The sequence below is a fragment of the Anastrepha obliqua genome, chromosome 5 (genome assembly GCF_027943255.1).
Source record: "Anastrepha obliqua isolate idAnaObli1 chromosome 5, idAnaObli1_1.0, whole genome shotgun sequence".
NCBI classification, from domain to species: Eukaryota; Metazoa; Arthropoda; class Insecta; order Diptera; family Tephritidae; genus Anastrepha; species Anastrepha obliqua.
The window spans coordinates 104433497-104577675 of record NC_072896.1 but is presented as its reverse complement, the minus strand read 5'-3'; the positions used below and the strand labels follow the sequence as shown (position 1 = coordinate 104577675).

The 144179-nt window shown below is 36.5% G+C and overlaps 2 protein-coding genes across 3 annotated transcripts; both read right to left on the bottom strand.

Annotated features, from left to right (window-relative positions):
• Window positions 1–81181: 81181 nt before the first annotated feature.
• On the bottom strand, window positions 81182–90299 carry LOC129249182 (homeotic protein spalt-major). Of its 2 annotated transcripts, none has more exons than XM_054888847.1 (4): window positions 86183–90299; window positions 85782–85918; window positions 83675–83755; window positions 81182–81505 (listed from the first exon to the last, which is right to left on the bottom strand). In XM_054888847.1, exons 1-4 carry the CDS (start codon window positions 90294–90296, stop codon window positions 81476–81478), a joined length of 4362 nt encoding a protein of 1453 aa, XP_054744822.1. In that variant the 5' UTR covers window positions 90297–90299; the 3' UTR covers window positions 81182–81475. The 2 variants fall into 2 exon arrangements, with proteins under 2 accessions (XP_054744822.1, XP_054744823.1); XM_054888848.1 differs by having other exon boundaries at window positions 83679–83755.
• A 32-nt stretch (window positions 90300–90331) lies between these two features.
• On the bottom strand, window positions 90332–133869 carry LOC129248905 (homeotic protein spalt-major-like). Its single transcript, XM_054888515.1, has 3 exons — window positions 133752–133869; window positions 90403–90742; window positions 90332–90347 (listed from the first exon to the last, which is right to left on the bottom strand). Exons 1-3 carry the CDS (start codon window positions 133867–133869, stop codon window positions 90332–90334), a joined length of 474 nt encoding a protein of 157 aa, XP_054744490.1.
• Between the last annotated feature and the right edge of the window lie 10310 nt (window positions 133870–144179).

Genomic DNA, 144179 nt, shown 5'->3' with positions numbered 1-144179 from the left:
TGCTGCTCAACTACTTTGCCTAATTGAGTTGGATGCTCATTAAGGTGGTAAGCGCAGAAAATGAGCTCGATTGCCATGTAGATTGGGCGCGGTGGGGGAAGAAAGTGCGTGCAGAAGAAGGTGCAAGGAGTTTTTGCATGAAGCGTAAACCGAAGCAAGTGTGTGTTCTTATACGGAGTGGGAAAAGGTATTTGGTAATAGGGTTGGATTTTCTAGGCAGAAAATGAGTAAATGCTGATCATTTGCCCCACTCATCATTTTTGTAGGGCTTTTATTTCTTCTTTTATACGCTGCTTGGTTAGATTGGTGTTGTAGCGGCAAAATGCCAACGCAGCTGATTAAATTCACCAATGAGTTATTGGTAGATATCAAATTACCTGGCGTAATGTGAATATGCAGAAGGTTGATGGGAATTTGCGCCAATGGGCACATAACTCTTTTTGCTCAATAATAAATCAAATAAGCGCAGAAATATGTTAGAAACAATGCTTTGAAAGTGATATGCGATATTAGAATTTAATATTTGGATCGAGGACGTATTGATATGTAGCCCATTTCCGTGAAATGAGAGATGCTGGCGAAAACGCCATTAAATCTTCGAATGAGAATTATTTGTAGATAACAAAAATCCTGTTGGCTTAAGTTGGTGCGGTTTTCTTATATTTCTTTTTTTTTTTTTGTCATACGAAAGATCTGCGAGCCGTAACTAAAAAATTCATACATCTGAATTGAAGCGATATTAAAAAAAAACTAAATATTACTACATTTCTTCGGGTCTACATAGTAACTGACGATACTACACTTGGAAACAAAATCTTTCTATGGTATGAACAGGGACATGGCAAGGTTTGCGCATAGGACCGACAGGAGTGGTTCGCTCCTTAAATGATTTTGGCAGTGGGTGGTAAGAAGTAGATGCTACCTTTGACATATTGCATCAGAACAGTAAAGGGAATTTGAATCTAATTCTCAAACCGCCTTCTTACGAAATACTTAACATTAGTATAGCGGGGATCGGTACTTTGACGATAGGAGGTTTAGTTCAGATTAAAGTCACAAACTGGCGGGGTTGGGCTTTCAATGCTTCCCTCGTAAAAGCAAAAACAAGTTTACCTCCATTTTCGCATGTGCTGGTTTACTTTATTTCTTGAAGTTCGCGTCTATTCCTTGCCTGCCCGATATTCCGGAGTTGCTGCATCACTTCGGCAGCCACTTACTGTCCCTTATACCGTGCGTCGTTGCTCTTCATCATCAGTGGCACTCGATTCTCGGGAGTGATGTTACAGCCGAGTTTATCTTCTAGTGTTCCCTTGAGTCTTCAGAAATAGGACATGCGAAAAGCATATATTCAGCAACTTCGCCGATTGCCGGTTCGCACTGTTCGCAGTATGGAGTCTCTTCTTGCCCAAAGTGATGAAGGTATGCCTTAGAACATCCATGACCACTACGGATTTGAGCAAGGCTTCAATCCACTTAAACCAACGAATCACGCTTGCTAATAGGTATTCCTATGGTATCAGTGAGCAAACGTGTAGCAGAGACCTCTCGCGCCCGACAAAACTAAAACTCTACAAGACGTTCATCTTGCCCGTGCTACTCCTTGGCGCTGAAGCATGGGTTGTGTGGCAGACTGATGTAGCAGCTTCTGGTGTATTCAAGAGAAAGATACTTCGGAGAATCTTCGGTTCTCTTCGTGTTGGCGATAACTACTACCGCCGAATTAATCACGAGCGGTATGGGCTCTACGACGATGTGGACATAGTGAAGCACATCAATATTCAGCGCTTACGCTGGCTGGGCCACGTCAAGCGTATGTAGAAACTCCAGCAAAGAAGGTGCTCAGATGGACAGTTAGAGGACGTAAACGTAGGGGAAGACCATGTCTCCGCAGGAAGAACCAAGTCGAGGGAACCCTATCATCGCTCGGTGTAACAAATTGGAGAAAGTGTGCACAAAGCAGTGAGGCTTTGCGAAACTAGTTACAGTCGGCTTTAATCCGGTAAGGGATTATGATACTTGATGAGGCCATATAAGCAAATACATACATATGTACATACATAAGTAAGTAAATTGTGTGACATGTAAAATTTGCTCTTTGAATCGGCTATAAAAAAAAAACTAATCAATATTTTTTCAAATTTTTTATTTTGAAGATTGAACATTGTCATTTATGAATGAAAAATAAAATCGTTCAAATGACGACTGGCTTTGCAGTAGGCCATTCGATCAACCCAATTTTTAAGCACATTTTCGATTGTTTGGGCTCCAATTTTATGAATGGCAACTTCGATTTCGTGTTTTAAAGCATCAATCGTCTCTGGATGGTTCGCATAGCATTTGTCCTTAACGGCTCCCCTTAACGGCTCTCTACAGTAACGTGTGGATTTTCTGAGCCCCCAAATCCGACAATTTTGCTTATTGACGTAGCCACCCATGTGAAAATGAGCTTCATCAGAAAAGATGATTTTTCGGTAAAAATTCTCATTTTCGGTCAAACGATTTTCTGCCCATTGAGCGACCCGAAAACGCATTGGATGGTCATTAAGCTTCAGTTCTTGCACCAATTGAACTTTGTAAGCCTTCATACCGAGGTCTTTACGCAAAATTCTCCTCAAAGAAGTGCGTGAAATGTTCAATTCTTGAGAACGATGACGAGTTGAGGTTGTTGGATGTTCACGCACATTTTCGGCTACAGCAGCAATGTTTTCGGGAGTACGCACTGTAGGAGCACGTTCACCGGTTGTTTTATCCATTAACGGTCCACTTTCACGAACACGATTAACAAATTGATCCACAAACTGTCTTGTTGGCAAATCTTTTTTTTGGATTTTTTTTTTCAAATTTCTCACAGTTTGAGTAGAAGACTCACCACTTTGGAAATAGGTTTTCAATATTTCCCAATTTTATTCAAGCGTATAGTGTCCTATTTCGTAAATGTCAATGGCATGTCATTTGTGTTACCATTCTCAAAAAAATAGGTGGTTCAAAAAGCAAACGCTATATGGCCCACCCTATAATTAATCCACTTCCGCGTGCTTTCTTACAAATTATTCTGCCGCCCCGGCGATGGCGATAGTTCATCCTATCGTGTCACCCACTGAGCTACTCTGCGCTGATCTACCACTTTTCTGAGTTCCCTGGGATCGATTGGATTCTGGTTGCGTCTTATGACTTTCGGTGCATACTTCTCCTTGGCTGCCAGGTTGAGTGGACATAAGCCAACTATGATTAGCGCCACGTCTACTGAGACCGTTTTGAAGGCAGATCAGACTTTAAAGGCATAAAACTGTTAAAACATCAACAGGTAGGAGAACGAGCAGATCAGATAGGAGAAGGAGCAGATCAGCCAAATAGCCAGAAATGGTGTAGTTGTCAATTATAGGAAGAAAACAACTCACTTCAACCTAATTTAAAGCTTAATTGTTACTTACTTAAGACGCCCTTTGAGCACAATTTGAGTTCTAAGTTCATTACTTAGAAATTCACTCGCGAATTGGAAAAAGTTTATCCGAATCTTTCACCAATGCATATCCAGCGAAGTGCAATCATCTCAGTATATTTACGTCTCAGTTGCCTTACTTTTGCAGAGCTACGAATCAAATATCTTCGCTCTCACATCATCAACACTCTCTACCTTCTAACATTGGTGAATATTGCAAGCCGGGTGAACTTTCTAATTGACATGCAGTATGTCTTCAGATAGTCTAAAATGGCTTCCTTCTCGTTTCTTAATTTTTCAACACCGAATTGACTGTGCCAGATTAACGTCACCCAACCTAACCTAGTCTAATATTTACACACATATATACATAGGGAGCGAAACTATTGAAATATTGGGCCTCTTCTATTCGCCACTTCCCTGCTCGCTATTTCTGTACTCTGATCTCTTAACAAAAAGTTGTATGTGTGTTGTATGCAGTAACAAAGTTATCGAGCAAGATTCGTCGCCGCCAACTCTCTTTGAAGAGAGCTTCTTTAGACTGCGTTTATGTGTTGTTACTTCAACTTTCCGAATTATCTTTTGATGTGTTCATACCCCTCGCAATTATCCGTTTAACTCAACAGTCAGCAACAACTTTGAGCAGAATGAGAACGCAAAGAGTATTGACAGAGCAGGGCATCAACGTACCGAGTTGAAGCAACAAATGTTTTCCTGTATGAACGAGGTCTTACTAATACTCCTGGAAGCTCTTATCCAGATAAATGTAATTTTTTGCAGCCTTTTCCTTGTATGTTTAAATATACCAAATGCTTCATCTATTCGCCACTTGCTAACGCTTGGCGAATCGAAGAGGCCTATTATAGATTTGAAGCGGACTATTCTTTAGTCTATTGCTTGTGGTTTATCGGTCCGTTTTTCACTTTTTTCTGAATGCTATTTTCTGTTACGTCGCCAGTCAATTATTGAAGAATTAAGCCATTCAGCGATAACTGACTCTTCGCGAGCGCTGGCATGAAGTGCATTTAAATGGGGGCTGTGCTGCTAACTAAGTTCCGGCTTCACATTGCAAAGCAATTTGAGTTGCATGAGAAATACTTTTGTCCTGTATTCGCAAGCGCTAGGAATTCTGACCGCAGAAATTGCATAAATTCCTACGAAATTTCTTTTATATATTAATATTTTTTTTTGTTTGCCAGAACAAAGGCAACACTTAAAATATTTTAAAAATTGCGTACATAAAAACATAAATATAATTTTAAATTGTCATCATCGGCAAATAAATATATCATTGGAGCACAGCGAAAACCACAAAAAACAAAAAAATATGAAAAACCTACTAAAGTAAACAGTGGCACTGTGTTCGGTAATAGAGGTGCCGCAGCTTGGTGGTTGCTGTCTGACGGCTATTTGAGTGCTATGAAAGAGCTGTCATCGTCAATTAGCCACTGGCGCAGTAAGTAGTCAACGCTGAAGTGTTTAAACTCGAACGCATATCATAAACTTGGCGCTTGCAGGGAAGCAAGACAAGTAGCTTATCGGGATAGCGCTGGTGTTGCATATTTAATAACAAATAAGACAAACAAATGCTGCTCAGCGCTCACATGCGCGTAGTCAGCTTTTTGGGTAGCGTCTGGACTCGTTGGATGACTGGTGGTGGTATGCGATGGTCGTAGCTCATGTGGAATCGGTATATACGAGCGTATTCAAATTGGTAAGTATTAAATGGTTGATTTTTATATTTGTTTAAATATATTTTACTACACTTTTTTGCAATTATTCATTCACCGCAGTCGTGTTGCACAAGCAATAAGGAGCAATGAAATAAAAATGTGTAGAGATAAACAGCAAAATGAAAAAAACGACACATGTCAACTTAATTTATATGTGACTCAATGCACGCATAACAGACGGCGGCGCTACTGCTGCAAAATCTTCGCTTGTCCAACAAGGCTTCCAAGTCTGGAACTGGATCAACGTGCGAAAATTACACGAATGCTAATAAATACAAATATATAGAGAAATAAAAAGAAAAACAAATAAATAAAAAGAAAAAAATCAAGATGAAACGAAAAAATATGCAGCGTTGTCTCAGCGTGCACGTTAACGCGGCTAACAAGTTAATTTATGTCTTTTAAATATGGAAATAGTTCGATACGAAATGCGGAGCAGTAGCCGAACTGAACAGCGTCAGCTTTTGGCAATGGAGATTCAACTAGCATACGTACGTAGATACACACCGAACTGGTTACATAGAAAGTGATATTCGCATAATCGTTTAATTCAAGTACTTAAAGTGTACGTGCGTGTTGTGTGCGTGTGCCCATGTGAAGACTTTGTTGAGAAAATACGAGCCAGCTAAATGAGTGTTTAGTTTACAGCTACTGCATACCTTCACTACAATTCAATGGCCTCTTGTTTTCAAAACAACAAAGAGCCTGGGAGAAGTGTTTTTTTTTTTTTTTGAAGAAAGAGTTTATCGTAGAATCTATGGCATAGATCTATGTGCATTTATCATATTCATATTTTTCATTTATAACCATTGCCTTTTCACTCCGAAGTGTATCCCTCATATTGAGATTCATCTGTCATACAACTTTTATTTGTTTCACTCCGAACTCGAGCCGGAAAGAGAAAAAATGGTATTGCATGATATAAATTCTAGTTAAGTCAAATATTTTCTAAGACATTTTTTTATTTTAATTTTATTTACTTAATAAGATATTGTAATGCGTATACAAAAAAATGCATATGAGAAAAAAGGAACAGGTGAAGTGAAATAATTTACAAGCACGAAGTCACATTTCGCTTTCTCTGATTATTTTTCTGTTAAAGCGAAAATCGAATCTATTTGTTGAGCATTTAGAAAAAACTTTCGGTCCTGATGAGGTAGAACCCATTGCAAGTTGTTCTGAGTACGATTCATATATTATTCCAGTTACACCAGGCTCTGAGATTGACCTTCAACGAGTGGCATAGGACATAAGCATTCCTCTAAACGAACTGTATACTGCAGTCAATCGCATGAAAGTAATCGCGGAGACCAATAGAAAATTTATCAAAACGGCGCTTTAGTGTTACTTGAGGAGTGCCAGATCGGCACTTCAACCATTTCACCTAACCAGTGGAAAGTGGTCTCTCACTACTAACTGCAGGGTCTCCAAAGCGCTCTGGCTAAAATTGAATCTTAAAATGACAAAATGTCTGCTTGGATTCAACAGATCAACTACCAGCATCCTCACAGGTGTAATAACGGATCTCTGCACTGTTGGCACAGCTATTCTACTAGAGCTGTACCTCACTATGATTTCTGCAGGAGTTGTGGAAAAGAATTGCCTCAGTATAACATCTCTTCTGTGAATGTTCTGCACTTCAAAGAAGTCGTGCTAAATATCTTGGCGATTAATACTTCGCAGACCTGGGAAATTTGCAAAATTTCTCACTGGAGGGAGTAGTTACATAACTTCTTAAAAAGATCCAAGCGGTTTAAACAACTTAGTTAAGCGATGGAAATCAAAAGCAGGCATCACAATGCGCGCTAGGGCCACCGAGTGTCTTGTCTTAGACAAGCAAGCTGGCTAACCTAACCTACACAGGAAGAAGTTGGTAAGGAAAATATAAAATGAAGCTTAAAAAGTCCCATGGATGTGTTTTAATTACGGCTGAATCTGCCAAAAAATTGCATTGCCTGTTTGACCAGTTTATTTTACAAATTGCCTCAGCTTTAGTTACGTACCTGTATATTGGAATTTTGCCGAAGTTACAATGATAGCTAAGCCAGGCAAATCAGCCAACGAAGTGTTCTCTTACAGGTCAATATCTCTAATACCAGTAATGTTGAAACCTTTTGAAAAAATACTTCTAAAAATTTGAAAAAATACTTCTACAGTCACTCAAAATAAATGTTTTATTGCCATTCATCAATTTCGTTTCAGAAAACATCATTCCGCGCTCGTTGAAATACACAGAGGCGTAATCTCCATAGGATGCCCTATGGAAAACAAAAAGTGTGTTGAGCCCTTTTTTATTGATGCATCAAAAGCTTCCGACAAAACAAAGCAAGAAGGGCTCCTCCAAAACATGGACTTGAGGCAACACAACACTACGAGATGCTCTCATCATATCTTAATGATAGGTACTTTTGCGTAAAACACGAAAAAAGTATGCAATCGACAGTAAAATCTAGACCATAAATCCTATAAAATTTGTAAAAGAATTTTTTTAATCATCAATTTTCCTTACAAAACATTTAGGAAACAGCGCCCCTTCCAATATAAAGATATATTATATCATATATTAATACTAATATGACTCGATGACCCACAATACGCGCTTTCCACTACCTAAGGTATTTTTCATACACCACATCTGCAACTGAGATCCAACAGACATGCGCTTTACGGGATCGGTAGTCCTGCATGGATTGCCACATTTCTATATGCCGGCTTCCTTGAAAGTGTCACCTGATAACGCTCCACTATTTAAATTCATCTAGCTTACATCAGCATGCAACACACCAACTGCTCCCAATATGATTACTTTTTGAGCCAATTGGTTTTTGGGGTGGTGAAATAGGCTCGATGGAACTAAGCCTCAGACGCGCTCTTGTTCCACTCTATAACTACCTTCAAAATATGATATTAGCTTTGCCTTCCACGAACGAAAACGACTAACTCGAAAAGTCAAGGATGTCAAAGACTCTTTGAATCTCTTCGACCACACAGTGTCTATCTATACTGGGTACTTGGACAATGTGATAAGAGAAGACGGATGCGCTAGAAAAAAATCTGAAAAAAAATTGGGGAATCGCGTCGAAGTTGCTGTTGAGCAAATATCCAGAGCAGCAGGTGGACCAATCTAAACACCTGAAGAGCTCAAGCTCACATTGGACGGCACACGATGGACGAAAGCTACAGAAAACGATATAAATATGATAGCTCTGTTTGGAGCTGTATATATATATATATATTAATATGTATATATATTTGATCCTGTAATTCCTATATGTAACAGGGGGTCTCAACTGTAGCTTCAGAAATTTCGAAAAGGCAAAATGCATTCAGCATTTCCTTTAGTTGTAGAGGACCCGATTTTTTTTGTTTTTTGGTTTCATATAAATATATATATATATAATTGGCGCTTACACCATTTTTGGGTGTTTGGCCAAGCTCCTCTTCTCATTTATGGTGTGTGCCTTGATTTTGTTCCACAAATGGAAGGACCTACACTTTTTAAGCCGATTCCGAACGGCAGATATTTTTATAAGGAGCTTTTCCATGGCAGAAATACACCCGGAGGTTTGCCATTGTTTGCCGTGGGGCGGCCGCTATTAGAATAAACTTTTTCTTCATTTAGGTGTTTCGCCGAGATTCGAACCTACGTTCTCTCTGAATTCCGAATAGTAGTCACGCATCAACCCATTCGGTTACGGCGGCCGAACATTGCTTACACAAAATTTATATAGTCGTTATCTTCAGTCTTCGCTACATTGTTTTCGAACTTTAGGTGAAGTTATGTAGTGGCCAGTAGTCGCAGATTTTACCCTAAGTTTTGGCGAAACGATATTCGCACGCTGCGATATCATTATGAAATCTGCAATGCATTCAAAGTTCGAGCTACGAGACGTCATTCGTTTGCAGAAATTTACAGTCCATTCTCTAGTTGCTTTCCTACAAAATTTACTGATACCCAACCAACATTTATTTTTATTTTTTGAATACGAGTAACAAATTTATCCCAATGAAGTCAAATCAAAGTTTCTAGGCGTCCGAAAAGTTGTTTTGGTTGCTTATTTACGAAGGTAGTGTGAAAAAGGCCGAATGTAATGCTGACTATGTAGCACATTCCGCCGTCCTGTTGAAACCAAATGTCGTCTATGACATCCTCTTCACTTTGGTAAAGCAATCTAAGTTCGGTTCATGGAAACGCTCTCCAAACGATCCAAAGATGCCAACCATGGGTGATGACTACCATGCGGGAGTGCGTAAGTTCGATTATCCGTGCATGAAACAGCAAAATTATAAAAAGGATTTGTCTAATAGCAGTCGCCCCTCGACAGGCAATGGCAAACTTTCGAGTGTACTTCTGCCACAAAACCGCGCCTATAATAAAATATTTGCCGTTCGGGGTCGACTTAAAACTGCAGGTCTCGCCGTTTGTGAAACAATCAATCAAGACACATGCCACAAATAGGAGGAGGAGCTCGGCCAAATATCTAACTGAAGTTTACGCGACAATTATTTATTTTTTCGCCCTTTGTGGACGAGTGTCGGCATATAGTCGCCCAGATTAGTTCGTAGCCGCAAGGCTCGCGACGTCTGCCGCTCTGAACTATAAGATACGCATATCTGTAGTAGAAGAGTCACATTTTCAGTCAAAGACATTAGGAGCCATAATCGATGAAGTCTTATCTTATAATGTAAACTTACGATGTGAGACGACGATAGAGTCAGAACGAATTTCAGTTCTTCGATTCAGTCGCTCAGTGCCACTGCCGGAGAAACCAGAAGGCTTTGTATATATTTTATCCTACGCACTATGGCTAGGTGGTCTAGAGATGATACGTTAGATAGTGACAGTTCTGATGTATATTACTTTGAATCTGATAAGACGGAAGATGACGGCATTACTTCGTCAAGTGGAAGTGAAAACCGTGCATTAAGGAATCCACTCAGGCATTTCAACATTAGCAGTGATAGCAGTTTTTTTTAAATATTTTTTGATTTTATGAAACATTTTTCTTGTGTTAAATACGTTCAAAGTGTTTATGTTCTTTACTCCAATACCTCTCGTCGTCCTCAGCGGCGCTCGCCCGTCAAGCGACTCCGTCCCCAAAAGTTACATGCGTCAATTCTATGTTAACTTACCAGCCGAGGTGAAAAAGAGCTTCATCTGAAAACATCATTTTTCCGTAAAAATGCTCTTCAGGGTGGTCTATTACTTGAATTATCCATTTTTCACTTTGAAATTAAAATCGCATTCGCGGCACATCAAAAATTAAGCTCATGATCAGGTTTTTACAAAATCAGGGAAGAACGCTTGGTGGAAGTGCTTCCCTTTCATATTTCCCAATCGTATTCAAGCGAGAATCGACTGGTTTTGTAAAAACCTGAAACATATTTTTTAGTTGATATCTTTTCAAGGTTTCAGTTGCCACTGAATAATAATTAACAATCCAATCATCCAAATGCAGACTGGGTTGTGTTACGTACTCCCACACGAGTGGAAGGCTGCATGTACTACACGCAGAGTGAAATTTTGTGTGTATATAAGTGTGTGTGATGCACATTAAAAGTCATGCTTCATAAACTGCAGCACAAATGTGTTGCAGTGCACACCAACACCAACAAAATGAATGGACTCGTAAGCAAGCACATATCACGCACAAGGCTAAATTAAGGATAATGCAAGTAGTGCTAATATTACCAGGACCATCACTACCATGAAACCATCAAGAGCAGTTACAGCTATAATAAGGCCGAACGAAATGCGCTGAGAAACTTTTTTAAATTCATCGACTCAGCTGGTTTCGGACATGCACCACCCACGGAGCATTGCATTTGGCCACATACGTATGTATGTACCATATGTATTGCACGCATGCATGTATTGGTGCGACTTTGTTGACTGCTGAATCTTCAGAGATGGGCATCGTGTGAAGGTCAAAAGAAAAGCTAAAAGTTTTCATTCGATTGTGAATAAATGTTGCACGAACTTTAGTCAAGAATAAAATATAAAGTTAAATAAGCGGCCAGTTGAGTGTTGTTGGGAAAACTTTGTGGTAACCGATATTGATATTTTCTTTTAAAATTCGCAAGTAAGCATAAAACGAGTACGTTGCGTAACTGTTTCGAGGCCATCGATCAACTGTGAATGTGCTTGTAGTAACAGATGAGCTTCCCATATTTATTTGCAAGAAATCAGCCTCATAAGACCTGCTAAGAAGATTTGGTTATCCCAGTCAACTGTTCCACGCAAGAAGCTCATGAAAGTTCGTCGAACTCAAGCTATCTAAAAAGAATTCGTGGCCATCCATTAAAGAAGTGCTAGCGTAAAGATAATCGCCGTCCCCTCTCTCGGCTGGACTGCAAAGCTAGTGAAATGAGAGAATTGGTATTCTCTTGAGAAACTGTGGTCTACTCCTGAAAAGATGCTCCTCGGATCAACTCAGCGAGGGCTGGGCTAGTGCAAGGTCACTAGATCCTTCTCGTCACGAGTAGATCGGCGACGCTCGAGGGAACTTTTAAGGTTAACAAAGTCGCAGCTCTCAAATTTGGTGGGTGTTCTTGACGCGCATTGTCCGCTGAGAGTCCATGCGGTGAAACTTGGGATTGCTTCAAGTCTTTTATGCAGGCGCTGTCTGGAGACTGAGATGGATTTAACTCAGCACCTTTTCTTCAGGTGCCCTGCTGCCATCAAGTTAAGATGCAGGCATTTTGGCTTTCAATATTTTTGTTGCACCTGAGGAATTTCATCAGTAGCTTGAAGCGGTTAATAGAAATGTAATTAGCCATCGTTTTATCATTGTCCTCCAAGACAGAACCCCTGCTTCCTGTTTTTCTCTATTTGGTTCTCTGTATGGCATTACAATGAATGAATTTATATCTTTATGGGCCCTCGGGTGGGCAGCCGTTTATCCTAACCTAACCTAGCCCCTATCAAGAGCGAGAAAGTGGTAAAAATAATGGGCTTGTACAGTATGTGTATGCAGCGAAAGCACAACTACGCTCATGGCCTTAGACTGACCTCCAACCACTTCAAGGGTAGTTGAGTCCTGTAAATTCAGGCTGATCTATGTATTTCGGGGGATATAATATCCTGATGCTTACATGAATCCCGGGACACGTGAGTATCGAGGGTAACGAGACCTCTGACTTTTTTGCTAGGATGTGCTCTGAGGCAAACTTCATTGGCCCGGACTCCCTTCTGCAGCCGTCAAAGCCACGGTTCGCAAACGGGTTTCTTCAACCCAAAAGCAAGCGTGGTAGGTTGAGAGAGGCTGCAGATGGACAAAACTGATGGTACCTTTTATGTTGCAGATCCGACTGTTGCAGATCCTCCTGTCACTAGGCAGAGGGGGCTGTAGCCGGCTGGTTGGACTGATGGCGGGCCACTTTCTATGGGCAAAGCACATGGAAAAGGTGGGCATCTCAGACAGTGCCCTCTACCAACATGTGGAGAGGAGGATGAGACGGTGGACCACTTTCTGTGCATCTGCCCAGGCTCCGCTGGAATCAAGCTTGAGGTCTTTGGCACTGATGTGTTAAGAAGCGACCACTTTGGCTCCTTGGCGCGACAAGATCTACCCAGATTTCTTCGGAGGTCAGGTAATTTTAAAGAAAAATTAAAGGGAACCCGAGTGAAGTACAATGGACTTAATGTTGTCTGAGTGCTGTACTTGCTAGTTGTCCCGACAAAAAACAAAAAAGTCAAAATCAATGATGCTTTCTGCGGGCAAAAACTGTGGGTAACCGATTTCAATAAAATTTTTGGTGGAAAAAGACAAGTAAAGAAAATCGTCATTTATTTTTATTTTATATCAATTAATCATATTTATTATACAGGGCATAATGCAGTGTTTTCATTGAATTTTTCAGCATCCGGAAATGTGTGGATTCCACTGAATTGTTTTGAAGGAATGTGGTGTTTTATTAATATCATCTTCTTTAAAATCTCGGCTATAAGCCACTTTCCTTTCAGTAGAAAACTTTGACTACTTGATTTTTATATTTTACTATCAAACTACTGCCACTAATTTCCAAGTTGTCCACTACTAAATTGCTTAAAAAATGCATTATTAAAATCTTACTTTGAACCGCGCAAAATATCTGTATTTATGTGAAATATCGGTCATCGATGCCGTGCGTTGGTGATGAAGCTCCGGATATGAAACATCAAAATGATAGAAACAGTTTTTTCTCTAAAAGCGGTCGCCCCTCGGCAGGCAATGGCAAACCTACGAATGTATTTTTGCCATGAAAAAGCTACTCTTAAAAAATATCTGGGGCATAAAATTGAAGGTCCCCACATTTATGGAAAAATATTAAAACGGAAATAGGAGGAGTATCAAGGCTGCAGTATTGCAGCAATTATTGGGAAGCCCAATGTGAAAAGTTTTCGATTTAACTAGTAAAGGATTTAAGGTTATAAACATTAACTCAATAACTTTTAATTTTTTAGGGTTAGAAATGAGTATTAAATTTGTGAACCTTCAATCCTAAGCTATTCTACTTCATTTTATATTTACGCTATTTCCCAATCTATAGTTCAATGAAGATATAGTTTTATAAACTACTCCAATTTTCTTCCCTGAATACTCACTTCTAATTTGGCTCAATTATCATTTTCATGAGTACAAAACAAGTTTCCTTCTTTGCCTCAATTAATAGTAAATATTGTTTAAAATTTCTTTCAGATATCGCAACAAAATTGTACAATAACCATCTCCTACCAGAAACGCCCAGCGCATCTCACCTGCATGTTCGCGGTATTGAGGGACTTTTAATACTAAAAACTCCAACCTATAGGTAGAGCTAGTTTTGTAGTATAAAGTAGTGAGATAAGTAAAAGTAGGATATGTGAGGGAAAGAATATTTAAGTAATCTAAGGGGGTTGAAATTGAAAGCAAAACGTGCGATCAAAACGTCTGCTGATTTTGGTAGGTGAATTGTACCTTTCGCACGTTCTAAAGTCGGAAACCCCTTCCCTAAGCTCTTCTTAACTGCGAGATGTAACTACAAATACTTGAACACGTAAATACTTAAATATATATGCGTATATTTGTGTGTGCGTGAATGCGTGACTGGCTACAACAAGTACTCGTACATAAAGGTGCAATTGACACTGGTGGATCAAGAAATTGGTTCAGTGGGTGCTGGATTTAAAAGTCTTTGGTTTTGGTTTTGTTAGACTTTCAGAAGACTTTTGCTTTATTATTTGATATCTCGAAAATTCATTAAATCCCGAGCAAAAAATTAAAATTAACCGTTCGCTCTTTCTTCGACAAACTTTAAGTACTTGAACTGAACTGCGTTCAGAATGAGAGAGAGAATTTTGACGATTGCAAGCCGGAATTTTTAGACTCGCAATTCAAGTGCGGAATAAATTCTTATCTAACTTTGAATAACCTCAAACTGTTGTTTTTATTAACAATCAACAGAAAACATTCTGTAAATTTAGCTACCTTGGTTGCCTACTCAATGAAAACTGGGATGATTCAGCAGAACTAAGATGTCGCATTGAAATGGTAAGTTTCGCGTTTCTTAAAGATGACAAAGTCCTAAAATGTCGCGACTTCAATCTGCAACTAAAAATACGTTTCATAAAATACTATGTATGGTCCTTCTTCTTTACGGTATGGAAATATGGACCATAAAATTGTCAGACATAATCAGTCTGGATGCATTTGAAATGTGGCTTCTCTGGAGATTACTCAAAATACTCTGAATCGTATACGTTTCTAATGAGGAAGTGGCGCAAGACAACTACTCAGGTGTACCAAACGTAGAAAAATATCGTATCGGGATCATATATTTGAACTGCTACAACTTATAACTTATATTGCAAAGCAAGATCGAAGAAAGAAGAGGTATCGGGCGCAGGCAGTTTCCTTGGTTGAGGAGCATAAGGCAGTGGGCCGGAAAGCAGCTGGAGACCGCGAATCATTTTTAAGTATAGTTCCAAAGTATGAATGCACGCACTGTTTCCTAGGTAGGTAGGTAGGTGAAACGGTTTAAGTACTACTCTGGCAGGCCCCAAGTAGCACTAAATCGCCGTTTTTGATACATTATCAGACGTCCATATATGCTTGTACGAGTATCTACAGCCAGCCAGAGCTGTTGATGTAAAAGAGAATAATGATGGGATTTAGGTTCGCGCTCTGCTCAGGCTGTCGAAGATTGGAGCACCCAGTGACCTTAATCGCCTAGTTGCCAATCCCAGACATTTATAGAGAAAGTGCTTAACGGTTCTCTTAATGGTTCCCACAGCTTCTGCAATGGGGATTAAGTGGTAAACCTAGCATTATTTCCTATTTGATAATATTGTTGATGATTGTTCATGATTCGTCACAATATTTTACTTGATCGAAAACGGACCGATCGGTATTATGGTTTGTTAATGAACTTTATTAAATATTTTATCCTGAATTGAAACTACGATCGCATGAAAATTTCCAAACTCCTTCTTATAATGAGGAATTGCAACTTGATCACAGTCTACTAGAGACCAGTCGATTGACTCTTTCGAATAGATATATTTTTTTCTTTGTCGGATAGATATATTTCAGATAGACTAATATGTGCACAGACAGTGCACAGCCAAGTAGTAAGCAAATCCCTTGATGAACATTTATGGTGATCAGTCGAACTTAGATGAATAAAGTTTGCCGTAGCTGAGTGACTTTATGCGGGACTACCAATTTGTTGTTCCCACATTCGAAAGCCAGTGTGGATATGAAACGTCAAAGAAAGAAATAATAGTTTTCTAATAGTTGCCACCTTCAGTGGGTTCGTAAGTGACTACCATTCGAATGTGGCAGGTTCGAATCACCGAGCATGAAACATCAAATGGTTTCTAATAGCGGTCGCCCCTCCGCAAGCAATGGCAAACCTCCGAGTGTATTTCTGTCATGGAAAAGTTTCTCACCAAAAAACACCTGCCATTCGGAGTCGGCTTAAAATTGTGGCAAAGCAACAAGGCACACACCACAAATAGGAGGAGCTCGTCAATGTGGGGGGTTGGTGTGCAACTACAAGGCAAAGTGTCTGACTGGCGTTAACCTGGCAACGTCCAGCACTATCCTTGCAAACACAAATCAAGCACCTCACGGCCTTCAAAATTAATACAGGCAATTTCTAGATTCTGGGACCCCAGCACTCACTGGATACCGGCTAACGTTAAAAGGCACTTTAGCTGGATGCTGTAGTATTATGAAACCTTAGCAAACAAGAGAGGCATCTTGCTCAAATGGGCACACCATCCAATGCAGTAGGCGACGGTCGCTGTAAGTGCGAAGGCATTTTGAACCCTACCACACCCACAAAAAATTAAAACAAAGAAAGTGGTTTTTACTGTTCGACCTACCTTGAAAAACTTTCTTCTGTTCGGAGGGGGCAAAAAACCGTTGGAAGGTGGCATCAAGATGAACGCCTCAAATTAGAAGAGAAGCTCAGTCACAGATAAGTGGTAAATACGGTCCGATATCTTTTCTTGATGTGTAAGAGTACTTTCTTAACAAAGTATTGTTGTTGTAACAACATAAAAAGGTCCTCTTCTTGAAGAATATTGCTGAAGTAACAATCCTTGACCGGATTTAAAGAAGCGTCTAAGGCTTACCACAGCTCGGGCTTCTCTTCTACTTGTCCTTACGGTCACACCTGATGTCACAAGTGGCCTTGTGTTTGGAAGATGATAACTAGAATCACCGGAATTTCTATTTCTTGCCTGTGACCCCAAAGCTCCCCCGTAGATTTGCCCTCATAATTATACTTACATATACAGTCACTCAAATATGTATTCACCAATACATTTGTGCACCGATTTGTAGGATAGCAAAGATTTCAGTCGGAAAAATATATGTATGGATCTGTGTGTCAATGTATACATATAAAAATGTAACGGCGAATGGAAAGCATAAATTTATGTAAAAAGATCTGTGATTTATACAATGGAGCAAAGTTTTATTTCGCACGGCGTTTAATTTATGGAATTTCTGTTTTAACGTCGAGCGCACGAACTCACAAGTTGAGGCGAGCGGCCAAGGTGAATACGCGGAGCGCTGTAGTGACAGAAGCAAAAGTTGAAGTAGTTGAAGAGCACATGAAAATCCGTGAAATGCAATAACAATAGTGAGCAGCAAAGGCAGTGAGCAAAAGTAAGAATCGCCACCGCCATGCGCTCTACTCCCCGCCAACTGAAGTTGCAAACCGTAAATACTATGCAGAAGCAGTAACAAAATGAGTATATGGAAGGTGGGAGTAACATACTAAGAGCTTTCATAGTCTCCGAACGAAAAACAAAAGGGGCGAAAGTAGTGCACAGAGTGAGAAAACAAAATAAAATAAACCTGAAAACAAAGTAAAGGATAATAAATCAAATGCAATTTTTGCGCTGCGCTCGACATTCGTGCTCGTGCAATTCCAGAACGCGCCGTTGTGCGGGGTGCAACATAACTACACTTTTCCAAGGGTCACGCTGAGGTGCACAGGTTGGCTAAGTTGTAGTTGCAGCTTTAGTTGTGTGGGTTGAAAGCTGTTTTTGGCTGGGTTGGACGCCACCAACTTATAAAGTGGAAATTTTTGATTTTATTGTTTGCAGAAAGTTTCGCTTTTTCGGTAGATATTCATCCATTTATGTAGGCGGGCATATGTATGTGTGTGGGTGTGTGTGATCTCATCCTGCCAGTTACTACTTAGCTGGTGCGCTAGCTTGGTGGCGGGCTGATTGGTTGGCTTGACTTGACTTGGCATGGCATGACTCGGTTTGCTTGGCTGGTTTGTTGCGTTTATGGTTTGCGCTGCTTCCTTGTCCTTCCTTGCTTGATTTTTGCTAAGAAACTTTTGCTGCCATTTTGAAAATAACATTTTTTAAAAATGTTTTCATTTTATTTCATTTCATACAATTTTATTTTGTGCATGCTTTCGCAGTTGTTGTTGTGTGAATTTATGGCTTTGCTGATAATGCAATCGTAATGAAGGTGGTTGCATGGACTGGCGCTACTTTAGTTCGAGTATAGAGCAGCGCACTTTCTAATGAAAGAATAAATGCAGAATTGAAAATATGCTAAGGAAAATAATTGTAAATTTTTTATATGAAAAACATAGCTAATTTTTCGTATGAAGAGCTTGAAATGTTTAAGCGCGTTTTTTTTAGAGCAGACACCTAACAGTAGTTTTTGGATGCGCTAAATAAATTGCCATTTAAAAAAATAGTAGTACTTGGCGCGTATACTTCAGTTAGGTGTTTGGCCCAGTTCCTCCTTCTATTTGAGGCGTGCTTTAAGCCGACTCCTAACGGCAAATGGTTTTTATGAGGAGCTTTTCCATGGCAGAAATACACTCGGACCGCCGAGCGGCGACCGATATTAGAAAAAACGTTTTCTATAATTTTGATATTTCATGCACGGAGACTCGAACCTGTGCACTCCCGAATGGTAATCGCGCACCAACCCATTACGTGCAGCCTTTTAAACCTCTACAGCGGCATTATATGAGGCCTACTTCCCTCAAAGTAGCAATTAAATGTTGCCTCAACAGTGCACCACGATCTTACCTGGGTCCCTGGACACACAAACATTACTGGAAATTGAGTCGTGGATGGCTTTTGGCTAGAAGTCAGCTCTGCCCAGTTTATGGGCATCCTCTTATACTGAAGAAAGTAGTGGATTAGGTCAATAAATGGGCCACAGAGCTCACTTGTGAAGTAAATATACAGCTCTGGCCTGAAATTTGGTATTATCACCCATCACTACCTATTGGGAACACTTTGGAAGTTGCGGGGGGTTCTCTCTAATGACTTTGTCATAGATGCAGAAACGAGGAGGAAGTGGAGATTGTTAAACACTTTCTCTGACACTGTCTCGTTCTTGCTGGAATGCGTCATCGCTGTTTAAGCTCTTACTTCTTTGGACGTTTCGGAGGCTTAGAATGCGTAGCCGTCTACAATATTTCTTCGTTTATTTGAGAGACTAAGTAGGAATAAGAAGGAGAGACTTGAGCCCAAGCAAATGATATTACAATAGGTATCCAGGTGGTCACCTGAACACCTTAATGGATAGTTGTAATCACCGTAACCTAACTTAACTTACGCTAACTCAAGTCTTACTAGAAACCTCTTTCAAAGAGATACAGAAAATTTGTTTGTTAGCACAGCTGAGTTGATGAAAATACTGCGATAAAAAAGTTGATCGGTTAAATTCAGTAACCAATTCGAACTACTCTAAGTCCCTAATTGGGAAGTAGATGGTTTCTTGTCTTCCATTGTAGGGTCAAGTGTACCTCTTTCCTTGTGAATAAATGGACATCAGGCTGATGAATGAAAAGTGGTGATCTTGGGATCCATGTTTCTGGACTGACTTGCAGACTCGGTAACTCTAACCGTTATTTTTTCGGTGCATGTCAGCTTCGTCAGCTTTCTGCACAAAATTTCAATAATGCCTTAAAGCAGGTATTCCCAGCCCTCAAATTCGCAAACGAAAAAGCTTGCGTGCTTTCACATACCTATACGAAAGTAAAATAGATATAGAGGATGTAAAGTTTTCCTCATAAATTGTGCGAAATTACATTTGCAATCACAAACAGCGAAATCTCAATATACAATCAGCCGTGCGCAGGATATCAATAGACTTACAACTATAGGGTTTTTCAGTAAGAGCGCTTCAACTTTTGAACTTTTTTGAATAAAACACAAACGGTTTGACTTTTTCAACTAATTTTTTTTTTATTATCGAGTTTGAACATATACATTTAAGTATGAAATTCGATTTCTTTTGCATGATCACCGCGTGCACGTTTTACGAAGTCCAATCGTTGAACCCAATTTTCGACCACTCTTTTGCATAAATCGGCCGAAATTCCAGCAATTTCGTGTTCAATATTGGCTCTGAGCTCACAAATCGTCGCCGGCTTCTTACTGTAGACCAATGACAATCACATAACCCCAAAACGGGACAGCTTGTTAAATGGACCGTAAAATGGCCGTAATGCTCTTAACGTAGCAGCAACAGAACGATTATTTTCATAAAAAATTTGCACGATTTGCAATCGTTGCTCAAGTGTGTAGCGTTCCATAATGAAATGCATACTAATGAAGTTTAGAAATGACAAGCTAAAAATAAAAAATATTGCGTCGTTCGCCCTCCCTATCGGAAAAAAGTTAAAGCGCACCTATTGAATAACCCATTACTACTAATAGCAACGAAAACCGCCTTCAGAATTAAAGAAGGTGGTTTTCGGAATGCTAGGATATTCCATAGTGTTATTTTAGACAGACTTAGACTTTAGAATGGAATTTAAGGTAAAGTTCGACATGCGAAATGAATGTTACGAAAACCACGAGCAGGCATATTCAGACTGCAATCAATAAGAATCTAAGAAAACAATCTTTCACTATATGCGTGAGTGTCTGAGTGATCTACGATATAGAATTCTGGGGTTATTCTCGATTGTTAACTTGAAAGAAATTACAAAACCGAAATTAGACGACATAGGCAGATTCATAGTCAAATCAAGAGGGTTGAACTACTAAAAAGCAGTGGTGCGTCAAAATGGCAGCTTTTGTGCTAATTGGGGCTGGGCTGTGTCCTTCAGACATACCTGGGAAAGTTTTTAGAAACCTTAGACAGAATTTTTGTCAGATATGCACTGGGTATCTACGTAGTATCCGACTGCGGCCGAGCTAATGCAAAGAAGCGAGTTAGCGTACGTCACCATGGGTAACGAGTCATCTGACTCCTTAGGTAGGATGGCCTTGAGGTTCCGTTCTGCCACTCCCTTCTGCAGCCACCAAAGCCACGGCTAGCAAATGGGTTACTACAACCCTTGAGCTGATGTTACCTGTCATGTCCAACCGACTGTTGCAAATGCTTCTATCATTAAGCAGAAGGAACTGCAGACAGCTGGTTCGACTGATGACGGGCCACTCAGACAGAGTACTCTGCCCAGCTTATGAAGTGGAGGATGAGACGGCTAACCACTTCCTGTGCGTCTGCCCTACCTTCGCTCGAATCAGGTTTGAGGTCTTTGGAACTGATGTGCTAAGAAGGCCCCTTGGCAGCACAAGATCTACTTCTTCGGGAAAAAAAAAGAAAATTAAGGGGGGGGGGTAACGTTAATTCATGGAAAAAAAGGCACATTTTTATGATTTTTTTTTTGATGACACAGTTAAAATTTATTCGTCAAATCTTTTACTACATAAAACTATAGCATTTGAAGTATATTTTGTGAAATTTTCATCCAAAAATATTTAAAAATACGGCAATGGCAGAAATTATTCGGACGCATCTCAAAAAAAAGTAGTTTTGCGGTGCCCCTCATAACTCGGTGTTAAATCATCTGAAATCAAAAAACCAAAGTTATTTCGTTAGATAATCGTTTTCTCCGGGTAACGCCGAGAGGGTTTTTTGAAATTAAAAATTTTTCGATTTTTGGGAACACGTTAAAGTCAAAAACACGATTTTCGCGTAAAAAATCGGTGAATTAGTTACCGTAAAAACAAAAGTATCAACAAATTCGAAAAAAACTCTTCGGCGTTACCTTGTAAAACATCTACAGAAAAAGTGTTCAAAATTTCAAAATGATCGGTGCAGTAGTTTCAAAGTTATGAGGGGCACCGACTTTGAAAACGTAAGTTGTGGGAACAACGCTTTAAAGTTCAAATGGCGCGCGGTTGAGCCAGGTAGGTAGCAACACTTACATGGCTGTATCTTTGTAAGTTTTGCTCCGATTCATCTAAAATTTTCACAGAATATTCTTGAAAGGTTCTTCATTTAAAAAACCAAATAAAAAAAAAAATGCACAAAAAAAATTTAAAAACGTTACCCCCCCCTTAAAATGGATAGGTTTATAAGGAAACTGAAAAAAGAATTAGCGGAGCCTGGGAATATTCAAAAGAACTATTCTTACGACCTATCGAGTAAAACACCAAACATTTCACTCTTTTTACAGCAGGGTTTTTTTGTTCTTTGGATAAGTAAGTCTCATGATTCTCATGTGCGGTACAGACAAGACCCAGATTTTTTAATTTTTTAAAGGAATATTGTGTAATTGCCCCTGGCCGAATTTTATACCTGCAAAATTTTGAAACATTTATCTGAAACTCCATAATTCAAAATCTACTAAACCAATTGTTTTGAAATTTTGCACAATACTTCTTCATATAATTTACCAGGTTTTCCTGGGAGCATTGATGTTTTTTTTTATTATCAAGCTTACAATCTTATCATTATTTTGAGTCGTTTTACCACTGCGAACTGAAAGGTCAATTGTGCCGCCTTAATGGGCTCGGAGTATATCTATGTGTCTATATCCGATAAACTACTTCGTATCCTAAAAGGAATCGTAATAGGATGGAAGTTATAATACTTCAATGTTTTTGTCATTTTTTTGCCTCAAAATCTTATTATTATAAAACAAAAATGTGTTTCAATTTCCCGCAGGAAATAAATTATTTAAAAATAAATGCGTAACTTATATCTCTAATTTTTTACAAATTTATGGACAACTCATGGAGGGGTCCTAAGCCGAACTATTCGTTTGTCGTGGCAAGTCGCTGCATGCATTTTTTAATGTAGCAAGTATTTGCGCTAATTACGACAGCTAGTCAACAGGCGCGAATTCAACACCATTAGCACAACAACAACTTCAGTAAAATATCATATCTAATTGAACTTGTTTTGATGGTTGAATTACAAAACTTTCAAAATAATATTTATTTCACACTATCAGTAATAAATCTCAATTTATGGTGCGAGTGCTTGTGGTGTCGGTGGCAGCTCTGTCGATGTTGCTATTGTTGTTGCTTTCTGCAACAGTGCCTTGTAGCGTGTGAAAAAAAAAAAAAAATTTAAATAAAGACAACTGCAAGTGGTGGAACGAGATCCAAATAAAAATGCGCACTTTATATTCCAGCAGCAACACATCTGGAAGGGAGATGGAGGGAGTCAGGCTTCGGTGCACGGGTGTACGCAAGTTGCTGAAATATGTATATACATATATATGATATATATATTTTATCTAGACATACTTTTTTTAATGCAATTAAAGGAATGTGTGCGTTTGCAGGCGGCCAAAGTTGAGTAAATTTGTGCGTGACTACTATTTGACTATTCGCGCGGGTTCGGCGCGCACTGTAGGCTTCTAATATCTAATGACGGAAAAAGTGCTTCCTGCTAGTGTAGGCTACGAGAGAATTTCTATCATACAAAACATCAAACAAATTCCATTTGCTATTGAATGGCGGCACTAACTCATTCAAATAATTGTGGAAATATAGAAGGTGAAATTCAAAATAAACAAGACTGAGCTAAAATAGAAACGGCAGGGGCTTTGTTCTGCTAACTTGGAGTTTATTTATTCAAAATAGTCCCTCTGGCCTTGCGCGATTTAAAAGCTTTTCGAAAGAGTGTTTCAGGTCATTGACTGGAATGTCTTTCAGGATGTCGGTGCAAATATTTGGATGGCCTCTACGGGTGCAAAACGTTTTCCTTTCATGGCCAAATGCAATTTTCCGAATAGTCACAAGGAGCCTTATCAGGCGAATACGGTGAGTGATTGATGGTTAAAATGCGATTTGTAGTCAAAAAATCAGTCACAAGAGTGCATCGATGAGATGGTGCATTATCATACAAAAAGCGCCAGCTTCCTACTTCGTGGTATTCAGGGCGAATTCAATTCAAAACGCCAAGCTAGAAAATTGCATTGACGGTTTGGCTCTTTGGCACGAACTCTTTGTGAATAATTCCCTTCGTAAGCAAATCGTAAAAACAAATGAGCATCAACTTAATTTTTGACTTCTCCAAACGCGATTTTTTGGTTGGTGGCTCGTCTGGGTCATTCGGCACTTAGACGCTTAGTTTCGGATTCATGTTGGAAACACCACGTTTCATCCCCAGTTACAATGTTGTAAAGGCAGTTCTCGTATTTTCTCGCCTCTTTAATGAGGTCTTTCGAATGTTGAATTCTGAGCAATTTTTGGTCCTCAATTAATTTGTGCGAAATGAAACGTGCAAAGACCTTTCGTAAGCCCAAATTATCAGTTAAAATGCGATAAATCGATGTTTTGGAGATATTCAACTCCGATTCCATGAATTTCAACGATGATTTTGGTTCATTTTTGATAAGTTTACGAACAATTTCAATGGATTACTGATTTTGGGCGGTATGTTCATTGACATTTATGCTTTCACAACCGTCTCTCAAACTTGTAAGCCACTCACGAACTCTGGCACGAGATAGACAATCATCGCCATAAACTTTTTTCTTCAACTCAAATGTTTCAGTAAACGTTTTACCGATTTTAAAACAAAATTTTATATTAGCTCTTTCTTTGAAACTCATTTTTGTACCGATGACACATACATACTGACACTTTAGACGCAATAACTTCGCTTCCACTGAACCGAATGTCACCAAGCTTTCACTGGAAGCCAGTTAGGGATGTAACTTCCAACGATCTAACTCATTAAAAAGATGGCACCATCAAAAACATATTTTGGACTTCACTTTGTAAAAGTATACTCATTTATATGAGGTATACCTATTCTCGCTCGCAGCGAATCTTGGTCGATAGCTTTATTGCTGCTTTCATAAGCGAATTTTTCGAGAAGCGAGAATAACCCAAACCTAGTGAGAAGTGGCGAATCGAAGGCGCCTCTTTTTTCACCTTCCATTAGATCTCTACATAAATTCTTCATTATTATCTAAAGGGTGATTTTTTAGCTATTATCTTTTTAAACAGTAGGTTTAAACAGCTGGCGCACGTTTCGTGTTTTGTTTCACTGTCAAACATCTTAAGTTTGGTCTATAATTTAACCATGAATCGTCTTACAAACGAACAACGCTTGCAAATCATAGAATTTTATTATAAAAATGCGTGTTCTGTTAAGAAAGTTTAAAGTCGAAAAATTTTGTTCGGCGACGAAGCTCACTTTTGGATCAATGATTTTGGTCAATGTACGTAAATAAGCAGAATTGTCGATTTTGGAGTGAATATCAGCTAGAAGAATTGCAAGATCTACCAATGTATCCAGAAAAGGTCACAGTTTGGTGCGGTTTATGGGCTGGAGGTATCATTGGACCGTACTTCTTCAAAGATGCTGCGAATCGTAACGTAACTGTGAATAGTGAGCGCTACCGTGAAATGATATCCAACTTTTTTTTGCCCAAAATGCAAGAGCTTGACTTGCATGACATGTGGTTTCAGCAAGACGGTGCCACATGCCACACAGCAAGCGTAACAATGGACTTGTTGAGAGGCGAGTTCGGTGCACATTTTATTTCACGTTCGGGACCTGTCAATTGGCCACCCAGATCATGCTAAATAACGCCTTTAGATTATTTTTTGTGGGGCTATGTTAAAGCTCATGTCTATTCAGACAAGCCTGCTTCAATTAACGCATTGAAAGACAACATTAAAGCATTTATATGTGAGATACCGGCCGAAACATTGGAAAGAGTATGCCAAAATTGGACTAAGCGGATGGACCATTTGAAGCGCAGTCGCGGTCAACATTTGCATGAAATAATCTTCAAACATTAAATGAAAGGGACTGTACTATCGATTTAAATTAAAATTTCATGCATTTTTATGAATTTTACGTGTGTTTTTTTGAACAACTTTCCTATAGCTCTTAAAAATCACCCTTTATTTGTATTTATTTATTTATATTTAGAATAAAGAAGTTTATCCATGATAACACATTCATGCAGAGTTCCCAAAACTGCTTATTTTGTACAGAAATATGTATACCATCAATATCTTATAGAGCAGACCCTCATATACATATAGCCGAATATACTTTTGCACGTCCATGCCTATGTGCTGTACTATCTGGTGGCAACCTTGGCTAAGTTTGTTAAAAGGGCTAAACCAAACTGCTATACCTTCGTTGTTGTTCATCTAGCAAAGGTTCGCTGTTTTCTTTTTTCACTTTTTACCCATTATAGTTGTTGTTGCTTTAGCTGTTGTTGACTGCAACGCCAACTGAATTTGTAACTGGCAAAATCGTGACTAATTACAGAAATTAAAACGCTGTAATTTAATTATGTATCGGCGATTTGTTATCGCTGCAGCAACAGCCAGTCAGTCAGCTCGGCGACCATTCAGGCATTCAGCCATTCAACCATTGAGATCCAGCAAAGTGCAACAACCAATGGCATCAATGGGCAACAACAATAGAACAATACAAGTAAACGGCAGCAACTAAAGAAATAGAAATGTATGAAAAGTTGAAAAGTTTAAAAATAAGAAATCTAGAAAATGAAACAACATTTTTTTTAGTATCAGAGAAAATGAAGTAAAGTCAGTTTAAATATTTTATTTTGCATATATTTGTTCCATTAAAACTGTTTTACTAAAACTACTGAAACAACCCCTGCATAATGTTATTTCTTCTCCTAAAGCAAGACTTTGCCACCAAAAATTAAGTCACACATTGCCGCATATCAACTCAACGTGTGGATTTTTCCAAATGAAATGCAACATAAATGGCCTTTTTACATATTTTTTGCATTGTAATTCAGCAGCCACTGGTCTCCGCTGCAAGGGGTGGATAAGGAAGATCCAATACACATTTGAATAATTGATATCTGTCGACTGCCGCTGAAGTTCAACGCGGTAGAGTGCAAGCACCCGCTTGTTTCGATCTCACTTTGCTTTGGCCGCTTTGGACTGCGCTTTTCTTTTGATTTATTCACTTTTGAATCAGTCAGCTGACCGTTAGGATATTGAACTCTGCGCATTTCAACATACGAGAATACGTGTGTACATATGTATGTGATTTCAGATTTAAAGAACAAATTTTCAGTCTTTAGCTTCATTTATAGTTTAAATTGTGATTTGCATGGATTTGTAGTATGTGGCTACATTAAGAGCGTTCGAATTTCAAAATTAAAAAAAAAAGATTAAACATATTGCCAAATTTGATTTTGTTTTATTGTTTTAATATATATTCTATGACGTTGCGCATGTATAAGGTTGTCAAAAAAGTCTTGCGGTATTTCCGTAAGCTTGTCTTTGCAAGCGCGTAGTTCTAGTTGTATTCGTCGCATCGGTTCACGCTAGAGCTTTTTGGAAAGCTCTTTTCACGTGCTAACACGTGTTTGATTCATTGTTGTTTGCTTTTAGTCGTTCGTGAGTTATAGCGTCGCAAACATGGAGCTAAATAAAGAGAAAATACGGCATATTTTACAGTACTACTACGATAAAGGCAAAAATGCATCTCATGCTGCCAATAAAATTTGTGCAGTTTATGGACCCGATACAGTTTCCATTTCCACCGCACAACGATGGTTTCAATGTTTTCGTTCTGGTGCAGAGGTGATCGAAGATGCCCCACGGTCCGGAAGGCCTGTCGTCAAAAATTGCGATAAAATCGCTGAATTGATCGAAAGAGACCGGCATAGTAGCAGCCGTAGCATATGCCAAGAGCTGGGCATGAGTCATCAAACCGTTATAAACCATTTGAAGAAGCTTGGATTCAAAAAGAAGCTCGATGTATGGGTGCCACACGACTTGACGCAAAAAAACATTTTTGCCCGTATGGATGCATGCGAATCGCTTATGAATCGCAACAAAATCGACCCGTTTTTGAAGCGGATGGTGACTGGCGATGAAAAGTGGGTCACTTACGACAACGTGAAGCGCAAACGGTCGTGGTCGAAAAGCGGTGAAGCTGCCCAGACGGTGGCCAAGCCTGCATTGACGGTCACATCTTTGGTGACGCGCCAGAAGCTCCGGGAGCTCGGATGGGAGGTTCTTTTGCATCCACCGTATAGTCCGGATCTCGCACCAAGTGATTACCACCTATTTCTGTCCATGGCGAACGAGTTTGGTAGTCGGAAGTTGTCCACAAGAGAGTCCTGTGAAAATTGGCTCTCCGAGTTTTTTGACAATAGGGAAGCGAGCTTCTATGAGAGGGGCATTATGAAGTTGGCATCTCGTTGGGAACTCGTCATCGAACAAAACGGCGCATATTTGACTTAAATCGCATCATTATAACCAATTTTATGAACAATTGAAAATTCAATAAAAATACCGCAAGACTTTTTTGACAACCTTATAATATTATCTCGATCAACCGCTGCTCCGCTGTAGGTTGCGCACCCTAGTGAAGCACTTTTGAATGACATATTCACATAAATGGGGCTCACTTTCACGATGAACGCGAATTATCTTAGCCTTCAAAGTTGCAGCCGTCATAGACCAGAGAATTCACGTAGGCCCACAGAAAATAATCGAGCGGCTTTAAAACTCCCGATCTCGGTGGCCAGTGAATGTCACCGCCCAGCAAGAAGACTAAGCCATCGAGCTTTTGAGCTAATAAATTCAAGTTTCCAATGTGAAATATGGAAAATAGTGTCATTCTGTGCCAAACCGCATTTTTATGAAATCCGTAAAATCTATCCCAGGCCACAAAAAGTGTATTATCGTCGTCCGATATCGGTCGCCATTGATAAAGAATGCATCTCATTGGGTATCTTCAAGGAATCAAGGGTCGATAATGCCGCCGTACTCCAAAAGATACCTTTTCCAAAATGTAGGAGCAACTGCTGAATCTCCTGTGGATTTTCGTTGCTGAAAATTAGGAATTTTTCCCTTGTTTACGAAGCCACTTAACCGGAAATGAGCTCCGAATGGTCAAGAAAATCATAAATTGAAAGCAACGCACAGCATACTGCGTACAGCACTGATTTTGATGCATCCAAAACGCATTGAATCGGCCAGTATTCCATAGCTTAATGTCAAGACTAAGTGTAGTTTCTATGGCATTTATTAAAATAAACCAGCCGAAGATCCATACTTTACTATTAACACTATAAGGTATTGGCACATAGTCATAGTCTACTTGAAGCCAATGGGCGCACAGAAAATTAAAGAGTATAGATTTTTCCATCCTTGACATAAATTTGAAAAAGCAAGAAAAGAAGCACTTTTGATGGTTCACGTGAAAATATTTCGTAGAAACTTCAGTTCACGCAAGAACATACAATTTTTTTTATAATTTTCTTTATCTTTTTTTTCTGAGAAACTACAGTATACGCAAGAAAATAAAATTAAAAAAGAAATCATTTTCTTTTTGATTTTTTTTTTTTTAATTTCAAAAAAACTAAAACGAAGTTAAAAAGATTTTTTTTTTGCGTGAATTGAAGTTTCTCCGAAATTAGAAAAAAAACCAAAAAAAAAAAAGTAAGAGAAAAAAAATTAATAAGAAAATTAAAAAAATGCCTTTTTATTTTTTTTCTAATTTTCTTTTGATTTTCTTTTTAATTATTTTTTTTTTCAATTTCGGAGAAACTTCAATTCACTCAAACAAATAATTTAAATATTTTTTTTTTAATTTCCTTAATTTTTTTTTATTTTAATTTTCATTTTAATTTTTTTTATTTCGGAGGAGCTTCAATTTACGCAAAAAATATTTTTTTTATTTTCCTTTCATTTTTTATTTTAATTTCCAAAAAAAAAAAATAGAAAATTACATTTTTTTTTTATTTTTTTTTCTTGCGTGAACTGAAGTCTCTCCGAAAAAACGAAAATTAAAAAAATAAGTAACATAAATAATACATGATTTTCATGTTTTTCAGAGAAACTTCTTTTTATTTACTTTTTTTTGACGAAACGTCGGAGAAACTTTAATTCACGCAACAGAATATATTTTTTCGAAAATTATAAAAAAAAAAGAAATTAAAAAGAAGGTAAAAAAAATATTCTTTTATGTGAATTGAAGGTTCTCCGAAGTTACAAAGAAAAAACACAAAACGAAAATTTAACAAAACAGAATAAAAAAACTTAGGAAAATATTTTTTTTTTTTTAATTTTGTTTTCCATTTTTTTCTGAGAAAGTTCTTAGTATACGCAAGAAAATAACTTTTTTTTTTATTTCTACTTTCAGCACCATGTTTCGCATTTTAGTTTCGACTAAAGTTCTCTACCTCACCAAGTCAGGTAAAGAAGCCGCTTTAATTGATTTTGATGTGGCGCTGAAAGAGGCATCACACTTTAGAGTTGTGGCGGTTCTCTCGCTCGCCGGTCTAACGGCAGTATTTTGAGCCGATCTGACTCCCTTACTTAATAGCTGTAATATGCAATGCAAGGAATATTGATATTCTCACCTTGTCCCGTCTATTTTCCCTAGAAAATTCGAATCGTGCTTCTAGCCTCACTTTCTGCTAAACAAATGCGAATGCGTTGCTGAAAACGATTTTCCGAAATCAAACAAAAATTTTTAGCTGTAAAATAATTATTTCTGCTCACTTGCGGATAAATGAAACTGAAGAGCTGTCGCCACTCACATGAATCATGCTACTTGGACTGAGACATGTCATATGACTGTGTATTCACTAAGCAGAGAATTCAGAAGGTGGCGCCTTCCGAAAACCGCTACTCAATTTTTGCGAATTTGACAATTGAGTGAGGTCAGTAGGTCAGGAATTTACGATTCAATCGTCCTTTCAAGTAAGAAATCGACAAATTTATCGATTATAATGACGACACATCGACTAGATCCAAATTGCTCAATTGACGGAGAAGGAATAGTTCCTGTTCCTGTAATAATTAATCGACAAAAGGAGGAACTGTGTGAGAAATAATATGTATGTCAATTGACAAGGAATGCTATGTTCCTACGGCAGGTAATTCGCTATCTTAGTGATTCGCTAATTTCCGCACCTATTATTAATTTCGGCAGCTCTCACAAATTCCCTTAGCTCTCTCTCTCTCTCTCTCAAAACTAAGATTTTACTTTATTGTATAGCGAAGATTTTATTAATTTATTCCTTTTTTCAGCAATAAGAAAAAGTGTCAGCAGATGGCAGCAGATCAGAGAAAGGACCCTAATAGGAATATGAGGCATTGGTAGAGTGGCTGTCGGAAAAACATAAACAAATGTTCTATTTTTTTCACGATATCTACTTTTGCTTCTATTATTAAATATTATTATAATATTTTCTGGTTATTATTCAACGTTAGTTAATTTTGTCTTGGTTGGTTCTTCCATTTTACTTTGACAGCTAATTTCGATAAATTTTCGATACAAATCAGGGTTTGTTCGTAATACGCAAAGTAATTGAGACTTAACTACTTACGAAAGATGTGACTCACTCTCAAATTTTTTTATATTTAATTTGCCCTTCAAAGACTTCATAAAATACAGAAAAGAGTTAATATAAAATAAATTAATGTGTGTTGATACCACCTCAAACCCAAGTTGCAATAATAATCGACAACATTTCATTTCATCGAGGTGCAAACCTCCAACACTTCTAATTTAATTTAACTGAAACTCTTCACTTTGGTGAACAATTTCAATAGAGAACTTGATCGAAAATAATTAGAGAAATAAACTACAGAAATGAAATGGGACTCGTCAGTTTTGAGGGATCAAATCGACAATTTCAATAGAGAACTTGATCGAAAATAGTTCCATAAATAAACTACAAGAATGAAATGGAACTCCTCACTTTGGTGGAGTCAAATCAACAATTTCAATAGAGAACTTGATCGAGAATAGTTACAGAAATAAGCTACAGAAATCTGGAAAACTAGAGATAATTCTAAGAGTTAGGTATATTCATACGAAAATCTGGTAAGTTTGCGGAGGAGTGGTGAGTCCTCAACCCACCTTTCTCTCCCTTAAATCCCATATCTCGGCCTTAAGTGCAATGGACAATATTTCCAGAGTGCTTTACAAAAATTTCCGCCCATCTACAATTCCATTCCACATCTAAAATTAGTATATTAGTAATAATGAAAACTTTATAATTATAATGGACTTAATATTTCTTTAGTGAAATGAAATTACGAGTATTTCCCCTCCCGCGTACCTATATTTCAATTAAACCGTTTTTTCAGCCATTAATATTATATTTTTTTAATAGACATAAAAAAAATTTTTTTAAAATACGAAAAGCAAATATTTGGAACCCACAAAAACAGTTTAAATAATTTGTTCAATTTTTTCATGCTCTCTGTATGTAACTGCAGTTGTTATGTTAAACCTCCAAATCTGAATAGCTGACAAGAATTTAAAGCGAAAATTGGACAACAACAATGGCAACTGCCTCAATATACGGCTAAATCATTCACAAGCCAAGTAACGAGAAAAAAGAAAAACTAGACAAGAGAAAATTTAAACAACAAAAAAAAATTCTCTGCTTCAAAGAACGCCAAAATCAAAGTTCAACAAAAATACATAATTGCATATTTCGTCAGCAATTTCGAGCCAATTCATTCGGACAGGCAATGGAATTTGTATAGCCATATAAATTTGGGGACTAGCAAAGAGTGGGAATAATGCATGTAACTGGTCGATTGGTAGGTAGTGGTGGTTAGGTACAGGAACAGGAAGGAAAATCAAGCCGCAATGCCAAACAGACAGACAGCCAACAAATTTACCGTTGCAGCAATTGGGTTTATAACTGCAAATTTTCAAATTATCAAGCCGTGAACCCCAAAGCTATGTAAAATGGTTAAAAGTGTACGTATCCACTCGTACACCGTAATGATCATGTAGGAGGATGTGTGCGAGAAATGAAGCCCTGGAGGAAATCGAGATAGTTTTGAAGCAATTATTTGTGCTTTTATTTATTTAAATCTTCAGTACAAAGTACCTTACAGAGTAGACGCTATTGAAAGATACAAAAAGTTGGGCAATTAATTTCAGATTTTTTATAAAACATTAGAGCATTAAATCCTCGACGTGTCTAAGCTATAGGGCAATAGGGCATTCCACATGGAATGTATAAAATTAACGAAGGCTTCTTTGAGAAACGTTAAACTCCATAAGCACCTGCTTTCAATTAGAATAGTAAATTTGACTTTTTGTGCAAATTTCTTCGCTGGTGGATAGCAGATTGTAGTCCTATGCAGATAAGTGATCCCTAACTAAGACCATAAAATATTTATTTCACATCAGACACCGAGAAACAATTTGTTGGTTCTGTGAGCACTTAAGGTGTTACTCGAATAATTTGCTAGTCTTGTCCGAATGGACAAGCGTGTTAGTCTGCGTGAGAACACAGAATTTTCGGGACACGCCGGATTACATTTATTTTTGAAACAGAAACGTAGACAGGTAGAGGTAGAAACAAAATCGTCACAAGACTTCGTCTATCAAAACACTTATTTCGAGGGCATCAAAAAATTGTAAAAAAGCTATATGAAATATATGAGAAACTGTTAAGAGATTATTTGAAAAATAATATTTTTTTGCCGAACACAGGATGTTTACATTAAGCGGACCCGGTGGTGTAGAAATTTCAAAAAATCGATTTTTTGTTTTTTCGATATTTCGAAAGTATAGTATCTTAAGAATGTACTGTGAAATTTTCAAGCGGAAATTCCCAATTTTATATCTTCTACAACCCATTAACTAGGTTGAGAGCGATCCGCGAAAATTCCCAATATTATAGATTACAGCCCATTAACTAGGTTGAGAGAGATCCGCGCGCTCCTGTACCTCAAACTTTATAATCATTTATCTCATCGGTCCACATTGGTTTTAAGAGAGCTGAGTAAAGTGAGAACTTACTTTCGGAGAAACATGAAAATTTTGATATATGCAGTAACCATTATAGGCTTCTGAGTTTTATTCGTAGAGCCTTCCGTTTGGTGAAAATATGGGGTTTCCATGTGGGTTTGCTATCAAGATGCATGCCGAGATATTTTGTGAGGTTAGTTTGAGGGATTATTTCATATTATTGACGGGTAGGCAAGTTTTTCGACTAAGTGTAAAATTGACTTGGGAAGATTTTGTCTCGATTGGCTTAATTTGCCATTCATTCAACCAATGCGTTATTTTATCACCTCCTTTTTAGAGTTGTTGGGAGGCCACAAGGGGGTGGGAGTCAATTGTTAGTACAGCAGTGTCATCCGCGAACTTTTCAACTATTTTTTCCAACTATTTTTCCATAATACTGCCGTGGGGTATACCAGCTGAACTTTCACATAGTGCAGACTGTTCTTCGCCTTGCTTGACAAAGATGTATTGATTTGCGAGGTAGGACTTAGTAAATATGTAATAATTTATTGGTAGAGTGTCTTTTATTTTATAGAGTAAGTCATCATGCCAAACGCGGTCGAAGGCTTGAGATATATCGAGAAAAGCCGCTGTGCAATATTTTTTGAAGTGAAACTTCTCGATGGACGAGCGAGAGTGGAGAGTAAAATTTCAAGGTCATGCAACGTTTTGGCCATTTTCGTTCCGCGAGAGAGGAAAAAGATATAACGTAGAGGAAAGGGAGAGAGAGAGGTATGCCTTATATAAATCTTAGATACACTTTAAGCTACTTTTCCCGAGTTTTTCCTTGTGGTTGCAAATTTCTAGTGAGAAATAACACTGCCTACTTTTTGGAGCTTGTTTGTTGGTGCAATCTTGTAGGAAATGTATTTTTGGTGCCTACTTATTGGCGTTATATTTGCTTGGTGCCTACTGTTTGGGGCCTTTTTTGGTCCCAATTTTTTTGGCGTTTCTTTTTGTGCCTACTTTTTGGCGCTTATTTCCGTTTCCTGGCTAGTGCTTGTGCGTACTATAAAGTGCTATCCATTCCGGCGCACAGTGTGACTTTTTTCACTTTTAGGATGCCAAAATTAATAACAGCCAAACCAATGGAGCAATTCGTTTCAAATTTTGCAGTGGAGTTGCAGATACCTAAATCTGATTTGAGAATAAAAATGGGCGTGATACGCTCACTTTTTCTCCTTGCCCACATATAAGGTAAAATTTCACATAATCATATTTTCTACTTTAAAAGCATTTTCTAGTGCCAATTTAAATACAAATTGTTTAGATTTCTTAACTTTAGCTTAGAGGCTTATGACTAATATTTAAAAGATTTCATTCAGCACCTGGGTACCTTTTTATACTACATTATACTGCTCAATGAAGGAGATAATCACAAATTGTTTCAATGATAAATATGTCACTTATCTTTATTTTATTAATAGCAAGCCAAACAACAGTTTCTAAAGATTAAACATAACAAAACATAAACACTTATTCGAAAGCAATTATTCATAATACTTCTTCCTGGGCCAGCAATGCAATTACATCTTGAGGCAAAGTCCCGCGCTTGGTTTTCGATGGCTTACGTAAGCTGCAAATGTAGGGATCGGATGATATTAGAAGCCTGTGCAATAAATCCTCATTGGTTTGAGTTCGTGAACTTTTCATTGTATACCATTCACGATAATTTCTGACATCTTTATTTCTCGATTTTTGCGCTTCTTCGGAAAGCTGACCAATAGGAACCATGCATGACGATATTATATGTCTTGAATGGAACAGTATTTTATGCAGACTGACTGGCATATTGTACCACTCATATTCCCTCAAATAACGTGTGTCTCTCACGTATACCTCAAAGGCCTCAGAATTTATCTGAAATACACACCCTAAGCAAGGCAATATGGTGAAAAGCCTTTTTAAGAAACATAAGTTAATGCCTGTAATGTCTGCACTAACTTCTGCATTACTAAAAAAAGTCGTGCTGTATTTCCGTCATTTGTATTGCCAGATTTCTCTATTGGCATATCAATTAAAAGCCCAGTTTCGTTTCTAAATCTGCTTTGAATGTTTTCCTTCCTCTGTTTCAGTTTTTCCTTATTTTCGGCGCCTCTTACACATAATGTCCTTAGTTCCAACCGATATGCAATGTGCAACATACACTCCATGCACCGTATCCATGAGTGAAGTGGCGAAATGCCGAATCTTAGCATGTTTGCGTCAACTTTCCGTTCCGACAAAGCGCTAAAATTCTTCATATCCTTCGCTAAAGCACCACATATATAACACGCTTGAGATGAGGTATATGCTGAAAGTGCATTACATACTTTACCGTCAATCATACACAAAATTAGTGTACTAGTAACTTTAAAGCTTAATTTTCCATCTTAATTATTGTAGGAAGAAGATTAGAAATTTGGTCTTCCACAATCTTTACTTCTCTCACAATAGCATCTCGCCTTTCTTTTTCAAACAAAAATTTAATGGGACGGCAATATCTGGTTGATGATGGAACAGGGTTCCACCATATAACAACTCTACGTTCATTAACTAGAGTATACATTTGGAGAAGTAGAGTGAAACAAAAAACATGCTGCTTTCAGATTGATTTTCTTCGCTGAACTTTTGCTTATACCGTTTTTGCTCCGAGCCGTCGCAACCCCATTTGAAAGTCACGAAAACTTCTTGAATACTGGGAATCGACAGCAGTACTTCTTTTTGTGCGTTACACAACCTTTTTATACTATGATCAATAAGCGCTTGCAACTCAATTTCGGCATACGTTTCGGTTACTGTGATTTTTTCTGGGTAACATAAAGCTTTGGACTTTTTTATGCAGTTATACGACGGATATAATTTGGGACTTATTTCTGCTGTATGCTGTCTATGCATATTATAGTCATGTGTTGAATCATTTGCATCTATTATCAGCGCAAGTGCTTGGTCTGGCGATAAGCTTTTGTTGCGCTCTTTCGAAAGTCGAGATTTTTTCAACACAGTACCTCTTGACGGTGAAGACAAACACAGCTTGTTACCGTTTGATCTAAGTCCCATTTCTGCCGCCATTAACACTTGTTCGCTATTTGATACTGCTAAAAGACTCTTTGCTTTTCTTTTCTTTGTGCGAAGAGAAGAATCGGAAAACGCCACATGTGGTCTACCTACATTGGATCTAATAAAAGATGAAGTTGATGGCCCAACATCAAGACGGTATTTTCCAAAGTCTTCACTCTTGGAAAACCAACTATAATTACGGGCTAGAACTTAACTTAACTCGGCAAGACCCCTCCCACTTTGAAGAAAATTGGTAACACAGTTTTTTTATACGCTCTCCTAGCTTTTTAGTATCCACGTCTCTTCCGATCACCGCAAAAATTTTCTCTAACACCGCATCACGAAGCGTTTCTTTTGAGCTCGTCAGCCAAATTTCAAAAAGTTCTATCCGAGCAATCGCCATGAAAACTTCTTTTAAAGCTGTGGTAGCAAATTGTAGCAAAATTTTATTCCAGTATCTGAAACACAGAATCCTAAAGGTCGTTTCGCTGTTAAAGAATGGACGGAACTCGATGGACCAATATACATTTTTCTCAGTAAAATATCAAAAATAATATTAAGCTACGGCTGTTTTAGTGATATTTTACTGAGTGGATTTTTATCGATAGTAAAAACTTTATAATCCTCTTACTTACCCCTGAAGTACAAAATTGTTGAAATTTAATCAGCAAATACTCAATTTTATGAAATTGATACTTATTCGTATTATAATTATCTTTTGACAAACTTCACAGCGATGTTCGGATAATAAATAAAAATTATTCAATTGACACACCGGCTTGTGTTTGTAAACGGTTATCTTTCTTAAAACTATTGTTTTGATAAATTTTGAGTACACTGTCGTAAAATTTGGTCATTTTTACACAACATACCGAAAGAAAATCATTTTCGCAGAACTTTTTTTTTTTAATTTTGGCATCCTAAAACGATAAAAAGTCACACTGTGCGGCCTCGGATTTATTGGTATTGCCTTGCGGTAATTTGTGCCATTGCTGCGGTCCTGGAATCACTGCGTTTGTGCGGATGATAAACGTTCGGACTAGTGTGCGTTGTTGCCACGATTTGTTTCCGGCGTCCGGTCGACCCTTCTCCATTTTTTGGAAATTTTGTCTATTTGTATTCTCTGCAAATGTTTTAAATTTATTTATGGTAGATATATATTCTTTCTCTCTCTCTCTCTCATTCTCTCTCGGGTCTTTCCCTCTTTCTTTGTCTGCCTTGAAAGTTTGACTTCTGTTATGTGTACTACGCTACACGCACTTTTTTTTGTTCCAATGCTTTGTGTAAGCTGTTCATGAGTCTATGGGCTTATTTGTTGGCTCTGTGTTTTTTCCTCAAACCGAATCGGTGATTTGGGATTATATTTCGGTCTTCAGTTATAGACATCATTATTTTGAGAAAAAAGAATTCCATTACTTTAGAGGCAATAGACTGATGGGCCGATATGATTCGACTTGCTCAGCACTTTTTCCTGGTTTGAGGACCAGTTTTACTTGAGCTACTTTCCATTGAGGGGGAACAAAACCAGATATTGTAATAGAATTATAGATGTGCGTAAGAAAAATTAGTATTTCTTTTGAGAGTTGCTTCAGTACTTCTCCTGTTATAAGTTCATAACCAGGAGCCTTTTTTTAAGATTTTTTTCAATTCTTTACATTCATTTTTCGTGAGTTTTTTTTATGGGTGGGTCACTCTGATGCGCGTGTTCTAGGGTATCTTTTACTTTTTGAGCAGTACTTAGAGAGGGTTCGATTTCGTAGGGGCAGAACACTCGGGTTAAGTGACGAGCTAATGTGTTTGCCTTCTCGAGATCTGTTTTAGCCCCTTTATTAGTTTCCATTTTAATGGCTGCTTGTGCTAGAGTTGGCCTTTTTAAATTTTTTGTTGCTCTCCATAGAGAGTGGCAGGGGTTACATCAAGTTTGCTGAGATATTTCTGGAGCTTGGGGTTGTTTTCTTTTTCAAGGAGCTCTTTGAGTTCTTGAGTAAGTGAGTTCGGTGTTTTTTTGTCCTCGGGTGCCTCTCTACATTAAAATTTATAAAAAAATTCTGCATATCATTTGATTTTTAATAACTACTTCGGCATTTCAGCTAATTTCTTAGAGGGTGTTTAATATACCCACATATACATACACACTTGGTATAATTTCAATTCAAATGGGCAACTGCACACATACACCGATAACCACATGTGGGCATGCATATGCATGGATCAAACATGAAGTTTGTGTGGGTACGAGCAGTTTCCAAATTCGCCAACAACAACTGCAACAAATAGAAGCCTTCATTCACATGATAGAGCATGTAATTTGCATACCCTTCAAGCTATCAACCGCTCCTTCACACTCGATATTTAACTCGCTGGTAATACAGCGTTTCCCCTTTGCCGCCCACTCCACTGAAGTGCCGACTTCAATGAATAGGCCAACAATTTGAGTGAAATTTTACAAATCGGCAATTATCACATACATATGTGTGTGTGTGTACATATCTACATGTACGACAGAGGTTGATTCTAAGCAGCAAAGCAAAAAATTGCACACAACATTTTTCAAGCGCTCAAAATTGTTTGCGCGAAAAAATGCGAAACAAATTGGAGCGAGCGATTTTCGTTTACTTAAAAAAATAACGGTTCAACTGTTGTTTGATTTAGCATAAACGGAAGAGTATTCCGCTGCGACCGCGCCAAGCGCTAGCGCGATTAAATGGTCAATTGTTGTTACTGGCATTTATCTATTTTTTATTTTCTACTTTAAATTTTTTATTTTGAATTTTTTTTTGTGCTTTCTTTTTTTATTCATCATTTACTTTCCTTTACGTTTTGTTGCTTGTTGGTGCATGAGAAATTATTGTTGTCGATTTATACTTTTTTGTTTTCTCCCTTTTTAGAAAATACTCATACCAACTCATTGGAATTGCTCCCACAAGCTGAAACTGCAACGACTCATCGGCGCAACAAACAAAAAAATGGAGGTAATATTCACCCGCGCTCATCGGCTCAATCAGTCAAGCGTCGAAACGTGCGCCTGACATACATGAAGCTTGACAAACAGACAAGTCAGTCGCTGTGCCAGTTCATTCAGTGGGCAAGCAACGTGGCGCGCTTTATGGGAGCAACGAATGGCAATGGGAGTGGAGAAGGAACAATATTTGCTGCTGCAAACAAATTGTAGTCGTAATAATGACAACAATGAGCAAAATCAGAGCAATCGAAAAACAACAGCAACCCTCAGCTCCTTCTGCGCAGAGCAAATCCCATTACAGTGTAATCCACGACGATGCAGTTAGATTTTTGCTCCAGTATGGATTTTTTTTTGCTAATGCTAATGAATTTTTCCATAATTTTCGAAACTCAATTCGCTTTTAGTTAAACTTATTTCAAAATTCGTATTTAAAGTAAACTTAAGTAGTACAGCAGATCCGCTTATCCGTATAAATGACAGACGGCAGGCTGCAAATAGAAGCTTGCGCACACCTCAAACTGCTTAAAAACAAACTCTTGTCATGGACGTGTAAGCTACAGATCTGAATACTAGCATAAAGAACTATTTCTTAGGGTTTGAGCGTAAAACTTTGCTAAGAATTTGTGGTTCTGTACGAATATGTTGGGTCTTATATGTAGAATAAAACATAATATTGAGATCGAACAATTTATAAATGGACAAAACATAGTACGCTTCGTGAAGGCGCAACGTCTTCGATGGCTAGGACACGTACTTTGAATGGAAGACAACAGAATTGCACAGAAGACTTTTAACTCTTGCCTTTTTGGCAGCAGAAAGCGCAGACGGCCACCGGAGAAGGAGGGCATATGATGCGGAAGATGACCTACGCGCCATGAATACACGATGAAGCCATGCAATGAACCGAGACGTATGGAGCGTAATAGTGAAATGAGCATTGACTCACCTGGAGCTGTAAATGCTTTCAAGAAAATGTGTACACGGAAAACTTATTTCATGCTACAAAACGTGATCGGTTCATGACAAAATCTAGAAATTTCACTAAATATCTCAAACTTTTTCGAAATTGGGCTCTTATGCAATCATATTTGACACTTCTGAACTGGACAGCTGCAGCATACAAACGGACAAGCAGGCAACCAAGGAACCGCGTAAAGGTAAAAATAAAGACTTCCATTACTTACAATAATTTTTTTATTTAATAGAAAAGTTATTCAAAACAAAACAGTATGCCATCTTGTACATGTAGGTATTCCAAATGTAGATAACTTTTTGCAGTTTTTATTTGAATCTGTTTATTGAAATCTGTTTATTCTCCTGTTTTTGTTGCCCATCTCTGATGCATCCGGTGATTAATCCAGAGGTTTTGCAACAAACTGCTATTACCTATAAGAACCACAAGCAACAAGCTTAAACAACGAAAAACGGCAAAATTGATAGTAGCCAAATTGCCTGCTACCCGCTCATTAAAAAAGATACCAATATTAAGAAGCTAAGGAAAATTAATTTTAAGCTTGGTGTCTGGACTACGCTCCTTGAGAAGGTTTTAAATCCTATGCTATGGCCAGCGGACGTCAAAGTTCGGCCTTTTCAATTTATTCAAAATTCTGCCGAAAAACAAGACTGCCTAACAACTAACTACCAAAAATTGTAGTGAGCTTAAAGATCTAAAATGTACTTTGGAAACATAGCAGCAATCGGACTAAAACTGAGGCTATTCGCACTTTAAGCGCTCTTTCGGAGTTTGACGTTATCTTTGTGGAAACGTGGCTGACTATAGACATCAGAATTGAATATGGGCCGTACCAACCGACTGTTGAAACTTAACAGGAAGGACGTGAGAAATATTTTTGGTATTCTATCAGGGCCAGGCATGCCAGCAGATGTGAGCACCCTAAACGACTACTGCAGAAGCTGTAACGACATTGAAGAAAAAGAGAGTATAGAACACTTTCTTTTCGGGTGCATGGCTCTGTGTAGAAGAAAGTTTAATATTCGAGGAAAAAGTATTTTTGAATAACTTGGCAGAAATAGCCAATTTAAAACTAACAAAGATTGTTAGATATAAGACTATAGACTAAAAACGGGCTGCCCATTTCGAGGGGTGTGCTAATTTCGAGGCAACGGAATCACGAGCTTTTCAAGTAACTCTTCGGAACACTGACACCATTTTGGATCAATATTGTATCTGTCAAAATTAGTCCCCTAGTTATGGCTGCATTTACGAAATTTCAGCTTATATTCCGCCTAGGAGCAACTACGATATCTATAAAGCACACACAGATACAATAATAACGTTCAATTTGTTCATCACAGCGGAGCTGCTACTTTTTTGGAGCTTTTTGGTGAATTCAACCTTCCAAATATTTTGTTGTCTTACTCCACCCATATTGCAGCTCCCCATGAATCGTATTGTATCGATACTATCTTAAGTCTAGAGTTAGCTCCAACAAATTCTTTTACAAATTCTTGATCTGGTTTCCACCAGCGCGAATATAGGCGCCACCATTTCTCACTGTCTTTTCTACTCTCTCTCTCTCTGGCGGACAACCATCATGTTTCGTTATCACTTATGGTGGAATTTTATGAGTTCTCCGTTAGCAACTCTGAAGAAAAAGTTACGTTCAAATATCGATGTGGTTGTTTTGGCAAACTTAACTTTTGCTTGTTGGAAACGAACTGCGAGAATTTGTTCTCCGACTTAGGTATTGCAAGCTGTTATTCTAGATTTAAATATTGAGTGAACAAGCTTTGTTTAAAACTTTATAAAATTTTTCTTCGTTTTTAATACTCATCGCTCCCCCGCCATAAATTCTCCAAATAATTTTCAAACACCATTATAACCTTTTGATATTTGCTATTTATTTATTTAATAGTAATCCAAGAAATACACAAACTTTTACTAAGCAAGCAGGTAAAACAAAAATATAAATTTATTGCTAACAAATTTTTTCCAATATTTTCTAAAAGGGGTGGATCCTCTTGAATATCCAAAACATCGATTTATCGCATTTTAACTGATAATTTGGGCTTACGAAAGGGGTGTGCACGTTTCATTCCGCACAAGTTAACTGAGGACCAAAAATTGCTCAGAATTCAACATTCGGAAGACCTCATTAAAGAGGCCAGAAAAGATGAGAACTTCCTTTAAAACTCTTAGATTGTAACTGGTGCTGGAACGTGGCGTTTCCAACATGAACCTGAAACTAAGTGTCAAAGTGCCGTATGGAAGGCCCCAGACGAGCCACCACCCAAAATATCTCGTTTGGAGAAGTCAAAAATTAAGTCGATACTTATTTGTTTTTACGATTCCAAAGGAATTGTCCACCAGGAGTTCACGCGAACGGGCCAAACCGTCAATGCAATTTTCTATCGAGCTTATGAAGCATTTGTTGCATCGCATTCGCCCTGAATACCGTGAAGGAGGAAGCTGGCGCTTATTGCATGTCAATGCACCATCTCATCGATCCACTCTTGTGACTGATTTTTTGACTAATCAATGACCATCAATCACTCACCGTATTCGCCTGATATGACTCTCTGTGACTTCTACCTATTCGAAAAATTGCATAGGTCATGAAAGGAAAACGTTTTGCGTCCGTAGAAATCATCCAAAATGTTTGTACCGACATCCTGAAGGACATTCCGGCCAATGATCTGAAACACTCTTTCGAAAAGCTTTTAGATCGCGCAAAACAATGGATAGAAGCGGAGAAGTGAACAGAATAGAAGAGAAGAAGAACCGGACTATTTTGAATAAATAAAGTCGAAGTTATCAGAACAAAGCTCCTGTCGTTTCTACTTTATCTCAGTCTTATTTATTTTGGGCTACTGCTTGTATTAAGCGTCTTTAAATTCAAAAGTATACAATGAAACTTTAAGCCGACGAAAAAATAATAAGACCAAATAAATTTCTTATGTTTTTATTATCAGTTATCAGTAACAATTTATGATTTTATTATTTAAATTTTTAATGATAAACATTTTAAAAATATCCAGAAATAAGTACACGTTCCACGAAACTTACATTATTAAGAAAAGTACATTAGAACGAAAAAAGTAAGGTTAAATTGGTTAAATTTCAAGGGCTGATGTTGAATGTAAACCACACCTAAACCGCACTTTTTTTCTGCATTTCTTTTGACATTTTTCAATTTCAGACTAATTCAATTTGAGCCATGGGAAGATACACAATTGAGCAACGCGTTGAAGTTATTCATGCCTATTATGGGCGTTCAAATCAAAAAGGACGTTCGAAGAAAATCATCTTCAGTGATGAGACACATTTTCACCTCAGTGGATTCGTCAATGAGCAGAATTGCCGCATTTCAGCGAATGATAATCCAAGAGTGATTGCCGAAAAACCAATGTACACACAAAGAGTGACTGTTTGGTGCGGTTTATGGGGTGGCGGCATCATTGGACCATTGTTTTTCCAAAATGAGGCCGATCAGGCAGTTACTGTGAATAGTGTGCGCTATCGTGAGATGATAACGAAGTTTTTATGGCCCGAATTGGAAGATATGGATGTGGACGGTATGTGGTTTCAACATAACGGTGCCACTCGTCACACAGCTAACGAAACAATGGCTCTTTTGCGCGAAAAATTTAATGGCCGAATAATCTCACGCCGCGACGATGTCAATTGGCCACCAAGATCATGTGATTTTACACCGTTGCACTTCTTTCTTTGGGGTTATTTGAAAGAAAAGGTGTAAGTCGATAAGCCAGCAACAATTCAAGAGCTAAAGAATGAGATATTTCGGCACATTAACGGCATAGAACCTCAATTGTGCTTCAGCGTCATCGAAAATTTGGAACATCGAATGAAGGTGTGCCGCGGCGGCCATTTGGCCAATATTTTGTTCTATACGTAGTTGAGCCATACCAGTTTTATCATAATAAAGAGAAATGACAATAATTTAAAAAAAATTGTATTTAATGCAAAATCAACACCGGCCCTTGAAACTTAAGCACCCTTTATAAGACCAATGTTATTAGATTTATAACAAACAAATAGAATTCTTAGGGTTAGTTTATAATTTTTTATAATAATTACTAAAATTTTACTATTTTTATTTAATTTAAATATTAATTATTAATAATTTTAATATCAATTTTTGTGACTGCACAGGAAAATGAAGTCATTAAGGGATTCACCAAATGACTATTAAGTGGGTGTTTTTTTATTCGTTAATCATTCAACTGATTTAAATCGCATTTCACAAACAATCCTGGCATAGAGTACGTTTCTAAACAAAATAGTAGAAATTGAAAAAGGCCCACCCCAGAGAAATCTTAAGTTACGCCCACAATTTTTTTTTCATGTATTTGAGACCTTATAAACGATGTTGGTTTCCAGAGATGCAATAAGTGCCTGCCTAATCGAGTGGAACAATTAAAACAAATGGTCCCACAAAACTAGTTAAGAGGCGGTAAGTCACATAATCTTGGGACCTATGTACAGTCTATTTCTACAGATAAGTCAATGATTTCACCGACAGTATAGTAACATTATTCTGTTGAAACCAAGGCTATTCAATATAGGAATCTTCAGGTGAGGTTTCATTCTCCAATTCCTTTGTATTAAAATATATTATGAAGTGAAGTTTTACATCGCTGGTAGTTTTTAATTTACTTATACCGATAGAGTTTGATTAAATTGAGCCGTGAAATGTAAGCATAGACATTTTGCATACCCCAGGCAGTAATCAATGGTAGTTGAACTTTGATATAAAGCAAAATTGAAGTAATCGACAACAGCAAATGTACGAATCTATCTCTTTTGCTTATACTCGCAAGCATGGCCGCTTTTCAGAGTAATCATAGCAGCAGAAAAAAAAAGAAAACAGAGTAAAAATGCATGAAAATGCGCTGACTTGGTAGGAAAATGTGAAGAAGTCCATCGCCATCGAGTGATCGTGATTATCATTCCTAGCATCAGCACTTGAACAACACTTCGTCGTCGCCCTCAACATCATTATGAACGCCAGTAACATCATCACCTGGCATCCGCTTGGCGTCGTACCACCCACCCACCGGACAGCCAAGCCAAGCAATGATTGCTTCCACCACTTTTCATTTGCAATCATTCAACATTCTACTACTTCCACTTATTCGCTACTCCAGCAACTCCTTTCTATGCATTTGGAGGATTGGCGGTGGTCGGGGGGTCAGTTGGATGGCTGGTGGCTAGTTGCTGCGTCAGTCATTCATGTCCCGTTTCAGTAATTTTTCTGCCATACACTCATCCACATACACATATGATGTATGTGTGTATATGTTTGCTTGCATATGTGTGCTTATGTGTCAGCCTGTTCGCCTTTCGTAGTAGCAGTAAATTGCACAACGCCCACAGGGAACCGATGAATAAATGTATGCACTGGCAACAGCAACAAAACAGTAAAAAAAACAAAGCTACCAACAGCACAGCAACAACAGCTCTGGTAATAGCAATAGCGTCAACAACAGCGATTTTGTAAGTAAACGCATAATAAATGGCTTATCATCAACAGCGCAATTGGTCCATTAAAGATTATGGCCAAAACGGTGTGCCCGGATAAAAAAGACAGGCGCAAGTTGTAGAATGCTACGAGTTGGAGTTCCTTAGATCGTTTGCTTGTCTCAAGTGCAATGAGTGACTGAAGATTGGCACATTGGTGGTTGGGTCAGATTTGATTTAAGGTAAAAATTAGGCTATCGTTTGTGAATTGCCTAAATTTATACATAGTTTTTTTTTTAAATTAGCGATCGCCGTAGCCGAATGGGTTGGTGCGTGACTTCCATGCTGTAGCTCACGGTTTCAAAACCCCGGATTTGAAACACCAATTGACAGAAAAGGTTTAAGGAGGGAGTTGAGTATTAGTGCATTTCGAGCGATGACTGAGTTTCGATTGTGCTAACCGCTTCATGCTGCTGAAAGTGATCAAGTTTTTAATATGAAAGCCTGCTATATCAGCAGTCGTAGCAAAGAAATGGGAGCCAAGATAACTAAATCTTAGCCCCGCCAGAGTAGGAAAGGTAGGAAGAAGGTGCTGAGATGATTCCATCTTATTCTCCATAGATTTGACACAAAAAGTCCAAATATTGCTGAGTCTCACAGCCTCCCCCAACCTCGTTTATGGGGTTCGACACATACGAAATTCGAGAGCTGAGATTTTGTCAACCTCAGAAGATCCTCGAACGCCTCTGATCCACGCGTAATGAGAAAGATTTCGTTAACTTACAAGTGTGTGGACATGCCCAGCGCTCTCTGAGTTGAAGCGAAGTCTATCCTTCAAAGAACAGATCGTAGGTGGTCAAAGCGATCACTCCTTTCGCGAGGAAACTACCTCACAGGGCCTTTGGCGGGCCAGCTCGTCTGCCTCGCAGTTTCCCGCATTGCCGCCGAGTTTCCCGCATCCAGATACGCAGATGAGTTTTATATCAGAGAATTATTATAGAATGCGATCGAAAGTAAAGCCATGCATCCTAAACGATTTCGAGTGTACCGTCATAGAACCCTGAGGTCTAATTGCCGCTTGGTTAATGGAGCAAATATTTGCTTTCGAAACAGTTATTACACAAGAGAGCCGCCAATCAGCTGCTTCCTTGATTGCGGCTACCTCCACTTGAAACACACTATAGGTGTCCGGTAACCTGAATCTTCATCTGATGAGTAGCTCCTTATAGAATACTTCTCTGTCAACCCTTCTGTCCTGTTCAAGACATCCGTAAGCAGGTTTACCAGGTCCTGTCTCCAAATGCTGCACAGCGCCTACTCTTCCTTTAATGGAATGTGAGTGGAGAATGGTCCGCTTACACTACGCGAGAGTGCACATTGATCCGTCGTCAAGAGGATAAACCCGAAGCTTCCAAGGATACTTAAGTGTCCGTAAGTGAAATCGAGCCTGTAGCCCGAGCCTCTCAGTCTGATTATGACAAGTGCAGTGGCAGTTTTGTCTGCGCTGTATACTGGTAGCAGATTTAAGTTTGTGTTAAGCGCTAAAGTGGGAGTAGCTCGAAGCACCCCACTGAGTCTAATGAGTGTAGACGTTTGAACTCTCTCCAGCTTCTTTACCGATATTATCCTCTCCAGTGAATGCCAGCAGAAAACTACTCCATGTAAAAAAATTGGCTTTATAATGGTATTCTTCTTCTTCTTTATAATGGTATTATAGAGCCAAAATACAACTTCATGCAAGAGACCCCATCTTCTGGTGTGCCTTAGAAATTATGCATAGAGAAACTTATAGATACACGGATAAGAGACATACGTCTTACAACCCGTAGTAAGCAAAAGGCTGAATAGTTCCTTCGCTCTTTTGTAGCTGACATAGCCGAGTGAACTTATACATGACTACCACTCAGTTGATCCCGTCTGTCTGGCCGTACTTTTGTAGGAAAATAACACGACGGGCATAGCAAATAGGATAGGAGCTCATTGGTGTTTTCGGGTTCGAGCGCACACGCTCGGAAACTTCTGCATTATTTTCGGTTAAGCAGACCGAAGGAATACGCGGCAGGACAGTTTATGCTGTCAAATAAATTCAATAGTTAAATTTAAGAAATATTTTCCACAGATTTACATACGTACATAATACGCAGTTGCACCATTCTCTCGACAAAATGCCTTTCTCAAAACTCAAAGTCTTTCGGCAATACAACAACTACTTTGAAGGTAAATCTTCGTTGAAATTAAATCAAATCTTTCGTACCGCGCATTGATAGCTGATAAATTGGCAAATGAAGGCTCTGCAAGTATGCCACTAGGCCCTGAACACTTTCTAGGTGTCAATTCCGCACCGATTCAACTATGGATTGACGACTTCATGAGGTATACCCACAGAGGTCGCTGGTATGAGTTGAACTCGTGTAGAGTAGCCAAGTGCTTTGTGAAAGAACCAAACAGGAAAACAGCGACCTTTCTCCTAAAACTCAGCAGGAAGGACTTGAGAGTACTGGTGGGTGTAATCACAGGACACAACGTCTGTGGTCAGCATATGGCTACTATGGGGGTCGTCTTGAGAATGACGACACCGCGAGGCATTTTCTCTGTAGCTGTTCTGCATTTTCCAGAATCACACTTCGGATATTGGGTTGCGCTACACTGAGTATGGACAAAGTTCATACTCTTCCTCTTCCGGATCTCTTAAAATTCATCAATGAATCCTAGAGATTTGTGGAAGAGTGACCACAGATTAATTTATCCGTTTTTACCATCCACCTTTTATCTTTCCTATCTCTATTCTTTCTACTGATATCTATCCGGGTGTAGTGCAATGGTCTACTGCCTGAGTGCTTGGACCTGTCCAACCCCCACAAATCTAATTTAATCTGATCTTCGTACCGCGCAGCTATGATACTATTTTCCTGTTAACTTTTTGAGTGCATTTTTTGTTTTTTTTGCTAAATTGCATGTGACTTTTAAAAATATTAGTCGCTGAAGTACCCTTTACATACTCGCCGTTTCTCCCAACCTTTTAAAGTCTCAGGCACCAAATACTGTTCGAAAACGAATAGTCGGTCAGAAACAAACACCTGGCATTTATTGTACAACATATGACAAACAGCGGTAAAAACTAAAACACCCAGTATGACATTTTAAATGACATTAGCTACAAAGTTGACACTAGTAAAACAACAAAAAAAACGAGGCAGACAAAAAGAACTCGATCAACAACGATCACTTAAAGACACATTTCGGCTAAGAAAGCAACACTTTGGGGTGCCGGCAAGCCATGCCACAGATGCAACTGCCTAAGTCAACCAAGTCGTGCTGCAGCATTTAATCCTTTCTCTCACTCTAGTCTGACACATTGACTGGGTCGCGAATGGGTGCGTGCGCACCGCAGCAACACGCAAGCCAGCTACACACGGACTAACATGCAAAACGAGGTGCGCGTCAGTGGCAGTGTGTGCAGCGGCATACCGCGGAAGCGCGCGCGTGATGACAGCTATGCTCAATGGTTATTACATGCCTCAAAGGAAAATGAATGAAAGCCACCACCAGCTAAGGCAATCCAGCCAGCTCAGGTTGCCACATCCATTAACTGATTGGTGTTGATGAAGGCAATTTGATAAGCGGCTGTGACGATGCGGTGCTCATAAATGAAATTATGCAGGCGCACAGACAATTTGTTGAACCGCCCCTAATTTGTAATATTTTTCACTTTCATGTTTTTTTTTTGCTTCTCCAACTTCTGTTTTAAATTTGCTGTTGTGTGTGCACCAGTGACGTTGCACTGTGTTTGTGTATTAAATATTCTATTAAAAGGTATGACAGCATGAAGTCAAAATATGTTAAACGCTGACGTTTGACATGACATGCTACTATTGCAGGGATGGCGGTGATGGTAATCGAGAGCACAGGTGAGCTGGTGAGAATGCGAGAAGTGTGGCTCAGAAAAACTTGGGCATATAAATACTTGTAAGTAGTTCGGTATTATTTATGTTTGTTGTCAACAAACATTTTACTACTGTAATGAAAATTGATGTTATGATAAGCGCAAATATTTATTGCATCAAATTACTGTATAAAATACATAAATATTACACACGCAGAGGGGAATGCATTTTTTGGCGCTCAATCGAGCGAATCTGCCAAAGAAATATAGCCGTGTGCGAGAGATAGGCAAAAAGTAACTGCATATAGGCCTCTAAGCAACGAAATTGCAGCGGGTTAAGAATAATCATAATTACCATAAATAATGCCAATGCCCATTTGCGAGGTGTGCTCGAAAAGTTAGGTGACTTTTTATTTTTCTCGCAAATTATTTATTTATTCATCGCTATCTACATAGCTGACCCTCTTCAAAGTAATCCTGTTTAAACCAGCTATAATAAAGGGTGATCAATTTATAGGTATCGGATTTTAAATTAAAATAAAACTACGAAAATTCAATCGGCTGGGAAGTTTTTATTATTTTTGTGTACAACTATTCTTCACATTCATTTTATTTTTTAAAGATAATCCTTTTCAAATTTTGGCCGCAACTGGGCCGTAATTCGACCATCCGTAAACACCAATTTTGATAGACGCGTTGGAGTACTTCGGTCGCTAGCTCGCGAAAAACTTTCGTAATGTTGGCTTCCACTGCCTTAATCGAAGCTGGTTTATCCACAAAACATTTAGACTTTACGTACCCTCACAAATAAAATACCAAATGTGTGAAAATGATACTCGTATCACACGATCTTGTTGGCCAATCCACTGGTCTGAGACGAGAGACGAGAGATAATTTGCTCACCGAAACGACGGCGCAGTAAATCCATTGTTTCACGGGCTGCATTGCAAGTAGCGCCATCCACCGTCTTGTTGGTTGTTGGAACCGGGCCTCAATTTCCGTCATTAAAATGTCATATCTCATGGCACGATAGCGTTCGCCATTCACTGTTACATTGGCGCCAGCCTAGTTTTTGTAGAAATATGAGGCGAGCCAGCCCATAGGCCGCACCAAACGGTTGTTCTCAATGGATTTAATGTCTGTTATTGAATGACTTTGAGTTGCTCTTTAGACCAAATACGACAATTTTGCTTGTTGACGTAGCAGTTAAGCCAAAAATCAGTCTTATAGCTGAACGAAATTTTATTCCCAAAATGCGGAGCTTCGGCGAGTTTTTCAAAAGCCCATCCTCTGAAATTATGACGCTTGGAAAAATGTTGAACTACTAAGCTGTATTTTATACGCTTTCTAACCAAGATCTTCGCGTAAAATCGCCCAAGAAGAGCCATAAGTTATTAAGATCGCCGCCGAATCGATTCTTCCCGGTCTTCGGCAAAACTCTCATTTACAGCCGCAATATTTTCTTTACTTCTGGCTGTACGTCGTCTAATCGGTTGAATATCATAAAATAATGTGAAAACATTCTAAATTTTGCCGATGGTTCGTCGAATAGTGTGTTTGGTAAGACAGTTATGTAGCCCATAAGTTGGACTGAGTTCGCGATTTGTAAACTTTGTTGAGGTATACGTCTTTCTATAATGAAATCCCAAGGAACACTGAAAAAAATTGGTCATGTGTAATCTGTCACAAAAACCCTACTGGAAAAGTACCTAGAATCTGATAACGCTTTACTTGTGCTTCATCCTTTCTTTAATATTTCCTATATACATAATTTCGCTTCTTGAGTGAATACTAGGGCGGGTCGATTTAAAAATCGCTCATTGCTCTGTGAAAATCGTATTCTAGGGATCAAAATAAGAAACTTTGCCGAAGGAACCATACCTCTAAAACGAATTCTGATGTCCCCCAATTTGGGTCGAACGAAAAATCCCACTTTGACCCATTTAGAGTGCTCCAATCGAGTCCACATGTATGATCGACCCCCACTAACTTTGGACGGCCGATCCACCCATGTCAGTGGCACACCCCCTGGAACTCCCCTGGGGAATTCCCCATACAATCATTTCAAAATATCACCATTTTCGGCCTTTACATGAGAAAAGAAACTAAAAAGTTCGACCCAAATTGGGGGACATCAGAATTCGTTTTAGAGGTATGGTTCCTTCGGCAAAGTTTCTTATTTTGATCCCTATAATATGATTTTCACAGAACAATGGGCGATTTTTTTGCCTTCCCACAAATCGACTCGGCCTAGTGAATACCCTTATTGCTGTCCATATTCGTGGGTTTGTCTTCATAGACATATTCCTATCTTTTGCTTGCTATTTTGTACATTTCCTCTTATTGAATGACACGCAGGCGCGCCTAAATACAATATGTTTGCAAGTGTTTGCTCATTCATACTCGTATTGGTGTGCCATTTGTACTCATACCTATACATTTGTACTCATACCTATAGCTTTCTATACTCCATTCACAGTCCCCTGAAATCAATGTGGCAAATATTTCTTGCATAGAAATGCATTGTATTGATACAGCAAATGCAGCCTTGCGGTTTCAAGTATGAATGCACATATACAACAGAAATAGTAACAGTAACAGCAACAGCAACAGCAACAGCAACAGCAACTGAATACAACCACATCAATATTGGCATATCAATAGAGAATCAATTTTCTGCGCATACCGCACACATTTAGTGAATGCGAAAGCTTTGAGGCAATGATACCAAATGTTTGACGATTATAAATGCTTACATTCATGCCTGGACATACATGCATACATTTACATCGCTATGGAGTGGTGCACTCAATGTAATACCGTTAATATTTCGCTCCATTGAGTTTCAAACTGAGCATCCCACATCACTCTTCTGCCTATGCCTAAAAGTAGCTGTAGTGGAATGTAAAAAAAATACTGCTGAACTTTGTTATACGCGAGTTCTGCTTTCTGCCAAAGAAACGCGTAATATCTTTGCATTATTTCTTATGAGATCTGCAACAACAGTTAAGAAAAGGAGTTTAAATTCGGTGATAAATCCGTGACAACTCGTACTCGTAATCAGGATTTTTCAATATCGGTTTCAGCACCGCTGCAGAACTGCAAAGTTTTCTGTGTCAAGCCCGAACAGAAAATTGTCAAACTTTTCTCTAAAACTTGGCAGAAAAGACGGTATTATTACAGAACATAATCTATGGGGTCAGCATATGACCACCATTGGATTCATTGCGAACCCGATTTATGAGCATTTTCTTTGCGAGTGCTCTATCTTTGCTAAAGCAAGGCTACGAATTTTGGGTTCCGATGTCATGAGAATGAGTAAAACTCGTTCTCTCAAGCTGGCGGATATTTTCAGATTTACCAAAGAATCGTTGCGAAATGAGAGTTTTGGGAAAGATGGGCCTTGAGTCAACTTAGCGAGCGCTGGGCTAGTGCGCAAACGTGCAAGGACGCCAGATCCTTCTGGCGACGGGTAGATCGGGGACGTTCGAGAGAACTCCTAAGGCTAATAAAGCCCCAGTTCTCGAATTTCCTGGGTATCCTTACCGGACATTGTTCGTTAGATGTTCATGCGGTGAGACTTCGGATGGCCTCAAGTCCGTTCTGCAGAAGCTATCTTGAGGACGAGGTGGAATCTCCTCAACACCTTTTTCTCAGCTGCCCTGCTCTTGTCTGGCAAAGATTTAGAAATGTGGGCTCTTATTTTTTCCCTACGCCTGCGGATATAGCGGGTCTAAATATCGCAAATCTGGGGTAGTTCATCAGTAGCTTATTGCGGCTAATTACGAACGTAAATCAGCCACCGTCGGCGTCGTCGTAAATGCTTGGTCATCTTCCTCTAATCCCAAGGCTCCTTCTTCCTTCCCTTTTCCTTTCTCCTCTCCCTTGTATGGCATCACTACGGAAGAATTTTGAATATTTCTCCAAGTGTGCCCAAGCTAGGGTAGCCATTTAACCTAACCTAACTTTGCTTGAGTGTTTTAGAAGTTACCATATCTCTCGGTGCTTCTTGGCTAGACTTTTTCAAATTTCAATTTCTTGTAATACAAAAATATTTGGAAAAATATTTATTTTTCAAAGTAAATTTATTTATTTTTTTTTTAATATTTTTTTTTTTAAAGCTAAAAAATGATAATAAAATTATTAATTAGTAAACTCAAGCAAACGCAGCGCTAGCAGCTGTGAAAGTAAATTATAGGTACCTCGAGACCCCAGAAGACAAAATCCGTCTCCAAGTTCGAAATGCTGGAGCCTTGAGTTACATGTTTTAATATATGTATTGTATATATGTGTGTATGTATGCTTGTACAAATGTGCATATCTCTAAGTATACTTAATCATCCTCGAACCTTTAAGATTATTTAAGAATGGTTTTGAAAAAAAAAGGTCGTATAACTGGTAGACGAAATTCGCCAAACATCCTTTCCTTTCATTCCAAATATAATTTTCCCAACATGCAATAATTTAACTATTTATTGTGTGCAATAAATGTGGAAATCCTTGCAATCTTTACAATGCCATGAAAAAAATGTAAGATTGCATATCTGAAACAGTAATGCGAATAATCGAGAAAGAGGATACGCTACCAATGGCCACACCCACAGTTCATATCAGTAAACAGAGATTACCCCAAAAATTCACTGCTACAATAAAGAAAAAGCAGATACTCGTATAAAATTAAAATAAAACAATCAACATAAATGCGCAAACATCATAAAAACCCCGCTACGACCCTCCAAAATAGACAGCAAGTAGTTGTGGGAGTTACTATATGAATACGTGTATGTGTATGTGTGTGTGTATGTGTATGGGTTTGTCAATATACTCGTAGTGTATTTGTATCGCTGGCAATTTGGGCAGCGCAATTCGTGTTATGGCCCGATATCGAATATACAAAATATAAAAAGCCAGCTATCGCAGCGAACGATTTGTTTACATTTTTATTGTTTCCTGTTAGCGCACTAATCCACAACGATATGAACTCACACTTTGAAATGTACTTGCACACACATACATACATACATGCATAAATATGTACATAAATAGTTTGCATGCGAGCATATTTGCAACTAAAAACAAAAGGCAGATCCAGCGCATAGATATTTGGCTAAGCAATGGGATGTGCTAATATACGTATGTATGTATGTGTTTGTGTATGCATGAGTGTACTATACGGAGATACGAGGACAGATGTTTGTGCTGAATATTGCAAATATAATAAATTCAAAGGCGTACACACCGTTAATTTAGGGTCTCAGAGCCCCAACTTATAAAAACTTGAGATAGTAAATGTTGGGTTTATTTTGAACTGGGTAACGGTGGGTGGCATAGCTCTCAGGCAGCGGCTGCTAGCAAGCAGAACCGATTCTTTGTCGATTTAAAGCAGAAAATACCGCACATGTCAGAGGAAAATACAGTTACTAACATAAATAAGTATACAGGAGCCTGATTTATGGAATTGTTTGACGCTAACGCTTTCCTTAATATGTAATCAAAATATTTTACACATGGTAATTGTGTACTGGGATAAGCTTTCATATGCGCCTTAATTTAGCTGTAAATTTTAGGTACCGTTATCCACGCTTTGCTTTGTCTTTGATGCCAGCGAAATTTATGTCACAAAAGTTAGTATCCAGTAAACGATTGTTCTGTTAGCATAACATTTATTTTTACGCATTGATTAAAAAAGTTAAAGCTATTAAAAGGAAATAATTAAAGTGAGTATAAAAATTTAGGGAAGTACGTTTTGTATTAATTCTTGCAACATTTTTAGTAATGGCACCAAAAGGTAAAGAGCTTTCTGATGATTTAAAAAAACTGATTACAAAATATCACAAGGAACATAAATCATTACGAGAAATCGGTCGTTTGATAGATAGGAGTTTTGCTACAGTTCAAAAGATTGTGAATAAATATAAAAGTGCGGGAAGCATCACTAATAAAGAGCGTTATGGGCGTCCGCCGCTCTTAAGTCCCAGAGAAAAAAGCTTAGTCGTACGGAAAATCAGGACAACCCCCAGAATAAGTCCCCCAAATTGAAATCTGAAGTTGAAAATGAGACTGGAAAACAATTTAGCACCTAAACTATTCACCAGGTTTCGCATAGTGCTGGTTATCATAGACGCAATGTTAGGAAAAAGCCCTTCGTGAGTAGTGTCAATCGGAGTAAACGGATTTCATTCGCAAAAGATCATGAAAAATATGACAAAACGTTTTGGAACCAAGTCATATTTTCTGATGAGTGTAAGTCCAGTATCTGTGGATCTGATGGCCGTGAAAAAGTTTGGAGAAAAGTTAACATGAAATTGGATGCAAACAATATGACCGGCACTGTGAAGCATGGAGGGGGCTCTGTGATGGTTTGGGGATGTATGGCTGCGAACGGGGTTAGAAACTTGGTATTTATCGAAAATATTATGGACCGATATGGTTACTTAAATATTTTGAAAAACATTTTAAAAGAAAGCGCTACGAAATTGGGCCTTGGAGGAACGTTTGTCTTCCAGCAGGATAATGACCCCAAGCACACATCCAACATTGTACGAGAGTGGCTGTTATAATATATTAGTAGTTTAATGAATTAAATGGGTGATGTTTTCATAGTCCAGCTCTTTTTCCCCCAAAAACATCTCAGAGTTCTATTTGATATGGAATACATGAAATATCATCCATACATTCGCTTTTGTTACATTTTTTTTCAAGTACGTTTAACCCATAGATGCTCAATGCCTTTGACCACCCCTAGTGAAATTTTCCAAGAAATCTTTTTGTAGAACATATTGACCCTTTAATACCCAGTTTAAGAGGGCTTTTGAACAATTCTTGAAAAAATGGGCTAAATAGTCACATAACGGTGGGAAACAATGGGTTAAAATGTTGTACAAAAAATCTATCATTGTATTTTACCAAAAGTCTTCTAAGGCGGAATTTAAGAAAAATCAATATTTGTACTAGATTTGCCACATTATTTAATATGGCATTTGATTAATATTGCAAAACTTTAATACACTGTCAAAAAAAATTCTGACCCGGTAGGGCAAAATCAGTTGGGGTTTTACTATTCTACATAAGTACTTTCATTTGCAATTGGTTTGGTTTGGTTTGAACCGATGACCTGAAAATTGTCGCATTGTGTAATCTAACCGAATGGTTGTCTAATCTGCGGCTCTTCAGAGTATCGGCTCGAACTTAATTATCAACTTCATTGCCTATTAATGTATAGATCCTCAGCGATTTTCTTTTCGAATACTCTAAAGGAATCTTGATGCAAGTTTTAGCTCTATGCTCGTACACAGCTTTTAGCTGTGAGCATCAAAGATTACTTCAGCATACTTTGTCCACTTGCTTTAGACTCAACATCGCTACGTATTCCTAACCCGCATCGGTATTGATTAGGTAAATTAAACATTTTTGCTAACCCTACGACTTTTCAAAATTACACATTAAATACTTATGCTGGTAAAATCGACTTTTAGTCCAACATACATAAATTTGATCACTACTATATTTCAAAGGCGAAATATGAAAAGCGGCCGCTTGCCGTAAGCAAAGGCAAGGCACCTTGAACATTTCCCTTCAAATAGCTTCCTTTAAAAACTATTTGACATTCGAAGGCGGGTTTCATCTTTAGGATCCACAAGTTGTAAGAAAAATAAAGCAGGCCTTTACAAAGTGAGGAAAAGTTCGCTAGTGAATGAGGTTTTCACTGCATTCACATCCATTTGCATTTGTTTTGTCATATAATTTTGTAAAGCAAAAATGTTTCAAAATTATTTTTCATAAGTTTGATGTATGTATGTATGTATATTATTTCATAACAGATATACTTATACTAGTGTCTAAAAATATCAAAATGGAACATTTATTAATATTTTTTTTATCAAGCAGCCACTTACCCCCTCATAATCAGTTTCTGGACCCGCCAGTGTTTATGTCCATACATACGATTTGTATGTATTGGGAAATCTGCAATTTTGTATTAGAGATATTGAAAATGGTGTGCAAATGGTTATTGCCGCATAGCCACTGAGCCGATGAACCGCTGAACTGTTGAGCCGCCTCCACCCACATGTAAAATTACATATCTTTCGCCAATTGCAAAGCGGGTGGTTGAAGCGGGTGCACTAAAGTGTCGGCGTGAAATTGACACCAGCGCTACGCCAGCAAAGCGATAGCTTCCAAAATATCTATGAAATAATCCATATGCATCTATGTGTATATGTATGTATGAATGAGAGTCAGTGAAATTTGTTTGCTATGGATGCAACCGCAATAAAGGGCAATTTTCTGAGTACTACTGTAGCCGCCATATGGACAGCCTATTGCGTTGGCTATTGATATTCTCGTTTTTGTTGTCAATTTTGATAACACAAATTTTTATACATGTAGCTATTTACATATGTGTTAGAATGTATGGGTATATATGCAAGAAAAGGACTTTCAGTCCAATACACTAAAAAAAATTAAAGGGCCAACTTGCCCTGCAAATGAAACACTAAAGGATCAAAATTAGAATTTACAAGGTTTATTTACTACAAAGGTAAATGTTACAAGCTACGGTTATGTCCACTACGCAACTGCCCCCTTGATGTGCGCTGCAGGCCTTTATAGGTTTGGGTCGTTCCGCTGCCTTCAGGTGCGCCGCGTCTTGGTATGCTGGCTCCGCCCCTAGCTTCCCACGGTTGGCATGCACTGGTGGCATGTGCAAGTATTTCACAATCGTGTGAAACATAATTTGCTGACGCTGCGTCTGGCTCCGTTCTTAGTGCGTTAGCATTAGTACGTGGTACCTGATATGTAACTGGCCTTGACTTAGGGTGTTGGGTTGTCCTATAGAATAACAGCGATTATGCTGATGCAGCGGCACGTGTATCGGTAAGGTGTGGGAATGCAATATGTTGGGTACCGCAGCGTGTTAACTCCTCCCCCTTTAAATATCTGCGTCCCGCAGATTAGGTGACGAAGGACGTTTCTCGATCCTTCGACTAAGTTGGTTCTCGATTTTTATTTCGGGTAAGTGGATCCTTGCTGTGAGCTTCCTCCAGATAAACCAAATTAACACCATAAGTAACAGTAGTCCTGATCCCTCGGATAATATGAACCAATTCGTCTCAGACTTAAGGTGCTTCAATATTTCCAAGTTGTCAATTGCCATTCCATGTACCAGGTCGAGGTTTATAGCCATTGTGCGGTTCGTGACGCTAGTTAGGATTGGTGGGAGCACCTGAACTCCTGAGGTAGTAATGCTTGAGTATGTTTGGTTGTTGATTACTACCGTCTCGTTGTCTACACGGAGAATATAGGAACCGTTAAGATTAGTAGTGGTTTTACCTGAACTTATGTTGCCAACGAAATTGTTTAGGAAAATAGTATCATCTTTGATTACTTCGACGGTAGATGCGTTGCTTGTCAAGTAAGGACAACTTGTTTCTCCGCCCTTGAGGAGACGAGCCAAACAACCAGCCTCCGGTAGCAGGTCCAAGGATTTCTTTTCACATACCATTGCTGAGGATAGGTGCAAACAGTCTCCCCTTATGCCAAACGTCTCCTGTTTGCTTATAAGGATAGTTTTGTACGCCAATTCTATCCGATGGCCCTTCTGGACATTAGCTCGTGTGATAAGGTGGTTGAATCTTTCCTCCGTGACCTTAGGCAGAGATAACACGTACAGCAATAGCGTGTTGTTGGTGTAGATCGAAGGTTTGCTATACTCGATGGCTTCAATGGCATTACTGTATGGAAGGACGTCAATCTCGCCAACAAGCTGGTTAACTTCTTCCTTGCTTAAGAGATTGCTATTGACGATGCCCGCCTTAGCCATTTGGCAGGCGCGTATCAGCTCGTTCACGTCTTCCTTCAGAATAGCTATCTTGTTTTGGACATCCTGCTCGAGCCTTTCCCTGGTTCTTCGATCGACGACGTCATTTGTGATCGTCACAACGCTGTTTAGCTTCTGCAATACTTCGTTAGTTTTTTTGAAAATTGCATTGTTTACCTTGTATTGCCTGTTACTATTTTGGTTAAGGGAGTTTTCGTTGCTAAGGACCTTATCCCAGTCGAGCGCATCTGGTGACCCAGCTATCCATTTCCAGGCAGACCCTATCCAATTGATGGATCGCTTCGATCTCGCAAGTTTGTGCCCTCTCAGTTCATCCAAGTGTGTGCGAATTCTGTTTAGTTGGAACAGCAGTACTTCTGTGGTTGTTGTTGTTTCATTGAGGTTGGTTAGTAAATGTTCCAGTTGATTCGTTGTCAAGTCATAACGCTCTAGATCTATAACGTGAATGAGCTTAAAGTGTCCATCGATGATCCAGCCGTACCCATCTCGTATAGTGGCCAATGGTGAGCCTATTTCAAATATCTCATAAGAGTGCGCAGTTGCGCAGAGGCAGATGCTATGAATTATAGTAATGTTAGTAAATTGTTTGCTTACATAAAAAATGGAAAATTATTATCTTAGTGCCTATTTTACTAAGCTATTCTATGGAATTTCAAATAATTCATTCGAACAAAATTATCATCTTAGTGTCTACTTTACTAAGCTATTCTATTTCTATTTCTATTTCAAATATCTTATTCGAACAGTAAATTTCTTAAGAGTATGCGAACTTAGTGTCTACTCCTTATTCTAGGGACTTATCCTAGTTGTGAGTTGCGCAGTGGAGGGTGAATTAGTAAAAGCTGGTGAAGTCTATTGTGTTAAAAAAGGTTTTTCTATTTTCGTTAGTTGGGAACCCAGTAGTGAAGTAGTTGGTTAAATTGGTTGCAAGTTGCCTTAAGCTCGATTAGTGTTATTTTAGTTATCGAAAGGTTTAAAATTGTTAGTTGGTTATGAAAAAATTTCAAATTGTTAATTAGTTAATTTGTTAGTAAATTTAATTTAAATTTTTTCTTTTTTCTTTTTTTTTATATTTTTTTTATATTAGTATTTAATTTAAATTTTTTCTTTTTCTTTTTTTTATATTTTTTTTATATTAGTATTTAATTTAAATTTTTTCTTTTTGCTTTTTTATTTATATTTTTTGCCTTTTGCGCATGTTTGCTTTTCCATATTTTTGGACCCATTTTTATTTGTTGTAAAAAAAAATTGTGTTTTAAATTTTTGCATTGGAATATGGGTATTAACTTGACTATGGAAGGTCCGCGTTGATCCCTTTTAGTCGCAAGCGTTTATGATTGCAAGCGACCTACTCATGGCACGGATGACTTCACGCAAGTAAGCAGAAGATCATTTTGGGGGAATTGAACCCCTCCGCATCGGTTACCCCACACCAGTGAGAAAAATGGAATTGAACCACTATAACTTCAACGGCTACAGGCGCGTTAACGCTTGCATTCGTACCTCCGAATTCTACTGATCTTAAGCTTCTTATTAACCCTTTGACCAATGGTATCTCATACTTTAATGCTTAGTGATTTAGTAATTTTTTGGTAGCATTCTTTTTGTTTTTTGTTTTTTCTTTTTCTTTGCACCTTTTAGGTGTTTGCGTACAACTTAGTTGCGTAATTTTGCATCGGAATGTAGGCGTTTCTCTCAGCTGACATTGGAAGGCTCGCGTTGATCCCTTTTAGCCATAAGCGTTGATAGTTGCAAATGGCCTACTCATGGCACGAGTGGCTTCACGTCAATTAAAGCAGAGACCTCGTGGTGGAGTTGAACCACACCGATTGCAATCATTCGAACCATCGAGTTATTTGGAATTGAACCAACATCTGACTACATCGGCTGCAAAAAATTTGCACCCATACCCTGGGACCAGAGAATCTAAGCATAAGATTTGCCTTGTGACCAATGTTATCTTTAGATGTTTTTTACATCCGCTTTGTGGAACTTTTTTCCTGTTTGCGTTAGTATTGTTGCGTTTCGATTTTCTTCAATCGTTTCTTTTTTATATAATGGCTTTTGTTTGGCCTTAATTTGTTTGTTTGAAATGAACACCTCATCTCCGGTATCGAAAGAACGTGGAGGGGTGCGTTTGGTGTTCAACCTCGCGTTTCTGACCTCCTGCTCCCTTTCTAATAGAGCTTTTATATCCTCCATGGTTTTTTCCCTGAAATTTACCAAACCCTGATAGTTTATTCTTGAGGTCCGGTTGAGAAATATGTCCGCCGGCTTTCGCTTGATAACGGAGTGAACGGTGTTGTTATACCTGTCTACAGCAATTGAAATGCGTTCTTTAGGGGTGAGCCGGCTAAACTCAACCGAAATACAGCGGTACATTTCTATCAATGTTGAGTGTAAACGCTCAACCTGACCATTACTTTCACTTCTTTGTGTTGGGGTTTGATAAACCTCTATACCTAGTGATTGGATATAATTTAGAACAAGAGGGGTTAAAAATCCCCTTTCATTGTCCATAACTAGCATTTTTGGCACGGAAAAATAGTGCAGAAGAACAGTAAGCTTCCTCCGAATGTGAATTGAAGATTTATTTTTTATTGGGAATAACTTAGCAAATTTCGTAAATTTGTCGATTGCGCTAAGATATTTCTGCTTCTCCATCTCAAAAATATCGATGTGCAGAATTTCGCAGGGATAACTAGGTACAGGCGTCTGTTGAAGGAACGGTTTCGAGGGATGCCTGTCGTATTTGTTTAGTTTGCAAGTATCGCATTGCTTGACATAGTCTCTGATCTGTCTGGACATTGAAGGAAAGTAAAATTGTTCAAGTATCTGTATTTTATTCTCGCGAGGGTTTCTATGGGCTCGCCTATGCTCTTTCTCGATTATTTCATATATCCTGTCAGGAATTGTAACATCTTCTACTAATCGCTGTGTTATCCTGATTCTGTATCTCCGGAAGTTATTAACATATGTGTCCTGCAGTGCGGCGAGGTGTTCTTCGGGAATTTTAATTCCATTTATTACGTTCGGGTTGAGGCACTCCCGTAAGATATTAACCAGTGCGTTGACATCGGATTCAGGAAATGAAACGTAGTATCTACTGTAGCCTGGATAAGGATGTTCGATGCATCGAGGGCGATCTCCATTTCTAAAAATAATCTGGTTTCGAAACACGTTAAGGGGGGCCTCCACATGTGGTATTAGGTCTGAGCTGTCTTGATCAGCTGAGTGCATCGTGCCTTCGGAGGTCGCGTCGATTTCCGGTTCTGCGCTTGTTGTAGGCTCTTGACCCGATACCGATGGAGGCTGAGCGACAACAGACTCATTCAATATGTTGCACTCGGTTTTGAGGCGAGAAAGAGCATCGGCAACCAAGTTCGATTTTCCCGGTTTATAGATTAGTTCGCAATTATACTCCTCAATCCTTGCTTTCCATCGTTTAAGCTTGGCGTTATAATTGCGACAGCTTAAGGCAAAGGTTAAGGGTTGATGATCAGTATATATCCTTATCTTTTTGGCACCGTACAGATACGACCTCAAGTTGTCCAATGCCCACACAATAGCTAACATTTCTTTTTCATTGGTGGCGTAGTTTTCCTCAGCCTTGTTCAGCGAACGAGAAATGTATGCGATTGGTTTGTCTGTACCTATATCTCCCTGGGACAGGACTGCACCAATTGCGTAGTTTGATGCGTCAGTGGTTAGGTTAAATGGCTTGCCAAAATCAGGAAATGCCAGAACATCAGAGGAGGTTAGCATACGTTTTAGATCAGTAAAAGCTTGTGAGGCCGCGCTGTCAAGTTGTATTGCTACTTTCCTCGATGCATTTGCCCTTATTTGTGCATTTTGCCCGCGCGTTAGGTTTGTTAGGGGCTTAGCTATTTTTGCATAGTCCCGGATGAACTTTCGATAGTAGGAGGTCATTCCCAGAAAACTTTTTAAATCTTTCAAATTGCATGGTGGCAAGATCGAGTTCATGGCCTCAACCTTTTTTGGGTCAGGACGAACTCCTTCGGGAGTGATGATATATCCCAAGAATTCGACCTCTGTCTGCAGGAAACACGTTTTTTCTAAATTCACTTTAAGGTTGGATTGTAGTAATTGGGAAAATACCATTTCAACATTCTTCAAATGATCGTCAACATCCTTGCCGAACACAATGATATCGTCTATATAGACGTAGCAGATTTTGCCAATGAATTGTTTCAATACGTCGTCGATCATACGTTGAAAAATGGCCGGCGCGTTTTTAAGGCCGAAAGGCAATCTCAAAAACTCATACTTTCCGTTCATCGTTGAGAAAGCAGTTTTCGGTACGTCCGATTCTTTCATAGGGATTTGGTGGAACCCAGAAGTCAAGTCAATGGTTGTGAAGTATCGAGAGTTACCAAGGCTACACAAGGTAGCGTTTATATCAGGAATGGGGTAGGTGTCGGGGATAGTTACGGCGTTAAGCCTTTTGTAATCTATCACCATACGGTACTGTTTCTCTCCATTTGGCTTAGGTTTTTTAGGCACCACCCAAATAGGAGAGTTATATGGGCTTCTGGATGGTCGAATAACTCCTTCTTCCAACAACTCGTTCACTTGTCGGTCGACCTCTTCTCTCATACAAGATGGATACGGGTAGCTTTTGCTATAAATAGGTTCATGAGTTGTTGTCTTGATTTCAGCGCGTACACAAGTGTCCACTAGTTCCTTTCCATTTAGGGGTAAGAAAAGATTGCTAAATTTACCAATAAGGATACGCACTTTCCCTTCTGTTTGAAGTGGGAGATCCTTAGACAACGTATAATTCACCTGCGTGGACATTCGGGCTTTCAATGGAATTTTGTATTTGTTTACGGCTAGGATGTTCGATTTCCTATCAACTATAGCGCCTATATCCCTAAGTGTGTCGTCTCCTATGATTCCGTCAAATGACGTCAATCCTGGGAGTACAAAGAAGGTTGTCTCGGAGTCATTACCTACGTCCTTAAATAGGTTTAAATTAATTTTCTCTTTTATGGTAATATTTCCGCCAGCTGATCTAACGGAAAAGGGATTGTCGACTGGATTGCCTTGCCTTACGACCGTTCGGCTAATAAAATTTTTGTTGGCACCAGTGTCGATCAGAAAATCTAGGGTGCGGCCGTCTGGTAGTACATACTCTATGTAAGGTATGCTAGATGTCCGTCGGATAAAAAATTCTCCTCCTGTGCGTCTTGTGTATCCGCTAAATCGTTATTCACTTCGTCCTTGGTGTTTTCTGTTTCTATATTGAACAGCTTTTGCTGTTTCCGCGGAAGGTTGTCTGACTTTGCACCCCGCTTAAAGGGATTTGGCCTATTCATGTAATTGATTCTACGTGTTTGGACAGATTGGTCTATGTCCATTTTCTCGACGGGTGGCTGAGAGGTTGTTGGAGGATCTCGTTTAGGTATAGTGTATCCACCTCGATTTTCAAAAGGATATCGTCGCTCTTGGGGACGATAGGTTATCCTTGGTGGTAGAGGGGGTGCTTTATTGCCCTCTAGGCCATGCATGCGTTCTGGCATCGTATTCATAGGTGCGACGATGCGATTATTGAATCGCGGAGAATGCACTGTGTAATTCCTTAGGTTTGTATTTTGTATTTCGAGGCACCTTGAATATGCCTCGGGTAGAGTTTTTGGGCGCTGAACCAGGAGCATCTTCGAAAGATCCCCATTCAACCCGCGGATAAAAACATCCAATGCGCGGTTTCTGTACGTGTCTATAAGTACACGCACTGTTTCCTGAGAATAATTCTCAGTTTTAAGTTTGTTGATAATCAACGCAAATTGGTGATTCACGGCTCCGTAGAAATCATCGAGCCGTGAATTCTTTTGAGAGAGTTGGTGGAGTTGGTACTCCAAGGTGCAGATGTCTCGTTTGTCTGCATAATGGAGCGATAGACACTCCTTCATGGCGGCCCAGTCAGTGTCAAAAATGCTATACGATATGAGGGCAGTATCGGCGGGCCCTCGTATTTTTTGGCGAATGTGCTGTAAGATTGCACGATAGATTGGCTTACTCTTTACCGGCTCGAAATCGGTAAGGATGCTTTCAACAGCGTGCACCCATGAGACAAACATTGTTGGGTTACCATTGAAAATTTGTAACTCCTTTACGGAGTCAGGAAGCCTCGAGATATCTCTTAGCTCCTCCTCAGTTGTTGGAGCTCGGGGTTGAACGTGAGCTTCCACCGTACTTTGAGCAGGAGTAGCAGCTTCTATCGAAGCGACCCGGCTTTGGAGTGTGTCCAAGCACGATACACGCCTCTCTAAACCATTTAGTTGTTCCATGAGTGCATTCACTGCACCCGTCAAATTCGTCACCGTAACTTGGAGTGAATCCATCCTGGAAAAGCTAAGACGAGAAGAAAAACAAAATATACAACGGTTACTTACAGAATCTCTGTTAACATTAAAACTTTGATTTTCTAGCCCTTGGCTGTTTAACTTTTTTCCCCACTTTCACTTTTGTAGCCCTCGGCTATTTAAAGGAAAATTTATTTTTTTTCTTTAGAACTTTTTTCACTTTACTTTTGTAGCCCTTGGCTTATTTAAAGGAAAATTTATTTTTATTTTCCCTTAGAACTTTTTTTTTCACTTTCACTTTCGTAGCCCTTTGGCTGTTTAAAAATTATATTACACTCTTTATTAAATTTTTCTTCTCCTTTTTATTTGTAACTTTTTTCTTTCACTTATTTTTGTAGCTTCTTTAGCTTTTACACTTTAAAAAATTTTTTTTATTTTTAGCGACTCTTTTCACTTTATTTTCTAGCTCTTAGCTAATTCCAACTTTTTTGTCACTTCACTACTGGTCCCTGCTCGGGCGCCAGAAAAGGACTTTCAGTCCAATACACTAAAAAAAATTAAAGGGCCAACTTGCCCTGCAAATGAAACACTAAAGGATCAAAATTAGAATTTACAAGGTTTATTTACTACAAAGGTAAATGTTACAAGCTACGGTTATGTCCACTACGCAACTGCCCCCTTGATGTGCGCTGCAGGCCTTTATAGGTTTGGGTCGTTCCGCTGCCTTCAGGTGCGCCGCGTCTTGGTATGCTGGCTCCGCCCCTAGCTTCCCACGGTTGGCATGCACTGGTGGCATGTGCAAGTATTTCACAATCGTGTGAAACATAATTTGCTGACGCTGCGTCTGGCTCCGTTCTTAGTGCGTTAGCATTAGTACGTGGTACCTGATATGTAACTGGCCTTGACTTAGGGTGTTGGGTTGTCCTATAGAATAACAGCGATTATGCTGATGCAGCGGCACGTGTATCGGTAAGGTGTGGGAATGCAATATGTTGGGTACCGCAGCGTGTTAACTTGCATGCGTTTGTAAGCTAAAAGTTGTTTGTAAGATTGTTGTTATTTTTATTGGGCGCGCGTTGCCTGAGCGCACGGCACGCACGGCACGCACGGCACATTGAAAAACAAGACGGTGAAAAACAAAGAAGTGAAATAGAAACAATAGCAATAAACCACACAAGAAACCCACGAACTACCAAAAGCGTCTCCATTCAAAATCGCGTAGCAAGCGCAGGAGGTTTTGCAAAAATTATCCCCCTGGATTAGTTTCGCACTAAAGCAAGAAAATAATATACAATAAATATGTGCATATGTATGTACACAAATATCTATGTACATATGTACATAATTTACCCTTAAACTTTTCCAAATAGTCACCACAAACAGATTGATTGAAGGATTTTCGTTAGCAATTTTGTTTGCAAAACGCTTCTGTTCGGCACGTGCCAGCACTTTTTGTTAAGCTAATATCAAATCAATGCCTGCATCTAAAAACACACAAACATATTATATGTGTGCGTTTGTGTGCGTGTGCTTTTTGGGAATGTTTGAATATTTGTATTTTCTCAAGTCCACAAAATAGAGAGGCATAAGTGCAAATTGCCGGTTTAGTTGTGTAATCGATATGGCAATAAAATAATGCAACATCGCTCGCAAATAACGCACTTACACATGCACAACAAAGTATATATAAATACAGTATAACTTCTCCTAACGGACACCTTTATCAGCCCTACAACTCCCTTGAGCGGACATTTTTTCAATACCTAATCTTAGGTATCGTCATTAGTTGGAAGTTCAGTGTGGCTTTAGACCTGGAAAGTCTACCAACGACCAAATATTCATCGACACACACCATCTTTTCGTCGACTTCAAAGCTGCATTCGACAGTACGGAAAGACGTTACTTGTATGCCGCGATGTCTGAATTTGGTATCCCCACAAAACTAATACGGCTATGCAAGATGACGTCGCTCAACACCAGTAGCGCCATCAGAATTGGGAAGGACCTCTCCGAGCCGTTTGATACCAAACGAGGTTTCAGACAGGGTGACTCGCTGTCGTGCGACTTCTTTGACCTGATGTTGGACAGCATCGTGCGAGCCGCAGAACTTAATCGCTCAGGTACAATTTTTTATAAGAGCGTACAATGATATTGACATCATCGGCCTTAACAACCGCGCTGTTAGTTCTGCCTTCTCCAAACTGGATAAAGAGGCAAAACGAATGGGTCTGGTGGTGAACGAGGACAAAACGAAGTACCTCCTGTCATCAAACAAACAGTCGGCGCACTCGCGTATCGGCACTCACGTCACTGTAGACAGTTATAATTTCGAGGTTGTAAAAGAGTTCGTCTATTTAGGAACCAGCATTAACACCGATAACAATGTCAGCCTTGAAATCCAACGTAGAATCTCTCTTGCCAACAAGTGCTACTTGGATAAGTAGGCAATTGCGTAGTAAAGTCCTGTCTCGTCGAACAAAAACTAACACTCTACAAGACTCTCATCATGCCCGTCCGCATGGCGCAGAAGCTTGGACGATGACAACATCTGAAGAAGCGACGCTTGGAGTGTTCGAGAGAAAGATTCTGGGCAAGATTTTTGGACCTTTGCACGTTGGCAACGGAAGACATAGACATAGCGCAGCGAATAAAGATCCAGCGGCTACGTTGGCTCGGTCATGTCGTCCGAATGGATACAAACGCTCCGGCTCTGAAAGTATTCGATGCGGTACCAGCTGGTGGTAGCAGAGGAAGAGGAAGACCTCCTCTGCGTTGGAAAGATCAGGTGGAGAAGGACTTGGCTTCACTTGGTGTGTCCAATTGGCGCCGGTTAGCACGAGAAAGAAACGACTGGCGCGCTTTGTTAAACTCGGCCAAAATCGCGTAAGCGGCTAAGCGCCATTTATCGAAAGAAGTTATCGTTTATGTGGACACCTCTCTTGGACGGCAACTATTGACTGACGGTGAGTGCCCGCCCAGGAGAGGTTTCACTGTGGACACACACATATGTACGTTAAAAACAATTTAAGTCTATGATGTATACAACATGTGCTCAGTGACATTTTTATTCTTCCTGAACAACACCTCCTAATGAGTCGCTGAAAATTAAAACAAATGGCGCTGCTACCTCCAAAACACTTTTTATAAAGAAGGATCTCTCAACTCTTCGCTCAATTTTCTAAAATTTCTTCGATTGATCTGTTAAATATTTTTAGTGAGGTGTACAAATGCGGGCCTTGTTTTTTCTTACATGTAGAAAATTTTAAAGAAAAAAATTATGAAAAATCAAAGAGAGCTTATAGCAACTACAAACTTGCATTTTAATAAACTAAAATGTAATAAGGTATAAAACTGTCTTACACTAACAATTACATTCACAATCCACTTGATTATGCACTTTTTCGAGCTTAACTCCCAAGCGAGATTTCCCATACAAAATGCACTGCCAAAATCCAAGATTATAGAATAATCTTAGATTATCATGAGATTCTATGTCCAACAGATGATGACAGGAATTGAGAAAAAGAAGATAACGGTACCATTTTCCGTACAACCCTCTGTTTCCGATGTTATCACTAATTATTATTACGAATGTACTCACTCCAAAATCGACAATTCTGCTTATTTACGTATATTGACCAAAATTATTGATCCAAAAATGAGCTTCGTCGCTAAACACAATTTTTCGATAAAAAAGTGGATCTTCGGCCAACTTTCCAAGAGCCCATTGACCAAAAGTTCTGCGTTGCGGTAGGTCGTCCGGCTTCAATTCTTGCACCAGCTGTATTTTGAAAGGCCTCACACCTAAATCCATTCGTAAAATTTTCCACATTGTTGAGTAACAGAGGCCCAATTGCTGCGAACGGCGACGAATCGATAATTGATGGTCATCATTAACACTGGCCGATACAGCTGCGATTTTTTCTTCAGTTCGCACTCTACGTGAGCGTGTTAGTGGTTTGATGTCCAATAATGTAAATTTGGTTCTAAATTTAGTCACAATAGCTCGAAAAGCCGCTTCAGTGGGTCGATTAAACTGACAATAAAATGGAAGAAGCGCGCGATAAACTTTCTTAACAGAACACGCATTTTTATAATAAAATTCAATGATTTGCAAGCGTTGTTCGTTTATGAGACGATTCATGGTTAAATTATAGACCAAACTTAAGATGTTTGACAGTGAAACAAAACACGAAATCTGCGTCAGCTGTTTAAACCAACTGTTTTAAAAGATAATAGCTAAAAATCATCCGTTATACACATTTATTGTTTATCATTCTCGAATTTATTACAATTGAGACTGTTGAAAGCCGAAGAGTGCTACAACAGCTTTCTTCAAATGCAAACATCTTCTCCTTCGGTTAAATTTTTATTGCTAGACAAATTTCTAGCTCCCATAACTTGTCGTACCTCGCCTACAAGACGCTTTGGCCTGTTATTGCTTATTATAAAAATTAGTATCGAATGTTTTGCAACTTCATAGACGTCGTTTACGGATTTCCTCCAACTGTCTATTGCTATCAACCAATTGCTCAATTAAATTAACTATTGCATCTCTTTGCCTTATTTCCGTATCGTTAGTAATAGTTGAACAAAAACAACATTAAAATATAATATTGCACCGAATCAATTTTTACGAAGAAAAACCTTGCAAAACCATCCTATCGCACTATGGTCTGAAATTCAAATTTGTTGGCATAAATTAGAAGGAGTGGTACTAGGCCATTGAAATTTCGCATACAGGTTATATATGACTTAGTTAAGAAAAATTCCAAGAATGGATGAAATCGGTCATTCCCCAGGGGTACCTCCCTTGGACCTATAGTAAAAATTTTTGAATTTCAGCCCCAAAAATTGCGATATCTTAACGAAAATTGGTAAATATGTTATTCTCGTAATACGCATCGACGATACCAAAAATTGTTGAAATCGGCCAGTCCCTAGGAGTACCTCCCTTGGACCTGTAGTAAAAATTTGGTTTCATAAAATGAAAAATTTGCATATGATAGGCAAAAGTGGTCAAATAATTTTATTATCCAAATATTTATATTTACATATGTTTTTACTGAAACCATTATTTTTGTAATAACATTAACTGTACATCTGAAATGAGAGAGAAGTTACAGAATTATTAAATTCACTTAAATATAATATAAAAAGTTATATGTGCCAAGCAAATCATTCGAAATCACAGTCTTCCGTTCTCCACAACGTCTGCTTCCGGTATATCGGAATCAGAATTATCCGAATCGTATTCAGATCCCCCTGGAAAGTGGTTGAAAATTTGAAGCTCACTTGAAGGTGCAAGCAATTGTATTACTTCTTCTGGTAGCTTCTCTCTTTTCCGATATTTTTCTCTAGCGGATAAAGACAAGCTGGAAAGAAGGGAGTCTGAAGAATCCATTGCTCTATTGAAAACATCAGTCATATTATTTTTTCTTGATGCATTTTCACCAAAACAACCAACAGGAAATACGCAATTTTTTATAATCTGTGAGCCGTGAACTAATATTTTATGAACTGTTGCTGACATTGGAAACCATAAATATTTTTCCATGTACAAGAAGGCAGTTCTTTTACAAAAATCTTCAAACTTTATGGTATCTATAGGATACTCGCAGGAAAAAGCAATTAATACAACTCTAAAGTTATTCAAAATGTCTATATCAATATTTGTAATTAAAGAAAAGAGTTCCAAATTTTTAAAGGCTTTCCTGGCAGTATTGCCGTCATTTGATGTATTTGGGGTATTTATCTTTAAATCTATTAACCATACGATTACATTTTGAAAGGTTTTCGCTAACATATGCTAATAAATTTTGCATTTTTTTTCTTATTTCATCTTTTTTCTTTAAACTTAACTCATTAGTATTAATTTTTTTAAAAACCCAATCCAAAATAACATTAGTTTTGCGATCGCCCTCTATCCAAACTCCAAGCATATCTTCGTGTTGGAATTTAAAGGTTGCTGAAAATTACAAATATACTTAAATGGGGCAAAAACGGGCAAATATTACATGTATGATTTTAAAGAACATACCCCAAACTTCCACCGAACATAAAAATCTGGAACAATACGGGACAATACACACAACTTTCACTCCACAGAACACAGGTTAATACGAAATTTTCGGTTAAAAAAGCTATTAAACAAAACTCCACACTATACAGATATGACACAATAAACCACATTTTTTTTCATTAAGTTAAATAATAGATACCTTTCTTATATTCTTCCATTATAAATTTATTTCTTTTTTTCCTTCTTAACTATTATCGAACAGCTGTTTTCTTACAATATTTTACTGAACTGTTTGTTGTTGCTTCAGAAGCATCATGTTTTACAGCTAATATTTAGAACAGAGTTGCCATATCCAAATAATTTTTTGTATATTTTAGACCACTGAAATGTCTCAATTAATACTGCGTACCCATTTTTTTGAAATAAGAAAAAAAAATTGGATTTATGCCAAAATATTTGAATTTCAGACTATTGTGCTATAGCAAGATTTATAATTTTTGCAAATGTCGTCGCACTTCAAGCATATTTGACACTTGTAAATTAGGCAGCTGAAGTATACAAACAGACAAGCGTTGGCGCGCGTAAAGGTTAAAATAAAGATTAGATCACGCAAAATATTTTTTATTTATTTAGTAAAAAAGGTATTCAAAAAATAAATTGGATGTTTAATTTTGGGCCACCTTGTATACATATGTTAAATATATGTATATTCTAATGCTAAACTCGCATAAAAGAAATGAAAAACTCAGTCCAATCCGAGGGTGTCGCATTTTATTATATTTTTCGATCGACTAGCTTTGAGAAAATCATGCTTTCCGATTTCTAAATAACAAAACAGCCGGTGTAGGCTTGATCCCGATTTACACACGGAAGCATTTTATTCATGAGAGAAGGCCGAACGGGGAAGAGAGAGAATTTTCTGTTTTCCCTACTGGCGGCTCGTTTTGTGCTTCTTATTCGTATTGTCAAACTTAAAGTTGGCTGCAAAATAATTACATATTGACGGTTTTTCCATTCGTTTTCTTATTTTATGTGAGAAAGTTCTGTGTTGGTATCCAATCAAATGGAAGGAATTGACGATGACAAACATCACAACGCTGCTTGGGAAATACAGGATGATTTTTGGTAGTTAAGTGGATATGATTTAAAAAACTTGTGCGGCATGTTTAGGTTGAATTCTTCAATTTATGAAAATTAGAAAAATCTCGACTGCATGAATGCGAGAAATGTCAAAGAATGCTAAAGAAATAAACTTCAAATATTGCCGAAAAGATTTTTTCCCGTGTGACCGCGAATGAACATCAAAAGCGTCAGCGCACTTGAACGTGTTTTTCCAAATTTAATTTATTCCTAAATTATTTCAATAGCATTGAGCTATTTAAAGGTTAGGTTGGGTTAGGTTGGGTTAGGTTGAAGCGTTTGTCCATTGTAGGACACACTCAGGCTAATGGCCCATTGTGATGCCGCGTGGGGAACTAGCCCCTATCCCTCCTGAAACCAATTTGTGCTATTCAAGAATTTCGCAAGATCCTTAATTTCGACAGAGTTGAGGTCTTCTAACTCGTTGAAGAAATGTCCGCCCAAAATGGCGAGTCTACGTCTGGATAGAACAGGACAGTGACACAGAAGGTGCGAGATCGTCTCTTCCTCGTCTAGACAAGTTCTGCAGAAGTCGTGTGTTTGCACACCCATTCTCTGGGCGTGTCCCGTAATAATATACCGACTAGGCAGTACCCCGTAATAACTGATATCAGCGTGTTAAGACTATGCTTATCTCTTCTTAGTAGAAGTTCTGTGCGTTTAGCATTGAGAGTCGGCCACATCTGTCGGGCTATTTTGCAAGTGGCTTCGTTACGCCAACTTTCGTTCGCTACTCTAATAATTTCCTCGCGGATACGAAATCTACATGTTTGCAAGGGTATATCTATATCGTTGTCTATGTACTCATCAGTCAATTTGGTACCGATTTTCGCTAGTTCATCGACTCAGCAGTTCCCCTCAATGTCGCAATGGCCAGGAACCCATGCTATCATTAGATGAAAGGATTCAGCCATCTCGTTAAGAAATGCGCGGCATTTCATGGCTACCTTGGAGGTTGTCGACTGTTTTGTGAGGGATTTTATCGCCGCCTGACTATCAGTGAAAATGTAGATATCATCTCCAGGTATCGTATCATACTGTACCAGTGTCACGGCTTTCATTATTGCCATCAGTTCAGCCTGAAAGACACTACAGTAGTCGGGGAGCCGAAAACTGAAGGAGATCCCCAGATGTTCGGAATATACACCTCCGCCCACCCTGCCATCGAGCTTTGAGCCATCTGTGTATACATGGATGGACTCGCACTGTCTTACCACGTCCCGTTCCCACTCTTCCCTGGAGGGTAGGAGAGTCACGAACGTTGTACTGGCAAGTATAGTCTATTTAAAGTACCTAAATAAAAAAATTGTCAGGCATTTTATATTTCCAGATACGTTCGTTGCTTGTTTGAGCAAGTTGCCATTACAAATTTTCTTCCACAGTTATATAGTAGAAATGCGCAGCAAGCGTTAACGAATTTTTTTTTTGTTCTGTGCTTTTTTTTTTGGTATTCCTCATCCTGCGCCAGAGCGTATGTAATATTTTTATGCTTCCAAGTTTCTTTCTTACCTTCGGCAAAACTCGATTTCTATCGAATAGCTAACTTGCAAAATTCTAACAGACGCGTAGAAGTGGCAATAGAGACAGATTTCAAGGCTGCTGGTTTATGTTTAGGTGGCAGTAAAAGAAGAGACCACAAATTAAGTTCGATACTAACGTTAAAGACAGAGAAAACCGGGCTGATCAGAAAGTTTTGCAGTCCAATGGCCAACACTTCGACCTAAAAGATCTTTTGTGTGCTACTACCTGACTTAGCAGTAGTTATCTAATTAAGAAGTGCCAGAGGAAATTAATTTTTTTTTCACATTTTCATACTCGCCTATTTGTACTTGGAAAAATAAAAGTCTTGTGATTTTTTTTAATTCAAATTTTTGTTTTTGTAATTGTGTATATATATTCAATTATATTTAGTTATACCTGTTTATTTTGATCTTAGCCTAAATCATCAATTTTTACACATATATTTATAACTTTTTTCACATAATAAGCACGTAAGTGTATTGTTTACTTCTAATAAATTACTTATAAATACTAAATGTTACATACATATATAGAAATTACATATACAAGCTACCATACATACAAAGTGATATTCTTATACATGTACATATACATACATACACGTATTCTATTACAAATATTTATTTAGATTTCTGATTACAATATTTTTAAATATTTTTTCATTTTATTACATGCCTTGTTAAACTTAGTTAAAGTAATAGGTTTTGCTATTCTTGTTCTGTTCTATTTTTTTTTTTTTTTGTTTTGAAAATTCCACTGCGACTTATAAGAACTGAAATTCTGATGGAATATGAAGCTCATCTTTTTGTCTCTAACAGATATTTATAATAAAAAAAGGTATGTGATTTTTGAATTAGATTTGCTTTGCAGTGAAACAGCTGAATAACTCGGGGAGCTATATTAGTTTTTGCTACCTGACGGCATTTCACAACTGTTTACAAATGACTTACATACACTCGAGTATCGAGCCGTCTAACAGTTTTCCTACAAATTTTAGTATTGTTTTTTAGTGTTGTCTGAAAAATTATTATTTTATATACTTTTTGATTTTCTGTTGATTTTCTTTTTGTTGATTTTTCCCGTGCCATTTTCCTGTAATTGCAAACTATATATATTTTTGTTTTTTTTTTTTTGATTTTCTTGTTAATTTTTACAATTTCTCCTGCAAATTCTCTACTCTCTCCTTCCCTTATTAACGCTTTTTAGTGTAATATCACAAATTTATTTTTAATCGCGTTCGCTTGTAATGTTTTGAAATTTATTCGCTAAATTTCAGCTTATTAAGGCTATGAAAATCTTTTGTGTGTAAACTACAATAAATATTTACAAAATAATTAAAATTAAAATTTAATATAGGTATATTTTTTTGTTTTCATATTTTACATTAATAGGAAACGAGAGGCTTGCTAAAATTTACAAAAAAAAATATTTTTTACTTTTTAGTTACAAATTCATTTCTTGTAATTAATTTCTACCATTTTTTTTAACTATAAATATGTTTTCTTTACATTTTTACATTAACATATTTTACATCTAATTTCTCTTCGCATGAATTTGAATTTTGTTCATTTTTATTATTGCACAATTTGGTAATTACTACTAAATAATTTTTCGGTTTTTCAATTAATTATTTTCATAAGCTTCCATATGTATGTATGTGTGCGTGTGCGCATATCTCTAAGCGATATCATTGCACAACTTTTGTGGGCTGTAAAACAGTCAATTTCACGCACACTCAAATCTATATACACACATACATACATACATACACGTACATACATATTTATAGTAAAACACAAAACACATTTTTATTACATACAAATTGATTATGCCGCAACATTTATTATTATTTAATTAGACTTTTGATCATTTTTATTTCTTTTTCATATACAAATTTTTATTATTTTTTTGTTTTGTTTTTTATGTCTTAAAAAATGTTCATGATTTCACTGCATTTTAGGATATTTTATATTATTATGAAATTTGTTGTTTATAATTACGGACTTACTTTTTTATAGCATTTTTATAAATTGTGGAAAAATGAGTTAACATTTTTTTATTGCATTCAAGTTTATTATTACGGTTATTTATTGTTTTTAGTCTAGCAGCAAACGAAAATGGGGTTTTGCATTTGCACAACAAACTTTTGTCTTGAGAATTATAAAGAAGCCACGCGTATTTTAAGTAAAGGGTGTTTCAAAATAAGATTTTCTTGTCAGTTCCACTAAATTTTCAAGGTTTACAATTGAAGCCGATACTATTTGAAGTTAAGTTATGAGTTTTGAGATAAGCGACTGTTGGGTTAACGAAACCCTATTGATTCTCGTACATGATTGTCCAACGCACAAAAATTATGAAAATTCGCCGACATAGACCAAGTAAATGAACTAAATTTGAAAATAAATTATCGTTTCTTTGGCCCTAAAATCCCAGAAATGAGGAGTCCCGAGTTTCGGTATGGATTTGGGGCTTCTGACGACGAAAATGTGACCTTATATATTTTGGCTTGAGTGCTTTGATTGCGGCCCGCTTTTGCTTCCAACAGCAGGACGCTAAATCGTGAAAAACCACATTATAGCGGGAAAAATTTTCTAGTCAAGATATTTCGCATAATTATGACCTTATTAATATAAATTTCTTGGCTGCTTTGTGAAATGTTAAACCTCCTCGAAAAGTATAGTGGTGCTGTTGTTTGAAAGGTGGAGCTGCAAGCGCTTAGAAACCGCGGTGAAAAACCAATTTCATAGAATGAGTAAGCAGATGGCCTTGTTAAAAATATTATTTTCCAGCATGCGATAGATTACACTTTTGGTTTTTTTTTTATCGGAATACCACGAATAACAAAATATGGTTAAAATGATTTTTCATTAACTGAAATTGCGACTACTTCTTGGAATACCCTCTTTTATTTTTATTTTATTTTATTTTGATTTATATATAGATATTTTATTTTTTTTACATTTAACCTTTTCACCTCTATTTTAAATTCATTAATTTTATTTTATTAGATTTCATTTTATTTTTTTTTTTTTAATTTTTCTTTTATATCTTTAATTTTAAATTTTTATTATTATTACTTTTCATTAAATTTTATATTATTTTACTTTTATTAGTTTATTTTTCTCATTTAATTCAATTTAATTTCATTTTGCATTATTTTGTCCCATTTTATTTTGTTTTATTTATAGTTTTTCCATTTTAATTAAATTTTATTTCATTTTTTATTTTACTTTATTTTTTATTTTACACAATTTAATTTTTTAAATTATTAATTAAGTAAATTATTATTAAATTAGCTTACCACATTTTATTTTAATTTCATTTTATTTTAATTTAATTCACTTTATTTTATTTTGTTTTATTTTTTTTCATTTTTTCATTCAATTTTTTTCATTTATTTTATATAATTTTATTTTTACATTTTGTTTTTAATTAAATTTAATTTAACTTTTTTTAATTTGTTTAATTTTTTTTCTTTTTATTCCATTTATTTTATTCATTTTATTTTCATATTTTTTTTTTTAATAAATTTAATTAAATTATTTTTTTATATTATCTTTTTTTTCTTTTCTTTTTATTTCATTTATTTTATTTTATTTTTTTAAATAAATTTTATTTTTATATTATTTTTTATATTTATTTACCTTTTCCTTTTTTTGTTACAATATATTTTTTTATATTATAATATCTTTTTTTTAACACGGTTTTTATTTATTTTTGTTTTTCTTGTTTTATTCAATTTAATTTCACTCTATATTATTTTGTTTCATTTTGTTTTAGTTTGTTCGTTTTTCATTTTTTTTGTTGTATTGTATTTTTTATTTCATTTATTTTAATTTATTCATTTAAGTTTTCTTTGTTTGTTTAATTTCTTTTTAATTTAATAATTTTTCAATTTAATTTGATTTAATTTTTTTACTTAATTTTTTGTTTTTTGTCTTTTATTTAATTCATTTAATTTTTTAATTCATTACATTTTATTTTATTGATTGGTTTTATTTCACTTTTTATTGTATTTGATTTGACTTCTTTTTATTTTGTTTTCATTTATATATTTTTTATTTCATTTTTATATTCGTAATTTAATTAAATTTTATTTTAATTTATTTTATTTTAATTTACTTTGTTTGCTTAATTTCTTTTTAATTTAATAATTTTTCAATTTAATTTGATTTAATTTTTTTTACTTTTTTTTGTTAGGTTTTTATTTAATTTATTTTATTTTATTGATTGGTTTTATTTCACTTTTTTATTGCGTTTGATTTGATTTCATTTTATTTCGTTGTCTTTTATATTTTTTTTAAATTTTTTTTTATATTTTTTAATTTAATTAAATCTTATTTCTTTTAATATTTTTTTATTATATTTAACTAAAGAAATTTTAACTTTATTTCATTTTTCTGAATTCACTTTAAAATAGTTTATTTTATTTTATTTTATTCTAATCTTTTATATTTTTTTTTATTTAATTTGATTGCATTTTATTTTTTTCTAGTTGTTTTACATAATTTTTTTAATGTAAATTAATTTCATTTTATTTTAAATATTTTATTATATTTAAATTTTTTTTTTACTTTATTTGTTTTATTTAATACAATTTAGTTTCATTTTATTTTTTTTATTTTAATTTATTATATGTTATTTCAATATTTTTTAAAATTTAATTTAATTTTTTTAATTTTATTTCTTTTCTACCTTTTTCGATTGAATTCGTCGTAATTTCATTTTAATTTCAATTTAATTTGTTTCACTTAATTTTATTTCATTATATTTTAGTTTAGTTTATTTTGTTGTATTTGATTTTATTTAGTTTTCACTTTATTTTTTTACTTTATTTATTTTATTCTTTTCTTATTTTATTCTTTTTCTTTAATTTATTTAAATTTTTTTATGCCATATTATATTTGATTTCATTTTATTCATTGATTTTTAAATAATAAAAATTTGTATAGTTCTTCTGAGCGGCCTATTTTCATGAAATTTCTGCTTATTTGAGTCTAACTGAAACGAAATCAGTCTCATTGCAATAAACAATAGGCTACATATGTACCACGCCCGCACTCTCCCAGATTATCCATCAGAGAGGGGCTCGTACACAGGCGACCATTGCTGCATCTTTGGATACGTTTCATTTTTAATTTTTTTTCTCTGTTTTTTATTGCGTTTTCTTCAATTCAATAAACAGTTTGTTTATGTAGTTGAAAGTTATCTGTATGCTTCAATTAGTTTGCTTTCATTTATAGATTTTTATGTAAGTATTTAAATGTTTAAACTAAAAGAGATGATTGAGGACCAAAGCCTGGAAAACAAAATGAACTCTGAAGCAGCCAGCGATCGCTACAAACAACAACTAGCAAAGGTAAGAAGACAGCAATGACGAGCAATAAAACAAGAAACAGATAAAAAGTCGAAAAAATACCGTTAAAATCCGATAATAAAAATACAAATATTGAAGAGCTTCTACACAATATGGAAATGAATGAAAGAAGGCATGCAGGTGCCGCAACCGAAGTGTTGCTATTAACTATGCAAGCATGTACACATATATGTATGTATGTATATGTTTTTTTTAGTTGACCATCACAGTATTTTCTCGTCTGCTTGGCAAAAAACATTTGGACTTTCGCTCATTCAATATTTTTTATTTTCCTATTCAAATTATTATCACCTATGAGCAGTTCACAATGGAGCGCAAATAACCTGGCATCATAGCATTTGCAAATTCCCAATGCCAACAAAACAATGAAATAAAATTTTTTACCATCATTATTTACAAACGCCATGCTGCCAGGCCATTTGCGCTTAATTGTGAATTGCCCCATAATATTTTCATTGTATATTTCATTGGCAACAATAATTCTCAATTTGCGCAGCCAAACATATTCTTGTTGATTTTTTTTCACATTTATATGGCTGCTTCATTTCACTTTTGTTTGTGCTGCGCGCGCTGCTTGTTTAAACAAAAAGTTATTTTCAATTTTACTAATCTGCTGCTACTTATTTATTCTATTTTTCACTCTTCAAAAGGCAGAAGCAAAAAAGGATTTTACGAGTATGATTTTTCGTCATTCATCTTTTTTCGATACGGCCATGCTGTGTTAAGATAGGTAAAGTACAAATCAACAGTGAATACTCGTTGAGTAGAACTTAGTACAAAATTATTTAGCACAACTTAAGTTCATTTCATTTTCAAAGCAGCCACTCGAGGCCCATTGCTGAGATCATTACTAAGCGATATAAACATATGTTTTCATTACTCAACTCCTTAAACTGTTTTTGTGTTTTATTTTTTTTTTTTTTCTTACTTTTTGTTTTTTCTCTTTCGACAAGCACGTGCAATAGTTACTGCTTGCATTGTCTCTTTGCATATTTGCATTGAAGTTTTGCACAAATAAATACACGAAAAGAATACCACACAACACCAGCGAAATACAAACAACATACTGTGGTGTGGGAGGGGAAGTGGGTATAGATAGCGACGCACCTGGTAGCACCTTAAGAGCATAATTTTGGGATTTTTGGACTCGCAGGTTTCTTTCTAGTTATCATGTGTGTGTGTGTGTTTTTGTTTGTTTTTGTATTCATGAATTCAGCTACCGCCCGTTTTCTTCTCTAAACGTACGCAATGGGCTCACTACTCGTAGCCTTCTTTGCAGCCACTCATCTGTAAAGAGCAAAGAAAAGAGAACGGAAATACAGGTGAGTGCGGTTGAAGGTAAAAATGCATAAATATTAAAAATATATATATGTGCCTGTTTACATGTGTGTTTGTGTGTGTGAAAATGTGATTAAATGGTTAGATGAGCAGAAAGAGTATGAAAAATTCAAATTAATTAGAATATTGTGTAGTAAAGGAAATTAAAAAGAAAAATTGTAAAAGAATGCAAATACATATAAAAGCCTGGGAAAATCTATGAAAGTAAAGAAAAGCAATAAAAGGAGCTATAATTGCAATTTTAAAAGTGAAATGAAATAAATGAAATTAAACGAGAAAAAAAATATTTATGTGTAATAAACAGAAATTGAATTATGTTAGATGGAAAAAAGGGTATTGCATTTAAGATTAAAAGGAATGTATAAAAAAAATATAATAAATGGAAATGGAAATGCAAATGGCGATCAGAGTATCGCTAAGTGTGCATATCAGTTGTTCGTGAAAGCTTGTGTGCGCTCACTACTATTTTTAGGGAAGCTTAAAAAATTAATTTTTTTTATATTTTAATTAATTAATTTTTAATTTTTTTTTTATTTATTTATATATTTATTAAATTGCGGAAAAAGAAATCCATTATTTTTGCGTAAAGTTTTGGTGCAAGTGGTTTAAAATTGTTTTATCATCGATCTTTAGCTCATAGTCGATGCTACAACTACTAGCATGCCGGTCAACTTCGATTATTTCTGTGATTTTATCAACATTTTTCAACATCGAAAATCCATGAACGAAATAGACGAAACTGATATTGCACGTAATTAGCGGTTAGCAACGTCAAGACAGACACCACAACTAGAAGGAGAAGCTCGGTCAAATACTTAATAGAACCACCAATAACAACTGCACCAATATGACGTTACGCACTCTCTGAAGAACGCAATCTTGTTACTGTAATTACCATTACCAGCGATTGAAACTCCTCTAATATTTAATAGTTTTCATTTTTGCTCTCGCTACCGTCTGAACTGATGTACAGGTGAGTAGTAGAGAAGGTAGCGTAAAACGCGCAATCAACTGTTTTGCTCTGCTCCAAGCTACAATTCATTACTGCTAATAGCTCGGAGCAATGGAAAAAAATGTAAAGTGCTCTCTATAATTGGAGTAATGGCAAAGAAGCAGAGCAACAGTCAAAAAAGTGTAGGTAGTGGCAAAGAACTTGGAGTCGGCCGGAGCGCTTCATGTAAAATTATTCTTGTGTGCTCCAGCTGCCGCTACTGCTCTCGCTTCTGATGCACTGCTACTACTGCCATAGCTGCTACTTGAGCAGTAATCGTCTTTGTTTGTTAGATGCCCTCATTTTTTGTGCGTTTTTGCGATGCTGCATAGAAAATGTAATTGACGAGTTATATAAAGGGTGGTTAAATTTCAAGGGCCGATTTTAATGTGAACCACACCTAAACGTCAACGACACCGTTCAACTTCTTTCTCTGGGGTTATTTGAATTCAATTCAAGAGCTAAAGGATGAGATAATAAATATGACATTAACGGCATAGAACCTCAATTATGCCTCAGCGTCATCGAAAATTTGGACCATCGGATGAAGGTGTGCCGCCGAGGTCGCTGCGGCTATTTGGCCGATATTTTGTTCTATACGTAATTGAGTCATACCAATATTATCACAATAAAAAAAATGGCAATAATTTAAAAAAAAAAAATTGTATTTTATTCAAAATCAACACCGGCCCTTAAATCTTAACCACCCTTTAGTATAGGTTGTTGATAAGATTTTAGAGAGAAGTGGTAGAAACTCAAAATTTTCAAAAACAAGTGGTCGTTGTAAAAGTTTACTTAGTAGTCCGAGCATTGAATATAGTGTACAGTAAATCATAGTTTTAATTTAAATTTTTTTCATCACCGATGTTTGCAGCGAATAAAAATAATAAAAAGCAAAGAACACGAAGAAGCGCAGCTAGAGTGAATTACGAATATACCGTGTAAAGAGAGTATTATAATATAAAATATAAAATAAAAAAATTCCAAAATATGTTGATGAAAAACTGATTTTTGCGCTATTAAGTATGTATTTATGTAGTGATATTGTTTATGTTATGCTGTGTTTTTGTTTGTATTATGTTTATGAATGTAGTTATGTGCTATCCGTATATTCTTGGAACACTTACATACTTTACTGCACGATTCCGGAAAGTTTCCTGTTCCATGTCCCGTATTTTGTGTGTCAGCATGTGCTGCTTGAGGTTCCCCTGTTAAAAGTGAAAAAGAAACAATAAAAATATAAAAAAAGTTAGCATGCTTGAATTGCAACCTTGGAAAGTGAAAAAGAATTTTTTTGTAAAAATGTAAGTAATAAGAAATTAAGTATTTTTAGGGTTAGCTAAAATTCATAGCTGCAATTTTTTTTGTTTTGATTAAGGGTAAATCTATGCTTTATTTAAGAAAAAAATAAGGAGTTTGCCCACGACTGATTAAATTTTTTTCTATACTTTTGCAGTCACCGGAATATTTTGTTCTGTTCAAGCGTAAACAATTAATTTTACACTGAGGAGAACTGGAAACGGGTATAAAGCTTCTATCAACCTTAACTTATAATTTACACTAGTTTACAAATTTAGACTTTCTTTTTCGCGCACCGGATGTCACTATCCAATTGCTATGTATGTATGTATGTACAATCGCTCGGTGATTCCGAGAATCGAGTTAATTTTTGTATGGAGAAATGAAAAAAATGCAAACTTTAATACGGAAAAAAAAAATTTTGAATTATAATTATTTAATTTGAGAGCCTTCATACACTTATACATTAACATTTGTTTCGTAACTTTGGAATTTTCATTTGATCATTTACAATTTTTTTATTTCTAAATCAATGTCTTTCATTAGTAGCTGGATTTTGTCTTAAAAGATCAGTCTTTAATAGAAATTCATAATTTTTTTTTAGTTTTTTAAGTTTTTTTTAATATAATTAATTTTGACTTGGACTTGAGCTTCCAGGTAAATTCCTAAAATTTTATTTTCTATAGATTTACGGATACAACCTTTTAAAAAGGATCCTCGAACAGGACAAAAAAGGCTAGGCCCGCGTGCCTAATCGAAGGTGTCCAACGGAGGGTTAAGGGGAATTATTTTTTTTTTTTGTTTTATGAAAGAATAACGGTAAATTGCTATGTCTCGAAATATTCATAAAAGAAATTACCTCGATTACCTCGAGTTTTAGAATCAGCTGGGAATTCTGCATACCTTTTTCTATTGCAAATCAGTGTGATTTTAGACTATTCACTTTTTTTGGACCAACGAACTAGTTATTAGCGGTTACCAGCGAAATAGCTGGTTAAGGAACAAGTGATTTAGAAGTACAGTGTAACCTCTCCTAACGGACGCCTTTATTAGCCGGACCCCTCCCTTGAGCGAACATTTTTTTCTAAGCCAAATCTTATGCATCGAAAGAAGTTACTCTCTTTTGAATGGACATTTCTCTTGGACAGACAAAAACTGACTGACGGTGAGTGTCCGTCCAAGGGAGATTTCACTGTAAACCACCCTTTACTTGTTGTTTGACGGTCGCCGTAGCCGAAAATGTTGGTAGTGCCCGGTTCAAAACCCGCTGTGGGCTCTAAACCCAAAATGATATTTATTTTTTATGATATTATGAATTTTTTTTTTTCTAAAAGCGGTCGTCCGTCGGCAGGTAATGACAAATCCAGAAAGTTTTTCCACCATAATAAAGCTGAGGGGCCTGTCTTTCGGCGACGACGTAAAAGTGGAACACCATTAAGGCGCACACCACAAATTCCAAGGTGGCGCACAATTAATCATCAATTTTGTTTTTGAATAAGTTTTTTACTAAACAAAAAACTGACCTTTACGCGCTCTTGTCTGTTTGTATACTGCAGCTGTCTAGTTCACATGTTTCACATACGTTTGACGTACGACGCCATTTGCAAAAATTATAAATTTGCCGATAGGGTGATTAATTTTGCGCCACCTTGTACTATGAAACCACTTATTGGACATTTATACGGGAAAATAAAAGATTTCGATCACAAATATATAATTTCCCGATAGAGTGATTAATTTTGCGCCACCTTTTTATATACACTTTTGGTTTATTTCAGATTTTTCTCCTTTAAAAATCTCTTCTAAGTAAGCGAATAGTTTTGATAGCTGTGGTTTTTACCCCAAAGACGTAAAATTTTCTTTATAAAGAATTTTTTTTTTATTATTAGTATTTTTTTTCTTTTGATAAAAAGCAAAGTATTTTTCGTCACTCACCTTTGTAGTAAAACCACGATCACAGATCGTACACTTGAATGGTCGCTCCTTGGTATGACTGCGATAGTGAATTTCTAAAGCTGAATGACAAGGGAATGTTTTGAAACAGATGCCGCAGGTGGTGCTCCCTCGCACGCCTACAAAGCGAAATTTTTTTCGCAAAAAAAGAAAATTGAAAACACATTAAAATCTTTAAAGGGAAAACATGGGCAATAACTCAAACTCAAATCAAGCAAAAAGTTCATTTATTTAATTAAAAGATGCAGTTAATAAAATAATTTTTATAGCCTTTTTGCGCATGCGCAACAGAGCAAAGCTACAAAGTAATATCGTTAAAACTAAGTGTTAATTACCAGAAAGTAGGTCAATCTAGAGTGCAAGCAAAAAGTATGCAAACTCACCGGAAAGTGCAAGTGGATTGAATGGTGCCGCCGGCATTACCGATTGCGCAATCGTATTCATAGCTGAGCACATCGTTTGCGCAGTGGCTGGCGGAAAGAGCGGCAAATTGGGGAACATGCCGAAGGGCGGACGCGCCGCCACCAGTGGGTTCGGTGGTTGTGGCCCCTGTGGTGGTAGCGCACCCGACGCCTGCTGTTGTTGCTGGGCCGCCGCTGCCGCTGCTGCTGCTGCTGCTTGTTGGTGTTGCTGTTGTTGTAGGTGATGCGCCAGGTGAGGTGGCTGCAACGCTAGCTGATGTGGTGATTGCGCCGACGCATGTGACTCTTGCTGATGTTGTTGTTGTCGCATATGTTGCTGATGTGCTGCCTGCTGCTGCTCCTGCTTTATTTGGTGCTCACGCCGCAGCTGCTCCGCATGAAAAGCGACTGCATGCTGCTGCAGTTGTTGGTGATGGTGCTGCGCTTGAGCCTGTGCATGCGCCGCTGCCGCCACTACCGCTTGCTGCTGCATTAGTTGCTGATGTTGCTGCTGTAAGTGGTGATGCAGCACTGGTGGCAAGCAATCGACAGCCGAGGTGGGCACCAGAGGTGAGGTAAGCGCCGCAGCAGGACTCAGCTGTGAATGTGATTTTTGTGAGGGCACAGGATTTGGGCTTCTTGTTGTGTTGCTATTGGCACTGCTATTACGCAGTGGTGGTGTAGGTGACTTGCGTCCGCCTGCTTGAGTTGCACTGGCTGTTGGCGCTGGTGAACGCGAGCTGCTGCTGCTGTTGCTTGCGAGCACAGGCACGGCGCGTGGCGTCAGATCCAACGCGCCTTGCGATGCTTCAGACATAGAGCGAGCCGGCGAGCTGGTGCGCGTGGAGCATTGACGCGGCGCTCCCGAACTAGGGCTGGTTGGGGCGGAATTTATTGAGTTTGCATTGCTGGTGGAGGAGTGTGGCCGTGGTGTGGTATTCACGACTCCGCTGGCGTCGATTCGTAGCTTCTGCTCGAAAAGCAGACCTTTGAAGTCATCGCTGGATTTCGGCCGATCGCTTACATCTAAGTCATGACCACTGGACATGTGTTCGGAGGAGATATCATCGTCGAAGTCATCGCCGCAATCGATGTTCTCATCCAGATCACCCTGCGATGACTCTGAACCCAGAGTGCCATTGTGCGGGCCTAGATGACCCATAGCAGCGCCTGCTCCCGGCATAGCACCGAAGTGGAAAGCTGCTGCTGCGAAGGGGTTCATGAAGGCGCCGGGCATCATTGATGGCGGGGGATCACGTATTTCGGCTGCTTGTATTTGTTCGGGTGTTAGATCGGTTGGCTCGCCTGTGTGCAGGCGAATGTGCTGCTGCAATACCAGTGCATTCGAGTACTTCTTGTGGCAGACGGGGCATTGGTGGAAGTTGCGCATGGGTGGCCGAATCTTGTGCACGGCCATGTGCGTCTTCAAATTACCTTTGGTAGTGAAAGCGCGCCCACAAATTCGGCACTTGAAAGGTCGTTCGCCTGTGTGGGTGCGGTAATGCATCTGCAAAGCGCTCTTACACGACAGCACACGATCGCACACGACGCACTGATTCGGATCGGTAAGTTTCTTGTTCTTCATTAGCTCCTTCAACTTTAATGTTTCCGAAGTGTTTGAAACCTCTATGAAATTCTCCCAAGAGTTGTCATTGCTATGTGGGCGTGGCAGTAGTGCCATCTCGTGTTTGATCGGATTGAAGAACGGTGAGCGCTGTAAGTGGGCAGGCGAGCGTATGGGTGAATGATGTTCGGGTGAGAGATTTTTCGTAAAATTCAATGGGAAACGTTCCGCAAAGAAGTCGTCCCGATGGTGGAAAGACGGCGGCAGCTGGCCAGGTGTGGGCAGATGATCAAGGTGATTATGCATTCCTGGTGAGGGATGCGCATGAATTGTAATTGGTGGTTGTGCCGGGTGCCCCACAGGTGTCAGTGCCAACGGTTTTGAGGTTGGAGTTGGAGGCGTGAAGGGCGCGCTAGCACTCGTTTGTGTTGGCGATGAGGTAGCGCGTACAGGTGATAATGCTGACTGAGCGGGTGGGGTGTCCGCACGATCCATCTCTTCGTCGTGCGAGTCTATATCGATACTTTCCTCCTTGATTTTTATGTCCAACGCTGGCGGTGCGTCCGGTGGTGTATCACCATTTGTTGGTTCCGATGACCGCGACGTTGCCTTTTGCACTGTTGATTGATCGTCTTTCTTTTTCTCCGTAATTTCAGTCTTCACAGGCAGTTCGGGTGAGTTGGACGCCGAGGACTTGCGCAAATCTGTAGGTGTATCTTGCTTATTTCCCTTGGACGCAGTCTGTGTTGCAGGGGTCTCTGTGCGTGACCCCGCAACGGGCGGCATTTGCGGAAAAAACGGGTTAGGAAAGCCAGCGTTACCCAAAGACTTAAGCAGCTCCATTGGCGGCCGGTACAGGCCAGGCAAGCCGGGGAAAGCAGTACTTGGTGGAAAGGGTAACGGCAGTGACACAGGCGGCATGTGTTGTGGCATTTGCTGTGGCAATTCGACCGGTGTATGAGATGGCGAGCTATCTGGCGATATTTGATCCAACAGAGGTGGGTGAAATTTGTCCAAGTGCTCGGGTATAGGTGTAGCATTCATTGGCACATGCGGAAACTTATGCGCATGCCGCTGAAAGTGTACCTTCAAATTGCCTTTGGTGGTGAAGCGGCTGCCACAAACGTTGCACTTAAATGGGCGTTCGCCGGTATGAGAACGAATGTGTATTTGGAGCGCCGAATCGGAACCGAACACCTTGCCGCAGTAGCGGCAACGATGCTTGAAGAATGGTTCATTGCGATCGCCATTCTTGTCTCTGAATGCAAACTCATCGGCCATATTGTTCGCGAGTATGCCCTGCGAGGCGGAGTCCAGCACCTCTTGCGCACGCTTTTGCAGCATCTCTAATGAATTGGGCTCGGGTAGATCATCGTGATTGGTAATTATGGTGGACGCGAGATCGGAACCGTACGGCAGTGGCATATTCTCCAACTCCTTCAGCTTACTCAGCGGATCCGATGATGCGGGCATTTGCTCGCCGAGTCGTGTAGCACTGCCGTGCGTCACCTCTACGCTTATACGTCTGCTGGCGCTGGCTCTGCCAAAGGCATCACTATCATCTTCACGCTTGCGTTTTAGCGACTCCAAGGGAGATGCGCCACTAGCTGCTCCTGACGCACTAGACGTGGTTGCGCTTGCACCGGAGGGGGTTTCATCACGCAACGGTACCCCAGCATTTATGAGATGCTGACGTGCCTTCGCTTCAGCCATGCGCGCTTCCGCTCTCTGACGCAATTCCATTTCCGCAATACGTTCTTCTTCTTCATATGTATCCTCCTCGCCGTCTTCACGCTCCTCTTCCATTTCTTCACCCTCACCCTCCCCCTCAACCTCACCTTCGCTTGCACCCTTCGGCTGATTCATTGCCAACTGCGATTGCAGCTGCTGTATGAGTTGTATTTGAAAAAGTTGTTGTTGTTGTAGATTGAACAGCGCTTGCTGCAGGAATGCCAACTGTTTCATAGCCGCGTCATTATCACCGCCCTGCGCACCATTCGCAATCGTCTTGGCGGCAAATTGCGCGATAGCCATTTGCATATTTTGTATGGCTTCCAGATTGACGGGTGCGGCGCCAAAAGCGGCAGCATTTTGTGGTAATATGCTAGCGGTGGGTGTCAGGGGCGCAGAAGTGGTCTTCACAATGGTATCTGTATCGGATGTGGCAGCTGCATTGTTGACCTCTTCTGAGCCACTGGGCTTTGGTGTTGCTGAATTAGCAGTTAATTCTTTTGCATGCTGTTTCAGCGTAAATTCTTCAGGTGCCTGTGCTCCCTGCTCTTCCTCATCTTCCTCCTCTTCGTCGTTGTCGCCGCCGCCACCGTCTCCTTCAATTGCTGGCGCGCGCTGCTTTGCCATCGTGCCTGCCGATGCATAAAGCGGTCTCTCCTGCTCCTCCATATCCATAGGCGTGGGTGAACCAAATTTGTTGTTGTTAGTCTTACAAGCGTTATCTGTGGGATATGTATTATATGGCGGCGAACTGGCAGCGCTAATTGCCGACGCGGCGCTGTCTCCACTCACCATTGCCATTGTCGTCGTCACATCCGCCGCATTGGCAAGTGATTTCAATTGTAGTAAACGCTCCACGGGTGTCGAGCCGCGCGCTTGTTCTAGTCGCGTTGCCGATGCACCGGACATTATAACATCATTGGCGCTGCCGTTGCTATTGCTATTGCCGTCGATGTTGCTGGTGTTGTTGTGATTGTGATCTTCAGTGACTGCAACGTCGTGTGCAGCAGCTTCTGTTGTTGTGCTATTTTCTGCCACATCGGCTGCGCTTTGTGCGCGATCTTGGGCTTGTGCCGCAACGGACAAATCATTGCCAATTGCACTTTGCTTCGGCGAGGCAACCACATTCGTAGCTCCCGTTGTTGCCGTTGTTGTGTTTGTGGAGTCTTTGTTACTCGCCATTTCTTGGCTAGTAATGGGCGAGCAGCAAGCACCATTCTCCTCCTGATCGCTCGAATCATCTGAAGCTGCAGCGCGAACAAGAATAAAAAACATGAAAAGAAAGAAGCAGAAAAATACATTTTTTAAATATAAAATAGAAAAATTGAAAATCGTACAACGTAATGCTAAGCGCTAAGCGCTAAGGAAAAATTTTAAAGCAGGTGTAAATGAGTGTCCCCACGGAAATAAAACCTAACAAGCTGGAAAATGAGGTCCCTCAGCGTAGAGCATCGGCAAAACGAAAAGCGTGGCGGACACAGGCTACAACCCGAATCTTGCACACAAGTTGGCAGTGCCTTACTGTTGCTGAGGCGCGACCGCATGCGCTTGACTGACAACACGAACGCGGCAGTGGCCATCACTAGGCTAGTTTCACGTGCCAACGGCGGCCAACAAACCGATAACTAATAACTCGCTTTCTTGTCCACTTGCATTTCGCCATTTAATGAAGAGCCAGCAGTGGCAACGACGACAAAGAAACTGGTCGAAAAAAAAACATGCAAGAAATAAGAGAAAAAATCGCCAAGCTTTAAGCGAAACAAACAAAGAAGAAGTAAAAATTGTTTTTCTTTTTTCGTTTTACGCGGAAAAGGTGCGCACGATTACGCGCGCGAGTGTTGTCCGTCGCTGGCTACCATTGCCATATTGACTTGTCATAATCGTGCCATATTTATTTGCTTATACATTCAATAAATTGTTGTTTTTGCTAGCTGCTGCGACTGCTGTTGTTGTTGATTAAACATACGTTACAGTTAACAATGTGCGCTGTGACTTTAAGCGGCGATTCACGCGAATTTCGAACAGGATTTAATGATCATGGGAATGCGAAGGAAACCTAAGTGCAATTACAGTGTTTTTAGGACATGCAGTTCATATTGCTGAGTTCCATTATTTTAAAATTAACTTTTATTTATAAAATCGTAATGGATCATTCAACAATTTGAAGCCAAAACAAAGTGGCCTGGACCACATAAAACTAATCAAAAGTTGATCAATCATTAATTGCCTGACATTTTTTTTCGAAAAGCAATACAAAATTGGAAGTAGAGAAGACTCTTTAAGTATAAATATAAAATAACCGATCGGTATCTGAAATATAGCTGATGTATAACAAATTGATGGCCCCCGTAGTCGAATGGGTTCGTGTTTGACTGATATTCGGTATAGATTCGTGTTCGAAACTCTCTATCGGCATGAAACACTAAGTGATAAAAAAGCCTTTTTCTAATAACAGTTGCGCTTCGGCAAGCAATGGCGAACCTCTGAGGGGATATTTCTGCCATGAAAAAGCTCCTCATTAAGAAACCATCTGCCATTCAGAGGCGGCATAAAATTCTAGGTCACTCCATTTGTCGACCGACACTAAAGGCGTAGATATACCACATATTGAAAGAAGGGCACAGCCAAGCATAGAACAAAGGATGTACGCGCGAATTATGTAAGGTTATTTTAGTACTAGGGTAATTTCTGATTATTTTGTTTATATGTCACGATGCACAAAACTCAACCATTTTCGAGATATTCGGTAGTAAACATAATTTTAAAAAATTTTTAATTTTTTCTTATATGCCCACTTTTTTCAAATTTTAATTCCAGCGTCTTTTTTTTTTGGTTTTGTGCTTATTTAGCTGTCAATTCACAAAAATCGTCAATAAAATTTGAACCAAGCCCTGACAGCTCAAAATGGCTGAATTTATGATTTCTCAATGCTTTATAGCTCATATCATTAAAAATACACAAAAAAACAACTTTGTGCGGAAACTATTCCGCAAATTATTTGAAAAACTGCTATATATTTTTAGCTATCCAAAAAGGCGTAATACTTAAATTAAAGAAGTAATCCGTAGGCTAATCGTAGGCTCAACAAGTGGAAGGTAAAATTTCATAGGAAGGAAAAATTGTAAAAATATGCGACTAAAACAAAAAATTAGTAATTTAATTTCTTTTATTCAATATAATTCGTTCATGTCATAACCGCCCTCATTCAAGCTACAAATTCTCATTATTTTCAATGAATAATTTTTCACGACGCTTGCTCTTAGTTGCTGCCTCATTTCAGCTCATTTTGTTCTTCAACATCAAACATAAAATCGAAATCAACGTTTTTCAATAACTGAAGAAGCTGTTGAGTCCTTCAAGGATTATGAATCGAGCGACGGTTGTGTGCGTCACCTTCGATGAAAGAAGCTTTTTTCGTGCATAAAAAAATCTCGTATGAGAAACGAGTTTTTCACTTTTGGCCAGAAAAAGTGATCTCGGGTCTGATACGAGGCTTTCATTCTAGACACGGAAGTAGGATCACTCTCCCGCATGTTGTTTTAAGACAATTGGTTAATGAGAAATTACACGAATAATTATGCTCTCAAGTATCTCGGACGACTTTCGTAGCAACCTTGTATATATAATATAACAAAAACAAAAAAACAACTTTAAGGGCGACCAGCTTTGAAAATTAAACATTAAAATTTAAGCTTAGTTTCCTGTTCATCGGTTCATTGGTGCAAGCAAGATCGCCAAAAATTTCCCAGAGCGAATTCTTCGATGTGTTTGAGGCCTAGTTCCACGCTTTGATTTCCTAATTACCGGATCATTAGCGGTAACCAGATGATCGAAGCCGGTAAAGAGAAAAAAAAAAACGGAAGAAAGAAAGTAAAGAATGATAAACAGAGAAATCTAGTACCATGAAAATCAGCACTAGGATGATACACCGGCTCAAAAATTAGCCGAAATTACTAATTTCAACTAACCGCCCTAGAAATATTGTATTCGTTACGCTGGCAATTATACTGGAGGAAATGAACAATGAAAGAAATATCAATGAATAATTGAATCGTTTTCGGGTTATTGACGTATTTCCATTATCTACTTTTTAAATAGAAGGAAAGACAAACAGCAGAAGGTAGAACATGAAATCTATAAGTAAATACCAGGTCACACATTGCGAATTTTGTCGCTATTAATACTGTACTTCACTCAGAGCTGGGCGATAATAATTGCCTGCACAATTGATTACGCCTAGAACTATGTTTAACAGGACTCCAACAACACTGGTAACACTACGGACACTTGTGGTCTATGTGAGATCTATTCAAAACTAGCAGATTTATCTAACCTAACCTACAATTTTTTTAAATTACCACAATGGAAATCGTCAATAATAAAAATAAAAAGGAATTAATATTAAATTACAATTACAGTAGTCTTGATTTCTTCCTCTACTTGATTGGTGTGTTACCCGCTTAAGCGATTTTGGTTGAGTTTAACGAAATGCGCCAGTCGTTTATTTCTCGTGCCAACAGGCGCCAGTTGGGCACATCAAGTGAAGCTAAGTCTTTATACACCTGATTTCTCCAACCCAAAGAAGACCTTCATCTTATTCTGTTACCACCAGCTGGCACCGCATCGAGTACTTCTAGAGGCCGGGTATTCATATCTATTCGAACGACATGGCCTAGCCAGCGGAGCCGGTGCATCTTTGCTATGTCTATTTCTATGCGATCTTTAAGCTCATGCAGCTCATTGTTCCATCGCCTGCAATACTCGTCATCGCTACTGAGCAGAATCTCTCTCTCAAACACTCCAAGAGTTGCCTCATCGGATGTTGTGATCGTCCAAGCTTCTGCGTCAAATAATACAACGGGCATGATGAGCGCCTTATAAAGGTTAGTTTTGTTCGTGGAGTGTGGACTTTAGTACTCAATCAATCCAAAGTAGCACTTTTTGGTAAGAGAGATTCTCCGTGAGATTCCAGAGCTGGCATTTTGATCGGTGTTAATGCTGATACTTAAATCAGCGATCAGTCAAAATCATAACTATCAACAGTTTCGTGGGTGTCTTGATTTAGCCTTCGATAAACGTTTACAAAATTCTAGAATTAAAATTTTCCTTGTCAGTTACCACCGGACATTCCAATTTTTTACCTTTAATACTTAAATAAAAATCTATATTTTTTGATATTAAAGTTCTCTAATTTATTGAAAATGTTATCTCATGTAAATAATGCAGTGTTAAGCTAAAAATTATTTTTTCTGATTAAAATAAACCTGATAACGTAAACATAATAGCAGTGATTTTTACGGATTTTTAGTAAAAGTAATCCTTTGCAGCGTATACAGTAATTCTAATCGTCCAGCACAGGTTTGACGAGATTGGAGATGCCCTCAATATTTCTCTCAAAGCTTAATAGGAGGCTTCTGCGCAGCATTCAGGTTCAAAGTACGCCTTTCAGTGAGTACAATTTTCTGCAGAAACTGTCCGCGCATAGCATCTATGTCAACATAATCTTTCGGGGCGTAAACAGAACTCGGCTGATACTTTGACGTTGAGTGCTGTAGCCATCGCCAACAGCTTAAACGTCGCATTGGATAGTGAAATAGCATTTTTTTCTTTATTTATAATTCATCTGATATCTGAAGTAATCAAGAGACTTTACTGCTTGAGCCAATTTGATATCGAATTTGAACGTAAAATGTGTCACAATGCGTGGTGAGGGCTTCCCGACCCTTTTGTGTCGTGTAATTGTTTAAGCAGTATTCGATTCATTTTAATTCACTTGCCGATTATTTATCGTACAACTAAACCCCACTGTGTTTTCGTCCCAACTAAAATATTTATTATTAATTTTTTTTTTTTTTGCAAATATATTTTCCTTGAAAGACAAACAAAACTTAGCTACTTCTATTACTGCGACTCCAGCGCATAGCCTTTGGTGTGACCATACACCTGTCGTTTGCTAGTGGCCTGCCGCTACCATTGCTAAAAAACACTTGCCTGCTGCAGTTGCACTGGCTGGCTCACAACTGTGGCCTCTGTGCGGCCCGCCTTGCAACATGTTTGTCGCGCACATTTGGCATTCGGCATGCGGCATGCGGTTGCAGCGCGCAATTCATAGCGCATAACAGGCATACAGCGTGAGCGCGCCATAATCGCGCAGAAATCTTTCACTAATCCAGCGGCAGCTAAAGCAAAGCCAACAGCAACAACAACAACACGTAACTCAAGTAAAATCAGACAAAAGCTAAGGCAGCAAAATTAAAAAGGCACAACAACAAAAAAATAACAAATTACAATAATAATAGCAAAAAACATTGTCGTGGAGTTAAACGGCAAAGGCGTAGCGTAGTTGAAGATGGTGGTTGCTTGTTGTTGTGTTATGTTTTCTTTGCTGTTGCTGTTGCTGTAGCTTTTTGCTGCACTTGCAGCTCGTATAACTCAATTGGCAGCAGCAAACACTTTAGCAACAGTGACTTTGCTTATATATGTGCGTGCGTGTGTGTTTGCACAGATCTTTGCAATAACTAGAACTTCGAACTAGCATTTGTTGTGCTTAAACTACTGCTGAGACAGTTTCTTACATGTAGCTACACATGCATACATACATATACACTAGGCCGGGTCGATTTGTGGGGAGGCAAAAAAATCGCCCATTGCTCTGTGAAAATCATATTCTAGGGATCAAAATAAGAAACTTTGCCGAAGGAACCATACCTCTAAAACGAATTCTGATGTCCCCCAAGTTGGGTCGAACTTTTTAGTTTCTTTTCTCATGTAAGGGCCAAAAATGGTGATATTTTGAAATGATTGTATGGGGAACCCCCCAAGGAGTTCCAGGGGGTGTGCCACTAGCATGGGTGGATTGGCCGTCCAAAGTTAGTGGGGGTCGGTCATACATTTGGACTCGATTGGAGCACTCTAAATGGGTCAAAGTGGGATTTTTCGTTCGACCCGAATCGCGGGACATCAGAATTCGTTTTAGAGGTATGGTTCCTTCGGCAAAGTTTCTTATTTTGATCCCTAGAATACGATTTTCACAAAGCAATGAGCGATTTTTAAATCGACCCGCCCTAATGTACACATACATACATACACACATACACACTTTATTGACTTGTCTCAGCTTCCTGATTAATTTTTCGCAGCGCATTTCAAAGCAAAGCAAAAGTATTCTCCACTTGGCTGCGACTACTAATGTTTTAAATGTACAAATATACTCACATGTCCATAGATTTGTCTGTTATAATTGCTCTCGAATGCATCACACTTCAGAAATGTGCATTTTCATCGAAACATCGACAAAAAAGGTGATAAATAAATGAATTCGAATCTTTGGTGCATCGTGAACAATTCTTTTTGAACGCATTTTTTTGGGAATAGGGCACGTGAGATGTAAACGAAAAGTAGTTATATAGTCATAAGTAAGTAGTCATACAAAAACGCTTGTAAAATGTATAGGATGCACTTCTGACAGTCATACCCAACTTTTAATTTGGCCCACAAGTCATGTCCCAAATCCATTCCATTCTATTTATATGGCTGTAAGTCTCACTAATGATGTAAATAACCGATGATATCACTAATGAGCTCATCTTATAAGTTTTTTGTGACACATTGCCACTAAAAAACAGACTCTAGCAATTTATCATTGATTGGGAAAATTAGATGAAATTTTGTTTTCAAAATTATTGTGAAATAAATTAAACGCAAAAACATGCAACTGCTTTGGAATAGTCCACCTACAAGGTGGCGCAAAATTAATCATCCAATTTTGTTTTTGAGTATTTTTTTTTTGTCAAATTTATGGTGCCCGTCTTGATACCTTTCCACAAATGGAAATTTTTTTAATAAAGTTGAAAAATAAGCAGTGATTAAATTTCTTGCGCCACATCGTTACCTTCTATGGATTAAATTAAAAAAAGCTCTGTAGAACAAGTGCAAATGGCAAGTGGAGATCTCGATTTTTACATTTAGGTTAGGTTGAAGCGGATCTGACTCAAAAAATAAACCAAAAAGCAAGGCATCACACGTGGAGTAAAGTGGGGTAAAGCGCCGCTAGTCGATATTTAGGACTACATCAATAGAAACACCGAACTTCTTCAACAACAACAACAGTATGAGAAAATTGCATAAATGAACGATCACTCATAAAAATGTGTGGGTTATCCCTTCAAAGGTATTAATAAAATCTTTTAAACAAATCACTAATAGTGAGAGTGAGCAGCGCTTTGTTATAAATCTGTCGCCACTAATTAACTGACAGCGGTAATTTACTGCAAAAAGAATAACGATTTCAGTTTTTACTCAAGTAAAATACAATGCAGCATCAAAAAAAACCATTCAAATCATAAATTTTAAAATGCAAATAAAGCATTTGTTTTTTTTTTTTTTGTTCTTTTTCAACTACTGCAGGGACGCGCATGCATTTTTTTGTTTCCTTTTTTTAAACTTAGCTGAATATATTTTTATTTTATGAGTTTTGAAGAAATGTTTGCCAATATTTTTCGTGACCATAAAAATCTGATTTATGCATTTTTTTAAAGCAAAGCAATTTGGGTGAACGTTAAATTAATTTTTCCTTTATTACCAGCGAAGTGACAAATTCATATAAATTTTTAATATAATGCAAATATTGACCTTCAAAATTTGATTTGGATGCCACATGAAAAGCTATTCGATAAAAATAAAAATTTACTTGACTTCGAAAATGAATTTGATAACCTTCCATTTCGAATGCGAAAGAGATGAAATGTGTGAGATACAAGTTTTGATTAAACAAAAAAAATGTAAGAAGCAAATTTTGATTATAGAGAAATATTAAAAACTAAAAACTGTCGCAGAGATACAAATATTAAAGATATATATTGATATTTCCTAAAAACCAATGTGAAAATATTAAGATCAGTACATAAAAAATTCGATAGTTAAAAAATAAATGAAAGTACCTACTTATTTTTTTTTTTTGCGAAAATGTCAAATGTATGGATTTTTTTAAAAACAAGCATTAAACTTTATAAACAAGTTATTTGCAAGGTTAGGTTAGGTTAGCCTGGTTGGCAATAAGCCACGCATAGACCTTTTGGCCCTTAGCGACACCAGATGGAGACCGACCTCTATAAATACTGAAAGCAGACATCATGTAGGATGTCAGCACTTTTGGCGAATCTGAGCAGAGCTGGGAGATCCGCTTTTGAGACATCCTCCAGACCCTCAAACAATGGGGCTCCCAGGCATTTTAAGCGCGTTTTTAATAATGCCGGACAGACGCACAGAATGTGTTATTTGAAAAATCAAATTCAAGTATAAAACTCGCCTGGTTTTAAAGTGGTATTGTGCCAGAACACAAGAAACTAAACAAACAACGAATGAAGTAATAGTTAAAAAAAAATTCGATGTTCAAAAACTAATTTGACTAACAATTACCGGTCCTTAAATTTTCTATTATCCTTTTGTCAGTCAAATTTTTTTTTTCGAAGGACTTAAACTCCCAAGCTGATGTTGGAGGCGTTGCAAATATTCTAAGCACTTGACGCTTAAGTCCTTTTCACAAAAATGTAGCCTAAAAAAGTTTTTATTTTTTTTATTTTTATTATTTATTTATTTATTATATATATTGTTTAAAAATAACAAAGGACAAGTAGCGATTGGCAAGATGCGCTTATGTGTCGTATGTAACACGAACATGTCGAAACCGCGAGTCTACCGAACTCGAGCGCTGTGCGTACAAAATTATCAAATTGTAAAAAAATGAATAAATTAAACAAACATTTTAAATAAAATTTCGGTAAAATAAATTTGGTACAATTGTACAAGTATTAAAAATGTTTATATATTTTGCAAAATAAGTAAAAATTAAAAAAAAAGAATTAAAAAAATAAGAAAATAAAAACTTAAAAATAAATAAAAAAAAATAAAAAAAAAAATTTTAATTTAAAAAAAATTAAAAAAAAATTAGAAAAAAAATTAAAAATAAAGCAAAAAAAAATAAAAATGTAAAATTTTTAAAAGCAAACCAAGAAAGCTGTTTTAAGTGCCTTTTTGGTTTTCGAAAACTTGATGTTGAAGTTTAAAAATTATTAAAACAAACAAAAAATTCTTTTTTATGAATAAAAAGATTAAAAATTGTAGAAACAAATTTTTAACGTTTAATATAGTAGGAAAATTGTGAACTTAGTATTATTTTAATTGAACATGAAAAAATATAGAAAGTAAAAAAAATGTATTTATTTATTTATTTAATGGATTTAACTAAGGATTACAGTTATATCCTTCCAAGCACTTATATAGGGTTTTTCATTAAGAGCGCTTCAACTTTTGAACTTTTTTGAATAAAACACAAACGGTTTGACTTTTTTAACTAATTTTTTTTTATTATCGAGTTTGAACATATACATTTAAGTATGAAATTCGATTTCTTTTGCATGACCACCGCGTGCACGTTTTACGAAGCCCAATCGTTGAACCCAATTTTCGACCACTCTTTTGCATAAATCGGCCGAAATTCCAGCAATTTCGCGTTCAATATTGGCTCTGAGCTCACAAATCGTCGCCAGCTTGTTGCTGGCCACCAATGACTTCACATAACCCCAAAACGGGACGGCTTGTTAAATGGACCGTAAAATGGCCGTAATGCTCTTAACAGCAGCAACAAAACGATTATTTTCATAAAAAATTTGCACGATTTGCAATCGTTGCTCAAGTTTGTAGCGTTCCATGATGAAATGTATACTAATGAAGTTTACAAATGATAAGCGAAAAATAAAAAATATTGCGTCGTTCGCCCTCCCTATCGTAAAAAAGTTGAAGCGCACCTATTAAAAACCCTATAAATAGGATCTATGAGTTTGAATATGACTTAGGACTAAGTTTTTCAATGCAGCTGCAGTGAATGACAAGCCAATATTTTTGAGATTATTTAGTTCACTTAAGATTCGCGCATGAGATCATTCATAGCATAATTGAATTTGTTTAATTGCACATGAAACATGAGTGAAAATAACGCAAGTGTTCAACGCTCCATTAGAGCGTTCACTTCAGGAACTCAACGAGATTTCGATTTCTATTTTCTTTGATTTTTCTTAGCCCAAGAATATGTTTTCAAATTAATGTAAATTATTAAATTCTATTTTATTTTAATGCTTTCTAAATTCTAAGTCATCGTTTCAGTCCGTAAGAATATTTGTAGTTTTTTAACTTTTTGAAATAATTAAATAAATAGATGTATTTGGAGGAAATCTTCCCAAGATACCAGTACAATCAATTTCATATTTTAGGATATTTAATACAAAGCCACACGACAAAAATGTTCTTCTACTGTGTGGTGATTTTAAATTCAAAAGGTGACATCGAATGAAAGCAATGGCTCTAAAAAATTCAGCGGCCGTAACATAAATTTTATAAATAGGTATCTTTTGAATGCGCTCAATGCTTTGTATGTAGATGACTTGGAAGGGCGTCCAGATAAAAGCGGCGTGTGTATTCTAAACGGACCCTAAAAATGCAATATACAACATTTTGAGAGTAGAAGGATCTCAGAAATGTGTACAATTACGCCTACATAGCGTTTGAATTCGGAATTAAGTAGTCCATATGATTACTGAATATGAGTTAAGAGTTGAAATATACCCTTAGATCTTTAATCCGGTCTACAGTATTCAGAATAGAAGATCCCGAAATATGGTAGGTATAATATAGTAGATGGAATTTGCCTTTATTGAAAAACTACTCGAAAGCATTTGTCAATATTCAAATATAAAAGGTTTTTCTCACACGAAGAGTACACTTTGACTATGTCAAATTGCAATATGTGACTGAAGCGGCAACATTGGAAATGGCGGAGTAAATTTTAAGATCATCAGCGTAAAGAAAAATTTTGGGAAATGAAATTAAATTAAAAAAAAATATATTTAAACCATAAGACTTACAAAATGAAAATTTTACCTTTATCATATTTTATAACAGCTATAATTACATACAAGGTGGCACAAATTTCGTCAAATGTGTTTTTGAAAATTTTTTTAATAAATACAAAAAAAACTATTTTAAGTGATGGGCATCTATATTTTGATCTTAACGCGCTCCATTCAAGTATCAAATATGTTTGACGTACCACGCCATTTCAAAAATTAAAAATCTTCCGATAGGCTGATTAATTTTGCGCCACTTTGTACGTACCTACCCACCAAAATTTCAGTTCAGGGTGGTATGAACGCAATGCCTTAATGATAGTATAATAAATTAAATCTCGCCAAAAATCATTAAAGGGGTGTAAAACGAGCTTTCTTTCTTTCCTTATATACATTGAAAATAAGTTTCAAAAACAGAAAATATTTATTATACAGAAAACATAATTTTAATTTTAATTCCGATAATTTAAAATTAAGAAAGCATGTACATATATATTATAGAACTTCCATTGCATAACTTCCAATTAAGAACGCCTTATTTTTTATTGCAAATAAACTTAAAAAAAAAACAAAGTGGAAAACATTTTGAAGAAGCCATTTTGACACACAAAACTTGCCATTAAGAAGGCCTTAAATTTTATTTTTAATATTAAATGATGCCGCTAAGTGTTACTTAAATGGATACAAGTGTTTATTGTATAATATATATGTAAATGCAGGCAAGTAAATAAATTTCGGAGCCAAACGGCAGCCAAAAATGGCTAAATGTTATTTGCCATAACTTTTCGATTAAAGTATTTTAAAAAATTTACTTTTAAATTTTATTGAACTTCGTGCACGTTAAAGTGTCACCATGCATTTGACAAGCACGCAAACCAGCAGCAGCACAGGCTTTCAGACATACATACATACACACACACAGACATATGCACATATGGATATTTATACTCTTTGCGCTTTAAAGATGCGCTTGCAGAGAAATCAAAGCTTTGTTGCTGCCGCTGATTAATAAAATTGGAAAATATTTTAAAAAGCGTCATATTTCTGCAAATTAAATTGGCGAATTAATGTGTGCGAAATGCAAATTTATTAAGAATTATAATTTTCGCGCTTTTGCTTTGCGCTTTTTGTGCTAAGCCCGAGCGAGCGTGGGACCAAATTTTATATGCTCAAGCGAAGATTTTGCGAAAAAAAACACAAATATTTTTATAAAACAATAAATATTAGATTAAAAAGTCGAAAAAGAGTTTTTTATATTTTATATCTAGCAGCATTAAAGTACTACTGTCAGTTTTCAACGCCTCTCAAAGGCATTAAACTGGTTAAGCGCGTTTTTCCACTCGTTTTAATTTCCCATAGATTTCTGCCTGTCATATAATTTAATTACCACTTCCTTTATAATATTTAAACACCAACAGTTCGTTTTCAACAGTGGTATATTTTAGTTGTACAAGGTGGCTCAAAATTAATCACCCTATCGAAAGGTTTAAAATTTTTGCAAATGGCGTCGTACGTGAATCATATTTGAATTCGACAGCTGCAGTACACAAGCAATGGACCGCGTAAGGATGAAAATAAAGATTTCTGTCACTCAAAATTCTTTTTTTTTTATCAAAAAAATTATTCCAAAAAAAAAAAATGGATGATTAATTTTGCGCCACTATGTATTTCACGGATATTCAGATAAATATTATTCTGATTTGTGGCAATTCAAATTTAAATGACAAATTCAAGTTGATAACCAAGAATCTAACCGCGGTGAATCTACTCGGTCTGTAAGGCCATTAACTTCACTGCAGCAGGATGTAAATTAATGCCTGACTAAATTATTTTATAGAGAAAAACACTAATTGTCAGCTGCTGATGAGGCTCTGCTGATCTTCAACACTAATCCACTTAGTACCAATAACAAGTGTTGCTCACTGCCAAATTACACAAACAATCTTCATGATAGTGATCCTCAATGGCAAATTAGCCAATTTATTTCTGCGCTTATCGCTACTCCAGGATTGTTACTTATCTTTTTTTAATGCTTTTATTATTACCTTTTTGTTCTTTTTTTATTTTTATTTTATTTATTTTTTTTTATTTTATTTTTTTTTTCCCCCCTTATTTTGCTTTATCTCCTCAACGGTAAAGCTTTAGCAGTAGAAATGTCTTAGAAGATAATAAATCAGTTGCGGTATTTTGTCATTAGAACATTCGAAATGTGTTCAGTATTTAATCGCTTTTGTTGCGCTAAATTTAATTTCATTGATTCTCGGCGTTCCTGGAAGTGATCGTAGAAAATTGGCTACTGAACTCAGTAATGCTCGAACTACAAATGGAGGCTCTGTGCTAATCATTATTTATGACAAATCTACAAGTTGTCTTCATTAAGCAGCTAAGATTGAATACAGTTTTCTAGTAAACTTGAAAAATAATTAACAAATTGCAAGAAACACGTAACGTATAAGGAGAACAATTTTAAAAATTAAATTTTTCATTAAAGTGCAAGTAGGTAAAGTATTTTTAAAATACCAGCCAAGAGAGTAGATTTTATAAAAAAAAGTTGTATGCCCTTCAATACAAATTTGCCATTATATGCACCGCTAGACATTGGCCTTGAAAATTATTTATTATCATATGATCTGATTGGATCTCAATTACCCCTGTCATGCAGTTACGGCAATGTAAGAGTGATAAGCGAAGAGTAGCTCACTAATGGAGTATGTCATTGCTTGACATAACCAATCATATCAGGAAATTTATTGATAAGGAGAGCATAATCGTATGCGGCATCGCTATGTAATGCTGCTTAGTGCTGTTCAAAAGTGTAGCCACGATGCCCAAATGAGCTGCAAAGAGCGTCGCTGAGAGTAGCGGTATCTAGTGTAGTCGCTGGGTCCGTAGTGTGGGAGTAGTGTGTCCCTTCATGTGCGGATGTGTGTAGAAAATTATGTTGAGTGTAATTATGTAGTTATATGTGGGTGTGCATATACTAGCGGTTGCGGTTTGTGCATTGCGAACTGCCGATACAATTAAGTACAGTGGTGGCTTAGAAAGGCGGGCAAGATGTTGTGCAACGGGTGTGTTAAATTTTTTTCCGTAAGTAAAGTAGTGAACAAGAATGGTTTCATATAACTTTATGATTTTAATCTTTATATTTCATAATTTTTTGTTTAAATTCAATAAAAATATAATTAAGAAAAATATTTAGTTATTTTCTACTCAAATAGTAATGCTTAAAAATAATTACACCGTATTTTATTCAACAGTCACTCGCTGCGATAGTACCTAAGAGAGCTAATAATGATTATCTAATAGTAACTATTGACTGCTGGCTGAATACCTGCAATACGCATTTAGTAGTTTGGAGAATTATTTCTATTCGCAAACATATATAGCGGAGCCCTTTAACGCATCTACGCCACACTTTAAATTTACTAAACACTCTTAGCTCAACTCAAACTTTTCGCATGAACTGAACCATATTTTCTCACTGCAAGTGTGTACTATGTAAATAGCTACTCATTTCAATCACACCTAATTAACCTATCATATTTTTGTATTTTAAATATGCAAATCTGAAATGATTTATTATGAAGGTCTAGGCGCATGCATTATACAAGTATTTATGTGTGCTTATAAGTATGCACATATGAATAAATTGTGCCGTAGACGAACGTTTTTAATAGCATTTGTGGTATGATTTTAGAAAATTTCAAATCAAAACAATACTCATTCGCATGCAATGAACGGCCTCTATAGGACATTGCGGAATTTTTTAAATATGTATAATTATAATTAATACAACTTTGTTTTGCCTTAGCTGTGTACGTAACGTAAGTACAATAAAAATGCAATTAGTTCACTTTTACATATTTCAAATGCAAATTATTTTTTTTCAGCTACTGCGCACAACATAAGGCATAAATAGACTCTTGGAATGAATGTGGGCATGCATGAATGTAAAATGTACATTTGTATAAAGTAGGTGTATATGGCTATTTAAGTACGTGCATCACAACTTTGTGAATAAATAGTTGAATTGAATAGTCTATTGAACGGCGGCGGCGTAGATGAAGTGGCGGAAGACTTCATAAATGGGCAGAATTGTGAATCGGCAAGGGAAAAGTAATAAAAATAGAATAATAATAAATAAAGTAATATTATTATTACAATTGGTATGAGAAGCGGTAACTAATTGATAACTAAGGATATATTTTGTATTAGAAGTAAGCTGCGTTGATGTAAATATAAGAAAAAACATAAAAAATGCAAAAAAATAAGTGTAGAAAATGAGTTGAAATTAAAATAAAGTGAAAAATCAGACCATTCAAAAATGTTCATACATACACACATATATTAGATATGGATTTCTTATTAATTTAAAATGCAAATGTAATAAAATTTTCTTCTTCTTTTTTAGCCGCTTACTATTTTTCTTTTTCCTATCAGTATTTCTTCAGTGTTTATTCAACCATTAAGAAAACAACTGCCATCATCGACTGCATTGAAACTTTAGAAAAAAGTAGACTTTGATTTATTAATGAATAAATAATTTCACCCACCATTAAACAAGTGATTTTTAACCTTTCGCATTCACTGGGATTTTCTTTATTATTTTTTATTTTTTTGTTTAGCTCTTTATTCTAAAGCGCGTCCGACAAATATCTAAATGTTACCAATAATAAAAAATAAAAAAAAAGGTTAAAATATTATTTTTGTAGTAGAAAAATTGCCTTGTTGAGAGAAAAATAGGCGATCACAAAATTTATAGCTGTCCAGCAAGTGTTGCTTGCAGCGTAGCATATTGAAATATAATTATGCTTATGTGCTCGAAGAGTATGTATGCAAAAAACTCTGCTGGATAACTCTTTTATTTATTCTAGAACAACAAAACAAAATTTTGTATACAGCAGATATAAGAAAGGAGAGAAACGTTCAACAAAACAAATAAAATTGAGCGAAATGAAATACTAAATTTTTATTTACGAGTAAAAAGCAAGTCAGGACGGTTAATTAAAGTTATAATTTTTTTTTACTTTTTCCTTAAACTTCTGTACTTATAATACATAGAAGACCTTTTACAAATATTTGAGTTCATTTAAAAAATGTCATTGATCTAAGTATTAACGGCATATTTCCTGTGAAATATCTTTTCTAGCTAACAAATGTAACATTTTTTAGGTAGCTCTTAGATGAGCTGGTAGATGGATTGGTGATTTCCTTTTCAACCTCAAAAATACATGAAATGGTGAGATGAGAGTAGAGGCCAGTTCATTTGGGTATGATTGAAGGCGATCTCGGTGTTTGCTGGTTAAATTTTTTTTCCTCGTTTATTGAAGAAATTTATATTATTATTAGTGGTAGTAGCGAACAATTTTAAAATAATTAGTTATCTAAGATATAATAATTTGAAATGCGTAAGCGCAAAAGCAAAAGAGAGAGCTAAATTGAAAAAAAGTATCTCAAATAAATACATAAAAATAAGAAAAACTGAGTCGAACTAATTTTCAAAACAATATTCTTAACACCACATATACAATTTCTACAGTTTATGTTAAAGATGCTCAGTTAAAAGAGAAAATTTTCGGCGGAAAACGCGATTTTCACTGCTAAATCATATCTCTTTTACCGAATTTCCATAAATTATGTTAAAAAAGCCGTGCTTAAATCTAAATATCAAAGGAAGACCCCGATTTTCACTGTTCAAACATATCCGCCTTACCAAATTTCTTGCCTCCACTGTCTTAACATCAGCTGTCATTTCGCCGTTCGACAAGTCCGAAATCATTTTACCGCGCCATTTGCATGCTCGAATACAGTGATCCGATTTGCTTACTGGCATTTTGAAAATAAAATGTTAAGACAAGGTGACTAAAGTTAACAAAAGTGCACAAACTAGAAAGCGGGGCAAAATAAAAATCTGAGGTTTGGTGTTAAGACACATTTAATTTGGGGAAAAAGAAATTCTTTAATATATTTTTTCGGTAGATGACTGCAATGATGGATATAAAAAATCGACGATTAAACAGTTTTAAGCCATTTGCGAAAAAATATTTTACGTGAAAATAATGGATTGATTTTAACATAACGAAAAAAAAAAATTATATAATTTTTCAAATACAGGTGGAGTTTAAAAGAAAAGTTCAGAAATTAAATTGAAAAAACTAAATAAAAAAGGCATGTCATCTAATATTACGAGGGTCGTTTGAAAAGTCCGTGCAAGGTCAGAGGGACGGCACTACTGGCACGTATCGCGGTTATGTTTAGTTGGTAGTATCTAGTATCTCTCACATGAAGTTTCAGCCAGATCGGAAAACCTAAATCTTTTTTTACACGAATCTGTTTTATGCGAATTTGATTTAACCTGAGTTAATAAAAAACAAAATCTTTTTTTCACGACTTGTTTTGTTTTAACAGAGCAAATAGAGTGAGCTTTTTCGCGCATAAACGAAGCGTTTAAATTAGTATCAGAAAAGGTCTCTGAGACTTTATATATATATATTTTGCTCTCGCCGTTTCATATTTATTTTGTTTCTTAATTTATTTCTCATAATATATTTAATGAATTAAAATGTGTAAGCAAGAAAAACAAAATACTTAAGTGAGCATTAAAAAGAATTTTTTAATATTGCCTTTACCTAATACTCTTTTTACACAAATGTTTTGGAAACGTATCAATCGTGTAAAAAGTGAATTAGGTGTATATTTATTTGTCCTTGGCGTGCGCTTGAGTCGAGGAAGTCATGTAATTTCCTGTTTCATCACGACAAGGCACCAAATCACACCTCAGCATTTGTGAGCACAAAATTATTAGAAATAGGGTTCCAACTCGTTTCACACCCCCTCCTATTCCCCAAACTTGGCTGAATCGGAAATTATTTGTAACCCAATTTGAAGAAATGGCTGGCGTAAAAAAGATTTTAGTCAAATGAGGAGTTGCTTGCAGAAACGAATGGCTATTTTCAAACTTAAGCAAATCCTATTATTCGAAGGGATCGACAAAGTAGAATAGTCTTTGACGAAGTGTATAAGCCTAAAAGAAGACTAAATCAAATAAAAAAGATTTACCCCAAACAATTATGCAGTTTTTATTTCCGCACGGACTTCGCAAACGACCCTCGTATATAATACGAGTAACTGAAATTGTAAAATAAGCAATAAATCAACTAAAAGAAATCACTCAAACGCGTTTGCCACTTAACAAATTTGGAACGTGAGATCTACTTTCACAAGCCAAAACAATTTGTATGCGAAATTTTTTATAGCAACTAAATGTGACTAACATCAATGCAAAAACACTTACACATGTACAGATGTATCTATGCATTGTGGCAGTATGTATGTAGGGTACAAGTGTGCATGGCTATGGTTGGCAGACTTGCGAAGCTTTAACAATTTTATCTTAATTTAATTATTGCCGAAATGTGCGTTACATGGCATTTAGTAGGCTATTAACTGCAATAAAATTAAAAAATTTAAATAAAAAAATTAAACGATGCCAATTTAAACAAAATGAATCTGTAAATTAAATAATTAATTGTTTCAGCAAGGATCTTTTTTAATTCAGACTTAACTGTTAGCAGCGCACATACGCACATACACTTAAATAATTACGTATGTGCATAAAATACATACAAACATATGTGTCTTCATCGGTATGTAGGATAAGCAATTTGGCTTATTTTGTGCGTGATAAGCATCAGCCAAACTACTAATGGACATGATTTTGATGAGCTACCAAATATGTGGACGTACTTTAAATGATTATGATGATTAATTTTTTTTTTTTTTTTTGTTTTCGCACAAATTTTTTATTTGCAATCGAAACGACCATAAACTTAGTTATAAACCGGAGATGTACATAAAAGTTTTACTGAAAATGACACAACTTATATTGGGTATCCATGTATCATCATACTATAGTTAACATAAGTAAATTGGAAAGTTTCCCAACCGTAAACTGTTTTGCTATTCTACAAAAAACGAGTAAAGGAAAAACACTTCAAAATCTGTTGAAATCAAATTCAGGCTATTACCTACTACAAGTATAGCTAATAAAATATAAAATATATAATTTAAGTAAAATGTAATGTCTATATTCCCCTACATATCTGCTCAACCGCCACGTTTTTTCTTCGCTCTCATCACATTCGGGCTCATAAATTCGGTTTCGCTAAAGCCATGCGTAACAGCGCTATGTACGCTCAATGTACTCCATACATAACATATTTACATACATATCAGTTATACAGGCGGGCAGTGAAAAAGAATAGTGCAGCCGAGTAGCAAACCAACCAACCATCGAAGCTGACGCACGAAGTAGCTCCGAGTACCCACCAGCTAGCTGGCCATTAAATAAATGCACATAATTTTTCCTGACATACATTCGCACATTAATTTTATATTTCCTCATATTAATCTCAAACTGCCACACCTCCGTTTTCCCCTACCTCTACTTGCATGCACATATGTATGTATGTGTGTGCGTACATATTTGTACGATTTGTGGCGACTTGGCAATAACATAAAATTTCGAAGAAGACAAATTGTTCCGCAAATAAAGAGCGGCATAATTCTTAATAAATAAATATATTTTTGACAGTGAAAATGATATCTAGTTATTTATGTATGTACATATGTATTTATATAAAGCAAGAAGTTATAAAAATTAAAAAAAATATGCTGGTATGGAAGTATACATACATACATAGATACATTTGCGCTTGCACTCACAGGCTTGTATGTTCATACACATACACATCGCTTTGTCGCTTTGCCGACTGTGCGTTTCGTTGGCATCTATTTCTCCTTTGCTGCTGTTAGACGCCCACGTCACGACCCAGCTTAGTCGGATTGGTTGCTGTCTGCTTGCATATAACATTCATATTTTTATGGCACACAACAATTGGTTGCTAAGGAACTACTGAATGTGTGTGTGGTGGTGTTTTTGCATATTATTTAATCTTTAAAATTTGTTTGCATTTATTTTTACTCGTTAAATATAATATATATCATATTTTGTGCTGAAGATTATAGCGCTGTTATTGGCAATTTTTCTTTGTTTGCGAATTTTTGGCATTTTTTGAAATATGAATTTTGCAGTTGTTTAGGAATGTGAATAACTGCTGCGCAATTGTTTCAGAAAACTGAAGAATTTTGAAATCCACATAAATCAAATGAATTCAGTTCAAACATAAACAAAACTTAAAAATTATATTCACTATGTAGTATTACTTGCTCATACTCTGATACATACATTTGCAAGCAACTTGAAGTATATCAAAATTTAGAAACACAAAAAACAAAGATAAAAAAAAAAATTAATAATTGGCGCGTACACTTCTGTTAGGTGCTTGGCCGAGCTTCTTCTCCTAATAGTGACGTGCGTCTGGATGTTGTGGCTCCACAAATGTAGGCATCTACAGTTTTAAGCCGACTCCGAACGGCAAACTGGTTTTTATGAGGAGCTAAATTGCAATATTCCTAGCCAAATAAACCTCTTTGATCCAAAGGCTCTTAAAATTTTTAGTTGGATTATCTATTTTTAGTTGGATTATTAACGAAACCTGAACTATGACCAGACTTCTTATTTTTATTATTATTGTCTTAAGTTGATAAGATGTCACAAAAAATGTGGTGACACAACCCAAAAAATAAGTTGGGAAATAAACGAACTCATTTTTAACGCTTTTAATTAAATATTTTAATTGTATTCTAAGTGAATTAATTTCCTGCAGCATTTTTCAAATATGCACATTTTTAAGCGTCCGTGTTTATGTATTTCGATAAAAAATTGCTATTCTTTAATTTTCAAAAAAACTCTAGTAATGCTAAAAAGTAAATTCATAAAAAACAAAATAAAAAGAAAAACGAACTTCAAATGCAAGCATAAAATGCGCACATGTATATATGTAGATGCGCATTTATGCTCAAACCTTTAAAAATATGTGCATAAAAATGTAAGTCCACTGCCATCAACCATATAAGTTTGTATATTCTAGTTAATAGTTGCGCTACCTTTGCCTTGATGAGCAGCCAGTCAGCAAAGTGAGCACTGCAAATCGTGTCGAATATATGTACATATGTATGTATGTACTATTGTGATATGTAGCTATGTATGTAGTTTTATTCTTATGCATGAACATCCGTTTCTTTGATAATCCCATAGGGAATATTCTGCATATTTTATTAATATGGTTCAACACAAACTAACCTCGGCATACATTATTAAAAAACAAGAAATAAAGCACGAGCACACACGGGCACATTTTCATTCTCGCATTTTTAGTGGATATTCCCTTTATGCATAAGATATGTGAAGTATATGGTATTGAGAAGTTACCGTATGCGCATAAAATATACATATATAAAAAAGCGTACACAACAGAATATTTGAATAAGAAAATAAACATTAAATTAATTTCATTTTCATTTGAAATTTCCATTACGTTTTTTAAATACATAAGTCAAATTAATGCGTACGATTCGCATGGTAATGAAAGGTATGTAGTTGTATATGTACTATTGACATATAATTAAACTCCAGAGAGCACAGGGAGCAGTGTCTGACACCAAACAGAATAATCAGCAGGCCAGCAGACAGTAACATACATAAACAAATACTTATGCGCAAAATGTATAATAACAGGAGGAGAACGTCGAGGCTTTATGACACATGAACTACATGCGTACATAGTACGAATAAGCAGAGCTCTGTTCATGTAATTGAGCTGCTGCTACCTTTCGGTGTTTTCGGCAGCGCTCTGTCTCACTGTAAGACAAAATGGTGAAATACAATAACAGCTTTCGGTGAAGTGAGTTGGAAATATATGTACATGTATATGTATACACAAGCACACTCCCATGGTAATATAATGCGCAGTAGTGCCCAAATCACATGCACTATTGCCGTATTATAGAATAATTGTGTATATATTTTTTTAGTTCAGTTTTGTAGAATGTTTTTTTAAAGTAAACTTATTTTCGTTTTGTATGCGTACATTTATTTAATGTTCTCAAATTACGCTAAATCCATCCTTTTAGAAACAAATAATTCACTTTTTTATAACAACTCAAAATATGCGAAGACAGCATCAATGCAATTTAAAAAAAAAAACATTTAAATTATGTTAAACTAATAATTTGCGGTACACCGATTCAATGAAATTATCGATTATCGGTGTTGATAGCCAAGCATCTTGAAGTCTATCTTATAATACGTTTCCACGAAACCCAAACTCTGAGTTTGCAGAATTTGAATTTGAGAGAATTGTCAACTGCTTCCGTTGCGTATTTGTGCGAAATTGTGTTTAAACTGTAATTCGTGTGTCTACCTAATATCCATGCATACACATAGTATCTAAATTTTAGACGCCGGCAGTCAATCAAACTGTCTCGATATTGACAAGCTGCTAAATGTAAGAAGCTGCCACAATGCCATGTAAGAATGCAATAACGGAAGAGAAAAAAATTCGTAAATAAACCTATGGTGGCAGCATTCAATATTAAAATGCCTACAAACCCAACACAAACACGCTGTGAAAGAGGGGTTTGAAATGGGTTTGAGTTATGATATTTGTATGGGATTTGACAAGAGTCAGCAAACCCTAAAGTAAGCTGCGTTGGAAACGGTATGCGTATGGCGAGTTCGCTCCACAACGCATGGCGCAAATAACACCACTGAACTAATTACAATCATAATAATAGACTTCGATATGACTCAACTGAAATCGATATGAATTGAGCAAAACGCAGCGCATAAAAAAATGCATCAAAAACAAGCTCGCTTGCGTAGCAAAAGTCGCATTAGAATAATTCAATGGAAAATGTCTGTATTATTGGTAATATTTTCAACTTTGCTGCCTGTGAGGTGATAACAGTTACAAATAGTATAAAACTTAACTACAGTAAAAATCCAATAACTAGAACAAATATAAAGTATATGTGTATAACACATCGGTCAATAAGTCCCGGGCCTGGATAAGAAAATGACATTTTTTTTCAAAACTTCTTTTTTATTCATCAATGTAGTCCCCTTTGGCGATGATACATTTGTAGCTTTTCTATGCCTGTTTTGTAGAACGACATATCTTTGGTCTAAAAATGCGCTTTAGTTTTAGCGATAACTTCCTCATTTGATTGAAATTGCATTCCCGGAGCGTTTTTTTGAGGTCTGAAAACAGCCAGTAGTCACTGGGGGCCATATCTGGACTATACGGTGGGTGGGTAAGCAATTCGAAACGTAATTCGTTGAATTTGACCATCGTTTCCATCGATTTGTGACACCGTGCATTGACTTGGTGAAAGAGGATTTTTTTCTTCTTCATATGGGGCCGCTTTTCTGCGATTTTCTCCTTCAATTGTTACATATCTGTTGTTAATTTATACTTTTGTTGCATTTCCTTGCTTTATTTTTATTTTAATTTTAATATAATTTTTTTTTTAATTTTTTGCTGTTGTTTTTTTTTAATCAAAAATTTGATGCTAATTTCGTTAGTTATTATTTTATTGGTTTTTTCCCACCTAATCGCCTAATCGTTATCGCCGTAGACGAATGGGTTGGTGCGTGATTACCATTCAGAATTCACAGAGAGAACATTGTTTCGAATCTCGGTGAAACACCAAAATTAAGAAAAACATTTTTCTGATAGCGGTCCCCCTCGGCAGGCAATGGCAAACCTTCTCCGAGTATATTTCTGCCATGAAAAAGCTCCTCATAAAAATATCTGCCGTTCGGAGTCGGCTTGAAACTGTAGGTCCCTCCATTTGTGGAACAACATCAAGACGCACACCACAAATAGGAGGAGGACCTCGGCCAAACACCCAAAAAGGGTGTACGCGCTAATTATGTATATATGTAATCGCCTATTAACCTTCAAATTGTTTACCGATCTATTAAAGTTGAATGTTAAGCAAAGCAATGAAAATCTATTAATACATTTTTTAGGAACGCAAATTTAAAAAATAAAAATAAATTAACTTAATACACCTTTCGCACTCTTAATAACAAATATAAATAAATAAAGTTAATAAAAATTTTGATTGTAAAAAAAATTGCGGCAAATTTTTGTTAATCTGATTTATATATCGAGGTAAAACTGTCTTCACGGAAGCTGAAAAGCAAATACAACACATTTATCCACAGTCGAGGCTAAGTTTAGTTAGTAACATCTGTTGGAAGAACACACACCAAGTTTCAGCCAGATCGGTCCATTTTTTTGTGCTTGGCATTCGTTTAAATCGAAGAAGTCGAGTGATTTTCTTTTTCCATCACGACAATGCACCAGCTCACGTCGCAACAGTTGTGGTCGCAAAACTAGTGGAAATAGAGTTCCAACTCGTTTCACATCACCCCTATTCTCCAAACTTGGCTCTATCGGAGTCCTTAGACTATTATTTTTCCTCCTTTTTATAGAAATGGCTAGCGGGAAAACGATTTTATTCAAATGAGGAGTTGCTTGCAGAAACGAATGGCTAATTTTCTGACTTGGACAAATCGTATTAGTCGAAGGGATCAACAAAGTGGGAACAAAGAGTAGTTATAGACGCAGTGTAAAGGAGACTAAAACAAATAGAAAAGATTTACCCCAGCAATTAAGTGGTGTTTATTTTTGCACGGACTCTTCAAACGACCCTCGTACATGCATACTTTCATATAAGGTTATGAAAGGATTTAAGAAAAAATTTCAAGTACAGGGTGGCTGATGAAAGCCGCTACCAAAAAAAAATTGAATAACTTTTTTTCTTTTTAAGTTATCTGTTCCATTTTTGTTTTAATTTGCAGATTGATCTTTAAAATTTATTAAAATGGATAACTGGGACACGCAAACAAGAGTTTGGATAGTCCGCCGCTTTCACGCACTGGAGTCCGTAGTTTTGGTACAGAGAGAGTACAGGCGGATGTTTAGCGGCGATCCCCCAAGCAGATGGACCATAATGAGACTGGTGAATAATTTTGCTGAGCAAGGAACAGTCGCAAGAAGGCCTTATCATCGAAACCCACCAGTTCGGACGGAGGAAACGATCGCTGCTGTAGCTGCAGCTATACAAAGCAATCCAAGGGTTTCAACAAGAAGCTTATCTGCTCAAACAATAATGCACAAAGATTTAGACTTATTTCCCTACAAAATTCAAATGGTTAATGAACTGAATGCAGCAGACTTGCCGATTCGCTTGGAATTTTGCCAGAAGATCCTGCAAATGGTGGAAGAAGACCAAAACATGTTAAACTGCCTTTTCATGTCTGATGAGGCCCATTTCGATTTAAACGGCAATGTGAACAAACCAAATTGTCGAATATGGAGTACTTCTAACCCACAGATACTCCACGAGACGGAATTGCATCCTCTTCGCGTGACAGTGTGGTGTGCGGTTTCTTCACGCTGTATTGTCGGGCCTTATTTTTTTGAAGAAAATGGTCACACCGTTACGGTTACTGGAGACCGTTATTTGAAAATGCTGAAAGAATTTTTCTATCCAGAACTACGCCGAAAGAGAATTCCTTTCAACTCTGTGTGGTTTCAACAAGATGGGGCAACGTCTCACATAGCCCAGACTGTTATGACAGAGTTGCGACGAAAATTTCCCAATAAACTGATTTCAAGAAACTCCGAATTTCGTTGGCCCCACAGGTCGCCTGACCTTACTGCACCTGACTTTTTCTTGTGGGGTTTATGTAAACAAGAAGTTTATAAAACAAAGCCAACAAATTTGGATGAACTAAAACAATCCATTCGGGCAACAATTGCGGCTATTCCTGTCGCAACTCTCAAAGCAGCAATGAACAACTTTTTACTAAGATGCCGCACTTGTGTCAACGAGCATGGGGGGCATTTCAATTCAATTATTTTTAAAACTAGTTAAGCTACATTTAATAAAATTTAATGACCTTCAACATGAAAAAAAAAATAAATGAATTCCATACACTAAAAAAAAAGTTATTTGAGTTTCTTAATGTAGCAAAATTCATCAGCCACCCTGTATTTACAGTTAGTGAAACAAATATATAGAGGCCAACACTCAGTGCAACGCTGCACACTAATTTTTGAGTGATTTATTTGCTTTCTAAAAAAACAGAATTAATAAATAAATGAAAATAGTAATTAAGTTGTGCGAACTACCCATAACTAAACAAATTATGAATAAAAAATTAATAAACAAATTATAAACAAAAATATCTCAAAAAACAGCGGGGGCCATTATGTACTTTGAATATTTTGGATAGACCATTTAGTGTTAAATCTTGAAAAATAATTGAAGTCATTTTTTATGCGGGGAGAAAAATACGAAATATGCGTATTTAGTGAAAGTAATTAGATTTTTATGTTAGTAATACTTTTCTTCTTTATTATTTGCTTATTCTTTTTTTTTAATTTCTTTTTTTATTTCTTTGATTTTTATATTTTTTTATTTTTTTCGTATGTTTATTTTTTTTTATTTTTTATTTTTTTATCTTTATTGGTTTTTTTTATTTTTTATTTTTTTTGTTTTGGTCTTTTTATCGTTTTTTTTTTTGTATATTTTATTTGTTTATTTTTGTATATTTTTTTTTATTACTTTAAACCATTCAATTACATTTTTAATACAGAATCGTGTAAAAGAGATAGCCGCCACAAGCTAAGTAAAATTGCAATAAATCACTAGCTGTTCTAAATACATGAAATATGCATGTCAATAAGACTAAATATTTATTTGAAAAAAGGGATAAAAAAACAAAAAAAAAGAAAATCACTACAATACCAAATAGTGCTTTTAAGTGGACAGATACCGGTAAATTAAAAAAAAAAATTTTTCATAAAATGTTAAAAACAATTTTTAGAACGTAAATTTAAGTATTTCTGATTCTATTCTTTGCGTTCGAGCGCTGGGAGAGGCATAGTTACGTTGCCGTTTTTTTAATTTATAGAATATATTATAGAATAATTTATAGAAATTTAATTCATATAGAAATTATGACATTAATAAACAAAAAAATGTTTGGTTTTTTGTATTCAGGTCACTGACGCTGATGCTACAATGCCCGCCGATTGAGAAGCCCCGCTGCGACCTTCGTGGACGAATTGAGTGTACATCCGCCATTTTAAATGATTAAAATTTAAAAAAAATGTATATTATTTTAAAGTATAAATAAACTGTATGCCAATTTTGAAAAAAATATATTGAATTCTTCATTTTAAATAATTTTAAGGAAAATCAGGGAAAATATGGCCTTTTACAGGTATCTGTCCCCTTAAGAAAATTATTTATTTGTAATAATTATAAATACCCAATACACTAGCAATTTTACAAGAACGCTGGCTACTAAGGCCACGGGGCTTTAGGTTTAAGTTTAAAAAAAATTTGGATTGTTACAAATGTCGTCTAAAAAAATTTAATTTGGTCAATTATAAAATTTTTAAATTTACTATCAAATATGTTTTACAAGTTAATATAAAAGTAATAAAAATTATAAAAATAAAAATAAAAAAAAAACAATAACAAAAAAATTATTTAGTTTTAAAAATTTTGCACCTAAAACCCCTAAAAAAAAACTAAAATCTCTTGCGCCGCAAGCTGTGAAGTAATAAATATTGCTCAAAAATGAAGAAAAATAAAATTAAATTTTAACTCAGAATTAAAACACATTGTATACAATTTAAAGATAAATATTTGTATATTATGCCAAACCGCTGCCACAGTCGCTCATGCATTGCTCGCAGATATCCGATGAATTATGGGCCTTTTAGCGACCACTGTGTGGCTCATATGCTTTAATTAATCGCTACAGCTGATAAAACGCACTAATAACAACAGCAAAACTAACAATAGCAACAACAACAGCGCCTAAATGCGACTAAAAATAAATGCCCGCATTATGCAACATACACACACACACATATACAAGTAATATATGTAGAATAAAATAAATGCATGCGCCAATAGGTATGTAAGTATGTAATTCAAACGCTTTGAACGCCAAACTTTTTATTTTCTTCTAAATATGCACTAAGACTGTTTTTGGCTACTAAGGCTGCAGCCGCTGATGCCGAAGAAGAAGAGGATGATGACGTTGATGTTGATGTTGATGATGAAGATGAGTTCAAAAAACGCATTTTAGCCTGCATACATTGCCACAAACACGCACAAGTTCATGCGCTCACACACAATCACACATCGATGCGTACGAGTACATTGTTGTTGTTGTTGCTGCTGCTGTGCGCCAGACGTCGAAAACTAAGCGTTTTAAATGATACAGAAAGATCAGGTCTAAAAATGGATGCGTACAAGAAAGGCAAAAGTGGCGTGGCAATGGCAGCAAGTATGTGTACAACACTAAAAACAACAACAACAACTATGAGGGCAAGTCAATCATGAGAAGTAGCAACAAACAGAATAGAAACAAAAACCTATCGAAAGGTGAGGAGCATTTTGTATGCATGGATCGGAACAATTGTAATAATGCAACAACAACAATCAAAAATAGCAACAATTTTTCACATACTACTCCACTTTTCTCTTAATACTAAATTAGTTGCTAATAATAATCCGACGAGCCTACAAATACATTGCACTAGACAAGGCTAGTTTAGTGGCGTGGCAGCCCTTGGGCACACAGATACACTCTTACCAGACTCCTAAACTACCGACCTCTGAATGCCGTCATCGGAGTTCAACCATCAGCTACTGCAGACGAAGAACTTCAGCTACACCGAGAGACCCGCGTATCTTAGGCCCGATTGCGTTCTGGATACTAAAGCAGATTAAACTTTTACCTATCCAGAATTGACTCTGGCATATCCAACATATGTTCAGCATGTGAAGGCGCACCGCACGACCCTAACTGCCTTTTCATATGTCCCATCAGACCTACTCACCTAACACCCCTCTCTCTCTCTGGCCCCAACCTGTTAAAACAGCAAGCATCCTGTTAGATGCGCAGGACGAAGACCACCAGTAACTACAATACACTGACGGGGTTTAGTAAGCGGCTACAACAACAACAACGAGAATACTAATACAAGCATTTCCTTGGTTTTCAAAAATTCCTTTGCACTGACTGAAATGTGTTAGGAAATTAAAGGGAGTTAAAAAAAATATTTTTTTATTCATGAAATTTGATGGCCACTATGCCCTGTAATGCGACAGCAAATCGATTAGCAAATTTTAAGCACTTTTAACATACAAGGTGGCGCAAAATTAATCACCCTTTTGAAAGATCTATAATTTTTGCAAATCGCATCGTACGTCAATCATATTTGACAATTGTGAACTGCACAGCTGCGGTATACAAACAGACAAGCAAGGAAGCAGGGAAGCAGGCAAGCAATGGAGCGGGTAAATGTCAAAATAAAGATTCGCTTCACTCAAAATCATTTTTTTCGTGTAATTACAAAGTTATTCAGAAACAAAATTGGATGATTAATTTTGCGCCACCTTGTAGTAAGTACTCTAAAAAAAATAAGTGTACTTCATGTAGTAAATTTCGTGTATCTGGGTTGATACTAGTTCAACATTTTAAAGAAAAAATTATTTGTGTTTTTGTCAGGTATTTACTTATACATATCTACATGCCTACATACACATAGCAGATGTACATAAATACATACGTGGTTACATATTTATCATATTCATATAAATATTAACATGCACGCATACATACGTACATACACAGGCATGCACCATAAATGCCACCTCGTAAATTTTCGTTATAAACGTTTGCCTTTTCAAGTTTCTAGTAGCAAATATCACAACAACAACAACAACGTACGCCCAAATCAATAGTGATTTATCAAATGCAATGCGGCACCCACCCGCCGCCTCTGCTGTTGTTGCTTTTGAAGTATAGGGTTTTCCAAACAGAGGTGTTATTTTGATATTCAAAGAAAAAATGGTATTTTTTAATATAAATTATCGGATGTTTATTTCATTACAAAGAGGAAGGTATGCCGTTAATAGTTATTTATTTTCCAATCAGGCAAATGACCTCCACGACCACGCTTACAGCACAATATCCTTTTCATGAAATTTTCCATAACCGAATTGCAAAGAGGCTGCCCTATGTCCTCGATAGCCTCACGAATTCCATCTTTGAGGTCTTGAATCGACTCTGGCCTGTAGGCGTAGAACTTCTCTTTCTTGTGGCCTCAAAGAAAACAGTCACTGGATGTTATATCAGAAGATCTCGGTGGCCAATTGCGATCACCTCTTCGAGAGATAACACGGCCCGGAAACTTTTCCCGTAAAAGCTCAATGGTTTCGTTGCTTGTGTGGCACATAGCGTCGTCTTGTTGAAAAAAACGTGGTCCAGTTCAATACCATCCAATACCGGCCATAGAAAATCGATAGCGCAATCCATTGACCAATAACACTTGTTATTGGAAAACCCTTTATAACGACTAACTGCTAGTCTACTGCAATCAGTCACTAGCCGTCGCAGCAGCTTTTTATTAACATATTTAAACTATTTCACTAAGAATGAGTTAATTTGTCATTTCTTAAATTTTTTTTTTCTGTTTGCAGCTTTGACACTAAAAACATTGTTTTTGTAATTTGCTTGAATTTTATATGAAATATGTAAATAAAAGCTGCACGCGCGTCCATAATGCGTAGGTTGGTGTTTGTATATTTTGTTGCTTTGTTTTTGATTTTGTGTTTGTGCCGATTTTATGTTCTGCCATTTTGCATTTATTTTATGTCTCTTTATTTTTTTGTAGTTTTATGTTTTTTATTTTGTTTCTTCGATTTTGTCGCATTGTTTTTAGATTTTTTGTTTTTGCTCTTTTGCAACTGCCTATTTTATGTTTCTATTTTTTTTTTATGGGAAAAGTCTGTAGTAGTCCTACCATGAACACCCGCTTGACTGGTAAACTGGCTGTTTTATTTACTGGAATTTCGAAAATAAGCAAAAGCATTAAAAGAAGAAGTTTGCTCTGCACATCTTTATTCGTAAATTTACGGTATTTTAAACGGGAACTCAGGAACGACTCTGCCTGCGAAATGTTTTTGCTTGTCTGATAAAATTATTTCTTATAACCCTAAACAGCACGAATTCAAATTCTAGCAACAGCGCTTAGCTTTTTTCTCCATATCAGTTTTTAGTTGCAGTATTTTTTATCAATAAATCAATCAGGTAGAAATAAAATTTCTCTAATTACGCCTACAGCGACATAAAATTAGGTATCATAAAGGAAGATGGCACATGTGCAATGGGGAAGAAAGAGCAGGCGTCTTGCTGGCTACGCAGTTCCCGGAAGCTAAGACTCACATCTTTAGCAGGCTTATAGAGCCATCTACATACGATTGAAAGCCAATAAACTCTTAATTAATTTGCAATTCGTAAAATAGCACAAGAGCTCTCTTGATCCTATTGACGAAGAGATGGTCTACTGAGGTGAATCTAAATATAAACCAGTCCAAAACAGCCATATTTCACTTCACCCAGAGAAGATCATTACCAGAAATGAGAGGAATCACTATGGGAGGGGTAACTATTAAAATGGTAAGCGAAGTTGAGTACCTTGGCCTTATACGGGATGCTAAATTCAGCTGAAAAAGGCACACGAATCCTACCCTGACCAAAGCAACTCAAGCCTTCATTGTGGCCAGACGGTTAGCAATAAAATTGCGGGATTGTAGCTTTAAAAATCTTAGGAGGGAGTTTTGGCTCTCGAGCTTACACCGCTTCATATAGCCATGCAGCAGTCAGCCAAGCGTACCCTATTCAACAAGGCTAGGGGAAGTTTTTGGCAAAAGAAAAGTGTTCTCATCCAAGTATCATACAAGGAATGGTTGAGCGTTGAGTTTTGGCAAGGATCGTTGCGCCCACAGCTTTTCAGAGATGATATCACTAAAGTTATAATATTTAAGGCTAAAATCCGCAGGACAGCCGTAGGCCAGGACGCCCAGCACATAACTTCAGAAGGCAGACTGAGGTCAAAATTGCAGCCCAAAACAAAAGCGAGAGAGAGAGATAAAATTCCTAGCTTTAGATAGAGAATATTTGAATATTTTTATAACGGTCCTATGTTCCTTGTAGGAATAATGGGAAGAAAAAAAAATATTTGAGAGGATATTCAGGATTGAACTGGACATGAAAGCTACCTCGAGTTACTTTTTTTCCTTGAAAGTTTTTCCTTGAAAGGAAAAACCAAGAGTGTACCCTGCGCTGCTTAAAGATGTCTCAAAACACCCTTCGGGTACAGGCGCTGGAGTTTATGGCCGCAAGACAAAGCGGTTTGTACCGATGCGTAGTTTTCCAAGCAACTTCCAAGCGTAGGCGCATGGCATCTGTCTATGTGAAGATATTAATTCAGACTCTAGTGAACTCAGACTCTGCGGGAAAGAAATTTTTGCAATCTCAGTGCATTATCATTCTGAGCGACAGTCAGGCTGCGTTCAAGACTTCGTCATCGCTTGAGGTTAAGCACTCGCTAGTCTTTCAAAGCAGTGAAGAATTACATTTACTAAGAGTGCACAATCGCATCCGGCTCAAATGAGTCGCAGGACACAAGAGGAGCACCTGAGAACGTTGTAGCCGATGCTTTGAGAGAGAGAGAGATGCAGCCTCGTCAGTCACAGAATCTGCAACCTTGCTTTCCTTGGGAAGAGCTTAGAAGCAAAAAGCTAAGACTACGAGATACAAGCTGGCACCGAGCCGTGGAGCCACACCAGGCTAATTGGTTATTGGTATGGTATAGCCAAGAGATTTTTATGCGGCTCATAAGCTTCCCTAAGAACAAACTGAGAATGCTCACTGATATTTTGTTCGCGCAGTTGTATGCAAAGGCTCGGAATATAGTCCCCCGACTCTTGCACTAATCTCTGGAAATATCAAGACATATTTCTCACAAATACGATGCCAATAGCGAGTGGAAAAAGTAAGGCATAATAAGACATCTCGGCTTAGTATGGCCCGAAGAAAGCCACACCCGCTTAGTCAAACCTCGTCCATCTTACTTTCACTCAGGGAACTACGTTTGGATTAGGTATTCTGATAAGTAGAGGGCGCAATCCTTCGTCGAAGTCAAGGCGTTCGGAGTCGGCTTGAAACTGTAGGTCCCTCCACACCCAAAAGGGTTGTAATTGTAAATCTATCTACTTGACATGTCATTAAAAAGGCCTTGCCTACGAACTATTAACTAGTGGCAACGTCTGTCACTTTTGAAAGAAAATTTAGTTCAAATAGATCTTTGGTTGACACTAATTTAAAAAAAAAAACAGGAAATTTAAACCTAAACCTAAGATAATTTAACACCCATTAGTCCTTGTGTCAATTTGGCCACAACTTCGTTTTGTTTTGTGTGAAAAGCGTAAAGCACGATGAACATTTTTTTATTTTATATTAATTTTTCAGTGCATTTTGATTTGTTTCATATAAATATAGTAAAGTAAAGAAAATATATAAAGTAAGAGAAGCCTTTACTTTTTTGTTTTTTAATGCTTAAATTTTATATTTTTGATGTTGACTCCAATTTAAGTTTTTCACTAGAGTCTGATGCATGTTGAAAATATAAAAAATTTCAATTGAATGCAATCGGTTTATTAAGTGGTGAAAGGGATTCAAGCTGCGCAAAAATATTGCTTCACTATGCTCTGGGAGAAAACATGCGTTCTGGGTCATTTTGAAATTCAGCTACTCTTTTTCACGTTTCTCTGTTGCTACCGAGTGAAATTTCTCATTTTAAGCCTAATCTAAGAAAAATGTACAATATGTAACTCTGTGTCACTTGCTGATCTGAGTATCTGTAATTCAAAAACATCTGTAGTGTTTTTTTATTTATTTTATTATTTATTTATTTTATTTTATTATTTATTTATTTTATTTCATTTTTGTTTTTTTGTTTTTTGTTTTTTTTTTTTTTTTTTGTTCCGAAAGTAGAGCAGGATTCATACTCGCATTTCTTTGTTATGATTTAGCGATTGAGCCTCACAAGCAAACTCTTTTAATATTTAGCAATTCATTTCATTTCAATATACACCCACTCAAGTACTTACATACTTACATACTTACATGTACGTGTGTAAGTACATGCATAATTTCAAGCATATGCGACACATAAAATATGCATTTCAATTTGTTGTAAATCTTAATTAAAAACCCCTTAAAAGTCGCCAGTGCTATTAAAACAAAAGTGAGGCTAAAAATGGCAAAAGCGGACATTACCAACCACAAAGCAAAGCAAAAAAAAAAAAAGATTAAATCTTAAATGAAAAATATTGTAATATGGGCAAATGCTTATGAATACAAACATTCATATACACAAATAAATACATACAAACACATGTAACATATTTGGATTTATGTGATAGGTAGCAAAGCAAATATATACCTAATATTTTGGTATGTAAATTTTGCTTTCAAAATCAATTAAAAAATTATATATATGTGAAATCACTTTGGGTGCGCGTTCACTTAAACAGCCAGACAAACAAATTCATATGTACTCATATTAAAAACAATAACAAAAAATCTGAGGCAAAGTTGACGACGAAGATGCTGCACAAGAAATATCCATATGCTGTATGTATGTGTGTGTGCATGAATATATGAATGTGCCAAGTTGCCTCAGCCTTTGACCAACGTTTTTCGTTTCTGATTCACGTGCAGTGGACCGGTAGCGCGGCATGGCACTCCATTGGTTGTTGTTTGTTAGGCAGTTGGCAGAATGGCTGCTCGGCTGCTCGACTGCCGGCTTTTGTTTCTTTTTATGCTCGCGACATTTTTCTGTTGCCTCTTTTGCTTCTGCTTCTGCTTCTATTAAATTATATTCAATTTTTGGTTATTTGATTAATCATAAAATTTGGTTTAGCGCTTAATAATAATCCATAAAAAGCAACAAAATTGAATTAATAAATGATTAAAAATACATTTCATAAATGCAAGTGTGTGTTAGTGGCTGCGTCTGTGTGTATGAAACCTTTTTAAAAGCACGCTTGAATGGCCACAGACGCGTGCGTGTGTGTGTGAAATATGTATATGCATTTTTATATACACACACATACATACATGTGCACCTATATTTATTATATGATTATGGCTTTCAAACTACTTTTTATCAACTTTAATCAAAGCCTAAAAGCATTTGGCATAACTTGAAAATGCTGTTTAATATTTTATATTTTATAATTAATATTTATAATATGCTTTGACGCAAATCGAAAAAAGATCATCATGCCAAAAGTGGTCGATGTTGGTATTTACCAATATTTAGAGTGTGTGATGAATAAAAATTTGTAATAAAAAAGGTTAAATGATAAGGCATAAATCGCGTTGATTTTTTACAATTTTTTCTGCTGGGGGTTTGGATGTTTTCTTTGATATAAAAGAAAAAAATATCTGGTAACCGTTATGTGGTTGTGCACATCCAACACCTTCAGGCAAAAAAATGTTCGAAAATCAAAGCAATTTGTGGCCTTGTGTTTCTCTCTGGAATCATAAGAAAAAATAATAATGCGATTTTTGAGCCACTTGAAACTTGCACCTCAATATATTAAAATTCAATGGGTTGCTATTGGATTATTAAATAATAATATAGCTACTTCCAATTGATACTTGAGATTTTCTGCATACTTTAAAATTTTCTAGAAATTCTGATTAAAAAGTTTGAAATTTTGATGAAAATTTGCTGAATTTTCAAGCAGTTGAATGTAGCCGAATGGGTTGGTGCGTGATTACCATTCGGAATTCACAGAGAGGTCGTTAGTTCGAATCTCGGTGAAAGCAAAATTAATAAAAAACATTTTTCTAATAGCGGTCGCCCCTCGGCAGGCAATGGCAAACGTCCGAGTGTATTTCTGCCATGAAAAAGCTCCTCATAAAAATATCTGCCGTTCGGAGTCGGCTTGAAACTGTAGGTTCCTCCATTTGTGGAACAACATCAACAAATAGGAGGAGGAGCTCGGCCAAACACCTAACAGAAGTGTACGCGCCAATTACTTATTTTTTGTTTTTTGTACAAATTTTCAAACTTTGTGTTTTATGGTTTTCGTGTAGTATGAGCTGTATTTTTGTAAAAAAATAATTGATATTAAAACATTTAACCTCTCAAGAGAGAACATCTCGAAGGTCGTGGCTTGTGACACCGGCCATTGGTTGTTAAGTAGACATTCTTCTAGGTAGCCTTCGCTAGGAGTAGAGCAAAATTTTTAGGAAAATACCAGTTTGACTTTCTTACGGAACTATCCGGTGTTGAGATAAAACCTACCCTACGCTTCATAAGAAAGTCTAAGTGGTTCCTTCAAAAATTAACAGTAAGGTTCCCGTGTTACACAGTGGTACCACAACGGACCTACATGGTCTAAGTAAGTTAGCTGATCTAAGCCGACTGCCATAAAAACCTAACCTAACCTAAAAAATTAATAAATAAGTAGTAAAAACTTGTCAATATGCGGTGCTCTTTGTTTTTTTTGACGCTGACTATATATAAAGCGTCTTTCAAATGTGACATCAGGATATCAATAGTGAATAATTTCTTGGCGATAAACTTTTTTATCAAGTAGACAGATCTACAATTTACTAACTCAGATATGTCTTTGAAAATGATGCTGGTTTTCACGCAAAATCATCTTTAGATCCCCCGTTGGGCCCCGAACACTGGATTTTTCGACTTTGGACGTGAATTTAACATACTTCTAATATAGTTAACAAGTTGAGCTTACAGGTAGCTTTATAAAATTTAATTTTCTATCGATTTATAGATGTAACCTTTTAAAAAGGATCCACGAACAGATCGTAAAATAGGCCAGACTTGGGTGTCCAATCGAAGATTTTAAAAAAGGTGTCTAACGGAGGGTTAGTGATAAAGCTCAATTCACACTGGATGGGTTTATCACTAATTGCCAAAATTGCCGCATCTGGGTAGAAGAAAACCCTCGAGTGATTTCAGAAAAATCATAACATCCACTATAATGTACTGGGTTTGTAATGTAAATGGTTTTTGGGCTGGTGGATTAATTGGCCCGTTTTTCTGGGAGTATGAAAATGAAAGAGCTGCTACTGTCAATGAGCATCGCTATAGGCAACTGATTGAATATTTTTTGTGGCTTGAGCTTGAACGAATAGACATAAGCGATCTTTATTTTCAAGATGATGTAGCTACAAGTCAAACAACATGAGAAAGCCTTGCATTATTTTGATCTACATAAGTCTCCTAGGCGATTAATTTCACGTAATAGTGTCATAAGCTGGCCCTCTAGATTATCTGAATTAACTTTACTAGACTATTTTTTGTGGGGTTTTTGAATTGTAAAGTCCATAAGAATAGGCCGAAAACGATTCTAGAGCTGAAACACAACATTTAGATCGAGATTGCTGAACTCAATGCGATAATGTGTGGGAGAGTCTTTGGAAATTTTAATGCTTGTGTGACAGCCTGTAGATGCAGTCATAGTGGACATTTATATGATGAAATTTTTCACATATAATTGTTCAGAGCCGTATTTTGAATAAAAATAGTGAGACGTGAGTGATCTGAAATTTTTACATGCTCTATTTTAGGGCACCTTTCTGGTCTAGAATTTCGAAAAAATCTATTTTTTTTCATGTTATAATAGTTTATACTTTAAAAAATATACTTGCGAGTTTTTAAATTGAAATTCGTTGTAGTTTAGACGTTACAGTCCTTTAAAATGAAACCGGTTGTGAGTACGACGCCCAGGTATAAGCTATAATTTGTTTTTTTTTTTTAGGAACGAGAACGTGAAAAAAATCCTTTTTTTTGTTTTTCAAATAAACAGATAAAATATCTAGAACTTTTTTTTTGTAAATCTGCCACCCACCACCATAGCGACATATCTCCTAATGAATAATCGACCGATTTTTTTTTTTCAGACGAACCTGAGCAGCCCAATCAGTTACGCCAGTGGCATGTGTTACGTCAGGCGAAGCAATTTTTTTTATTATTGTCATTGAAAAAAAATTTTTTTGTTTTTTTGTTTGTAAATAAAGAATTGATGTTATAAATAAACATGATTTTCAGTTGATACCGATTATTTTTCTTCAATTTTCAACGCCTTCTATTTTCACGTCTCTAGACCAGAAAGTGCCTTAAAACACTATTTAGGCGCGTCTTTTGAAAGATCCTTTTTTTAAAGCCCCATTTTGACTGTGCGTGTTTAAAAATTCAAAATATGACTTGAAGTCAATTTTATGACCACAAGTTGAAATAATAGGGGAAATAGACTTTCAAATTAATTTGCGAGCAAACTTGTACATTTTAAGTGTATAGAGGCACATTTTTTTTACAAAATCATTATTTACAAATTGGTAATCATCGTAGTTAGGTGGCGCTCAGATACCTCAACAGTTCACGCCTAGTTTCTGCTCTTACTCTTAATATTAATATGGGCACTATCAAATATAGGTATATTCACATCACAGAAAAAATATAGTAAATTCCACCTTTGTCATATGAGTCTGGGCAGAGTTTTTCGTACTTAGATAGCAAATGAAATATTTTTGAAATAATGCAAGCCCTCCTTTTTTGGTTTCTTTATTTCTTTAGCTGTACATTTATGAGCATAAAAAATATTACCTTAATAAAATGTATGCACATATGTGTGTACTCGTTAGCTGCAAGCGTAATTTGGGAAAGGTCTGCTAAATGAAGAGTCAAATCGTTATACAACCAGCTACTAAATTGAATTCATAGGAAGCAGAAGCAGAAAAGCCGACGGCAGGAAGAAGTGATACTTGAAGTGTCTTTATTGGTTCAGAAGCCTTTTGCGGAAGTTGGATTTGACAAAAAGGTGTCTTTAAGCAAACAAAATTTTGTAACTCAAAAATAAAAATTTTATATTTTTGCTGAATTTTTCGTCTTTCTACATTTCAGTAATAGTTATATGCAGATGATTGTATCAAAAAAATTATTATTTATTTAGACTATTAAAAGAATAAGTAAATAAATAAATATACTCATAAATAATTACATTAGAGGAGTAAGGCAACTAGCTTCTAGGGCTATTAGTCTGAATAATAATTTTAATAACAATTTAGTATCTGTAGTGTACCCAATGCCCAACACTTCGACCTAAAAGTTCCTTTGTGTCCTACTACATGCTTTAGAAGTAGTCTCATTATTTACTAGCCCTATTGACTGACACTACGATCATTAAATGTATTACATCAAGTTCTATTTAATCCATGTGTTTCCTGCCTCAGGCTGTGAATTGGTTGAGAGCCAAATTCGTTCAGCAAATTTTGCGCCCTGAGGACAAATTTCAGAATATCTGCAACAGGAGCATTCCTGATTTCATTCGAATCATGCAGACCCATTTGATCTCGTTGAAAGATGTGCAGTCTTGTCTTTGCTAAGACAATGCAGTTGCACAAGATCTGCTCTGTGGTTTCATCATCCTTCAGACAGAGCCGGCACTCTGTGTCATTCTCAATGTGAGTTTTTGAGAGATGGTAATTTAATTTTAAGTGATAGTGACCTGTCGTCAGACTGTAGTGACTATAGTAATAGTGACCTGTTAGAAGGCCCTCTACTTTCCGCATGTTGTGCAATTCGCTATTGTTGGTAAAAGATCTTATAAGGTCTTATAAGCTTAACACAGTTCTTGTGTGACTTCCCAATGGTTAAGTCTTTGAGTTTTCTCCCAACTATTTAGAATGTTCAGAATTTTTTTTGTAATATAAATTACACACACATGTAAATTCATTCTCGTTTACACCCAAAGTAAGAAAATAAAAAAAATTATTTTTGAAAATTTAATTTAATAATTACTTTGGCCCCTTCAGTAAGTTTGTTACCCTTAAGTAAAGAAATAAAATAAATAAATAAATAGCCTCATTTCAATATGAATTTATCTTGCCGCTTTAAGAAATAAGTTAAATTAAGCATATACACAAGGTGGCGCAAAATTAGTCATCCAATTTTATTTTTGGTCAAAAAAAATCAATCAGAAGAATTTACTAAAAATTTACTAAAAAATTATTCCTAGTGATGGAAATCTTTAATTTGACCTTTACGTGTTCCATGCCTGGTCAATTTGTATACTGCAGCTGTGTAGTTGTCAAATATAATATGATTGACTTACGAAGTCCTTTACAAAAATTAGAAATCTGCCGGCAGGCTGATTAATTTTGCGCCATCTTGTATATCAGCGTTCGAAAGTTAAACATTTTTCTTGATTATTTAGCCTTAAAAATAAACCAAATATTATTTTATCTACGGTGGTAAGCCAAATGCAGAGGAGTTCGAGACTTCGAGTGCCATGAAACTTATTGGAAAAACGTTGGAAAAAAGATCAGAGAAATAAATCGATGAAAAGGATAGGTAATTTAACTCGCGCTTTGATTTAATAAGAAAATGCGCAAGGAAAGTTGAAATGAATTTTTCAAAGCAAAAAAGAAATTTAATAAGAATGCAAACGATTTGAATTTCTTTTACAAAAACTAAACAGGAAACACATTTTACCAAAAAATATAAAAATAACACAAACAAATTTAATTTTCCTTTACCCAAAAAAAAGTTGGAACACATTTTACCAAAAACAAATATAAAATTAAAAAAAAATTTATAAAAATAATGCAAAAAATTTTAATTTTACTTTAAAAAAAACCTATTTTACCAAAAAAATATAAAAATAACACAAAAAACTTGAATTTTTGTTTATAAAAAAGGTGGTGCACATTTTACCAAAAAATATATATAATTAAAAAAAATATATAAAAATAATGCAAAAAGTTTAATTTTGCTTTAAAAAAAACCTATTTTACCAAAACATATAAAAAAAGCAAAAAATTTAAATCTTCCTTTGCCAAAAAAAAGTTGCACCACATTTTACCAAAAAATATAAAAAAATGAAAAAAATTTAAATTTTCCTTTACCAAAAAAAAGTTGGAACGCATTTTACCAAAAACAAGATATAAAATTAAAAAAAAAATTATAAAAATAATGCAAAAAATTTTAATTTTACTTTAAAAAAAACCTCTTTTACCAAAAAATATAAAAAAATGCAGAAAATTTAAATCTTCCTTTACCAAAAAAAAGTTGGAACGCATTTTACCAAAAAAAAATATATATATAAAATTAAAAAAAATATATAAAAATAATGCAAAAAAATTTAATATTGCCAAAAAAGAATAAACTCTAATCCTTTTCTGATTATTTCATTCCATTTTGAAATGGGATGGCATATTCATATGTCTGTATGGATATAATTTCCTCCAAAATATTAAACAGAAAATTAATTGTAATTATGGACCTTACATATTAAAAGAAAATGGAAGCTGATTGCAGCAGAGTCTACAAACTATCTCATATCCTCAACTTTTTTTCAAATTTTGTTTTTGGAAATGGAAGCTGATTGCGGCAGAACCTACAAAATATCTCATATCCTCGATTTCTTTTTAACTTTTTTTTTTGTTTTATGAAACTTTTAAATATCGGGCTATGAAGTCTTCAAATAAACTTTTCTTTTCAGCAGTCGTTTCAAGAACTTCGTGCTTCTTAAACAAAATCCGTACCCAATATACAAAAGCACAGGATTGTCGAAATTAATATAAATGTCCAAACTCTCTCAAATAATCTGATCTATCGTACAGTTATTTGAGATACTTGCAACAGGCGAAAAAAGTGCCTCGAAATCTAACAAAGCTTTTAAAATTTATTTATGTTTCTTTGTGTAAGACACTAAATGCACAGGTAAGTAAATATGGATTTAGAAAGGTATTAAATCTTTCCTACAAATTGATCAGAAAAAAATTTTTAAGTTGCTTTTTTAAGAAAAAGTTCTTTTAAACCTTAAAAAAATTTTTAATTTTTTTTTTAAGAAAAAATTCTTTTAACCCTTTAACTGTATGTACTCGTCAGAGCGAAACGAACATTTTTCGCATAATGTCAAGTATACTCGTCGTGAAGATGAAAAAAAAATCGCATTCGGATTATTTTTCAACAAGTAAACTGTAATTTTACCCCCTGAAAAAGGGCAAATTAGGTATTTTAAAAAATGTACATTTTAGAAGATTCATTAGTATGGCAACCTTATTTATTTGAATATACAATAGCTTGTATTAAGCTGAAATAACAAATTCTAGACATTTTTTCAAATAAAAAACCATTTCGTTTGCATTTCTCAGTTGATTATGCGATGAATAAAAATATATATTTCTAAAAATCAAACACGCAACATTTGATTTTTAGTCATAATTGCCTACTTTTTTACAGGCAGAAAAATTTTAATCTGTTTATGTCTAGTATACTCGCCTCCGCTGGAAAATAATTAAGCAAGCAGAACAAGTTTTTCGAAACAAAATTATACATTTAAAGGGTTAAGAGTATACAAATTCAGCAAGAAATTAAGAAAAACAAAATCATTTTTGAAATTTCATTTATTAATTAATTTCGCCCCTTCTGCAAGGTTGTTACCATTGACTTAAAAAAAGAAATAAAATAAATTGAGAATTAGCCTGCTTTTAGTGAGAATTTGTGCACAGCTAAATATCTTAGCATACAGCCAATCATCCCATTTCGTTTTCGAATAAATTTTTTATTTATTACAATATAATAAAAAAAAAATATTTTGGTAAGAACTCTGACTTTTTTGAGTTGCAGAAATTCAAAAAAATTTTCTCTTAGGTATTTTGATTTCACTTGAAAAACTGAAAATTTTGCTGATTGAGAATAAAAATTTTTTTGGCGAATTTGAATGGTATGGAGTTTGTAAAGTTTATGCAGCATTATAAAAGCGTATTCACACTACTTTAAAAATTTGGTAGAAAAATTTAGTGGTGTAGTGAAAATTGCAACTTTCAACAAATTGCCAACTAAGGTTCTTTAAAAAGAGTTCTAGCTGAAACTCTGTCATATGGGGAATAACAGTTCAACTATCACAAAAATTCAACAAGGAAGCGTTTAACTGCATTTTTAATGAATTTTTAATTAAATTTTATTCACATTTTTATAAACAAATATCTGCTGCATTGCGGTTTACTATGCACAAATTTATATTATTCGCAAAAAAAAATTTTTGAGTCGCATTATTTCATGAATTGCTATAGAATCAACGAAAGTCATTAAATAATTTTTTTCCCAGCTTGTTCAAGTATTTTTTACAACTTACTTCCCTAAAGCAGACTTCTAAAGCTCACAATTGTAACTAACTATTTTTTTTTCCTTGTTCACTCCTCTCGGGAGCATAGGGCCTCGACAAGACTCAGTCTTGCGTTGGTTTCGTTAATCTATTTGGTTTCTGGCAGGGTAGGTGATTAGCCTGCCGCTACCAGTGTAACTAAATATATTTGCAATTTAAAAAATTTCTCTTAAATCAGTCGTTCACTATGTTTGCCGTTTAATAATATTTGCGTATTTTGCCTACATCCTGTGCGTACAAACTGACATATGTACATATAGTAGATTTGTTTTTATTTTAAATTGCCACTGACCTTTCTCGGCGCTTCTCGCACGATCTTTCAACTGTTTGACGATTCCATATTTAACGGTGCCAAATTGTATCATTTTATTGATCGTTTCTTGATGATTATCTTTAAAATCACTACGCATTTCACACAAAACAGTTGATATATGATTTTTCATTTAAATAATATTTTTAATATTTATAAGCTAATTTCAAATATTGAAAAATTGGCTTACACTTTTTACGTTACTTAGCTTTGGTTGTTAAGCTTTTTTATGTTTTTTGTTGCTCTTAAAAAGGGCAATCAAAATTTACCACACACAAATCAATTTGCAATGATTTCAGTTGCCGTTATAAGTCATAAGTTTACTGAAATTTCCATTTGTGAATGCGATTGTGACTTGAAGGCGGCGCTTTTGTTGTGGTGCAATTTGAGCGCGTCATTAGCGTAGAATTTTTGAAATAAATGAAATTGAGAAAAAGACGTGGGTGGCGTTTTTCCAATTGGTTTGGGCGCTCAATTCTTGTTGTTGGCGTGCGTCGTGAAATGTATTTAATTTTTTATAAATTATTGCATTTATATTTTTTTAGCTGTAAGCGTTGCATTATAATTTTTTATTTTTTTTTTTAATATAGCAAAATATTTAAGTAACTTTTTTCGGTGATGATTATAATTGAAATTGCGATATTTTTTAATTTAAGTAAATTACACAGCGCGCTTAGAGAGAGCTTAGCTTTTGTATTAACCGCCGGCGTTGCTGTGCCACCGTATTATTGTTGATTGGCCGTTCAGTCGGTTGCTCGATTGCTCGATTGTTGTTTACGCTACACGCTGCCGTCATCAACTGTCATCATCATATTCATTTAAACTTTAATAATGCTCGCCACCGCTCATAATGTGTAATATCAATAAATTCGTGTGTCGCTGTTGCTTTCAATTACAATATTTTTTTGCGTTCTCATGTGTGTATTTGTGTTGTTTTTTTTGGTTGCTTTTTTGTTTCGCCGCTGATGATGAAAAATCGCATTGCCATTGCGTCGCTGTCGCGCTGCTACTGCGCTGCCGCTAGCGCCTCCTGCTGCCTACTTCTGTTCATATATAGATATGACTTTTAAGCGTTACTCCTATTCCACACACACGCACGCTCATACATATCTACACACGCATGTGTTATGTGCGTGTTTGTGCGCGCTGCCGTTTTTGGACACTTTGTAGCGCTCGCCGCTGCTGCTGCCGTCGTTCAGAATACTGGTACTATTGCCGGCAACTTTTTCCTCTTGCCCCACAGCAGCAACAAAATTCAATCCGAATGTTTTCTTTTTACTTCAAACTTTATAATTACGGAAATTGCTGATTTAGCTTACTTTTTAGTATTGTTTTACCGTCGGCAATCGTATTTTAAAAATTTACAGGCGCTTGAGCACCAGTTAATATATTTTTGTGTCACTCAGGCGCTTTTCGTAATGTTTTTTTTTTCTTTCTAATTTCAATGAGAAATATTTGCATTTATTTTAGTCTAATTTTGATTGTCACTATTTATGTAAATCACATTTAAAGTCTTTAGTCATTATTTATGTTTGTCTAAAATTCGCATATTTTATTTCCTTATATCACTTTTCCGTTGCTGTGGTTCCTCATTTCAGCAAAAAAAAAATTATATTGATTCACACTTTCATCGGTAAGTCTATTAAATTCTATCAATCATTTATCAATCCGCGTATCGACTAACCGCTTCGTATCCACACAATACTCTCGACGCAACACGTAGATATTGCTTCTTACGTTTTCTTTTTTTTGTTCTGTTCTTTTCGTGTACGAAACCTCTTAATACCAACTCTCCGTATCACACTATGAGCGTACGAACGTTCCACACGCGCGTCAAAATAGCACTGACACAAACAATAATAATCGACCGACCAAAAAGTCACTCAAACAAAAATATACAAAATATACCGCGTGCAAGTAGCGTCGACGTCAACAACAAAGTCATAAAAGCAGCAGCGACGCAAGCGGCTGCAACTTATACCAACACTACTGCGATTGCTGTTGCTGTTTATTGCATGCTCGGAGACAGATCAGTCCAAAAACGAGTATTATTGTTGCCCATTATGTATACGTATACATCATATATGTTTGCATACATGAGCGAACACACACACACACACACGTATTATCTATGCTCACCTTTGCTTCGTCGCTCATTGCTTGCACACTCACTGCTGTTGCTGGTGCTGCCGCTGCTGAGGCTGCCGCGCATTCTTTGCAACTATTTTGTTACTTTTTCGGCTCCCCTTAAAACTCCCTTTATATTAGTAGGTTGGGAAAAGTCATATAACTCCGCGTTAGCACTCAACATACACACATTCACTCACACATGCGCTGACGCAACTAATCTCCGCAATCCACTCACATTCATACACTCACTCATCCATTTTTATTCATATTCATGTACCTCACACCTATTGCTATATATAATAATATTTTTCACATTCGCTTACTCTTTTTACCCAACGCCTCTCAATGGTGGCTAGAGCACTCATACACTGAACCACTATACTCAGCCCACAGTTACAGGCATGCATTCATTCATTTATTACTGCTGCTCCTGCTGCTGTTACTTACTCTACTCTGCACCATCATCATATTTTTATTCCTATAATTCCCAGCACACATATACACACGACTCATACTTATACGTACACTCTACACATTTTGTTGCTGCTCTTATTTTTCGAGTTTCTCGACTGTTGGCGCATTCACACGCACGGTCAACGAGGGCAACTGTTAGACAAGCGTTCACCTTCACGCACATACACGCATCCAACCAGACAGGCCGGCCCAAGCCAGGCTGGTAGTCAGTCAAGTCAACAACGCAAAGTACTTTTCACTCACACCCACCACCTTTGTTAATGTAATTTTGCTATTGTTGCTCTCTATAAAAATAATACAGAGTCAAGTTAGAAAAAATCAAACGAAAGAGCAACAACAGCAAAGCAAGTGTGCACACACAGCACCGCACAACAAGTTCATTCGTTTGCTAATTTCTATAACAGCATTTACCTGTTCGTCTGTGGCTGTTACTGCGCTGTTGACTGAAGTTCTCAGCAGATCTGCTGCTCGTTCATTTATGATTCTCATTGCAAATTATGAGTTGAAGCAATGGCACTGCTGTTACTATGTATGCATTGCTCTTGCGATTGTTGTATTTATAATGTCTCTGAATTTAACCACTTTGTTGCCACTCATTTTTCTGCATTTCTGTATTTCGTTAATGCTCTCCATAACCGGTACATATTTCCTTCCGCAGCACTCTCTGCTCAGTCAACGGCTGTTATGCGCTACCGACTGCTGCTACTGTTGTTGATTTTTTACATGTTTTCCGTGTTACCTTTGTTGCTTTGTTTGGGTGCTTGTTTGGCCAACAGCTGCAGCTCCTGTACTCATTCGCATTCTCTCGCCTCCTTATTATAAAATTTTTTACAACTGCATGCTACAACAAATATTGCAAATTTCTGCTCAGTACCACCTTTATGTATAATTGTCACTTGTGTGATGTTATTACTTGTATGTTGTTTCTGTTACACCTGATTGTAGTAACTGCGCCGCGCAGTGTTTATGAATACCATTGTCGCCGTCTCTTCATATTCGTATGCTCTTTTGCACTGTGCTCATGTTACATACATCTAGAAGGGAGGTGGACACAGTGTAACGGAGACCGAGTGGGGTAAATGGTTGACTTTAGAAATTATTAAATATCTAAAATATATGAATATATCTTTAGACATTTATTAAAAAAATTTACTAGACTTAGACTTATAAAAATAGTAATGTATCTTAAAAATAGCCTCTTTAGATTCAATAATTATCATTTTGTGTATTAAGATTATAATTTCGTACCAAATTTTGTCGCCCATTGTCCATTTACTTATTTTTATATGTAGTTTGTATCGTTTTTTGTTATTCGGTGATCACAGCAAATCCTTTTAAAATTTTTTCTTTACAAACTGCCAAAAATGAAAAAAAAAATTATGCAGTGCTGCCAAATCATATGCAACGTTGGATTCAAGGTAAATTTAATTTTTTTATTCACTACTCGCTAGGTGGTTGATGAATCGAAAGCAGCTAATATCTATACTTTCCAATACATTCAATTTCAATTTTCGATGTTGTTACTTGTTGACGTGTTTTCTCAATCTCAATATTCACAGAATAATTTAGTCGATCAGATTTAGAAATAAAGAGCACGGATTTAATGTGACAGAAAAATTATCAAACATAACTCATCAGAAAGATCCAACTAAAATCTTGAGGAAAAATGTATTTTGATGGACTAATACTGCATTGCACACGATTGTAAGAACTATAAAAGCGGCCTCTTCAAAGAGATGAGGTATGAGGTATTTATGTTTGTGGGATATTTATATGTAGATATTTTAAGCCGATCACAATAGTAGATACTACTTGAACGAATTTGCGTCTTCGTAATATTTTCCAACAATACAACTTATCTAAAGGAGGATAGCTAATATGTATAAGCTAACCAAAAACTTAGGATTTGTGTTTGGGTTATTAGCTAGAGGTTACGGTGGACAATTCGTATATGTATATAATCTTAAATATGTTATGTACATTCTTATATGCATTCATACATACATATTAACTAGAATACAGTTTAGACAACATTTTCTGAACCTTTTAATAATACCCAGAGAGATTACAATAGCAGGAAACATTCTGCTTCGGCATCGTATCTTAAACTATTTTTTATTATTTTTCTTCTTTGGCGTTTTGATTTGTGAAATAAAATAGAAACATCAAGACGCACACCACAAATAGGAGGAGGAGCTCGGCCAAACACCTAACAGAAGTGTACGCGCCAATTATTTATTTTTTTTATATAAAATTGTAGAATTTTGAGAATTAGATTTATATTTATTTATACTAAGAATTATAAAAAAACATGTGCATTGTTAGATAAAAATGTACCACAGTTGTGAAAAATGCATCCTTTTTTTAATTTTTAGTTTGGGGAAAAATAAAACCATATTTTTGCGTAAAATGTTTGCGCAAATGGCTTGAAACTGTTTAATGGTCGATATCTACCTCCTGGGCGATGTTACAACTACTAATGAGCCGGTCAACTTCGATTATTTCTGTGATTTTATTGACATTTTCGATATTATCGACATTTTTTTAATATCAAAAATTCCTGAACAGCATTACAACCATCAACCGAAAAAATGCTGGACTTATTTTTCCCCAAAGTAATATTAGTATTAAATTTAGACTATAATGTTAATGTAAAAAAATTAATTAATTAATCTTTCAAAGTGCCAAAGCATTGGTTCTCAAAATCTAGTGCTTAATATACAGTTATTGCATTCATTCTGAAAAAATAATGCTTGCAATTCTAATGGAAAATTGTAATATATTATTGCAATCATTTTGCTTTGATAAAAATCATTACGTTTTGTTTTGTTTCTATTTCTGAAGTATAATACACCATTACCATGATGTGCTCCAGTTGGGCGGTTGCTTTCATTCGCAACCATAACTAATTTACCTAAATGCCAGATATATGCATTCTAAAAAGTCTGATAACTATGGTAAATATGAAATATGAATTAGTACCTATTGTTAGTTTGTTCGTCTAAGACCTTATGTGTATTATTGTACTGCATTTTCGTGTTTTTAAACGATAATTTGAAGCCACTTTACTATAAGTATTAAAATTTGTTGAATACACAGGTTCCGGTTTTTAAAGATTTTGGTGTTTAAAAGATTTTTCAAAGGAAAAAACTACTACGAAAAACCTCCGCTTTACTTACTAAACTAAAATCACGCAAATAAACTGAGAAAATTTTATTAAAGTATATAATACCCCTACACAAATATTTAAATTAATTATATACGAATACAAATTTGAGAATTTCATCTATTCTAAAGAATTCTCAAAATAATTCCTATAGCATATTACCTAAAATTATGAGTTATAAAGTGTCCAATTCTCCACACTGTGGTTACTACAAGTACGTGTTGCCTTAAAAATCATACGCATCCAAGTCTTCGTAAGTAGGTATTTACACAAAAAAAAAAAACTTCAAGTTATTTTTATTGGCTTTTGCATTGCTGAAATTATTGTTGCTGCTGCTGTCACTACCATCATTGCCACTGCCTTCTCATACTCACCAGTTATTACAGATTGTTGTTGCAGCGCTTTCATATTTCCTTAATGTTTTCCAATGTTCTGAGCAAACATTTTTTAACGGCTCCATCATTTTTACTCATATCTTTACTACTTCGCCACAGAAGCAGAGCTCTCCTGAGTTCTCGCATCTCGCTTGCACTCGCGCGACAGTGGCCCAATGGCGGCGACCATCTACTATCGGCACCCGAACACCAACGTACTACAACAGTTCGTTCGCTTGCTCTCTTTCACACCAGCGCGCGCAGTAGCCCTGCGATTAATAATTTATCATAATTCATTCATATCATGTCTTATGGCAGGCAACACATAAACGCACACACACTTTAGCTTGCAGGCAGACAGGCAGGTCGACAGACTGGTTCCGTTTTCTTTGCATGCGCGCGCCCAACCTTCTTTCTCAGCGTCGGGACGAGCTGGTTTGTTAGAGTAGGAGCGCATGCTAGTAGTGTTCTCTTTTGCAATCGCTACAACTTGTGGATTGTTGCTACTACTGCTGCGCTTATACTTCCTTTTTTTTAATAATTTGGCTTATAAGATTTTTGTCTTGAGGCGCAGCAATAAAACCAACAACAACATGGAAGGCATTTTTACCATTTCATTTCGCATTCAGTGTTTCTCCGCTCACTGCTGTTGGCTACATTGAGTAGGGGCGCTCCTGTTGTTTTTGTGTTTGCATGCATTTGTGGTAGTCGTGTAGCTGGTGCAGATCGTTACTGTCATTGTTTTTGCTTTTGGTATTGCTGTTCGTATAAATATTATGAGCCATCTATCAACATCACAAATGTTGGTGGAACGTTTTTCTCGTTGTTGTTGTGCTACCTTCATTGCTCGCGAAAAAGGTAACTCCCACTTTCTTAATTGTTCACCACTTTCGGGATTTTTTTATCTTTTGGCAATTGGTTAAATTTGGTTTTTTGTTTTTTTTTTTTGTTTTTTTGCTGTCTTTATTTCATTACACATTTTCATTTTTTTCACTTAGATATGTATATGTACATTAGTATCTACTCGAACACGCACACATACTTAAAATATACATATGTATGTGCCCACATATATGCATGCATATTTTGATGTTAAATCTCGTTTTCCTTTTGCCCCATCTATAGCCTTAAAGCCCATTTTTGCCATGTTGCAGTACCTATGAAGATATTTCTACCCTAAAATGCTTTGCATGTACTTACTTTGAATTTTAAACGGTAGCGTTTTCGCTGATATTTTCATGTTGTCTGTGATTACATTTTTTAGTTAAATCATTTTTTTTCTCTTATCCATTCATTGAATACGCAGGCAGAGAAGAATTTATTTATTATCCATAAAAGCACCGTTAAACAGAAAGTTTTCAAGTCTAATTACATTTTTTTATACATTTTGCACCGTAAAGTTTAAATATATAGATAATTGCGCACCGGTACACGTATGTATGTATGTATGCGGTACGTAAGTATGTAAATATTTTTGGTCCAAAAGAATTTTTATTTATTTTCATTTCATTAGATTTTGTTTAGCATTAAAATCACATTGAAAAACACTATTTGAATATATAATGGGCCTTGGGCTGCTTTGAAACGAAAATACTTACGGGTTTCTAGCGCCACGAGAAAGTTGCGAAAAAGTGTCTTAGATATTTTTGGTAATGGCGTTCAAAAATTCAGAGACGTGTGCTAAATTTCTAATTAAATTAAAAGAGTAATGACTTTATTCTTAAGTACATATACGAACGTAAAGGGTGATTTGTAAGGGGTGCAGTATTATAAATTGAAGTAAAAACGCACAAGTCTAAGACAAAGGCGACTTTTTTGTTTGGTTGATAGGTACAAAATTTTACGAATTAATAATAAAAAAATTTCGAATATATGAATTCCGATACGGTTGCAGCAGTTTTCGAGTATTTGTACACGAATTGTGCGCTTTATGGGATTCCCAAGGCTGCAATATATATAATGGGCGCTAACACCCTTTTCAGTACTTGACCGAGCTCCGAGCAAAACTGAAATAGTTTGCGAAAAACATCCAATATTGTTAAAAAATCAAAGAAAAAGCAAATAATTGAAAAATTCCTAGCTGATAGGTCACCGAAACGAATTGAATGAAAGAAAAGTGAGAAAAATAATTTCCATGGTAATGAAAAATTTTGGTGCAGTGCGAGTTGTTGCATAAAGACATCCTAAAAGCCATAAGTGCCAGCCCTGCATACAAATTTATTTTATGGCAAAAAAAAATAAATGTTACTGAAAACACAGATTTAAGGACTTTAAATTATCGCACGCTATTTTTTACAAGGAAAAGTTAGTTTGAAACATAAAATTTGGTTCAGAAAAAACAATAGCAATGTCGGAGGAAGGAAGGAAATGCAGAGTGAAACACACAAAACTTGTAAGCTACTATGAAATATTGTAGAGGCACTATTCCGTACCGGTGATTGCTTTGTGGGCTCTGTATGAATATGAGTACATAATTTAGTTACTTCGAGGTGCGTATGTACTACAAAAATTGTTGCCGCAAATGACGCTAAATTAGATTCAACGCAACATTGAAGCATCCCGCATGACAAAGGCCAAAGGCGTGACCCAAACTCAGCGAAAGAATGCCTCATGCACCGAACAACAGGCACGAACTATGTAATTGCTGGATGGCCATAACCACCGAGCCAAGTACTATCAGTTTCTGTCAGGTCATCATACTTTGTGTGGCATTGTCATGATGGAAAGGGACACCCTTTCTGCTGATAACTTCTGTCCACTAATTGCCCTCGAACTGCTTGCAACAATATTTTTTTGATATAAGAGTTAGCATCACATTAGACTAGACTGGACGCACACACCACAAAGAGAGAGGAAAAGCTCGATAAAATATCCAACAAAGGAGTAGCAGTACCAGAAAAGTATTAGATTTGGAGATTTAGAATCATACAAGCATATTGAATTAATTTCAATACGCAAAACAAAACTTTGTAAATATAACAAAAGTTAGAAATTCAGGATTAACATTAAAATAGCAGTGGCCATATAAGTAGCGCGTTCTGACTATGTTTTTAAAAAATTCAAAGAAAAACTGCATTGACAAATTAAATACAAAATTGAAACTAATATTTAATTAAATTTCCCAAATTTTTTATTACGGCAGCACATCGAAGGGGCATTGAGGCCATCACACATCGCTACTTCGGAATCTTCAGCCACGCATCTTTAACAATTTCCCAAAGTTGTTGATTATTCTCGGTTTGGCATTGTGTAAAGCTGTGTTTAAGTCCCCCCACCCATTTTCTAAAGGATTATGGTCGGGGGACTTAGCTGCCTCATTCCATAACCTCAATTTTATTTGCGCGAAACCAATCTTTGGGCTTCTGACTCGAGGATCATTGTCCTGCTGGTAGACCCATTTTATTAGCATTTCCTCTCTGCAATATGGCAAAATAATATTCTGCATTGTTTCCACATAAATATTGGTGTCCATTATGCCATCAATTTTGTGTATGTATACGCGGGGTGCGTCAAAGCTTCCTTCACAAAACTCCTCCAAAGTGTTCTATCGCTTGCTTTTCGTTCGTAGTTGCGAATTCCCATTGCTGTGAGATCGCTTCCTACTGCGTCTATCCATCGGTTTCTCGGTCTTCTCTTCGCCTTCGCATCAATTATCTCTCCAGTCATGGCTTTCCTTACAGCGGATTCGGCAGGCATACGGAGCACGTGACCTAGCCACCGCATACGCTGCGCCTTTACAAAACGCACAGCTGTCTCGTCTTAGATAAATTCGGCCTGCGCCCTAATATCTCCATACCATAATTTTTGAGAACCCACGTTTGATGGTTTTTATAGTGTATTGTAGTTAACTTACGGTAGCAGGTGGATGTCTAACAGATTGTCATGAATCTGTGCCGCCATACAAGACTATTTTAGACTCATCAGCTCATAAAATATTACGCCACATATCAGCTGTCCAGCTACCATGTTTCCTAGAAAATTTGAAACACCAAAACATTTTGCCTTATAATTTTATTTTGGTGTCAGGAGTAGCTTTTTTCGTGCGCTGCGAGCTGCTAATCCATCTTCCCGTAGGCCTCTTAGAAACATTTCAATTCACATCTTTTTTCAATTTGTATGGCTGACTTCATGGGATTCTCTTTGGAGCACCTTACAATTCTGCAATCATCTTGCGGGGAAGTTATTCATTTCCCTCCTCTTTTTTCCAACTGTTCCACAAATTTGATTGTACTGTATTTGAAACCATTTTTGCTGTACATGAAAGAA

Excerpts from the sequence above, each read along its gene's own strand:
- LOC129249182 (XM_054888847.1), bottom strand. The coding sequence starts at position 90,296 with ATGGCAATGGTGAGTGGAGACAGCGCCGCGTCGGCAATTAGCGCTGCC. Across the intron at positions 85,919-86,182 it reads CAATCCACTTGCACTTTCCG|GCGTGCGAGGGAGCACCACC; the intron begins GTGAGTTTGCAT and ends TTCGCTTTGTAG. Across the intron at positions 81,506-83,674 it reads GGAATCGTGCAGTAAAGTAT|ATGAGTGGCTGCAAAGAAGG; the intron begins GTAAGTGTTCCA and ends TGCTCTTTACAG.
- LOC129248905 (XM_054888515.1), bottom strand. The coding sequence starts at position 133,869 with ATGCGTAGTGATTTTAAAGATAATCATCAAGAAACGATCAATAAAATG. Across the intron at positions 90,743-133,751 it reads TGCGAGAAGCGCCGAGAAAG|CTTCAGATGATTCGAGCGAT; the intron begins GTCAGTGGCAAT and ends TTCGCGCTGCAG.